The sequence below is a fragment of the Semicossyphus pulcher genome, unplaced genomic scaffold (assembly GCF_022749685.1).
Source record: "Semicossyphus pulcher isolate SPU_LCO1_2020_fin unplaced genomic scaffold, fSemPul1.0.p SCAF_2, whole genome shotgun sequence".
NCBI classification, from domain to species: Eukaryota; Metazoa; Chordata; class Actinopteri; order Labriformes; family Labridae; genus Semicossyphus; species Semicossyphus pulcher.
This window is the reverse complement of record NW_027211693.1, coordinates 30450218-30594396: the sequence shown is the minus strand read 5'-3', so window position 1 is coordinate 30594396 and position 144179 is coordinate 30450218. Positions and strand designations below refer to the sequence as shown.

General features: G+C 42.8%; 2 protein-coding genes across 2 annotated transcripts; one reads left to right on the top strand and one right to left on the bottom strand.

Annotated features, from left to right (window-relative positions):
- Nucleotides 1-58912: 58912 nt before the first annotated feature.
- Nucleotides 58913-111510, bottom strand: gfra3 (GDNF family receptor alpha 3). Its single transcript, XM_069670515.1, has 8 exons — nucleotides 111441-111510; nucleotides 85914-86210; nucleotides 78756-78827; nucleotides 77283-77637; nucleotides 74113-74222; nucleotides 70476-70610; nucleotides 67336-67472; nucleotides 58913-59221 (listed from the first exon to the last, which is right to left on the bottom strand). Exons 1-8 carry the CDS (start codon nucleotides 111478-111480, stop codon nucleotides 59006-59008), a joined length of 1362 nt encoding a protein of 453 aa, XP_069526616.1. The 5' UTR covers nucleotides 111481-111510; the 3' UTR covers nucleotides 58913-59005.
- Nucleotides 111511-112241: 731 nt separating this feature from the next.
- On the top strand, nucleotides 112242-113879 carry LOC138597847 (proline-rich protein 2-like). The gene is made up of 2 exons (XM_069669368.1): nucleotides 112242-112286; nucleotides 113157-113879. The coding sequence occupies exons 1-2, from the start codon at nucleotides 112242-112244 to the stop codon at nucleotides 113877-113879; spliced, it is 768 nt and encodes a 255-aa protein (XP_069525469.1).
- Nucleotides 113880-144179: the final 30300 nt, after the last annotated feature.

The following is a 144179-nucleotide window of genomic DNA, read 5'->3' as shown; positions in this document are numbered from 1 at the left end:
ATGAGGCAAATTCCACCTGCAGTGACGACACCTCTGCCCGGGACGGAGGAGACACGCTGAGAGAATTGCATTTCCACACGACTGACTCTGGTAGATTCCATCACAATACGTGCTGTGTGCATTTAAAGCCTGCATTAATGGGCTCCTCTTATCTGGACGAGATGTTCCCCTACACAGATTACATATTAATCGCAGGTTAAAAACATAACTGGGCAACTTTTCCTCACTTTGATCTTCATCACTTTTCTTTCTTTGTATCTCTCGGGGCTCAAACACAGTGGGCCATCAGCTCCTAATGATGGAAGACAAAACCTACTGCTGTGCACTTCAGCTACTGCTCTGTTGTTCTCATACTGTAATGAGACTGAACGAGCAGTGTGCGTGTGTGTGTGTGTGTGTGTGTGTTAACGTTGTCTAATGGTTAGACTTAAGGGCTCAGATGAAGATTCAATTACTGCGGCCTGTTGTTGTTCACAGCCCATGGCTACACACATACACACACAATCAGACACACACAGAAGCACGGATCTATACACTGTCACTAGATCGCCCACACACACTTCATATAATGCCCATAGTTCATTGACTCAATGAAATTTGAATGCCCTCAACACGCAGATAAACCAGCGCGTGCACACACACTCACAACACACTCGACAACAAAGTCATTTGAGAACCCTGAAGGAGCAATATCCAAATCTGCCAAAGAGAAAAGAATGATAATTCTATTGAGAGTCAATCTCGGGGCGTTTTGTGATTATGGTTATTTATTTGGAGCCGCGCGGTACAGTCAGCGTCAGAATGAACGCAAATATCGATCTCTTTTAGGATATGAAAACACCTGCAGGCCTCAAATCATTCCTCGCAGTCTCCCTCTGCACAACACTCATTCATTGGCTCCGTCTCAACTGCTCTCCCCCTCCTCCCCCTCCTCCCCCTCTCCAACACTTTACTTTCACTTGCTCTTAACCGCCTCCTCATCTTCTTTTTTTGAGATGGGTCATCTGGGGGAAAAAAGAACATTTGTGTTGGACAGTTGTTTGTGTGGTGTCTGCGTGGATCACTTTTGGAACTTGTTCCGCCTCCAACCTCCACAAACAACAGCGACCAAACACAATTACCATTAAGTCAGCAGAGGGAACGGATGTTTTTCCTTTGAGAACAAAGCAGCGGTGAGGCCTCATGGTGTGTTCAGACACCCGCATGCAGAGAAACGTTTTTACAGCAGAATTAACACTAGAACCGCCGGGGGTCTCAGCATACTTCAAACCAGCAACGGGTAAAATTTACCCACTATTAGAACGTATTAATTTTCAAGGTATGAGGTTAATTTATTATCATTTTACAACACAAGCTTGTATAATTAAATGCTCGATGTGGTGTCTTTATGCAGCTCACAAAATGACAACATCACAATGAAATATATTACAATAAACTTTATAAAGCACTTTGTGAACAAGGTGCTTCACAGAAAACAAACCAAAGAGCAGCAGACAGTCCAGAGAGCTCCCCACCATCAGACTCACCTTCACTCGAGGCACGAGTAAATCTAAGGCCTGATTTACATTCATGTATCTCTTCCTCTTATCCATGCTGAACTAGAGTTTACGACTTGATGACACACAGTAGAAGAAAAAAAGGCGTTGCCATAGCAACATACAATGTATCAATCTAGACACGCAAAATTAAACGTTCTATATCTGGGTAAATTTGACTCTCTGGCGGTTATAGGTATAAATGGCCATTTTTAAATCTGGCTTCATGTTGAAGTGTTTTAACAATAGGGGGCGCTACCGAACACACTTTTAGGAAAAGTCAACGACTGGGATTAATTCATTTTTCTGTTGTCATTAGTATTTCCTTCCAAATATGTTCGACTCATCTCAGGGTTTGTTTACGACCTGTTCAACCTGTAGTGTGTTCCTGCGTTCCTACATCTCATCAGTTACGTTGGAGACGACAACGACTGCAATGACATCGTAACCGATAAAACTGTCTCCAAGTATAGTCTTGACATGATCATTCAGACGCACAGAGGTGTAGGTATCTCCAAATTCCTATTGTGCATCCAGACCAAGAGCAAAGCGATTTCATCATGTCGTGCGATAACATACAAAGTAAATGCAAACACAAGGATAGGTGCAACTTTGCACCACGTGACTCAAATTTTACGAATTTCTGTGAATTGGTGACGTGCCTATTTTTGCACTATGATTTTTTTAAGCTTGAGCGAGACGTTTGCACGATGCTGTTCCCCCAAAATAAGACTCTCCTGACAGCCTGAGGTTGATGTCGGTCCTAACTCCATTAAAAAAAACAAGTAGTTTCAGCCTGTTTATTGTCAGTAATTCACATTGAAATCAGTTTATCGTGGGTCTGCGCTGTAGTAAGCCAGAGTTCAGCCCACGTGTGACTTGCTAGTAGGGCTGTCGCCGTACTGAATTTTTGTAACCGCGGTGAAACTTGCGGTTTACAAACCTATGTCCGAGAAAAGGCCGGTGTGCTTGTGACGCTTTTTTGCACGCTGCTTTTGCGTTGCAAAACGCCTCGCATTTTTCCGCTCTGTGCGCCTCGCATTTTTGAGGAAATGCTCCGAGTGCCTCGAGTTGAAAAAATTCAACTCAAAGCAGAAAAGCGCCCGACATCATGGGCGTTACTTCTCATTGTCCAATCGGATTAAAAGAGAGGCGGGCCTTCTGTCAGTTTATAATAAAATGGTTAGGTTAGTGACAGCTAATGATTGGGTGGCTTTAACAACAGTAGAAAAAAAAGGCACAGCGAGCTGCTCTTTTTTTAACAAAAAAGGCAACGCAGTGTGCCTCACGTTTTACAGCCTGCAAAGTGCGCTCTGTCTGATCCGGCCCTAAGGGGTCCCTGGCCCAAAAAAGTTTGAGAACCCCTACTGTATGCATTCAGTGTACTCTCTCTCTCTCCCTCACTCTCACAGAGCAGTATCAAATTAGTGATTTCCAACTGATATGTTGGTCGAATCTTTTTATTAAGGTGAACATTCTTACTGGTTTACACAATGTGCACACAAAGTAAAAGATAAAGTTAATATTCTCCCGGCCAGATCGAACATTAAAGACTACCCACGAGCCGAGCCAGCTGTTGTGTGTTTTGAGTCGTTCAGACTACGAGCCCGTCAGCCAGACCTGTCTCTATTCCCCTTGTTTGACAAATATGGATCTGGCGTATTTTCGCTTGTATTGTGTTGATTTCACACCATACGCACTCCTATGCGCATATTTGTAAGGCAAAACACACAAACAAAAAACATTTAAAAAATGCGATGATGGCGGTTACTGGGTCCACCCTGAGGTTGGCACCACCTAACCGCGGTATTGCGGTCATGCGGTCATGCATAGCACTACTTGCTAGATACAGTGAAACTGCCAGTCAGCGGAGACAGATGGACAGGCGCTCCACAGCTGAAACAGAACGCCGGTCGATGGTGTCCATCAGAGAAATCCTGGTACTGATCCGAGCTAACAGCTCGTCAAACTGGGCACTGGTCGGCCTCAAGGAGCTGGAAGCAGCAGGAGAGTTCATCCAGACACAGTTCAGGAGGAGGAGGGGAGATTAATCGAGCTGTGTGCGCTGTTGTTATGAACGCAAAGCAGACATTTGATGTGCTCCAGAAAATCTCAAATAGGGTTGTTTACTGGCTGTCCTTTAAAACATTTGATTTAGCTAGCAACTAATGTTGCCTAGCTAGCTAATATTCAACTTCATTTCCTGGAAGCAGGTGCACTGCTTTGGGGAGGAAGGCTGGTTTATCACTCTTTTGCCACTCGAGGGCTCCGTACAGTTCAGCCCAAAATAGTCAATTTGTTTTGAGTCCAGTCCAGTCTGTGGTTCATCCCTGTCACGATCCAGTCAGGTCGAGTCCACTCGAGCACTTGTTCCATCGTGTCTAGTCATGCTGAGTCCAAAATAAAAGAAATTCAAAGAGACACCGTAAAAGAAAAGCAGAGCAACATAGATCAATACAGCATCAGCAATAAAGTGAGCGCTAATAAACAGAGACAGGACTGACGGAGAGTAACTGTGCGTGTGTGTGTGTGTGTGTGTGTGTGTGTGTGCGCGTGTGTGCGTGTGTGTGTGTGTGTGTGTGTGTGTATGTGTGTGTGTGTGTGTGTGTGTGATGAATTAAAGTGTATTTGTGCTACTCTAAGTTCAGGAGTCAAGTAGACGATGTGTAGTGGACGTGAGTGATAAAATAACAGCGATCATCAGCATGGAAAGAAGTGTGTATGAATTATTTACAGGTTGGAGGGATTTACAGTACACGCCAGCTGACTTAGCTAAGGACCCGCTTCCTCTCCCTCCATCTCATTATTTACTCATCCCATCTTCCACTCTGTTTGACCCACACCCCTTTACACACTCACTCTGCCTGTCCACTACATCTGCGTATATATAACATCGCTTTCATCTTTTTATGGCCTCTTTATGCCTTCCCCAATAATGTTTGTCCGTCTCGGCTTCATCTGATTCTCATCTTTCATCTCTTTGTCCTAGATTTCTTCCTCCTCTAATCTCTTCTCTTCCTCCTGCCTTTCCTTTATTCCCTCTGTCACCTTTCTTTTTGCGTTTTATTTCCCTGTCTTCTTTATATTTGAAAGTTTGTATTGGTGACATTTGTAATCACAGGACACTTCAATCACTTCAATCAGGATTTTGTGTCCTGCGTCTCTTTGTCTTTGCTATGAAGACGGGCAGATTCAGCCAAGTTAGTCAGACCACCGCTTTGATCCAAAGTGATTGATTGCTACAGAAGCTGGTGATTTCCGCTAGTAAAGACACGAGGGTGAAGTGAAAGTATTCATGTAAACTTTTGTGAAAGAGGACATATTTTAGCTATGCAATACATTTTCTATTATTCTAATGTGTTTGTTTCGTTTTAAAAATTGTAAACACATTTTAATTAAATTATTTTTCAGAACCTCTCCTTCCTCCTGAAACAAACAAGCCGTTTTGTCATTCAAAGGTCAGACCTTAGCCACGATTGGCTGACAGTATTTGGAGTGACCACGTAGCCCCTCCCCCACGTGTGCGATCCCATGTCACTCCAAAGTTGTAGAAAACATGGCCGCTCTAGGATCGGTTATAAAGCCTTATATGTATGAGCCAGAATCATCAGGAGGTATTGGAGTGGTAAGTTAAAATCTTGACAACGACTTGACCACAAGCTGGTGCAAGAAGGAAGCCTGAGGCAAAAGATGGTGAATGACGATTGGTCGATTTCAGTAAAAGCAAGGTTCTACGTAGCAGCTGTTCTGAACGGCCCAATCAGAGGCGACCTTTTTAAAAATGTAACTCTGGAAAAACACAGAATTATGCAGTTCTCACTTGTCACTGAGAACAATAAACACCCAAACATGTGAAACCCATGAAAATATGAGAATATCCAATAACACTTTACATTAAGGGTACAATTTATATACTGAAGTATTGCTTAAGTAATGCTTAGCTAATGCATGACTCATGATGATTTAATGCATTCATTAATGCAGGATGTATCAGGAATTCCTGTTGCTCTTAAGAAATGAAGTCACTGTGACCATATGTCATTCGTTTACACTTAATAGATCATCAATTAGTTACTTGATACATTGATTGATATGCAACCATTTACAAATGAGTATTACGACATCACTTTACTTGGGGGGACACAAGTCAAGGACGTAATGGGGACCTCGTGTGAAGTGATGATTTAGTAATGATGAACTCAGTTAGCAAATACTCCCTTTTAGTGATGTTCAGGAAGTAATCATTTACAAATGAGTATTACGACGTGAGCAATGCAACAGCATCCACCACAGACAGAACTCGCTAAGTTTGTTTTCTAACTCACACGTCTTCTAACACGCTATCCAATGTTAGCATGTAAAACTAGCTATCGTTATCCCAGTACAGATTAGCTTTGCTGGGTTAGCCTAGATGTATTGTGTCATTTGTGTCTTATTTGCGGTAGAACAAGTTTGAGTTTATTTGTCAAATGCTTCACAGCACAACAAGTGTCCACCGCAAATATGACACAAATGACACAATACATAGGCTAACCCAGCAAAGCTAATCTGTACTGGGATAACAATAGCTAGCTTTACATGCTAACATTGGATAGCATGTTATAAAACGTTAAAGTTAGAAAACAAACTTAGCGAGTTCTGTCGGTCGTGGATGCTGTTGCATTGCTCAAATCCTGAATTAAAGGCAAAACCCTTCCAACGTGTTGAGCTCATTAGCTGCAACAGATTGAGGAGTGCATGGAGTCACACAGGCTTCAGTCATTGTTGGTTAGAGGTGGCTTGCGCTCAAGCTTTTATTTTGGTGTACTTCCGCTAACTGGCAGTGTACATTTGCATATTAGCTAAATATTTAGTTTTATCAAGCACATTTATATATAACATTTAACATGTGGAATTAGATATAATATTTAGAATGTTGCGAGGACACTTGTGGCAGGACTCCGAAGCAGAGGGTGGCGGTAATGCACCTCAAAAACAAGGAGAAGAAGAAGAGTATCATCAACTACGTAACATTGCTTATGTTGTTGTTGTTGATCCCAAGCCCGTACAATGGAGTCGACCGTCGTATTATGCCTACTGTTATTCATATTTTGGAGAAAATCTCAAGAGCGACCCTCTCACCTACATTCCTACGGTGTCAGCCCCGGCCATGCAGTTCAGAGGATGAGATCGGAGGTGCTGTGCACATACACGGATTTCGGAGGAGACATTTTAAAAAGCAGTCTACTTCTTTGGTTTGATACGGTTAGCTTTCACACCTGATGCGTACTGTACCCAAGTACACATGGAGCGTACTCAAGACCACCTTTTCAAGTGGACCCCGGGAACGGATCAACGGACCGAGTCCTTATGTGAAAGCCCCCTGATTCAGCTGTGAAGAATTAGACTCAGTCATTTGCAAAGCTAAATGTTATCTCTGTTTATTTAAGAAGATACAATGTAAGTTAAGATATAACGTTAGCTTAAAGTTGAGGATCTAATGCTCTTTTGGTGTGCGCTGCAGAGCTAACATACACGATAAATGCAAACACATTTACATTGTAATGTATTTGTCTTTGTTGTTGTGGCTTCTGTGATTCAATGCAATTTGCAACCATCCACTGAAACATGATAGAGGTGTCCTGACCTTCTTGTGTGTGCTCATGAACTCCTTCACACCAAGCTACCAGCTTCGGTGTCTTAAATGAAGCCAATGCAGAAGTGCAAAAAACTGCAGTTCCTCGAGTGTCCATGAGAGGTTCCAGAAACTAAGAAATAACATAACAGCAGATGGGAAAAACAAACTACAATACATTCAAAACTCTGCCACCCGTCTTCTCACCCACACCCACACCAGAGATCACATCACCCCTGTCCTTCAGAACCTCCACTGGCTCCCTGCCCCCTCCCTCTGGAACTCCCTCATCGCCTCAGACACTCTCTCTTACTCCCCTCAAATCTGCTTTGAACCTGTGACCGATCATCATCTCACTGTTTTCTTTTATATACACATTTTAACTGTATTTTCTGCACCTTGATCGTTTTATACTGTATATTGCTTTTACTGTCTTTGCTATTTTGTTTTAACATGTAAAGTGTCTTTGAGTACCTTTTAAAGCGCTATATAAAATAAATGAACTGTTAGTTATTCACGGCAAATTCTAAAAATAAACCTTCCTGGACTATTATTGTGAATTAAATTAAGATCAAAAGTGATGCAGACAGTAATCTCAGTCACAGCTGAGGAGCTGCTCTGCTCACAGCAACACATAGGAAATGGTGATTGTTTTGCATCAGTTAGTATATAAATATGTTCTTGTACATGTACTGATCTCATCTCGTGACCAAAGAATGCTCCAATTTCCTCCAAGCTGACTGCTGTTGTGTTGAAACCCAACATGGTTCACAGTCGACTTTCAAAACACCAATTATGGGAAATGTGAAATTTTGCAATTTGGGGGCACTGTTTGCACCAAACAAACCCAGGAAGTGCTGCTCTGAAATGGACGAGTTGCATCCCAGCAAGCAAACAAAGATAATAAAGTGCTGGAGTGTGTCGTCTGCTCTAAGCCCCCCTGCCACCATGATCCCTTCACACCGCCTCATGATTTAAGACTGGGAGATAACACACCAGATGCTCTCCTGTGGGGAAAACTCTGCCATGAGAAAGGAAAGGCATCAAAGGAATCACTGAGGTTTGGATTAAATAATGCAGTGTGCATCTAACTTTAAATACCCTCAGTATGGTAGATGTTCAGATCAGAGTTTAGATTGAGAGAAACTTTAAGTGTGGAAAGTTAGTGCCTGATGTGACACAAATACACATCGTTCCAAACAGATATAGAATGGAAACAGATAAATACAATGTGCTGAGCTTGTTCATGTGCATGACAGTACTGTTATAATGATAATGGAAGCTGTAATGATGGACTCTTTTTTTACACTCAATGTCTTGGCCTTGGTTCTCGATATGCTTAATTACTCCTGCTAATTATTTTTGTTTCCAAGCAACAAATTAAACTTTGGTCGTTGAGTTGGTGCACAGCCTTCAGACATTCTTGAATGCAGACTTTGTAAAGAGTTTTAGCAGCCCGAGGTGCAAGACTTTGCTCACGAGCATGGACAAATTCATGCAGTTTACCCACCCACTGCTCTGCCACCAACGAACCAACTTCTGCTCTCTCCAACAGCAATGTAGCCAGATAAGTCTCAGTGAGACCTTGCCAACAGGAGCCAAATCAGCGTTTATTATGTCAAGAGTCACATGAAGAGCCCTCAACATGAATGTAATATGTTTGGGAAAATAAATTGACCTGTCAGCCCACTTGATGTTGGAACAGCCCATCTGATTAGGGCAGGTGGAGTGGTAGTGATGGTGAAACTGAAACTGAAACTAAATCAAGAAACAAGAGAGTTGAATGAAAATACAAATAAAAAACAGAAAATAAAGACCTGATGAGTCAAAAGTGAAGCAGAAAAAGGAGGAATAACGTTATCGCCTTCGATGTCAGTGCCATGCATATTCTTACCAGTGTTGGGGTAACATTACAAAGTAATCCTTTAGAGTACTCTGATTACTTTAATGTAATTAACGTAACGTGTTACTTCTGCAAGTAATCAGTTATTTAGCCACAAAAACAGAAAATTCCTGAAGCTCTGTTTCTGTTTCTCTCCTCCTTCTTGTAGCTGTGTACCAGCAGAAGGTAAACACAGCTGTGTCAGTGCGCATGTGTAGCTAGCTAACTCAGCTAGCGAGATGTAAGAGAGGACAGTTTGGGGAAATATTCACATTATAATGAATGTTTGGGTGAAAGGGACAATATTACAATTATTTCTATTTGAAGCACATTGAAAACACACTCAAACCACAGCCTGCCATCTGTTTTCACCATGTCGAGTTTGCAATCCTGCTAGGTATCGGTGCGATAGTTGAGCTCAGCCTACGGTAATGTTGATTGTTGTGAGGGTGGCAGCTGCACTGTGTGACAGTTTTGACTTTTGGTGCTTCTTTTTTATTTTGTTATTTTGTTTGGGGTGCCAGCCAGGTTTCTCTCCTGGCATTTAAGATAAGTCAGTCAGTTAGTTTTGTTTAAATCAAACCTCACAATGGACGAACACATAAAATGCACAATAAATGACAAAGCCCCACCCAGCAGGAACAACACAAACTCAAAATCCTCAGTTGCAAATCAATATATTTAAAGCACAAAACAACAAATCCCACAATCACAAAATCCACAAAGCAACATTAAACAGTCCAACTCAAAACTCCACTTCAGGTTTTCTTCATTTTCTTTACTCTAATGTTTAAGTCCAAAAAAATATATATGTACAAACAACAAATATAAAGTTCAGTTTTTCAGGCAAAAATAATGTGCTTACTCCAGTCAGTCCGGTTCAGTCAAGTGGTAAATCCAGTTTGGGTTTTGGCTGTGACTTTGGTGAATGCCGGTTCTGCTGAGCAACAGCGTAACAGAGTGATTCAGGAGTTTTATTGCAGACGGAGGACAGATGACGACAGTGAATGAAACAAAAAAAGGGATTAAACGACCTTGCTGTTTTTTATCGGCAAAATGAGCCTTTGCGATCATGGCGGTGCATGTTTATGACAAAGCTTTAGCTAGATTATAGCGCCATCGTCTGGATAAAATACAGTAACACTATAACATACATCTCTCTGCATGTTATACTGGTATATTGGTCGCGCCAGTATATGGGACAAAAACCTACTTTTTAGATGAAAAATGTATTGTAAGTACAAAGTATGTACAAAGTCGACTTGTACACCAAACTGTACGGTACTTTTAAAAGTAACGTTGACCAACACTGATTCCTTCTGGTTGCAAGAATGATGACATTAACTGGAAGAGTTTGTGGCACCAGATGAAGACGAGGAGGAAAGAGGAACTTTACTCTGGACAGATGAGCAGCAGCAGCTGATTCCAGCAAGTAACAGGGGCCAGAGGAGTAGGCCGCAGGAGCGAGCAGAGCTCTCAAGAAGAGAGAGGGCAGAGTGCATTCTGTTAATGTGCTGTTGGCTTTAATAGGAGTATCTGTGCAACAGTTCCTGGTGCAGTCTTTTTTTGTAGTGCTCTTTGCTACATAATCTTTACTTCTACTAAAGGAAGTCACTAAGCTGTGGAAATATCTGCTCATTGTATTTCATACTCTCTCGGTCTCTCTCCTCGGTCCTTGTGATAAAACTACCCTGATATTGTACTGAACATTTACTCACAGTTTCTCAGTACAATTTATTCATTTATTTATGTTGAGTAATGGAATCCGTTTTGCTATTTGGTATTTTTGACACCACACAGGTGGATTCAGTACCTGATGTACCGAAGACGAATTATAACCATAGACTGCATAAAAAGATGGCCGACATGACAGCATGTTAACAGATGGGACATGAGTCAAACTATAAAATCAAAATACACGTCAAATACATTTTTCTCAAACATGGTTTCTGTCATGATAGTTAGTTCTTATCATGCTGATTTATGTCCAAGTGTTCATTTTTCTCACAAGTTTACTTTTAATTAGTTATTTGATGCTATAAAAAGGGGGTGTGGCCTCATGATTGACAGCTCTGTTGACAAATTGGGCTCCTGTTCTGTTCCCCAGTAGCAGAGTAGAGGAGGAAAGGTGAGAGGACACGTAACTAAAACAATCACTACAGTCATTGAAGTTTCCATATCTGTGAACGTCTGCTTCAGACCAACACAAGAATCTGTTCTGCCGACGCGCCGGATCTTTGCTGTTTTTTTTCCAGGAAGTGTGTTTTGGTTTGCGGAAGTGGATAAAGTAACCTGCCTTTCTTTTTAAGCACTTTCTTCTACTTTCTTATTCACCTCTAGGTTCAACACTTGGGTCCTTCATGTTTTTAATGGTACCTTTCTTTGGAGGCCACATAAATAGAGCATTATAATGCATCTTCAGTGTGAGTCCCACTGTGAGTCCCTGATTAGGATTATTATCACACTACATAATGGGACTCCAGTATAGTTATACAGTAATAATGTGATGACAAATTAAATGTAATGTTCTGATCTTTGCCTGATATTTATAATGTAACAAAAGCCAGCATGTTTCTAATGGTCCTAATCTGCAGCTATTACAGCACAGTGCACTTGAGCAAAAGCACTTTTTATTCCTTCTTGGAGGAAGCAGGAAATCTTAGATGGCCGGCGAGGATAAATGCAGCAGAGAGAAGTGGGGATCCCACTTATATCAGAGATGAAAAGACAACCCAGCATGAAGATTACAGCAGCCATTTCTTTTGTGTGACTGCGGGCTAATAGAGCTCAGCGCTCCTGACACTTGGCAGAGTTGTAAAAGCACAGCTTGTTGTAAAGCTTTGCAGAAAGCTTCAGAGATGTTGGAAGGCAAATAATTTCCCTTTTATCTTAGCGAGGCGAGTGGTTTCCTACTGCTTCCAGTTTCTGTGCTAAGCTAGGCTAATCAGGTCCTTGATTTGTCTTTGTCGTGAACACAATAAGGTGAGGCTGATATTGATCCTCTCAGCTGACTGTGGGTCAGTAAATCCTCGTTTTTACAGAGGCTGCAGGTCAACAGCACCTGCTGCAACTTTTTAAACAGGAAATGGCGCTTTAACACATATATGGATAAATGGTGGTGGAGGGTAATTAATATATAAATATACACAACTGTGCTTGTTTGAGCTGCTTACTTTACTTTTAGATTCTTACTACTTAAGTGTCTTAGTCCAGACCACACTAACCGAGACCAAGGGACCGAGACCGAGTCAAGACCAAGACCATATATATAAATGAAAAATCATCACGAGTGTGAACAAAATACAAGGGTTTTCTCTTTTTTTAATTTAAGTTTGCCTTTAAATAAATGTGTCAGCAACAAAGTCTGACCGTTTCTACTTTTATATTTTCAACGTAAGCCTTTCAAGACACCTTTATATATCTCCAAAGTAAAACTTTCAGTGACCTAACAGCAGGTGTTTCATTCATAAAATTGGGAACAGTTCTAAAAATGATGACATCATCTGCCAAACCTAAACAAATTGCGGCATGTGTCCAAGCTCACCACCGAGAACAAACACTAGAAGGTTGCTAAACGCCTCAAAAACATGTCCTCAAAAGTCCCATCTCTACCATGGGAAACAGGTTTAAAGAAGAGCTTGGTTGCATTTAAGAAACATGAGTGATTACAACATTCTGTGACCTAAATGTGCGCGATGGGGTCTCATAATAATGCCCCCTAAAAACCCTCTCAACTGGAGCAGAGGAGGCAGGGACTGGCAGCACCTTTAGTGCCAAGTTGTGGACATGTGGGAATCTGTTAGTGATGCACGATATTATCTGCACATTATCGGTGCAGATTATGGCTTGAAAATTACAAATCAGCATCAACAGATATGTCATTATTCTGCCGATATTTTCCGCTGATAAAACAACGATTTAATTCTGCCTAAATGCTCGATGATTCCCTAAAAAAGCTTGACGTAATGCTACGACATTAACTGGCGCAAGTGTGCGCAGGCACTGTCTCCGTAGTAGGTGCAGTAAACAAGTCCGGGCATGTCTCCCTCACTGCCGTGTTGCATTCAGGTGCGCTCAGAAAGCGTCAAGCGTGAAGAAGGGTGCAAGATGTCTGCTTTCTGGCAGTTTTTGGCCTCTACAATAAGAGTAGGCATTATATCAATTCCACCACAGGGAAGACTTGATGTTCTCTGCTATTACGTGCCTAATACTGGCAATCGGCAAAAAAGGGTCGGAAAATATCGGCATATTGGATATCAACAAAAAATCCAATGCTGTGCATCCCTAGAATCTGTTTTCAGAGTTAGAATCTGTCTTGGTTTTTGTCCCAGTAGACAAGTGGATTGTCAGTGTCCGAGTCCTGGATGACGTCAAAGTATTTGCTTATCTGTGTTATATGATAGAATCCTGGTCTGAGCTGCGTTTTGTGAGCTTTGTAGCGAGAGAGAAGGCGTGGGCATTTGACTTGTGGCGAATCACTGGGAAGATCTGCATTTGCAGCCTTGGAATTGCATCTCCTTCAACCTCGGAGATCAAAGTGTCTGAAAAACACAGACAAATAAACAACTGATGGGTTGGGGGTCTGCATCTATCAGAGAATATTTATCTACAGCAGGCATGTTGTAGGTTAAAATGTAAAGACGGTATCAGTTTAACATTTTAATGAAAAAAAAAATGATGAAATTAAAACCTCATGAATTCCACTTCAAGACTATTTAAGGTCTCATATTTATTTCTCCAGATGTTAAATGTATACAAACCTGTCAGTGTGTTCTTCAGTTAATCTCTGAACGTCTTCAGTGATGTTGCCTTTTCCCCATTAGTAACATCCAGATCCACCCAAACTGTGGATCAAGCATGGTAGCTAAAAAGTACACATCATGGCTGAGAGGTTCCTCTCTTCCACTCTCTTTGGCCATGTTTGTTTTGGTAAAGATTCCAGAGAATCTTCTCATCAGAGACTGCCGGAGGTCCTTTACTAATGTCCGACACTCAACTCCTCCATCTTCACGAGGTGTGTATTCAAGTCCAGAACAGCTGGAACCAGCATGCTTATAGTAACTGATTTCTCTCCTTCTGTGAAGTCCGTTGCCTCGGAGAACGGTCTAAGAACTGAAGTCAGTTCCTTTAGCTGGTTCACCTCACGAGCACTAAACACCACTTCCTTATAGTCCTTGCTGCACATTTGAGTCAGAGCTTTGTGGTCCAGAGCTGTGAGGGCCTGCACTTGTTTGACATTGCTGTTCCAGCGAGTGTTGTTTGCTGCTGGAATAGTCTTATTAGTGTCAAACTGAGCCTCGAACTTGTGTCTGAACTGTGAGCTCCTGTGTTACAGAGTTGAGGGCTGTGATCTCTCTGTGGCTATGCTGTGGGAGATGGCCCTAACCTCCTTCATGCCATCATTCACAACTAACTGCAGGGATTGAGCAAAACAAGAAAGATGTTCCCCTGGCGACCACGGTAGCTCTGTCTCTTCCACAGAATTCATGTCCTCCCACAAGTGCTCGGCATCGAGATTTTCCTCCTCACTCTCACCATCATCAGACTGCTGTTGTGGGATGTGAACTTTGAGAGCGCATTTCATATTGGCAGCATTGAATCAGAATCAGAAATACTTTATTAATCCCCAGGGGGAAAATAATCCCCAAATTTCCCCCTGACGGATGCCGAATACCTCTGTGATCTCCTCAAAGGCTCTCCACTATGTCTGCCTGCATAACGTCTACAGTCCTGCAAGTAGGATTCAAGTGCATTGGACTCCTTTGATTTGCAGGGAATTTGTTGTATGTGCACACATACATGGCCAATTACGGTAACCTGATTCTGATTCTAATCTCCATCACTACCAATGTTTACAACATTTCATCATTCTTTGTCACAAGCAACATAACAGAGGAACTGCATGCCCTATCCCGTCAATATCAAAGTAAACACTATCAGTTACATCTGTCAATATACCTTACATCTCATTAACTTATTTAGGTAGTTTGCACTCTTAGCTTTAACGTTAGTAAGCCCTGAAATGTACAGTGCATCTATAGTTAGCTAATATATACCTATATATAACGTTTTTTGGGTTGTGTGTAGCTAATAGTAAACTAAATCTCTCTGGATGAGGGTGGTGAAATTTCTAAAGACATCTGGCACAGAGCTAGCTTTGCTAGTGTAACTTACACATGGACTAATGGTTTCAAGGTGATAGAAGTTTGATGTTATTCCTTATGGTACATATACATTCCTTATGGTTTTGGAAACCAAACTTAATGACGGACATCTCTGGTCCGACACATACACATAGCCACTCCTCGTGCCCTCTCCATCCACTCCTACTTGTGTTAAGTGGGTGTCGGGAAGGCTGCAGCTGTTACTGGGAAAAAAATAAGAACTATAAATTAATTATAGTTATCGGTTGAATTTAGAGAGGGAAGTTTTGTGGACAAATAAATCAGTAATAATAGATAAATCTTGATTAAAAATCAGAGATTTTTTTCGAGACCAAGACTGAACCCGAGTACTACAACACTATTACTACTTATACATTTCAGAGGGAAAATTGTACTTTATGACTCTAAATTTATCTGACCAACAGCGCTGATTTCAAGTAGTCATTGTACAGTGAGATAGTAATCACCCTGTTATCTATCAAAGTTTTTATACAACCAAAGCAGCTCAAATAAAGAGTAGAACAGTAAATGTAAGAACATGTAGATTCTCCTTTGAGCTTATGGACAGCACTCAATTACTCAACTGACTGTTAACTTTAGCATCATTCAGTTTTTACACATTTTATTTGGCATTTTAACACAAAATAGATCAAAAGTGATGTTAGAAGACAAACAGCTGGCTTAGCCAATAGATGGCTATATTGGAGCATTTGTCCCAGTCGCTCACAGTGGATGTCTTACACACCAAAAAAACGTTAAATCAGACATTTTAGGAGCAACAATCACAGAAAATGCTGCGAAATCCTGAAGGGACTGCTATAGGCAAGCTAATATAAACACTGTTCTCAACACTGTCCCACCATATAGTGTAGAATATTTCTCACAAACCATTGTACACCACTACTATACAATGGCTGACTCACTGTACAGTGGACTGTAGTGGTTAGTGAGGTCTCCCTGTCTCTAAGCCTTCCAGACTCTGTCAGTGTTTCTTTAAACTTTGCTTTTTTCTTAAGGACCATTTTAAGCTGATTTTCTTCTGCACCCAGGATAAGTTTGACCTTTTTTTATTCACTAAGATTCACAACAGACAGTTGTTACCGGCACAGAAGCGACTGGCAGCCTCTCCAGTAGCTCCGTTTGTTCAAGAGAGAAGCTGCTTTCGCTTTAAATAACGGGGCAAGCCGGCAGCGTTCACCCCATACCGGAAGAGCTGAGATGGGCGCACTGAGGCTGCAGAGCTGGAGCGAAGGTAAAGGCCAAGCTAACGGCGAAGCAGTGGAAGTACAAGCCCTCTGGTTGGTCTGATAGGACTGTAGCTAAATTTAAGGAAACAATTCCAGCTGCTTTTAATTCTTTACCACATCTGTTTACTACAGAAAGCTCTTATGCTAATGTTAGTCCCTCTCAGCTTGATCAGTTTGTTGATAGTACTGCAGGTTTGCTGAGAAGTACTCTAGACTCGATTGCCCCCTTAAAAAAGAAGATTATTAAACGACAGAGGCTAGCTCCATGGTATGACTCAGAAACTCGTAACTTGAAGCAAATTACTCTGGCAAAATAGTCTTAATAAATACAGGAAGGCCCTACGGCATGCTCGAGGTGTCTACTACTCCTCCCTCATAGAAGAACATAAAAACAATCCCAGGTACCTTTTCAGCACTGTAGCCAGGCTGACAGAGAGTCACAGCTCCACTGAGCCAAGTATTCCTATAGGCCTCAGCAGTGATGATTTCATGAGCTTCTTTAATGACAAAATCCTAAAGATTAGAGACAAAATTTGTAACCTCCTGCCGTTAACTGGTGCAGATGTATCTTTGGAAACTGCTCAAAAACCTGATGTTTACCTTGACTGTTTTTCTCCAATTGACCTTCCTGAGCTAAATTCTCTGATATCTTCGTCTAAACCATCAACCTGTCTTTTAGACCCGATTCCAACCAAGCTGCTTAAGGAAGTCTTTCCCTCAATTAGCACTTCTTTACTAGATATGATCAATATGTCTTTATCGACGGGCTATGTACCCCAGTCTTTTAAACTAGCTGTAATTAAGCCACTTCTTAAAAAGCCTACCCTAGATTCAGGCACCTTAGCTAACTATAGACCTATATCTAACCTTCCTTTTATCTCAAAGATCCTTGAGAAAGCAGTCACTAATCAATTATGTGACTTTCTTCATAACAACAGTTTATTTGAGGACTTTCAGTCAGGATTTAGAGTCCACCACAGCACTGAGACAGCCCTTGTGCGCGTTTCAAATGATCTACTTACTGCTTCAGACAGAGGACTTCTCTCTGTACTCGTCCTGTTAGATCTTAGTGCCGCTTTCGACACGATAGACCATCACATCCTGTTACAGAGATTAGAACATTTAATTGGCATTACAGGATCTGCACTAAGTTGGTTTAAATCTTATTTATCAGATCGATCTCAGTTTGTTAATGTTCATGATGTGTCCTCTATGCACACCAAAGTTAGTCATGGAGTTCCACAAGGTTCTGTGCTCGGACCGATTCTTTTTACCTTATATATGCTTCCTCTGGGTAATATCATGAGGAAACACTCCATTAATTTTCATTGTTATGCAGATGATACTCAATTATACTTATCTATGAAGCCAGACGAAACCAATCAGCTATCTAAACTAGAAGCATGCCTTAAGGACATAAAGATCTGGATGACTAGAAACTTTCTGCTACTTAATTCAGACAAAACTGAAGTTATTGTGCTCGGCCCAAAACACCTTAGAGATTCTTTCTCTAATGATATAGCTGCCATAGATGGCATCAGCCTGGTATCCAGCACTACTGTTAGGAATCTGGGAGTTCTATTTGATCAGGATATGTCCTTCATCTCCCACATAAAACAAATATCAAGGACAGCCTTCTTTCATCTTCGCAACATAGCAAAATCAGACACATCTTGTCTCAAAACGATGCAGAAAAACAAGTCCATGCATTCGTTACTTAGATTATTGTAACTCGTTACTATCAGGCTGCCCTAATAAGTCACTAAAAACTCTGCAGCTGGTCCAAAATGCTGCAGCACGTGTGCTGACAAGAACTAGGAAGAGAGATCACATCTCTCCTGTATTAGCCTCTCCGCACTGGCTTCCTGTAAAATCTAGAATAGAATTTAAAATCCTTCTTCTTACTTACAAAGCTCTTAATGGTCAGGCACCAACATATCTTAAAGAGCTCATAGTGCCATATTACCCCTCTAGAACATTGCGCTCCCAGGATGCAGGCCTGCTTGTGGTACCTAAAGTCTCTAAGAGTAGTGTTGGAGGTAGAGCCTTCAATTACCAGGCCCCCCTCCTCTGGAACAATCTACCAGTCAAGGTCCGGGAGGAAGACACGCTCTCTTCTTTTAGGAGTAGACTTAAAACTTTCCTCTTTGATAAAGCTTATAGTTAGGGCTGGCTCAGGCCTGGACTAGCCCATAGTTATGCTGCTATAGGTTTAGACTGCCGGGGGGATCTGACACACCAAGCTTCTCTCTCTCTCTCTCTCTCTGACTCTCTCTCTCTCTCTCTCTCCATCTCTCTCTCTATCTGTCATATTAATGCAGCTCATTAACTCTGTATCTTCTGGTCCCATTAACATTACTAACCACATATCTTCCCGGGAGTTCTTGTGCTCCCTTGTCTTGAAGGTTCCTGAGGATCGTTGCTGCAGACCACCTGCTGCTGTGGACCTGCTCGACTGCAACAACTACTAACATCAGCCTTCCCCATAGTATCATTATTGTTGCTGCTAATGCTAATAGTAGACCTGTTGACTTCAACTGTTACAATTACGATTACCTCAGCCTTTATCATTACTCTGCTTCTCTCGCTAATTTATTTATTTATTTATTTTGCTAATCCTCACCCTAGTCTACCACTATTATTGGCATTGTAACCATAAGTATGTGTCTGTTGTTGTTCATGTAACAAGAACATATGTTGTTGTTGCTCTCTTTGCCTGTCTCTATCCTACATCTCCTTCTATCCCATGTTCAGCCCATCCAGTCGAGGCAAATGGCTGTTCAACATGAGTCTGGTTCTGCTCGAGGTTTCTGCCTGTTAAAAGGAAGTTTTTCTGCCAATGTGCCGAATGTTGCTAAGTGCTACTCATGGTGGATTCATGTTGGGCCTCTCTTTAAATAACATAACAAAGAGTCGGTCTAGACCTGCTCTGTTTGTAAAGTGTCTCGAGATAACCCTGGTTATGATTTGGCGCTATACAAATAAAATTTGATTGATTGATTGATTGATTGGTCCAGCGATAGTTATGGGAAATGTGAACAAGACCGACGAGCTGGCTGCCCTTGTGAGGAATGACAGGACCCACAGGGAGTGCAGTTAACTCACCGACCGACTGTCCGTCCATCTACCACTCTCTTCAAAGCCATCAGACTCCATTGACAAAATCGTGTGACTTAAATATTATGTTGTATCCAAAGTTGCCATTCAAAACAGTTGTGTAAAATTTAAAAAATAACCGATTGAGGCAGCAGTAGGCCGTCATCTCCTGTGTACTAAAGGTAAAATTATGTGTTTTTTGAATGGAGTCTGGTGGCTGGTGGCTTCAGGAAAAAGCAACTCTGTAACCCAAACGTCTCTCCGTGCAGGGATCCCTTCTGTAATGTCCTTCTCTTCATTGTGTTCACTGCTAATTATCAAGTTGGACTACCTTGCAAATATAAGACAATGTTATTAACGTGGCTTTGTTAGCAGTTGAACTGCTCCTTTAAGGCAGACAGCAGCAGGCGTGGATGCAGGGACAAAGTGAAGGAGAGAAACTAATTAAAAGTCCTGACTGAACAGAAGAAATGCTTTTAAAGTACAACAGGCCCGAAGAATATTCTGGAGGCAAAAGAACAAGAAACAAATCCAGCTGTGACATCAACCAATAACTATCGACTGCCTCCTAACTGCCCACTCGGCGCTCTATTCACCAACATTTGATCCGTGATGAGCAATCACATTATTTTTTCCAGAGGAAGATGAAAAGGCTTTAAGTTTTCATCGGCATCAAATTAAAGCTGCGTCTCAGCTGCTCTCTGGCTCTCACTCTGCTTCACTTGTTTTAGGGGAGAAATGGAAAAAGATTTTCAGATTGAATACAAATAGTTCAATCACAATTTCCCCCTTTTTTTTTAGTGCAGCTGAGACGTGGGGCACGTCCGCAGTCAGTCAGCCACACAGTGTTATTAAGTTTTCTGCAATGCTTCACTTCTTCATAAAACCATAATAAAGGATCTCGTCAGGATGCAAAGCCATATCCGTATTACAGTTACAACGCAGCTCATTAATTTTTAGGCATTATAATAGTTGCTGCTGGTGTGTGTGTGTGTGTGTGTGTGTGTGCGTGTGTGTGTGATCCCGTTTTCAGTCGGCACACAGCTTCAGTTCTGTTCACTTTTGATATCAGCTTTGTGTTGTTTGCTGTATCAATATGTAATTAGAATCCACTGCAGTCCGGACCGCCTGTGTGTGTGTGTGTGTGTGTGTGTGTGTGTGTTCCTTTATGTGCCATCATTATACTTATGAGGTACAGACAGCAGCCCTGCAGCCACTGGAGTGCACAGACACACACATATCGGGCGCACACGGACGTGCGCGCACACACTCACACACGGACGGTTTGCTGTTTAATGGAGCTCTTCTCTTCTTTAATGAGCGTTGTAGTCGTTCTCTCTCTCCGCTGTCCCCCTCATTACCTCCCTGTCCTCACCCTCTTCTTCTTCTCTGCTCTTTTGTACCTGCACCTCCCTCTTTCTTCTTCTCCTCCCTCACTTCTTTATTCCGTGTCATCTTCGTTCCTCCGGGTCATTCTCTCCTTCTCCCGCCGCCGTCCTTCTTCCGTCTCTCTCTCCATTCTTCAGCAGAACAAATGGCAGCGTGTCACGCTAACATATTGTCTGAAACATTAGTGGGGACTCGCTCATGAGCATCTGTTTGGGGAACTTTTTCCTGCAGTCTCATGTTGTTATGAAGCCTTCCCCGTCCTCTCCAGCGTGAAAACCTGTGGGTGACAGTTTCAGCGAGCCGAGCCGTGGACGACATCTATCTTGAGGTAGCTCGTGTATCTTTGAGAGGCCTAATCGTCTGAAGCACACTGATTAATGTACAAGCCTTTATTATGACAACACATTAACATTTGAACAGCTTCTGTGTGTCATCGGCAGCAGCATAACACACATAACCAGTCCTCTGTCAGTGTGATTACAGTTTGATTGGATAATAAACACAACAGGTAGGCTGTAGATCTCACTGGACGGTGCGGGGGAAATGTCAGCAGAGTAATCCAAAGGAAAAGGTTTATACTCTGCTGGAATCAACACTAAAGCAATCCATTCACACTCCGGTACGACATCATTCTACATTACTACATCATAATCAAGCAGAGACGGAAACACAATCAGGCAGGTTGTAAACAAGCCAGCAGCTTAACCAGATCATCTAAACCTCGTTGTACCCATCTGTCTCTCTGCTAACTCAATAACCTGAATCAGCTGTTCTCCTTCCATGACTGTTCAGTTGCTATCAGAGAGTGGATGTCTCTCACGCTCCTCCACCTCGGCCCTGATAAACGAGACATTCTTGGACCTGATAACTTTCTGATCAGCCAAACAGTGTTATTACGTTTTCTCCACTTCTTCATAAAACCATAATGAAGGATCTCGTCAGGATGCAAAGCCATGGCCCCTTTAGTGAACTGTGATAACAATGGGAGGCTTGACGTAAGTAACTTGTCCCACAGCCTGCTGTAATATACTAACTTACCCAGGTCACGCATTCTCAGATTCATAGAGTCCAATAACGGAAGCTCACTGCTTGTTGTTTTGCTGTGACTCACACAACAAATGTAGTGCAGGTGTATCCAGAAACAAAAACACACACACACACACACACACACACGCGCGATTAACATTCATCATACCTGTTCAATGAAGCCAAAGCTGCTACGGAAAACACAACTTGTTTTTATGGATTACAGCACACTTGTAATGCTCCAGCCTTAGACTGTATAAATAATGGACGTAGTCTCAGTGACATCACCCATTGGTTTCTGAAGAAGCATTTTGAAGCCCGAATTGCACAGGCGCTGGGGGTCGCCATATTTGAAATGCTAGAGCCGGCTAATCCAGAAGCCTGTGCCTGAGCTCTATGGGCAGGCAGCATGAATCAGCCAGCTACGGCTATGAAGCTAGGCTATATGCTCCTCAGCGTAGCTAGCAGTTATTTGCCATAGACTGTATAAATAATGAATGAGCTAGTTTGACTTTGCCAGGAGAAGATTCTGTCGGTGACTGACTGCAGGTGTTTAGTTACCAGACTAAAGAATTAGTGGCCACTTGAGGAACTGCATTTTTCAACACTGGAGGTTGCCGCTTGGCTACCGGCCCTGAAAAGATGCAGCTTTTCATAATTGAGACAGTTGTAGTCTGATTTTTGATGCATCAATTAGATGCATAAACAATCATTATTCCGTTATAATGCAGAGTGACAGTCGTGACCAGCAGAGGTTTTTTTTTTCTTTTGCTGATCCGAAATTTTTTCCACAATTGTTAAATGAGAAGGATGCTTTTTGCGTGCTGCTTTTGCGTTGCTGACCACCTCACATTTTTCCGCTCTGAGCACCTCAAGTTAAAAAAACTTCAACTCAAAGCAGAAAAGCGCCCAACGTCATTGCCGTTTTTTTCTCATTGTCCAATCGGATGAAAGGAGAGGCGGGCCTTCTGTGGGGGTGACGACATGGAGTGATCGCCGTGATCTTTCCTCTTTCCTCTTTCTGAGGGGCTCATGTACCCACATGGATCCCTGTTTCCCTGTGTTTAATGTATTTGGGAACAGCCTCTCTCCCGCCATCAGAGCCAGAGCAAGTGCCCTCCGCCTGCACATTTTTTAATGCAGATATATCTATTGAACATCTATTGATCGCAGAGGTAAGTAATTTAGGTAGCCAAAATAAATGGGAAAAGATCTGTCAGTTTAGAAAGTAACGGTTAGGTTAATGACAGCTGATGATGCGGTGGTTGCCTTAACAACCTCACAGCTAGAAGGTTCATGGACGTAGGGTCATTGGTGACTCTAAATTGCCCGTAGGTGTGAATGTGAGTGTGAAAGGTTGTCTTTTTCCATGTGTCAGCCCTGTGATTGACAGGTGGCCTGTCTAGGTGTAACCCTGCCTCTCGCCCCTTAACAGGATAAGCAATATAGGTGATGGATGGATGGATGGATGGAGAAGACAGGAGTCGCTGGTTTACCGCTGCATCGACCTGTTAGTTTGTTTATGTTATGGTGTCATACAGTAACAGAGAGATCAGCTGATCTGAACTTTTTGAGCCCCAAATGATTTTCCATAAATCCCCTCAATAAAGACAGTTGATAACCACTGTTGTCTCTGATTGGTGTTAAACATAAAAACAAGTCAGTGTGGAACTTACTTCGTAACACGCCACTGGTCCATATCTCTTCAAACTTTGAGGGATGTTTTGCTAATCATGAATGTGCTTTGTGCATCAACTGTTCTAAGTAAATTATTAATGCACTCTGATTGCACTCTCTATCCAGAGTGTCTTAATTATAATTACATGCAGTACATGGGCTTGTGTTTTCATTCTGTAATGAGTGAAAGAAGAGAACATGCACCTGATCAAACTTTACCTGAGTCACTTCACTGTAAATCTGCTGTGTGTCTGAACCCTCTGTTTATTTTCCACTGTTTGATTTTCCAGATCAACCTTGGAAGGAACTTCAAACAAAGCCGAGCTGACATCATCGAATCATCCCCTGGTCCGTGACCTCATTTTTATATTAAGAAAGGCTCAGATGAATCATGGGGAGTATTATCAAGTGAGAAGACCTCGTCTGTGGTTTCTGTGAGGTGAGTGACGACATGTCTAGTTTGAGCTTTTATCCTCACAGTAGTGAACGCGCCTCCCTGCAGACAGACAGGGAAGGCACTGTGATCAGTACACAGGTTACACTCTCAAGTAATATTGTCGGCAGCAGCTGAAATTTGTATGCACTGTTTAGTTGCAATAGATACCATGGCAGACACACCTGCATCTGCCGTCATTACCTGACAAATATAGCTGCGAGCAGCCAAGTGAAAGCGCGTCAAGCCGTGTACACGTCACGCAGGTACAATTAGGACTCGTCTACCCACTGAGCACTTTTGAAATGTAGCCCACCAGCTGTTTGCGTCTTCACTGCCAACATTGTCGCAGACAAAAAGCTCTGCAGAAACTGACCTGAGTGTGACAGAAAAGCACTGTTCACAGTGTTTATTCAGTCACCAACTGATACTGCTTTTAACCCTCAGGTATCAATGCAGTATATTACATGCTGATCATTTCCTGTCCTGAAGTCAAGCTCTAAAGTCCTTTTGTCCTCATATCTCACCTCAAATCACACATGGCTCTGATTGTTCTCATGTGCTAAAATGGAAAGGACAGACAGTGGGGAAATGGACGTCTATTTCATAAGGCACAGGAGAGGAATGAGTCCAACGAGAATTACAAGCAAACTCCTGCACACTGTCTTCAGGCTGGCCCACACTAAAGATGTTTAAAATCAACAGATGTGTAAAATGTGACGACACGACGACAGATACTGAACAGTTTTGTTCCTATAGTGTGTGAAGAGCAATGATATGACCCAAACATCACACCACACACTAACATCCATACACCAACAACCAGAGTCAGACTCTCACAGCTGGAAATCTCATTAAATCTCTCGTGGTCATTTCAGGGGAAACAAAGATGGTGGACGACGGGCAGGATGCTGTGCCTCCTTCTTCAGTCAGCTTGCTTCCAAATTGGCTATCGTTCTGTTCCACGTGACAATCCACGTGTCCCCGGGGTTCCCCCACGCAACAGGATATCAGATCGTAACTATTGAACATGTTTAATAAAAGTCATCTTGCACACAGAAACACTGGAGCTGCAAAATCTTCTTATCGCAGGTCATCATGTATCGACACACGTCACGCCCCTTTAGTGAACAAGATGGCGTCTGTTTTTCACACCAGGGGCCTGCACTACAAAGCAGGATCGGCAGTTATCGAGGTAACTTCAGGGTTAACTTCAGAGTTTTCAGTACTACGAAGGTGATTCACTTCTTACTGGGGTGGATCACCACGGTAACTTACAGTGTTGGGACGAAGTCATCTTTGTCTCAAGTCTCAAGTCATTTGGTCCAAGTCAAGTCAAGTCCTTATTTAAGTCAAGTTAAGTCACTTTTTTTCCACCCAAGATCCAGCACTCTTACCTGTAGTATCCGGTCTTTATAAAGAGAAAAGACAAGGTGTTAGCAGCTCGTCTAATAATGATAATAATTATTGGCCAATTCATATAACCTGTTCAAAAAGTATGACAATGAATTGTATCTGTATTATCTTGGCACAGACGCAGCCATGATGATGGTCTGGTCTAAGACTGTATTGAGTAGTAACGAGTACGACTGATGAGGCTTCTCTTTGGGGGCTTTGATGTTGACTGTTGAGTGGCATAACGAGTAGTTTGACTGACAGCCAGCCATCCAATCATGACAGTCACATACCGGGAGCTTTTTGAGTCGTCCAATCATGATTGCTGCACACATGCTTGACAGTTAGACAGAAACTTGACAACATTGAATTTTATCATTTTATAGTTAAAGTCGAGGTGAAATGAAAAATGTCATTTTAATCCTTTTAGATCACATCCTCGGTAATATTGTGCATCTATTTGATAATATAGGCAAAAACAAAATACAGAAAATCCATTTCTTCCTATTCTTAAATCAAAATCTGATCATTTTTTCTTCCTGTAAAACTAAATATCATGTGTGCTTACGTAAGTTAGCACCAAACAATTTCAACCAATCAATCTGCAAGACTTTAGCCGCAGAGGACCAAGAACGCTCGGTCAGTTAGCTAGCTACTGCACTGTGGAGAACGTCTGTCTACGCCCACTTCTCAACGATCAAATCAAATCCCTCTAATGATATGTCCCGCCTGCACGTCCTGTTTCACTCGGAAATACGTCACCATACGGAAGCTAGATACTCTCGAAATGCTGTTTCAGCTCGACTTTAACAGCTATCATTCAAAGTTATGAACACACGCAAGTCATCCAAGTCATCATGCCTCAAGTCAAGTGGAGTCTCAAGTCATTTATTTTTCGTCAAGTCAAGTCACAAGTCATCAAAACAGTGTAAAATATGCCGATCAGCTGATGGCTGATCCGTGTTGAGATTGGTCATTTGCTCCAAACACGCCCCTTTAATGTGAACGCGCTCATAAAAACCCTGTGTTGACTTATCAAGGTGATAACCAGCGTTGTGTGACCGCTCAGCGTGATCTCCTTTTTCAGGTTAAGTAAAGCCAGATCAGGAAAAGAGAGCCTGGGTCTGTTGAACTCGCTTCGTAGTATAGGCCCCTGGTTAACGTGAAACGATGTCGGGTCAGGTTAATAAACAAAAGCTACTTGGTTATGTTTACAGTAAACTCTGGGTGTCTCAGAGCCCGGCAGTTGACTGGGCCAACTTACCTGCTGTTTCATTGTTAAGGACACACCATTAATCTGAGTCCAAATCATCTTTTTTTGAGTCCGAACTTTTGGGCCCACAAACACAACCTCAGCTTTGTCCTGTGGTCCTAAAGAGGTTGAACTCTGCGTAAAGGAACAGTTCCTTTGTTTCTACAGACCAACTGTGATCTCCTTCAGGGAGAACAAGTCTTCGACACAGCTCTCTTCCTCTGTTGCCAGACTAACTGGCATGCCACGCCGAAACAGCTTAGGCAAGAGATTCTCTTTCACATATGGTGAAGATCGGATTAAATACGGCGGAGAAGATGTGAACCATTTGTTTTTGGCAAAATTCAGAATAGCAGCTTAATGACTTGGTGGAAATGAACAACGTATCTGAAGGACGCATTGTGAAGCAACTGTGGAAAAAGTTTAAATGATGCAAAAAAGAGTCTCAAACATTTTGGACACTTTTGATTTGAACATTGTGGAGAGTGGAGGGTTGGACCGATGGTGGATTTAAAGTATTCTTAGCTTTAGCCCTTCATTGTAAGATGTAGTTTCTCAAGTCACACACATGAAAGCCATGAGACTATAACCCCTGAAAGCATAGCATATAATTATCAAACAGGTGCATTTCATCAACAGTTTGCATTATGTGTTATTAAATATACACCTGTGTGTTCACAGCCTTTATAGCACAAACACGTGTGGACCCTTTTGCTCTTTAAATGTTTCATCTTCGACCTCAACACCTCAAATCCTCTCAGAAAGTTCTGTATGTTCAGCATTAACATAAAAAAACAGCTTAAATGACTTCATACAATTCTGCTGTATCAACACACACACTGGTTACTGTGTATGAGAATGACTTGCCCCACTGGTGGCGCTTGTACCTGGAGGGTCACATGGTTGGACATTAAATTTGGACCCAAACTTTTGGTCCATGATAAGTTTCTGTATATTACGGATGCACGATATTATCGGCACGTTATCGGTATCGGCCGACCTCGGCGCAATGTCCCCGGCGCGAAGAAGACCTGCGTGGCGCAGCGTGATGACGTCACGTGTGTCTACCTGCAGCATGAGAGAGTTAGAAGCCAAATTGTCCGTGGTGTGGAAGTTTTTCAAAGTGTCCGAAATAGAAAGCAAAACTGCTATTTGCAATGACTGCTCAGCTTCGGTGATGCGAGGAGGAGCCAAGGCAAAGTCTTTCAACACTACAAACTTGATTAACCATCTCAAGACCCGTCACCCCGACCGTTGTAACACATGTGATAAGAGTATCACCATTATACTGTACGCTGATTCCAATACAGAAGAGAGTTGATGATCTCTGCAATTAGGTGTGCGGGAAAAAAATATCAGTATTGGTAATCGGCTAAATGAGTTGTAAAATATTGGCATATCGGATATCGGCAAAAATCCAATATCGTGCATCCCTACTGTTTATCATATCATATTAAGTATTTGTGGTTTGATTGCTTTGGTTTATTGATCACCACCAAAGGATAAACTCTTGATTTTAGCAGCAGCTAAAATAACGAGTAAAGCAGCGTAAATGTAATAAAATGTTGATTCTCCTTTGCACATATGCATAGTATTGAATGTGCACGTTTTATTTGGCACCTTGGCAGAAATTAACAAGAAATGACGTCAGAAGACAAACAGCCTGCTCAGCCAATGGATGGCTTTATTAATGTGTTTGACCCGGTCGCTCTGTTGAAGGAATTTTTGAAAAACCACGCTCAGCTGATGTGTGAAAAACTATGTTACCTAAGTGAAAAGCCTGTATTCTTTATTGTGCTTTTGAGATCATACACTTTTACATACTTGCACTCAGAGGTACCTGTGTCAGGTGATTTCCATAAAAGTTTCGTAATTGTGGAAGGTTCTTGAAGATGCAGTCTAAACCTGACACTGTTATAAATAAGTAATCTATAGGTGAGATAAATAAAAAAATATGTAATGACTAGGGCTGGGTTTCTCATTTGAATGATCCAATATCGATTAATAAATCCCGAGATCACTCATGACTCACTGACGTTTCTGAGCATTCCTGAACGCAGCACGACTCAGCGCATCCCCTCGAAACACAGCAGTGAGGGAGACATGCTCGGACTTGTTTACTGCACCTACTACGGAGACATCAGCGATCGCTGACGGACTCTTTTTATCGTGTGTGCGTCCATGAATATGTCAGTTAGTTTTGCACTTTGGCCGTGAGTGTATTTTCAGCATGTTATACAGTATGCCTTTCCCTATAACTCGTGTGGCTTTGATCTTTGCACTAAGAGATCTCGTGGCCAAATCTCCTTTGTTGAAGCCCAGTTCATTTAATCAAAACCATGAGCCAGATGTACAGACTAAAATCTGAAACTGAAACTGAATTAGTATGAAAACAGGAGGAGCTCTGTTTAGTATTTAAGATTGGAACCATACAGCACAGGATCAGTCCTATTAACTGCTGGTCAATACTTCAATAAACTCTTGATTGCATCCGATCCTGCCAGTCTGCTGTTTTTACTTTGAAGACTTCAACTGGTTTTTTTTAAAAAGCCGAATTTTGGCATTTTTGGCTGCAACAATCTCAGAAAATAAAATCCTGCAGGGACTGAGAGTCTCCCAGAATCTGAAAGGAGTCACTTTGCATCTCTATGGGGAGAAAATGTTTGAATGTTCAGTTATTTTTAAGAAAAGTATAAACCTGGTACACTTGTACAGTTTGGGAGCCAGAACACAGAAACTCCTGGTTGCAGCCATTTTACTTTCTGCAAGAACAACATCATTTATTTCTCTTCATATCTCCTGAAACAAACATGACAACACAGGAAATGTTTCTATGGTCAAGGCTTTCAATGATACCATAAACTGTCGGGTTTCAGAAACATGTCCATACGCTGGAATATGAAATGGTCACCACAGAGACCAAAGGTGTTTCAGCAATGGATCTATTTAGGAAAAATGTTCAGGGCCTCAGACTGTAAAAGTATACCACGTTACACGCTTTCAGACAAAGGTAAACCTATCAGCTAAGTTTTGACACATATCACTGGACTATGAAAGGTCTAGGAGGGTAAAGCACATAAAATCTGTTTATCCAGCTTTGAAAAATATGAAATATATCAACTCAAGAGCTTCATGTACTAAGTAGTGATGCAAAACAAACTCCCCATGCAGTGCAAATAATGACTTATACAGATTTTAAGTACCAGACTCATCAAACAGACCAGATGGGGAACCAGCAGTATTTAAATCATTGTGGATATAATATCCTGTTAACCCCTTAAGGACGGATCACCCTCAGGCGACTCAGATAAAAACTACAAGAGCTACAGACTTCATTCTTTTAGCAGCTACAAGCTAACACTCCCTTTCACATAATCACATTGTACGTTTGTTGATGTTAATACGTTAAATTAATACGTAAGCTGGATGAGGTTAAAACACCTTAACAACATGCAGGTGGCACCAAAAAAGAATAAAAGTAAAACTTTAAAGCTGCAGTAGGTAAGATGGAAAGGAGGGCGGACTTTGCTCCAAAATTTGGAAGATCACAACCTCCAGGTCCCTCCCCCTCTCTCTCCGCGGCGCTCAGTCCTGCCTCCAAAGCCCTCCCCACAGAGGAGGCTGTCATGTGCCCGCAGGCTACTAACCCTAGCAACTGAAGGAGCCAGATATACACTATGTAAAAACATGAAATGACAACTGCAGCCGTTGTATTACACCACCAACACTATCGAAGCAGATTCAAATCAAACCAGCAAAAATCTGTGTTTTTGCTGTGAAAGGTAATCTACAGCTAATTCTAGTTAACAAAACCAGCAGCACTTAGTTTGCTAACAGAGACTGTGGAAAAAACAGAGCCAACTAAGCAGTAACATTTAGCAGTGAGAGCACAGGCACACAGAACTATCAGGAAGAAGTCTGAAACGGTCACACTGCCTGGACACTTCACAAATATATTTTCAGCCACTTCGCCATGAAACAACGCTGAACAGCAGCCACACTGAGAACAAGCTAACGTTAGCCCGACTGCAACACCAACATAACACAGCGTCACAGTAACCGCAGACATCTTAGCAATGTGAAACAAATACAGCAGAAATGAAGCTGGGGTAATTACCTGTCGAGCAGAGCTGTCTAACTCAGCATCTCTTTTTAATCCTCTCAGGTCCCGTAGCTCTCTCCACCTCAGAACTGCTGCTCTGATGTTAACTCTCGTTTTGTTTATGTCTTGGTCCAACTTTTTCTTTTTAGCCTCCTTTTCCTCATTTCTCTTCTTCGGTTTAACGGTCTTTGTAGTGTAAGCTGTAGTTGGTAATGGAGGGATGGGCAGTTTTTTCATTCCTGCTTGTTGTTTTTAAACCTATGTGGACACAAACCGGCTGACGCTGCGCACACTGAAGAAATTGAGCTTGACTGAGTGATCATGCATGGAGGAGTGGTGCTGCGCAGCGTGTGATTGACAGCAGCCTGAGAGACTGCTCGGCTCTGATTGGTTGTTGTGTTTCGGGAGCGTTGGATTCTTACAAATGCCATTAGGAGCAGTAGGAGGAGCCAGAGGAACATGATTTATTTTATAGATTATCTCTCTCATGTACTACTGCATGTTTAAAGTGACAGTTTGTGCAAATATGACAAAAAGTTAGTTTAGATAATGTTACCTACTGCCGCTTTAATAGCAAGATTATTTTCTTTCAAAAAAGAGGTAAAACTTCAGTTTTTTTGCCCCTTTAAGTTCTTCATTTGTCGATAGCATCTTTATGTTTCGCTAATTGCGATGTTGTTTTATTCATGAAATCACTTCAATGCTTTTATTGATTATTAAGGTATATTGGCGTATGTAATCGTTAAGCTTAAGATGTGCAGATTCTGTACGTATGAATCAACAAAGACACTAAACTAACTGTATGCAGTGAGGCTCATTTCTAAGTTCAAAGTGTTAAAAAAGAGGACAAAGACAGCAGTAACTCTACATGAAGCTTAACTATGATGTTGTTTGGTGTTTCCATGAAGCACAGAGAGCTCATTTAAAGTCCCACATGGGTTTTCATGCATGACATCCTGTATGTGTTGAGTCATGGATCCTGTAATCTATCCAGGCCCATGATGGGAATGCTCCTCTTCACACCTCGGAATACTTTCCCTCTGCATTGTGCAGGTGGGCTGTATGTTTATCACACCACAGCAGTAAAGGAGATGAACACATATTGTAGAGATGGAGTGTGTTTGCTGTGCAGCAGGCACTCGTCCAGGAGCTGTTATTAAGCTTTCTGCACAGCCTCAGCTTATCGTAAAACAATAATAAAGGATTGACTTCATAGATTACACTCCGCATGCAGGCTTCATATTCAAAGTGTATTTGTGCCTCACTTCCCTGCTCGGCTGCTTGGGTGAACGATCGGCTCGTTGGCTGGTTGGCTGTAATAAGCTGCAGATCAGCAGTATTGAGTTAGTTGAATCTGGTAGAATCTATTAGTTCTGGAGAATTTCAACTGAATGTGCAAATAGAGCCGACACTATCAGCTGGCTGCACACCTGGAGAGAGAGAAAGAGAGGGGGCGAGAGAGACAGAGGAGAAAGGGGGAGAGAGAGTGCTGAGATGATGCCTAATGTGGTGTGTAATGCTGTTTTTCTGTCTGTGATTGGCTCCATTTAACCCTGAGTAACCCCCTCACCCTCCGCACCCTCCTCACCCCCTCACCAGCCAGCTGGATGACTGAGCTGCTGCCACCCTATAGGCCGAACAGATCTTATATGAGGAAGTGCACTTTTGCCGCTATCTCTGCCTGCTTTGGGAAGGAAATTCATCTTTATCTGTCCTGACCCAGTCGCTGTTGCCCGGCCGTGCTGTCTGAGCCTCATCGACTGAGAATCAGCACAAACCAGAACCCTCACCGCTCGCAGGAGGGACATGTGGACATGAGGAGAAAGTGGAGCACGAGAGGAGCACAGGCACGAAGAGAGATAGAAATTATTCTAATGACACGTGCAGATTTATTCTGATCGACGTGTGCAACACCACACCCTGTTTAATAAACATGTTGGGAGACATTTTCTGTGATACAACTTCACTAATCTTTAATAATCTTTAATTTATCATGTATAGATATTAGGAATATGAAGCCTTTAAAAATAGTCCAAGAAATAACCCAATGAGAGGCTGTTGTGGTGCGTTCACTTGCTCTGTGAGCAAAAATAACAGTCTGATGAAGTGGATTTTTTTCCCTAAATGTAAAGTGGCCTACACTGTCAGCTGTCACATTCACAGGGGATTAATGCTCCGGGGAATGTGGGTGATTATACATTAGTCATGCAGAACTGATCATTCATAACGAAATTTGAAGCAGCCCCAAAAAGAAAGGGATTCCTTTTTTACAATCTATGGAGGATGTGCGTGCAGCTAGAGGGCAGGAAACACATGAGTACCATGATGGCATGCATATACAGCTGTACATGCTGAAACACAATCAAATGATGCGCTCAATCATGAAGTAAAGAAACCTACAGCCAAATGGAGAACCACACTGACAAACTCACACCCATTACACCAGGCCTTAAAAAGCAATCTGCCTCTGGACACGTTATCTGGAGGAGAAAAGGTTTGCTGGTGTCCGACAATTGTTAACACAATCTGTACACCTTCTTAAAGAGGACATACACAGATCAGCCATTACATTATGACAACCTGTCTAATATTGTGTAGGTCCCCTTTTGCCGCCAAAACAGCCCTGACCCGTCGAGGCATGGACTCCACTAGACCTCTGAAGGTGTGCTGAGGTAGGTGTGCAGACGCTCAACTGGATTGAGATCTGGGGAGTTTGGAGGCAAAGGTAACACCTTGAACTAGTCGTGTTCCTCAAACCATTCCTGAACCGTGTTTGCAGTGTGGCAGGGCTACATCCTGCTGAAAGAGGCCACTACCATTAGGTAATACTGTTTACAAATGTCAAAGTAACATCCACATGGATGACAGGACTCAAGGTTTCCCAGCAGAACGTTGCCCCCTGCTTCCAACACGCAACTTCAAGCACAAAATATTTGCTGCCTGATATCCCACCAACTGACAGGTGCTACTGTAGTGAGATATTCACTCTACCTGTCAGTGGTCATAATGTTATGGCTGATCAGTGTAGTATGCTAACTTCCAGAAATATTTTTATTATGGTATTCCACTATAGTAGCATTTTATGATTCACAGTGCAAAAAAAGTCTTATTTATCTTAGACCAGCCCTCTACACAGGCCCTGAAATTACTTTTTTAAGCCTCCCTCCCTAAAAGCCCACTTTCTGATTGGCCAGCTTTCTGGAGGCCAGCAGCAGGGCAACATCAGTAGCAACCAGCAGCTCCTATACAGCCCGTTGACTTTAATGAAGTATCATAGCCACGCTGATGTCACATTTTGGTCTCTGGACACTTTGAAGTTTGGCATTTTTACTGTTTCTGTTTTAATTTTTGGAAACAGGATTGGCTAAATTTGTAAGACTGTGTGGTTAGCATTGCTTCGCCTCTATCTAACTTGGCAGGTCGGTAGCCCCGCCCTAAATCCTCCCCTGTTTTATGGTCTCTGTGACTCTAAATGGGAGCATCATTGACTAAATGAACATCATGCTGTGTTGAAGAAGACTTGAAACTAGAGATTGAGACCATAAAGTCAAAGTACACACAATCAGACCTTTTTGCATCCAGTGGAGTCGCCCCCTGCTGGCCATCAGAGAGAATGCTCAGAAAGTAGTAAATCTTTCTTCACTAAAGTGTTGAAAATCAATGACATCACCACAGCTTTCTTCGACCTGGAACACGGCAAGTCCTTGTTTATTGACAAGTCCAGCAGAATATTTTTGAGCTGTGTCCCAGTCCAGGGGCTGCAGCCTTCGAAGGACGTATTTGAAGGCCGATTGCGTCACAGCGGCACATCGAAGGCTGTCCCAATTCGAAGGCTCCGTCAGATGCGACCGTCAAATGCATGCTCCATTTCCTGAGCCGCGAAGGATCCATCGCGTGCATCCTTCGCGCCTCAACATATGCCGAGATGCATTGCACAGCAATTCAAACGAGGTGGCAGCCGAAAGAATAAAGTTTTAAATGTGAACGTTTTTGGTTGCAACTCAATCGAATAGCTGCGTTACACATGTTTACAGAAACGAAAAGGCCCTTGAAACAAATTATCTTTGAAATATTAGGTTAAGTTACCTGACATTAGTTATGCTAGCCTAGTTAGCCCACTAGCTACCCGTTGCTAGGCAACACGAGCAGCGTTTGGTGACGCAATGGTAAGGGCGGGAACAGCTGGTGACGCAAACAGGAAATTCTCTATAGACCAGACCGTCTCATTTCAGTTCAGCTTTAACGTCTACGCAGGCTAAATGGAGCTTCCTCTGTGGACCGTCTCCTTCGAAGGATGCAGCCCACACAGCTATGGTGCATTATCATAGACTGCATGAAAAGATGGCCGACATGACAGCTCCCTAAAAGTGAAGCCAAACCCTCTCTATCGCCCCCTGCTGACTGGCTGCAGTATAGGTCATAAAGCCCGCCTCCTCCATGTTAACAGATGGGACATGAATCAAAATACATGTCAAATACACTTTTCTAAAAAAAGTTTCTGTCATTATAGTTAGTTCTTATCATGCTGATTTACGTCCAAGTGTTCATTTTTCTGACAAGTTTACTTTTAATTAGTTATTTGATGCTGTAAAAATGATGATTGACAGCTCTGTTGACAAATTCGGCTCCTGCAGGCGATCTGTTCTGGATTAGCAGAATGGGAAGGAACGGCGAGTGGAAACGTACAAAAACAATCACTACAGTCATTGAAGTTTCCATATCTGTGAACGTTAACCTCAGACCAACACAGAGAAGCTGTTCTGCTGTTAAACACGCCGGCGTGCGGGATCCTTGCTGTTTTTTCGGTAAGTTAAGTGTGTGTTTGGGTTAGCGGAACTGGCTACGGCGGCTCCACCCGCCGATCTCTATTGTGCAGACTCTGGCTCCATATGACGTCACCATCGCAAGATGGGAGCGCCTATCACAGGGGCTATTTTGGCATCAGTTCTGTTCAATGAGAGCAGATGGAGACGCATCCATCTATATATGCAGTCATTGCTCTGGATACATTATCTGGATAATGATATCTGAGCCAGGGGCCTTTACATTTACACTGTTTCTAAAGAAGTGTTTTATGTTTTCTTGATCCTGCTTAAATGTGTGTTTTTCAATTATAATTACAGCATTTCCTTTTAATTGCACTTTTCTGTAAATCAAACGATGCCTGGCCGTCCTTTATGCATTTCTACGAAACAAATAAGGATACATTTTTAACTTGTATAAAGACGTTTATAAAGAGCTCTAATGTGAAATATATATGTTCCAATTAACAGTAATAAAGAACATGATTTTACAGAGCGAACCCTGACAGTGTTTCAATCAGCAAAGTCGACTGTGGTCTTCACACCTTCACACTCTTTGTCCTTCATGAAACATGATTGAACACAGCTGCTCTGACTCTGTCATATATATATAACTTACCACAGGCTATAACAGTGTAAAACTCACCACCGGGTATTATCTAACCTGATAGCTATCTCAGTGTCAGCTTGTAAAGTTCTCCTTTATTCAGCTGTGATTGTAGAGAGTCATGAATTTCAGCGAGCACACCCTGTAAAAGGAGCATATTGTGTTTAGTGGAGGGCCCATGAGAGAGACAGCGATGTGTTTAGGGACAGTGGAATATACATGGTGGAATATTCTCCTTGACAGCAACACGCTGCACTTTATTTGCACATTGCAGACGACTACTTTAAGAGCTAATATATTTTTCTTTGTCTTCTCTCCTTTCTGTCTCTATTTCTCACACTGTCACTCTGTGCTCTCCCCTTAATTCCCAGCCTCTCCCCCGTCTCTCTCGCTCTGCCTCCCCCTCCCTCGCTCTTCCGAGTAGAGCCCTATAACCAGCAGTGATTTGATTACTCTGCGTAGCTTCGGTCTCTCTTTGTTATCAGCCTTCATAAATGTTTAAGGAGCATTAAGGAGACGCGAGCGGAGCAGACGGACAGAGGGGATATCTTAATGCTTAAATGACCATTACCCTTCTCCATTTACAGATTAAAAGCTTTACTTTGTTTCCTCCGCCTACTGCTCATCCTCCCCTCGCTCAGCGTCATCCCTCTCTCTGCATTTGTCCGCCGGGCTCTGGAGAATTACTTCTGTTTGCGTAGATGATAGCAATGAAGACAGGATTAGGCGGAGGAGGAGTGGAAGAGGAGAGATGTTAATGAGAATAAAGAGTAAAGGAGAGGAAGAAGAAATTGGTTTATACACTGAAGAAGTCATTTTATTGAAGGTCAGATCTGATCAACTTATTAACGCCTGATACAGTTAGGTATGATGCAGTATCAGGGCGGCCCCCGGCCAAAGACGGGCCCTAAGTAGGATTTGTTACTGACCCTGTTAAGACGAGAAATCCATCATAAAGCAGACCCTGGTACCTGGAAGAGACTTGAGCTGCCTGCCGTCAGTCCTCTGATTGGATGAGAAATGTGTGTGGATGGACCATGACCCCTGCAAGACCTTTGCAAAGGTGACATGTGGGACAAGGGAGGCGTTCACATCATTCCTGCTGATGCTTCTGGCTGGTGTGATGTGCATGAATAGAAGCTTTATCAAAGTCAACATCCGATACATGCGATGAGAAGAGGAAAAATAAGGAGAAACAGAGTGAAGGAGAGGGATTTTCAAAGCAGAGATGTTTGCATGTGTGTGTGTGTTGGGGGGGCTGGTCAGCGGCGGTGTGAGATCAAAGGACTGGAGGTGGATTTGGAGGTAAAGAGAAGCTGAGGCCTGAATTCAAACAGGGTCATTGGTGAGAGATGAGCCATGAAGGCTGAAAATACTCAGCGCTAATTCTGGAGCTGCTCCTCAGAGACGACATGGCAGCGCTGGAGGAGACGCACACACACACACACACACACACACACACACACAGATAAACAACAGAGATGTCTGAACTGACATATAAAGGATCTTGCCTGCGTTTATGAACAGTCACACACACACACACACACACGCAGCCGTTATGTGAGGAGCAGCCGATTGGTTCTGATTTTTGCCGGTGGGGAAGACACCCGTCTGATTATTTAATAGCCCTCAGAATTGACCTCACAGGGAGATGCGTGTGTGTGTGTGTGTGTGTGTGTGTTCAGGTACTTCTATCTTTGTGAGGACACACAATGAAAACTTATTAGCCTGACGTTCAGAGGCTTGTTTGGCATTTGGACTCTGGGCTTTAAAGTTAAATGAATAACCCATACATGCTCACTTTTCTCCTCTTCCTCACAAATTGCTTTAACACAATAGTGATTCAACCAAAACCTCCTTTATGAAAGCTTTTGTATTTGCTCCTCTGAACACCTGGGGCTCTATCATTGTGAATCAATGGCGCACAGCACAGGAGCACAGGGTGTGGCGAGTGATTTGTGGTAATTTTTGTGGCCCGAGGTGCACAGCGTTACTGCAGCAGAGTGGCAAACAGCGTGGGATTAGTCAGAATACATTAACAGCTGGTGTGGTGATGACCAATCGTATCGCAGCTTTCTCCTCCTCATAAAAGCAAAGAGCAGCCATCCCACAAAGTTGGGTTCTTCCTGCAAAGAATCTTTGATTAATGATCTTTTGATGTGACAGAACATTTTGTCACTGTGTTGCTGTCATCGCAGGAGAAAACCAGCTGAATGTAACAAGTGGGAATTAAAAGAAGATGAGGTCACTATCTCTGTGCTGCATGCGTTGCAGCACAGAGATAGGTCTTCTGTAGAAACAATGATTAACCCCACACACACGTGACATGCTGCTCTCGATTAAATCCTTATTTAGAGATGAAGTGAGATTGAACTGCACTGAAAAGATCAAACCTGAAAGTGCCTGAAACCTGCATTTTCTTCAAATAGCCAGCAGGGGGCGACGCCCCTGGCTGATTTTATAGACGTCTGTGAGAAAAAGAGCCTACTTCTCTCCTGATTTATTCCCTCTGTCAACATTTTCCTAACGCTTTTATGGTCTCAATCTCTAGTTTCAAGTCTTCTTTAATGCAACATGATGTTTATTTTGGTTCCTATTTATAGAGTAAATTGGACGTTAAGCAGAAAATAGGTTAGGCAGCGTGGCTAGATGACAAGTTGTTACCATGGAGACCTGAAAACACCTTCTTTAGCGCTTGCTTGTAAAAGACACTCTGAAGATTCGTCTAATCATTTTTTCTGCATTTTGTTTGGAGACTTTTTTGACAGCCGAAATGAGCACAACAATTAATATCAAATCATGAATAATAGGTGCACCTTGCTAACCAAACTAACACTCTCCTGCCAGGGTCTCAAACTCAAGGCTTGCATTACAATTATATCCGGCCCGCGAGATAATATTGTAGCGTCCCGCAAAAGAGACTACGAATCATTATCTCAGTTTGATGCTGCAGGTTAGTCTTGAACCGTACACAGGTTACTGTAGGCCGTAACAAACGCCAAAACAACAAACCTGGCTTTCTGTAGCTCACTCATGAACATGTGTGTCGCTAACTCCCGACAACAACATTCCCCATCTCCTTCACTTCTGCTCCCTCCCCTGGGCACATCTGGGACTCTCAACCAATCAGGGAGCGCTATCCTACACAACTTAACTCTGAAAATCTCAATACATGTTACTCATTTGAATTGAACAGCAAAATACCTTATTACAATCAAACATGAATATTTCACCCAGTCCAGACCTTTGTGATACAGTGAGAGCTGAACAAGCCAAGCTGCACCTGTGGGAGACTCAGAGGCAGTAAAGAAATTTGGGTCACTTTTCATGTTGCCAGACAAACCAGGTCTGTACTGCTGTGATCCCAACTGCGCGTTTTGCTGATAAACTGAGCGGACCTGGCAGAGTTCACACGGTGATTTTCCTACTTTGGAGCTCAGAAATTTGAAGTGCTCAGTAATCTGTTTGTAGTTGAGCCTATCCCAGCTGTCACCTGGACAGGGCACCAGTCAATCACAGGGCTGACACAGAGAGACAGACAACCTTTCACACTCACATTCACCAATGAACCTAACGAGCATGTCTTTGGACTGTGGGAGGAAGCCGGAGTACCTGGAGGGAACCCAAGCATGCACGGGGAGAACATGCAAACACAGAAAGGCCCCCTACATCTGAACCGGGACTCGGACTAGGAACCTTCTAGCTGTGCTAACCCTGTGTGTGAACAGTAGATTTAAAATACTAGTTTAAAATATATTTTTATTTCACACTGTGTTTCCATGAAGCATCATCAAAGTGTTATCCCTCGCTGACAGCAACACAGACAAGAACTAAAGTGCTTAAAACCCAAAGCACATCTACAAGCATGAGCTAACATCTTGTGCTGAACCTCGAATGCACCAACAATCAAACAACCAGTGCAGAAATCATAGTTTTTACTTCTTTAAAAATATCTGCAGATGTCAATATGGTGTAGCTAAAAATCTGAATGGTGGGCTCCTCATTTTTCGTCACTTCTGACAAAACATCCTTTAAAGCTCGAGATTTCAGCACAAGTTTGTTTGTATTGTGTCTCTGTGCAGCTCAGCTGTCAATCAAACACAAACACAGACGTCCCCACTCAGAGGCATGAAGGCTGGAGAAGCATTTCTGATGTATCTCAAAAGACCCTGTTTCCTTCTCCATAATTAAAAAGTATTAACAAAGAATCTCTTTGAACAAGTTTTTACTGAAAAACTGTTTTTATGAGTTCACGTCCATGCTGCTCTCAATTATTTAAAAATAAACCTAAAGTGAAATAATAGAGTAAATAATAATGTTAATATGTTCATGTGAGTGAATATTATAAATTAAACACACACACATAAGCACATTATATATGTACGGACACATACAGATACTGTACAGACACACAAAGTGTTATATAAATGACCATTTCAGAGATATTATGTGTATGACTTGTTGTGTGTTGTTTACCAAAACAAACAGCAACCAAACACTGAATAACAAAACCAATACAAAAATAAATAGTAGGTTATCATCATAAGTAACTTACATTCAGTTGCAATAAACCTTTGTAACTCTTAGTAAGCAGAGGTCACTGCGGCCACAGTGTTGGTTAAGCTACTTGTAAAATGTAGCGAGCTAAGCTAACAGTTTCTCTTCATTAAATGAAGCTTCACTACACTGAAGCTAACACCCAGAGAAATGTAGCAAGCTAAGCTACAGTGACACGGCAAAAGTAGCTCACTGCATCAAAGGTGTTTTCTTCTACAGTGAAACAATGGAAGTCAAAGTCAGTTTTACTTTGTATTTTTATCAGGACTGCTGAAATCAGTAGCTTTAACTACACACATTTCAAGCACATAACTTTGCTCAGAAACTTAACTTGATTGCCTTATGATAGTGTAAGAAACTGACTCAATATCTGTGTCCCAATCCAGGGACTGCATCCTTCGAAGGACGTATTTGAAGGCAGATAGCGTCACAGCGGTGCGTCGAAGGCTGTCCCATTTCAAAGGCTCCTTCTGATGCGGCCGACAAATGCGTCCTCCTTTTCCCGGGCCAGGAAGGATCCATTGGACGCATCCTTCACGGCACAACATATCCTGAGATGCATTGCACGCCACTTCAAACGAGATGGCGGACTCTCAAGCGGCCGAGGAATACACTTTAAATATGAACGTTTTTGGTTTCAACTCAATCGAATAGCAAGAGATACAAATGTTAAAAAAACGAAAGTGGTCTTTGAAACAAATTTTCTTTAAAATAAGAGGTTAAATTACGTGACGTTATGTTAGCTAGTTAGCCCGCTAGCTACCTGTTGCTAGGCGACAGGATCAGCTTTTGGTGATGCTAGGGTAAGGGCGGAAACCGCTGGTGACGCAAGCAGGCAATCCTCCATAGACCAGACATTCATTTTAGTTCGTCTTACAACATCAGTCTACGCAGGCTATGAGGGACGCATCCCCCGCAGACCGCCTCCTTCGAAGGCTGCAGCTCGTGGATTGAGACACAGATAAATTCATCCCACATCATTTAACTCACTTTACCCTCAGCTGTCATTTGTGAAAGAAAAGATTCAGGTTAATCTTTATTTAAAGTATTGACATAGTTTTAAACGTGGGCAAATAACAAACTACAACATTTTGGACTAAGATCATTTGCTTTTATATACGAGTCATTTAACCGAGGCTGAAAAGTTTCTTTGATAGATAAATCAATGTTCTGCGAGTAAAAAATATGAAGAACATGTCCCATGTGTTTTTTCCATCACCGAGAGAAATGCTGTGTGTGAGAAGCGGGAGGGGGTCAACTTACCTCACTCTCCCCTAATCCAAACGTTTCAGCTCTTCTGCTGTTGGCTCCTTTATTGTGCACCTCTCGCCTCATATACAGTCCACTGCAAAGATCTGTTTTTCTCTGGTTCCTCTATTTACAGGTTCGTGTTTGTGTGAAATGAACTTTTGTTTTATTGTCAACAACATTTCTCCTGCCTTCAAATCAAATATTCTCACTGAGGTCTTTTATTTGCAAAAAATGACGACTGGTAAGAAAACCAAAAGATGTTTTTCAGAGCTCGAATAATGCAAAGAAAACAAGTTAATGTGCATGTTTAAACAACAGAATAATAAAGTTTTAACTTTATGCAGGTACATTTTTTTACTACATTAGTCCTCAGTCTTGTCAGAAAATGGCTGTGGAAAAGGTTAATCTTTGATTTTGTTATTTATAAAACATAAGGGCACAAATTTAGAGGAAAAAGTAAAGCTGCTTTCCAACATGCCGTCATATTACGTCACAAGACGGACTCACAGTGTCCGACTCTGCTTTAGCTCAACATGCAGAAGTATGTGGTAGTGAGTCTGAGCGGTCGTATCGTATTGTGTAGACACTATTTCCGTAGTCTAACGTTGCATTTCACCAGCTCTTATGATGGTTACTTTTTGCGTTTGTGCTGGTTGCACAAATTCTAGTTTGAAGGGACATCGAGCCCGCAGTTCTCCAGACAGGAAGAGGAACGGAGCGAGCTTTCGTGCCTGGGGGCGATTTCTGCAGGTGAAGAGACGCACCAATCAAACAAAGTATCAGGAAACTGTCACCGCTCTCTCTCTCTCTCTCTTTGTCTCTCTCACACACACCGCTGAGGCACCGTAAAACATAGTACGGATTCACCGTTATAGAAGGCAATACGAAATACAACTGATACCAGCTGACACTCGCCCGTTAGTAACTGTAATGGGTTAGTATTAATGCTCCCACTTGCTACTACTCATGATTTGTTAAAGCCTTTGGTGATGAACTTTACAGTGTTGTGATGTGAGCGCAGCGTCAGACTTTGCTAGCTAACGCCGGTCACTCATCACGACACCTGCCCCGTTCTCGTCTCACTACAGCTCAAAGTCTCTCCTGTGGCCGTTATTTCTCCTCATCCTGGCCTGTTCCTGCTCTCTCTGATGCCTAACAGGCTCATTATAAGCCTGTGGTCCGTCGTATGCATATGAATTAACAATTTCTTCATCTTCAATGACAAGACTGGCATTTAGATCCACATTTATTCATGTTAAACCCGTCATTAATCTGCGGGACTCCCTTCTGTTACGTCACATCCTGTTGTCTGTTTTGATGCGGAAATATAAGAAAATTATCTCCAGAACTTGCTGTAGTGTATTCATTCATATATTTTGTTGAAATATAATTACTCAATCATTTTCCTACATATTTATTCGCTTGGGTCTCCAACCTGCAAGTTGCTCTTAAAGAAGAGTTAACAGATCAATATCTGGTGTAATAACCTGGTTTTTAATGACAGCTCTCCTCCAGTCTGTCTCAGTGCTGCTGGGTGACGTTCGGCCGCTCTTGGAGCAGCTCGGCTTTGTTCGATGGCTTGTGACCGTCCATCTTCCTCTTGATCACATTCAGGAGGTTTTCAATGGGGCTCACATCTGGAGTGGGCCATGACACGAAGAGAGAGATGCTGATTTAAGGAACATTTGGAGTGGTGTCTTACTCTTGAGCTGTATGTTCTGTAGTTAGCTGCTGACAAGTTGCAAGCTGTTTTTTACAGACTACACAGGTGGTAGCAAACTTTGTCAGAGTTTGTTATGCTAGCTTATTTGGAAATCACCTGCCCTGTCACTGTCCCTCTGTCAGGTGAACTGGAGCTGCTGTCTGTATCGCTCTGCAGCAGAGGTCTCATGGGCAACCGTGAAAGGATTGGTGAGTGATGTCACTGAATACAGAAGTACCTCTGTCCGCTGCACAGACGATCCTTAGCTGTTTTATCTCAGACCCTGCACCTTCAGGAATGCTTTGGAAAATGAAGCTTGTGTGGCCGCTACCGCACAACTTGATCAAGAAAAGAGTGAAGCCACTGAAACACTACCGACGCTACCACCACGCCACTGAGAAATTAAAGTTGACGCCACATGTAATGCCGTCATGTCATTTGATGATGTCACAACACAAAACCAAGAAACCCTGAGTGTATAAAACTTCACAATTTGTATATAAAAAATAGTCTTTTTATTTGTGCCAAACTAAAAGAGTGAGGGGAGTGATACCGGAGTGAGTGTGATCAATGGCAGGTCCTTCCAAGTATAGCAACACAGCCACGTTTCTGCCAGTGTTTGCATGTGTGTGCGTGTGTGTGCGCGCTAGTTTTCTTTGTGCCAACATCAAATGAGTTTTCAGATATCAGTGTGTTTTCATCAGTCCCACACTGACAGGCTCTATTAAAAACACCCTTGGACTCATTCTCGTCACAGTTTGACAGGAGTAATTCCCATGGCAAGCGGGACGACGAGATGGAGAGCAGACAGGAGTTAACACATATCCAATTTTAATGTGTTTTTATTGAACTTGATTTATTTACAACATCAGGCCAACATTAACATGCAGTAGAGTAAAGGCTATAGGACAGATAGGTCCCAGCGTTGCATCGAACCTGCAGGAAGTGTCTGTTTTCTGGTGCAGACGTTTTAGTGGGCTGACTGCGGGACTCCAGGTATTGTTACTGAGCTTGCATCCTGCTGTATCAGGCCATTTGTGTGGGATGCAATCTGTCCTGTACTTAAAACTACTGCCTGAAGGAAAATCAATCTGCCCGTAAAGTCGATTCAAATTATAGCGATCCCTGCATGTAGTACGTGTGCATCATTATGTATGTGCATGTCTATTACTGTGGCCATATGTTCGAGCAAATGCCCTCCCTGGCGAGTGTGAATATCACTCTTGCCATTTGGAAACTTGATTAATGCAGACTTTTGCAGAAGCACAGAAGTGTTTGCTCCTCGTCGTCCATCTGCATGCATCACGTACGGCCTCACATGTTCAAAGCAACAGCTAGCGGGACTGTCAATCTCATTATCGTCTTTGTTCACTCAAATGTACCTCCAACGTCTGCACAGACAAACAGCTTTATTGTGTTTTGATTCATGTGACTGAGAGTTTTTTTAACTGTATTGTAGTCTGTCATGTTTTTAAAGCTCCATTAGATGATCATCACCATAGACTGTATAAATATAATAGTAGTCGTAGCCATTGTGATGCCACCCTTTTGTTTGAGGACTACTGGTTTGCATTATTTGTGTTGCCATCTTTTTTTATGATGCCAGACCTGATAATATTTGTAGCTGGGAAGTTGCAGGTGTCACTTAATGGATGACAAAAAAACAGGAAGAAACAAGGAGTTACTTCAAAAGAACAAACAATTTGTTTAAATCAAACCACAAATAAGAAAAATAACTAACATTACGAAGTGTAGAAATCAGTAAATCATTAAATCAGTAGTGTGTATGCATGAGTGAAAGTATGGTGAGTTGGGTGTTGTTGTTGCCTTTCTAACTTCCGTCAAAGAAGTAGTGACGGATGCTTTTCTAACTTTGGGAACGCCGGGCCCAGGTGTTCCCAGTGATGATGATGCGACCACACCCACTGGCAAACTCAGATCTCTCCTGGGCAAACATCCTTGCTGTGTTCCAAATGCCATACTATACTAACTGTACGTACTGATTTGGCCAAAACAAAAGCAAAATGGGCAGTATGACAAATATTCATATATGTAGAATGTATATAGTGTGTAGTATGTAGTATGTAGTATGTAGTATATAGTATAAAGTATGTAGTGTATAGTATGTAGGATGTAGTATATAGTATGTAGTATAAAGTATGTAGTATATAGTATGTAGTATAAAGTATGTAGTGTATAGTATGTAGGATGTAGTATACAGTATATAGTATGTAGTATGGAGTATATAGTATGTGGTATATAGTATTTAGTATGTAGTATGTAGTATATAGCATGTAGTATGTAGTATGTAGTATATAGTATATAGCATGTAGTATATAGTATGTAGTATGACATTTCGTTTGATCCACCCTGACCACCACCCACCAGCACACCTTCTCTCTTTTACCCCGTCACCTGTCTTTCTTAAGCATTTGTATGTGCACTCCAACAAGGGATCCTCATTGACCTTCTATTGGCATCGTGTCCTCGGTGCAGGCACATATTTTTATCACATTACCATCGGCCACCAGGACTGAACATGAAGGTTCAACATCTGGTTCCTCCCTCAGTCAGCAGAGTCATGGCAGCCCTGAACAAACATGAACAATTGTAATGATGTTTTCTGCTGTTTGATCACAGTTCATCCAGTGTGTTTGCTACAGCTACGCTGCATTAGGCTGTGCGATGGTGTTTAGCACTGAACCAGAATGTGGAGCTCCATTTGTAAACACAGATATCAGACTTTGTTAATCTGAGCAGAAACTAAACATCCAATCGATACATGTTTAAACAGTTACACAGTATTTGACGCGTTTGCTCTGTATCACAGAACATCGGACTATGAAACGGTCACTATAAGGTGTTTAGACTAACGACGATCACGTTATAAATAATGATATATGTTTATGACCCACAGACATCAGCAGGTTTCAAGTTATTACTTATATAAAAAACTTTTTCCATCACTTGTTCAGTGAAACAGATGCTCAGGTGGACTGAGGTCAGGTGCCAGACTTCCCCCATAAAGAACATCCAAATGTTTGCCCATAAAACATCCTTGGTTGCTCTGGCTGTATGTTACGGGTCATTATGCAGCTCATTATTATACCAGCAGATCCTGTACTATCAGGGATGAGAAGATGTGTCTGTACAGTCTAATGTAGGAAAGAAGGCAGACGGGAATAAACCTCCATGGCTGTGACACTGTCTCACATTTGTCTGTGTTTTTTTACAGGAGGAAAAGTATGGGGTCAAATAATGGTTAAAAAGATTTTGAGCTTGTGTTTGTGTTCTTCAAATTTGTGCCACAATATTTTCAACTGAGATTTCACAAAGTCTGTGTGAACCTGAAGTTACAAGCTACGAGTCACAAGTTACAAGCACAGATTATGACAATTTCTTTACGCCTCAGTGAACCAGCCAATCAGCTCGCCTCTACGTTGTTCACTGACCATCCAACCAAAGGGAGCTGAACTATGTTCTGCAAATCCAGTCAACATAAAAGAAGTGCTTCAGGCCCGTAAGGGCGATCAGTGTTACAGCTAAGAGCAAGCACGAAGTGATGCTTTCATTAGCTGCAGATCCAAATGAGCCGTGCAGCTAAGAGTATTAGCAGCTAGTGAGCTAACTAGCCCTCTTTATCTCATCTCTGCTGTATGCTACGCTCTTCATGGTACATTAGCGGCTACTAGCATAAAACACCTGGATCTCTAAAACTGTAAGATGTTGAGGCGCATTTTGGGTAATGTAGGCAAAAGAACAGCTCCAGTCATGTTTTAAGACATATAAAATGCTCTGCGTGAAATAATAAGCTGTGTCTGATATGTTTTTTTCTGCAAAATATGTTTAATCACCTTGTAAAAATCCTCCCGAGGCATCTGCTCCTTCTCCCGCATGTTCCTGAATCTTCATAGTCCCCGTCCACTATGCATATTTCTAACCGCCCCCTCCGTCGCGTGCCTGTAGCTCACCTTCGACTCTGCTCATCAAACTCAGAATGCTGAATACTTGTTTTGATTTTTCTGGTTTGCTACGTTAGCTTCTGTACGCTGCACAACACGAAAGCGATTCAGAGGAAGAAGAGGAGCAAATTTGACAGGGAAACACAAGTAGACGTATAAGAATGGTAATATATTTTATGTATTGCTCTTTAACTTGTTACAACGTTACCGTTAGAAACGCAACATCCATCAATATTATCAATCAGCTAGCAATGTGTGGCTAATGTTAGATAAACCATGGTCCAGATCGCCAGCTCTGACAAGTTATCTACCTTTTAAAGATAAAACAAAACACGTCTCTGCCGTCTCTAAGCTAGCTTGAAATGTAGTAATCAGTAGTAGTAACGTTAACGTTAGCAGTCAGTAGTGAGTTTGCAAAAGTTACGATGACAGTTACAGCTGGCTATCACATCATCAAAGTGGTTGCCATAGATTACACATAATGATATGCATAGCGTCAGCCCGTCCATTAACGGGATTGGCTCCTTAGGTTTGTGACGTCTCAAACCTGCCAATCCGAAAACGTGTTGTTCAGCCTGTCCTTGGTACACTGCAGTTTAAAAGCAGACAGGCCCAGCCATGGAGATGATGCTGATGTTGTCCCTGACATGTCTTTCATTTATTAGTCTAAAGCTAGCAGCTAAACTTGTGATATCTTTCACTTCTATACTGGACTGTGCTTGAGTTGGGTTCATCACTATTTAAATGATCTTCACTTCAGGTCTGCAGGTGAAAAATCCTTAAAATAGCCACAGATTAGTCTAATTCATTACAGTCATCTATCTTATTTTAAGCAAGGTAGAAGCTCATCAGGATTAAAATGTCTTTTAAGAGTTACCTGCGCCAAGAGAGTAACAACAAAAACACACAATAACAAACGCAAGTGTCATGTTTTATTCTTGGGACCTTTGTAAGGTTGGCTTTAAAAAAATATAAGATCCTAACACAGAACAAAACTTTGTCAGGCTCTAAACCAAACTGGCACTTTGTCATTCTGATATGATGTTAGCTTGAGATACGCAAAAGTGTCACATCACACGCCAATGAGGGAGGAGGAAGCTGGTCTCAGACCTGCTGTTTGCATTCAATTTCAACCAACAGATGAAGCTGCTGAGCTTTATTCTTCCGTATCAAGCTGCGCAAATACTTCAGAGGTTTTATTGTTAACTTTTAACACACACGTGGAAAAACAAACAGCTGATATGTGTGAAGGTGTTAGGGTCAGAGACAGGTAGTCAGGGGAGCTTGAAGGCAGCCTTTAAAAGATGCAGTCACAGAGGGGACTGTTAATGATAACTTGTGTAAAAAGAGTTTTAATTCCTGCCGTTCATCTGATGTGGGTGTGAAGAACCCAAATAAATCCAAATGTGACACTTTAAGCTCACAGTTACTTTCAAACTAAAAGCCAAGACAACACAAAGATATGTGAATCCACACTGCCAAATCGATAAGAGGTCATTAGAGAAGAACAGACACGCTGAAAGTCAAGGTAAGGAAATGTCAGCTTGTACATTTATTTTATTATTCACAGGTGAACACAGCAGAGGCATGGAGTGTTTCAGGTCCCCTCGGGGGCACATTCAGCAGGGCAAAATGTCAACAAATGATCAGAAATAGAAATATTTCATGCGGGGCCGCATATATGCCCCCCGGAGATACATAGTTTTTCACCAACACAGTTTAAAACCAATCAACCACCGATCTCTATCGACTATTTTTTATTAGTGTGAAGGAGAGCCCGGCTGGGTTTCACCAACAGTCCAACAGGCAGAAAGCACAGGACCGCAGGAGCGCTGGGATGGATCACACACTAACATGGGAGAGAGGGGAAAGCCCTGTGGAGATTTACCTCCCTCACTCTGAAACTGTACACTGACATGCTTTAGACAGGAAGCAGGAGGGGGGTGATAGGAGTGTTTTTATCCTCGTCAATGTTCTTTAAATGGAGTACATTTATCTCCACCTGCTTGTCTCCCGAGCCCGGGCTGTAGTTTGGAATTACCCAAAGGAAAGGTTTACATTTGACAGGATGAAAGAGGAAGAGAGATGCGTCCGTTTCCACACAGAGGGATGAAAGAGCAGAGCAGAGTTCCCTTCCTGTGACGGCTCAATCCGCGCCGCTGTCTCCTCTCTGGAGAGACAACTTTTCATCGAGTCAGACTCTGCAGCCGCTCGCTCATGAAAGCCAGTCTCATTTCCGAGTCCGTGACTGTGTGTGTGTGTGTGTGTCATCGCCTCAATCTCCATGTCCCATTCAGCCAGGCACCTGCCGGGATAAGAGGTGGGGGAGTTGGGAGGAGGCGTGGAGGTGGGGGGGGGGTTTCAGTCAGTCAGTCAAGCAGAGGGGGGGAAAAAAAAGAACCATCAAAATGGCCGCCGCCCCCTCGCCAGGTGTTGCTGTATTGAAAAGAATCAGACATCCGAAGATCATTCAGCTCCATTTACCTTTTGGGATCACCCGGGGTGCAGCTACCTAGGTGAGACCGAGGTAACCATGGCAACGCATGCCGGCGGTGACAAGCTTGTGCATCTGTGTCTGCTCGGAAAAACATTCAGCCGGAGACGACAACAAAAAAAAACACTTTGCAGGAACATTGTGTTGTAAAGTGGTTCTCAACGAGTCCAGGAAGTCCCAGGACTCCATGAGGAGAGACCCGGGTGAGGGCGCAAACAATTCATTCAGCACATTAATTATACAGACACATACGAAATCAACAGCATAAATATTCTCATGTGGCCTCGGGATTCTGTAAAATTATACAAAACAAAGAATCATTGCACACAATTCCCATATTACCCACATTATGACACATTTAACAAAATAAAAGTGCAAAGCTACTGCTACTAACTCAGCTATGCAGAGTGTGAACAGAACAGAGGTGTTTGTGCTTATTGAAGCTGTCTCAGAGTTTCTGATATTTATATATATTAATATTTGAAGATATTGATTCTGACCTGAAGAGAGTTCTACGTCCAAAATAACAGCAGGCCCCTCTGACGCTAAAGGCTGCACATGTTGTCCTGTTCATTAAGGAGCTGATAAACCACTTAAAGTTAGATTGTTATTCTTGAAGAGGGTTTAACACGTCCGTCCTCATATAAAAGTTAACAAGTTCTCAAAACCAATTCATCAAACTACAGCCTGTCAGCGGCCCTTAGCTTCAAAATAAGACAATGTAGGTTTCCCCCTTTGCACCTGAAGGACTCTAATATTAAGCATCTGGTTAGACTTTCAAAATAATGCGCTAAGGTTAGCAATAATAAGTAAGCAACATCTGGTTGGACTTCCAAAATAAAACTGTCGAGTTAGCAATAATAAATAAGCAACATCTGGTAGGACTTCCAAAATAAAACTGTCATGGTAGCAATAATAAATAATCAGTGTCTGGTAAGACTTTCAAAATAAAATGGTAAAGTTAGCAATAGAAAGTTAGACTTTCAAAATAAAGCTAGTTTACAAACATTTGATGAGCTTTTGTCCTGCGACAATAATAAACAACAGGGGCCTATACTACGAAGCGAGTTCAACATATCCAGGCTGTCTTTTCCTGATCTGGCTTCACTTAACCTGACAAAGGAGATCACGCTGAGCGGTCACACGACGCTGGTTATCAACTCGATAAGTCAACACAGGGTTTCTATGAGCGTGCTCACATTAAAGGGGCGTGTTTGGAGCAAGTGACCGATCTAAACACGGACAAGTCTGCCGTCAGCTGATCGACATATTTTACTCAGAGCAAACTCTGATTTTAGAAAGAGATGAAGAGTTTACACATAATCCAGACTGAAGTCTGCTCAGCTGCAGCTGCTGAATGCAGGAAGGACAAACAGCAACAAAACACAGACTGTGTAAATGTGCAAATGTAATAATATCACTGCTCCATCATTAGAGCTCCATGTATTTATTATAACACCTGTGTGTTACATGAGATTAATACGCTGCACAGATGTATTTTTGTTGCATTAATGGCAGATTTAGATTTATTCTCTCAGCTGTGTCAAACTATGGAGCAAATAAAAATAAATATAAAACCACAGTTTAGAGCAGAATGCTTACTTTAATTTCTTATGAGTACAAAAGTACTTCAGGCTTCATTGTTTTCATCCGTCTCTGTTGTAGATGTATATCAGTAAAGCTTGATGAATATCTTTCATGAATATATTTCATAAAATCAGACGTTAAAGCAGAAGTGTGTTACCGCTCTCTCTCTCCCTCCTCCCTTAACCCTGAAGTTACCTCGATAACCGCAGATCCTGCTTCGTAGTGCAGGCCCCTGGTCGACGATGTGAAAAGTTTGTTTATATTAAGGCACGAAAAAAACTTTAAAAAGATCAGGGTTTGTGTTTTAGCGTTTATGTGTTAGTAACGTAACTAAAGTATGTATGTGAAGTTACATAACATAACAAGAAGTCCTTAAAAGACGTCACCATTGACTATCCAGGCATCCTTTCATGCTCTTCATACTACGTCACCTGACTTTAAGGGCACATAAACACACCATGCTAGAGGACAGCACCCTGTCTTGAGGCTAAAAAGGTTCTTAACCTGTACTTTGATGTGTTGGGCCACTGACCAAGCTGCTGTATTTGAGGAGTCGGGTTGGAACGGGCTTGAATAGTCTGAATTCAATGAAACAGGCTTTAACAATCTGGTCCATGTTGAAGGAATACGAGACACTAATGTTAACCATCGTAAACACAGAGATTCAGAAGGTCCAGGAGCAATTAGCCTCACTCAACACAAAGACCAGAAGCTGGGGAAAATGGCCGACAAAACAAGTCTTTCTTTTTCTTTGTCTGCTTGCTCAGAACAAACCAATAGAGCTAGGGATGTTTGAGGGGGTTTTCTGGATTCAATTTAAAGTAACAAACATCACTGACTCAATGCAGCTTTAAGCCAACAGCTTCCCCCGGCCTCCAGTCTCTTTCCAAGCTAGGCTAAACACAACTAAACTAACATGTGAGTCTGTATAACAGCAAAGAAAGTAAACATCGGCAGGTAGCTCCTTCACGTGTCATAATTAGGTACAATAACAAGGTATAAACTGAAACATCAAAACCAATCGTTCAAATTAACCCCAAAAATATATTTCCACATAAGCTCTGTTGTGTGATGGGTCCACTGTTTCATGAATGACCTGTCCTCATGAGCAGGTACAGTGTGTGTTTTATTTCCTCTCTGTCAAATGTTCACATACAGAACATGTACTTTATCCAAAATAATCAGGGCTTTGTATCCAGATAGACGTCTTACTGTTGCAATACCATGCAACAAACTTCTATTTACCTTTACTTTTATAATCCAAATGATGGGAAATAAAACAATGTATTTGAATAGACACACTGCAGATAAGAGAGGGAGTATGTTGTGTTTTTTATGTAATGTGAGCTGTCAGGGACCCCTGCAGTCTCCCCTCAGCACATTCTGTTATATTGTGACGTCTTGTAATTAACTTTTTAGTTGTATCAGCTCCTCTTGACCTGACTCGCCTCCGTGCTCCTCTGACAGATTTATCAAAGTTGGTGCAAAATAGCAGCTCGGGGGAGAAGAATGAAAGTAAATGCAGCGTGTTTTTTAAAAAGCATTTCGATGTTTAAGACGTTTCTTTTAATATTTCCTGAACTGGTGTAACAGATTAAAACGCAGAGAGAGTCGAGGGCGAGAGCAGCAGGAGCTTCAGTCAGGCTGCCACTGCGTGTGTGCATTTTTGTTTATCCGCGTTTATGCCTGAGAAATGGTGACAAACGTGTGTGTGTGTGTGTGTGTGTGTGAATTAGAAATGGAAAAAGAAGGATACAGTCTGTGTGTGTGTATGTGTGTGCTGTGTGTGTGTGTGTGTGTGTGTGTGTGTGTGTCTTTGAGCGCCGATGCGTCAGGACCTACAGAGTGTGAAATGGAGCAGGGAGGTTCAGGCTTCAACAGCGACACACTGCAACACGCACACACATCTCTCTCTCTCTCTGTTTCTATCTCTTGCTCTCTCGCCCTTCCCACCAACCCCTCATCCTCCTCTTCCCGTCTTTTCTCTTTCCCTGCCTTTCCCACTTCCATTTTCATCCCCTTCCTCCTCCCTTTTCCCTCTCATTCCATCTCTCTAACTTCCTCTATATCTCTCCGTCGCCGCTTTATTCCACCGCTTTATCTCTCTGGATAAAGCTCTCCCTGCTGTGGAGTTTGTTTTTCCCCCTGCTCTGCCTTTATCTTCCGTTTGGATGCCGTGTATGTGCAGCAGCATGGAGAGAGAGAGAGAGACATCGACGGGGAGAGAACGGAGAGAGACAGCATCCCCATGTCAGGCCAATGATGGATTAGAATACTAAAATACTGGAGAGAGAAAGCAGACACACTAGACTCTCAAATCTGACATGCTGTGTGTGAGTGTGCGTGCGCTTGCGTGCGTGTAAATCTACTGCACGGTAATAGAACAATAAAAAGAACGCTTCTTTCCAAGCACACACACACATCCGCCTTCTCTATTCCTCTCTCACCCTGCAGGCTTCTTTCTCTATCTCTCTCTGTCTCTCTCTCTGAGTTGATTTAACGCATGGCTTCTCCGCTTGTTTATTTCAGTACATATTAATGTAAATCACCGGTGTCCACTCCCGCCTCTCTCTTTCCATCCCCTGTCTCTCTTTCTCCCTCCGTCCATCCCTCTTGTCGTCCTGTCACCGGGTGTCTGCCCCTGACGACAAACAGCCCAGACAACAATTAAAACGAACAACGGGGCCCGGTAAAAGGCCGTCGCTTCGGCCCCCGACGGCCACGTCAATCAGGCGCCCGCCCTCCCCCGCTGACCTCAATTAACCCCCACTAGTTGGCTGTAGGAGGTGGGGGTATTGGGGGGTTCTGACCTGGCTTTCTAATTCTATGTAACGCAGCGGAGGATGGATGGAGTGAGTGATGCCGAGGTCAGAGGAAGCTGCTCATCGCCTTTTGAGCTAATTCACTGAACACCGTGCGCTCACTTTTGTCACATTAAAAGAGAAGTGGCTCGATGTTACAGACACAGCTCAGCAGCCAGGAGACACATTTACAGCATAATCTGACCGTTTGGACACCTTAATCAGGTTTTCTGCCATTATTTTTTAAACTGGGTCTCTTTTCTTTAAGCATGTTTGGTGTTTAAATGACCAGAAAGTTCACACCACTTTGGACTTACTCCAGCCGTGACGCTGCTATAACTTCTGCAACACATACAGGCTCAGATTGTTGTTCTGTCTGACAACATTCCCGTAAGGATCCCTACAGAGACAGACCTTTTTGTTACAGAGGAAGATGCTTTACTTGAAACAAGAAACAGCTGTTACATCGCTCTCTTCAAAGCCGCCAGACTCCACTGACTAAATTTGTAACTTAAAGGTATAATAAGTAGGATTTTCCTAGAGAAATAAAATATAGACTTTTACAAATTTAATATAATATAAAGAGGTTGGCCAGAGTTGGCCTTCTTACTGTTGGACAGGTAGGTGCCTCAAACCGGTTAGGACGAGCCGGCCGGTCTGTCTTAGCTCAGTGACAAAGAGCCCAGGACGAGGGGCCCAGTTTGAATGTGTTGGTGACAAAATGCAAAGTAACATCCTACTTGTTATACCTGTAACTCTGCAGAACACCGGACTTGCTGGTCTACTTTTCCTCAGTTATTTTTGTAAATGGAGTTTGGTGGCTTTCGAGAGATCGACGTAACAACTGTTGGTGGCATCTTCCTCTGTAACAAAAAGGTCTCTCTCTGTAATCATCCTTGTAATGTTGTCACACACTTAGAATAACTTTCTGAGCCTGTCAGTAGAAAAAACTAAAACTTTTAGTGGACATAACTAATTTAATTTGCCCTGAAAGTCGTTTCACGGCTTCCACATGAAGCAATTTGAAATCTCTTTGTTCCTATTTGTCATTTAGACTCTAAAATATGTACAAAATAAAACATGCACGAGGTGTTTCTTTAACATGAGCCGCGTCTCTTAATGAAATCACCTCATGGAGACATTTGCAGTCATTACAGAGGATGAATGTTTCATTGTAATCAGCCTGTTAGATCCCACTGATTACAGATTGCTGTTTGTGACTCTTAGTTAACTCCTGGCAGAACATCCCTGCTTCCTGCTCAGCCCGCTCAACTTTGAAATAAAGACTCTCAGGTGAGCCGACGGAGCTTTACTCACTGTCTTATCACCGTGTGTCTCTGACTGACAGACGCTTTGTCTGAGGGGCGTGTTCAGACAGACAGGCCTTTCACACTGTGTGAGTGTGTGTGTGTGTGTGTGTGTGTGTGTGTGTGTGTGTGTGTGTTGCATACACCAGCGGAGCCTGCGGAAGGAGAAGAGAGAGGTTAAAGTACACTGCAGACCTGTCACCTCTCTCTCTCTATCTCTCTGCTCATCCTTTCTTTCCCTTTGTAGTTTGTTTTCTCGGTGGTTTCACAAAGCAAAGCTCCTTTTTCCCCCTCGTCCCTCTAATGTTCTGCTCACTCCCTCTTTTCTTCTCTCCTCCGTTCCTTCTGCCTCTCCCTTTACTCCTCATCTTACTCCTGTCTTCTTTGTCTCCTTTTCTACTTCTTCTTTCTCCTCATCTCCTGGTTCCTTCTCTAATCTTTCTTTCGCTCTTTTTATTCACCTTCATTCCTCTATCATCCCTCTGTTTCTGTCTGTCCTCTCTTCCCTTTAATCCCTTTCTTCCTCTACTTCCTTCCACTCTTTCCTCCTTTCCTGGCGTTGTTTCCTTTTTGCAATGCTCCTTTTCTCTTCCCTCCATCTCTTCTTCCTCTTTTGTGTTCTTCCATTATTTCCGTTTCTATGTCTCTGTTTCCTATTTAACTCTTCTTCCTGTCTTTCTCCGGTCTCATTCCAGCTCTTGCCTTTTTCCTCCTTTCCTTCCTGCACTCCTCTTTCCATCCCTCATTTACAGCTGCATTAGTTTTCAACCTTTTTCTTTTATCTTCTCCCTCCTCTGTTTTGTCTCAGCCTGTCTTCTATCCCTTCCCTCTTCCTGCATCCACCCTTTCCTCTTATTGCTTTCCTCGTCTCCCCTCCTGCTCCCTCCCCTCGATTTCTTCCCCTCTTTATTTTCCCTTATTTTCTCCTCTCCCCCCCTTCCTTCCTTCCTTCCCTCTCTCCCGCCTCCTTGCCCACCATCACTGGCCCCCCCTGCAGATGGAAGTTAATTTTACACGCTCACGAGAAATAGAGAAAAGGAACGAGAGAGAAAAAATTTAGTGTCAGCAAAAGATTTATAAGACATAGAAAATCAAGAGCGGGCGATTCTCTCTGTGTTTGTGCTCCGGGGTCCTTTCTGCTCTCGCTATAGCACACTATTTCTATCACTGCCTGATACCCCCTCCCCAACACACACACACACGCGCACACAGTGCTGCCCCCCAGGAGCCTGTCAGATGATAAAGAGATGTTGTCAGGGACTGATTATCAGCCTGGCAACTAAAAACAAGTAAAACATCAAACGCACAAAGACCACACAGGGACTTGGCCTTATTTTCTCCCCTAATTTCTCCTCCATACATCTCTCCCTCTCCAACTCCTGCTCCAACTCTTTTCATTTTGTCTCTGTGTCGCTGTCAGAAGTAGCGTGTGTTTTTTTTTTGCCTGCTGGGGAGCTATTTGATTTGTTCTGCCGTTTTAGAGCTCATATTGTTTCTGGTGTGTTGTTTTTATTATGACGGCTTTATTCATATCGCTGCCTGTGGCGGCGCGGGTCCCGGTCCCTGAGTCACCGGGGAGCGAGACAGGGACGGGGATAAAGCAATAAAGCAAGAAAGAGCTGCATCGGCTCGATGCACGGAGGGCTGTATGTGTGCTAATGTATGTGTGTGTGTGTGTGTGTGTGTGTGTGTGCAGCATGTGTGTCTGTGCTGACGTGGGTGGGAACGATGAAGTGCAAGACTGAAATTATAACAAAAAGCTTTACTCAATTTTCTTTGCAAGCTCTCCGCCTGATCCCTGCACGCACACACACACACGCACACACACACACACACACACACACACATACACACACACACGACACACTTGGCACTTGACGTTCATTAAACAATGAGAGACAAGTGTGTCATTTGTCATTCAGCACGGCAGCGGGGAGAAGACGATCGCTCCATTCATCACTATGATAAAGTTTGGCTGATGTATGGTATATCAGCGCCCTCCACACCTTCATTCCCTGGATGATCCACACACAGGTGAGACAACCAGTCGGACAAACCCCCCCCCCCCCGCCCTCCACCTCATCAATAAGTTAAACAAACAAAACAAAACGAGGTCTGACTGCAGCGGGGGGGCGTTTCTGTCTGCGTGGGTGTTCACTGTCTGATCCTTTATTGGTCCTGTTTCCTGGCAAATCAATTAACACCTCACCTGTGCTGCTTAAAAGTAGCTGATGTTAATAAAGAAGAAGTCATGAGTCAAAATGACTCTGCTTTTCCAGTGTGTCCTAGTTAGCTTAGCTAGCTGTAGCATGCTAAATCAAACATCACACGCTGCAAAAGTTTTCAGCTTTGTCTTTTTCTGTGTTGTAATAATTAAGTTATATAAAAGTTTGGAGCGTTTTCTGTGCAGAAATATAGGTTCACACAGAGCCCATAAAAACACAGTGTTTCACCCTGATCTGTGTTTTTATAGGACGTTGGATTGGTCACCTTGGAGAGCTCTCTGATCGTCACGATGAAGCCGTTTCTCTTTCACCAGAACAGCCAAAGGTTTAGGAAAAGGTGACAGTTTGTGCTGAATAAGTAGACTTTAGTTGTTGGACATTATTCAATCTAAGTGTGAATGTTTCATTCTTTTTAGTTGTACATATTTCCCAGAGTTACGTTCTGATGGTCAGTGTGAGAATTGATCAACGGTCAGGTACCTTTAACTTGAAAATCTGCAGGGAGTCTGGTCGTGGTTGCAGCCGTACCAGCAGTAAAGTTAGAAGGATCTAAGAGTCTCTACATAAACAAACACAAAATCATCTCTGTGTGAAGTTACGACCAAACCAGGTGCACACTTTGACTGGGTGTGCTGTGCTCTCAGGTCATTAACACACCTCTGCAGCTGCAGTCAGACCGCGCTGAACAAAGTGCCGCTTTAAAGGAGCAAAGGAAGCAGGACAGAAGTGAGGAGTCACGGGGATGCTACTGACTAAATGTGAAGTCCTTTTCTTCAGAAGCTTCCTATCATTCTCAGTCCAGGATTACTGGCAGGTCCATTATATGTGACTGTGTGCATGTGCATGAATGTATACATGTGTGTGTGTGTGTGCGTGTGTCTTCTCTGTATCCTCCGTTCTACCCCCAGCTGAGGGAGGCAGACAGGAGCAGAAGGAGCAGTATGACGGGTGCAGGAGGGCCGGAGGTGACGGAGGCAGCGCCCCCTGTGCCGGAGGAGCCCAGGTTGGAGACGGTGGCCCTCTCTGAGTACAGCGGGATGACGTCAAACTGGCCCCCTTCGTTGCCCTGCTCCTCCGTCTGCGTCAGCTCCTCCTCTTCCTCGCTCTCCACCACCTGACAGGGACGAGACAGAGGGAGAGGTTTTTACACTTCCTAAACTCTGAGATGGTAAAAATATTCATGTTCTTGAATTTACCTAAAACCCTTTGTTTAAGCGTTTCATGCTACCCCGTAGAGACGGGTACATTCTGTGCCAGTAAAGTTTTATTTTGTATTTTAGAATTTGAACATAAATGACGGTGTTGAGACTGAATTTGATCAAACAGAATGTGTCTCCTGTAATCTGAACTTTGAATTCCCTTTGATAAAATAACAGCTTCATCTTTCTGAGACATTTTATTGAAGGACTTAAAAAGCAAACAGGCACACTTTCAACCACATGGAGGCAATGTGTAGTGCATATTCAAGCGCCGGTCAGTGTTTTTGGGAACCACAGCAGAATCGATTGTCCCCTACAAATGTTCTCATCCTCATATTTATGTCACTGAAACGTAGAGAACAAATCCTTGTGTTAATGCAATCTTGAACCCATTGGCTGATGACGATATATCCTCAGGGGACAATGTGAACATGTCGGGCGTGCCCGGTTTAGCCAGCGTTGAGTGATAAACAACTTCAAGACAAATCTTCCTTTCCCGTGCGCTGCATTGTTTACAGTCCAGTTAGCAGCTTGAGAAGCGACCGTGTGTTCAGATCAAAGTGAAGTGAAATTCTCCCTCCAGATATGTCTGCTAAATAAACGCTGTCATCTCTTGGTTCATCCCATCCCCCGGAGGAGCGCCCGTTCATCTGTCTGTGCTGAGTCTCAGTTTCACTGTAAACAGTAAGTTACACAGAGGCTGCACTCTGGCTTACAACAGATTTTCTTGTGATTGACTTTAATTAACGGCAAGTTTGCTGAAATAACAACATCATCTAAAAGCTGAACGGCTTTCATGACACAGCATCAAGCAGATTAGTCTCAAGTTAAATTTAGATCTAGAGCAGACTGTTAGCTGTTAGCATGCAGATGTCTGTTTATAGAGATTAATAAGAAGCTGAATCATCATCAGATGATGCTGCTGGGAGCAGGGATGTCATTACGGCGGATTACGTTCCGCCTGCTTTTGCTCTCCACATGAACTGTTTTTCCTGCATACACCGCAGCCTGCTGATACGTGATTGGTCAATACGACTCAGACTACAAACATACTACAAACAGAAACCAGAACACTTCCTGTAGTTAAAATCCACGCTCCTGCCAACAGATTCTCCCCTTTCTGAGAATCTGTAAATACAGCTTAATGTTATTGAAACACAAAATTTTGGCACTACTCTTAATTTTTATTTTTACACTGGATTTGTAATATCAGAGTAAAGCTTCAGTTAAAACAACTTTGTTTCATGGCAGCCATGTTGGTTTTCCTAGATCTTTTTCAAAGCCCAGCCTGGTGAACATTGGCATTATGTTGATATTGTAACGAGTAACACATTGCGAAACAACCTTTTTTTGATTAAAACTTGTTTGTGTTAAAAAATGACGGTGGTTTGAATTACAATAAGAACACTAAGTTAGTCACAGTGTGGACTTGGTTTGGTTTACGTACTTAAAATACGTCAAGGTTGACTTTTGGCTTCACACAGGACTTTTGTCTTCTAATTGCTACAGCCACCAGAGTTTGTATCCTCTCTGTGAGCGTAAATATGAGTCAAAATAAGCTCACTCAGGTTATGTTAGTTTTTCAAGTTATGCTCTAACTCTGTCATTCTGTTTTAGATACATCAAATTAAATGTAAAGGAATATGATTACAACAATCTCCCATGGCTGCAAGCAGGTCAATTAACTTGGCTATCTGCACTTAGAATCTAATAATGTGACATTAAAGAGCTAATCTTTAAGATTTCAATTTCGTTCTTTTTGGTGATCAATAGTAATTGCAGGAGCACACTTCCCAGATATCCAGACAGTGCTGCATGTGTGACGTCCACGGTTGGCTCCGGTTGTAACTCTTGATTTTCCTGGCTGACGGTCGCTTTCCTTTTTAGACTGTTTGCTTCATCTGAGCGTCGAGTTTGTTTCTTTTTCTTTGGATTTTCACTTCTTGTTGAAGTTGTATCTGTAGTCATCCATCTTTTCTTTGTTTGTTCAGCCATAGTAGATTACTGTTTACTCGCAACACTTGCAGAGACCGGAAAAGCAGCCACTTAGCTCCGCCTACCCTCTCTGGCAGACCAACCACAGCTGGTTGATGGAAAACGCGCCACTAACTGGGCGCCGCTTGTGATTTGTTGTACGAATGTCACCACAGACACCCAGTCTGTAACAATACTATATACTGCAAATGCAAAGGGTTTAATCAGTGGGCCATAGGCTCAATCACCATTGTGTTAACCTCATTCAGCGATAGAGACTTAACAGACATTTATTTAAATGAAAATCTTCCAGATTATCACTTTAATAACTCGTATGTGCGTGACCACACTTCTTTGTTTTATTCTCCTTGAATGTGTTTTTGCTTCCTGGTTGAAATCACACGGTTTGTTTTGTGAGTAAACTTTGCCGTTACATTTTACATGAGTTACTGTTTGAACACTTTGATCTCGTCTTGACTTAAAACTTTAAAGCTGCTGATGAATATGACTGAGTGCACTTTAATGGGAGTCGAATGTTGAGCACGCCCAGATGTTTCTCCTCAAAGATATGCAGAAACATCTGGAGGAGCCCTGGGCTGCGGCTGGCTTATTGTGTGCAGGTTGTTCTTCCACTGATAATAAAAGAGCGCTCCATCATTTGGTTGAAATAGTGCCTCTGAGAGCAGCTCCTGTCTGAGTGTTCAGAGCGTCTGACTGACAGTTTTAACTTTTCATCATCCCGCCTGACAGTTTCAGGAGCTGTAAAAAGTAATCTGCTTCTCCTTCAGGGTACAGAAACTGATCACTGTGAGATTTTTCTTCATTTGTAAAGTAAAGTGACAATAATTTAGTTCAGTTCTGTGAATTAGATTCTGAGGTGTTTTTCACAGACAGTCCTGAGCAGCAGAGTTTAAACTTTTCTCCTGCCTCACAGTAATTCTGTCTGCTGACCTTTCCTGTCGTCTGTTACTTCTTTAACACACCGGAGGAGGACAGAAAAAACACAAAGAACACTGTTAATATTACTTTAAAGATAACTGGAGAAGACAGACTTGGGCTGATTTAAGGGCTAGCGAACTTCGTCATACAGTTGTTTTATACATAATGTTTAATATTGTTTAGATATTCTCTGTCTGTATCACAGACTGTATAAAAAGATGGACGACGCATCTCCACCTCCTCTCATTGTCTTATGTGAAGCCAAAACACCCCCGAGGCGGGTGCTGCCATCTTGCTCTGGTGACATTATTTCCTATACACCTTTACCTTGTTGCCTTGGCGTGTTGGAGCCCTCTGTTAGTGTTAGTTACGTCTCCTCTCGCCGTTCCTCCTCTACTCTGATACTCGGGAACAGAACGCTGCAGGAGCCCCATTTGCCAACAGAGCTGTCAATCATGAGGCCACACCCCTTTTTTACAGCATCAAATAACTAATTAAAAGTAAACTTGTCAGAAAAATTAACACTTGGACATAAATCAGCATGATAAGAACTAACTATAATGACAGAAACCATGTTTGAGAAAAATGTATTTGACATGTATTTGATTTTATAGTTTGCCTCATGTCCCATCTGTTAACATGGAGGAGGCGGGCTTTATGACCTATACTGCAGCCAGTCAGCAGGGGGCGCTAGAGAGGGTTTGGCTTTACTTTCAGGGAGCTGTCATGTCCTCCATCTCTTTATACAGTCTACGGTCTGTACCCTTAGGGAAAAGTGTTAATTTGTTGGTGACATAATGTTTTAGCTGTCGCCATCTTGTTTTTTTCCGAGGGGGTGGAGAAGTGTACACCTGCATCCTGGGTGATTGGTCACTGTGGATGAGTCTGGGGGTTAAGGGTGTTTCAGATGCTTTAGGGCGAACTCTTCATTTGGATTACACCGACGTTCACATTCTCTGTAACTCTATCTATCAAGCGTGTGCTGTCAGTTTGTTTATTTGTCCTACATTTTACTTACATAATATCTTGAATTATTTCCCTTCAACTTTGTCTTTTTTTTTTTGCTTCATTTGGCTCCATGTAGGCAAATATTCTGGTTTCTTTTGTACTTGTATGTCAGGAGTTGAATCAACCAATTAACTTGATGGACTTCAGGTCCACATCGTTTGAGTGTATGGGACAGTGGGATGTAATTTTGACGTTTCCATAATATTGTATTTTATTTTATTTTTGGTGTCTTCTACAAACTGCTGACCCACACAGCTGATCCAATACCGTGCGCTGCATGCGTAGGTATACAGGGCTGAAGTGCAGACTGAGACATCGTGCAGAGGGAAAGGGCTGTCTGACGTCAATGTGAAGCTGTGACAAAACAATAAAATCCAGCGTACACTCAAACTGATTTTTTGTAGGACTCCTTTAATTGGCTAAAGTATGTGGCACTCCTGACCCTGTCTGTAGCGGTGCTAAGCTAGCTTCTGTGTAGGAACTCCGGCGGGCTTCTCCTAACGGGCCGTGCTGTTGTCCACTGTACGTAGAACACTTACTATTGATAAGTACCTCATACAACCCCACTTCAAACAACCTGAACTATCCCTTTAAGATTCGGAAGGTTTGCTCTTCAGCACGGTGACTTTATGAGTTTAACTAACTAAATCTAATAAAGACATTTATGAAGAAGTGTATTTATATAGACGTCATTATGGTTTATACCTGATCTGTTAGAATAGACATCTCTATGTTGCATATTTGGATCCGACCACAATGAGGGCAGAATCAATAAGAACGCTTATTAACCAGGTGTAAACGTGTAAATCATGTAATTATATTTGTGTTCTCCGGCTTTAACTGACGAATGAAGTGAAGAGAAGAGAAAATGAATTTATGCACAAATAACAAAATGAGCAGGTTAGTGGCTTGAATCTCATCTCACTCCATATATGATTGCAGTCCTCGTGGAAACGTAACATTTCAAACAAAGAGCAGTAATCTGTGTTTCTAAGCGTGACATTTTTTCTTTCCTGTGCCTGAGCGCATCCTCAGCTTTTTGAAGAGAAACCTTTCAAAGTCTGGAAAAATCACTTTACAGAAACAAGCCAAAGCTCCTCAGAAAGACAAGACAAGGAGCTGAGTGACGGACGGATGAGGAGGTGTGGAGCAGGTACGGAAGGAGGGGGGAGGCAGGGAGAGGGGGAACGGTGAACAATGAATGAAGTGAGAGCAGAGAGAAAAGAATGAGCGAGTGGAGGAAGTGAGGAGAGGATAGAAGGAAAGAAGGTGGGAAGAGGGGGATTTGGGGAAGGAAGAGAACGAGGGGGGAGACATATGGGCATGAATAAATTCATACTAATGAAGCCTGACTGATGCACTGCTTCCAACCAACACCTCGTCTAATCCGCTCGCAGGAGAGAGACACAGGCGGACACCGAGAGAGAGAGAGCGAGTGGAGGAGGGCGAGCGAGCAGGAGAGAGAGCTGGAATCCCCTCTCGTCTGGCGGCCCAGATTATCTCTGGCAGCGAGGCATGCTGGGAGCCGTGGAGCCACAGCCGCGGCAGATTGTGGTCTGGCCAGGGTTACAGTAGCCAGAACCAGGATTGGATTGGACCACGTTTGATGGTCAGTGTTGGGCAAGGACGGCCAGGAGCCGAACATATGTGTGTGTCTGTGTGTCTGTTAGCGCCCGCACGTCACTGAGCTGGCAGACAGACACATGATCGAACAGGAAGGAAATCAGAACGCTGCAGGGCCAAGACTGGTGCGTGTGCAGAGCCTGAGCTGAGAGACAGATGTTAAACGGTCCAGTCAGGACGGATGAAACATTCATTTTAGCCGAGGTGAGATCTCATCCGGATCCCTGCACCACGTTTAAACAAGGGGGCGTGACCCAGTGGAAGCACCTACAGTAACTCCAACCCCTAATTTAAACATCTACAGTAAAAACTTTATGTGTACACATGTTTCCCCTATGATATTCGGTTCAGGCAAGTAACGATCAGCCATAACATCATGACCACCTGTCTAATATTGTGTAGCTCCCTTTTTGCCACCAAAACAGCCCTGATCCATCGAGGCATGGACTCCACTAGACCTCTGAAGGTGTGCTGAGGTACCTGGCACCAAGACGTCAGCAGCAGATCCTTTAAGTCCTGTAAGTTGCGAGGTGGGGCCTCCATGGATCCGACTTGTTTTTCCAGCACATCTCACAGATGCTCGACTGGATCGAGATCTGGGGAATTTGGAGGCCAAGTCAACACCTTGAACTCGTCGTGTTCCTCAAACCATTCCTGAACCATGTCTGCAGAGTGGCAGGGCGCATCATCCTGCTGAAAGAGGCCACTGCCATTAGGGAATACTGTTTCCATGAAGGGGTGTACTTGGTCTGCAACAATGTTTAGGTAGGTGGTACGTGTCACAGTAACATCCACATGAATGGCAGGACCCAAGGTTTCCCAGCAGATCATTGCCCAAAGCATCACACTGCCTCCGCTGGCTCGCCTTCATCCCATAATGCATCCTGGTGCCATGTCTTCCCCAGGTAAGAGACGCACACACACCCAGCCATCCACATGATGTAAAAGAAAACATCAGACCAGGCCTCCTTCTCCCATCGCTCCGTGGTCCAGTTCTGATGCTCACGTGCACATTGTAGGCGCTTTCAGCGGTGGATCAGAGATAACAAAACGGTGAATCTCAGCCTCGTCAAAGAGCTGTAGTAAGGTTGAGCCGATCTGTTGCCGCATTCGCTCTCTCCTCAATTGTTAAAGACGGTGGCGCTCTGAAAAAGGCTACGCGAACACAAGCTCTTACTTCTGCATATATATTATGTGGTTATATTTTCTAGAGGACTCAATCTGTATGTAAGAACTCTCCTCCATCGTCTGGACTCCGTCAGTCCTAAAAACAGCTCCTTGTGGATCGCACAAACTCTGGTGAATCTTTTGAAGGCGTGCCAAAGTGCTGTGATATCTCCGGCCCCACAGCGACTGCTTTAATCTTCTCATCAAATGCTGACTCACTTTTGTGTTCTGCTAACTCTGATGAGAGGTTCTCCTCCTGAGGACGACTGTCAGCGATAACTCCTCTGATCTAACTAAAGTATTACAGAACGCGTCATTTAAAATAAATACATTAATAAACATTCAAATTACAGCCTCCCTTCTTTTCCCATCTTGTGTCTCATGTTTGTAGTCGTGGTGGTTTTTGTCTCTGGACTGGAAAAGAGTCGTATTGTGCGAGCTTCCTGCAGCTGCTTCACAGCCAAAGCCTTCCAGTGGAGTTAAATTGACACTTTGAATAAATAATTCCCACTTGAATAATGTATTTATACAAGAGTTATAATAAATATTTGAAAGTCAAACTCATTATATTTAATTCTGCATGCTAACTACTTTGTCTTTGACATGTTCTGCACGCTGACGCAGTTGAAAACGTTTGATGAGTTTTCTTGTGAACAAAAGGTTCAGTGTTTTCTGTGTGAAATCTAACAAAGGAAGCATTTCCTGCCTCAGAGAATACCTGAAAGCTGATTGACTTATTTAGATGTTTTATTTTAACCACAGTGACTCTCAAACAGTCGTCTTCTTTACACGATTCTAGATCGATCATTTTGGACGTCAGGAAAATCTCAGCGCTGATTGGCGTCCTGACAACACCTCTTGTGATGTCATCAGTCGAGTAGAAAATATTCAGTTGCATAAACAGGTTAATGTCGTCTGGTCACTAATTTGTGTTTTTTGTTGACTGAGTATGTATTGGCTTTTTTTTGACCGTTTTTCATAAAATGTCTTGAGGTTTTCGGTGAGACAGAAGACATGTGGAAGACCTCTCTCGGCACATTTCATCCACACATTTGTAAATAAAAAAGAACATCTCCATCTCGTGTCGACACAATCCCAAAGGAGCAAAGTAAATGTGAAGTTTTTACCTTTGAAAAACTGTGAAACAGCGAAAACAGATAAAGAGCGGCAGCAATGGAGATGAAACAAATGGAATAAATAAAGAACAGCGTGTGTGACAGTGACGAGATGAGCTCAAACCAAAGATAATAGAAAAGGCCCGGGGATCAAAGTCTGAAAGGTAATTGAAGCGGCGCAGGCGGTGCTGCGGTGTACTCACGATGTTGTTGTGTTCGGGCAGGTGGTTGTTGCTCAGCAGCTCGTCCTCCTGAACCAGCGGGGAGGGTCTGGGAGCCGGAGGGGGGGTGATGTCTGCAGGCAGGGAGCCGGGGCTCCCCATCCAACTGATAGAGTTACCTGCATGGAGACACAGCCACATCACTGCCTCTGTGTGTGTGTGTGTTTGTGTGTGTGTGTGTGTGTGTGTGTGTGTGTGTGCTGCAGCGCTGCGTCTTAGTGGGCGTGAACCTACATATCTATCTGGCAGCTTTATTGTTTGAGCCGTCGGCAGGTTGATAAATCAGCCAGCTTTATGGGAAGTGCATTGGCGCATCGATCCTGGCTTTAGTGTTTGGACATACAGGCTCAGTGTGTATCGACAGGCTTATTGACAGCTGCTGTGATTGAGTGACAGCTGCAGGGCCCTACCCTGCGGCTCCTCTCCTCACACGTCTGGAGCCCTGCAGAAGCCTGAAGCTGCAGATCCAGGCTGTGAGACTGGTGTGGATGCTGAGGCCGTGGCATGCAGCTGACACATAAAGAGGTAGAGTTCAGCTCATGCTGAGAACGTCGCTGCAGGAGGTCGGCCACCCGGGCGGATTCAGCAGACATCGTCATGAAGACGTTTTTTCATCTGTTCCCTTTGAGCTGCTCCTCAGACGATCTGTCATGTTAACTCTGTTTTCTTAATTCTCGCCTCAGATACATTATTTAAAAGGTGTTTTTTAACAATATAATGAGTAAAGTTTTATTAGTTTGGTCTTTTAAATGTGACTATCTCTGTTCCAAACATCCCTACAAAGTCTAAACTCTGAAGTACAACACCAAAGAACAATATCTGACTGGCTAGGTTTAATTAGTCCTCCGTAAATGTGTTGAAATAAATAAGAACATGGATGAGGCTCTGAGGAATAACAACACAGATAAATGACAGTACTGAAGATACACAAATTGCTAAATAATCTGTCTTTATGAGTTCTTCAGTGTCTTTTGTTGAAGCCTTCTGTTACTAAATCTAACACTAAAGTTCTACACTAAATATTTAAAACAATTATTCTATATAAATTGGAGGATCTACCTTGAGGTATTTCAGGTGATATAGTGCTGTAGAGGTGCATCCTCCCAAACATATCAGCTATTAATCAAATGATCACTGTTAAGCTGTTGAGCTCTGGCTGCTCCTGGGAGTTTGAGGCTCTGGGTGGATCCCTGCTTGGCCCTGTGGGCTCCTCAGCTCTGACTTTAACAGGTTAGATTTAAACAGGTTTTTCTTTAAACCTGACCGAGGCAGTACTGTACGGAAGCCCTGAAGGGAAGTGAGGAACAAATATTCTGGTGATTCATTTTCTAAAGAGGTGAATTGTCTCTCCTGTGTAATTTGTGCTGGCATATTCTTTCTACATTACATATATTTTCATCTGTAAAAGAGACGGGGAAGAAGTTTTTCTTGGATAGTTTCTATTAGTAACTCGTTTAAGTTTAACAAGATGGAAAGAAAACGTTTGTCACGTTCATGTTTTTATGTAAAATAGATAATAAAAATGTTTTCCTGTGGAAGAAAAAGTTTTCCTTGGATCATTCCTTCACTTTTTTCATCTCTGAAAACTATTGAAAAACCTGCTAAAACTTGTTTTCATCTTGTTTCATAGTTAAAAAAAAGTAATGTAGAGAAATTATCTCAGAAAACATTTTCACCAGCTGCTGAACGTTTTGTTTTCACAGATAATAAACAAAATAAAATAACCTTAAAGCTGCAGTAGGTAAGAGTCCTGCCTCCAAAGCCCTCCCCGCAGAGGAGGCTATCATGCGCACGCAGCCTAGTAACCATGACAACTGAAGGGGCCAGATATACACTATGTAAAAACATGAAATGACAACAACCGCAGCCGTTGTATTACACCACCAACACTATCAAAGCAGATACACATCAAACCAGCGGAAATCTGTGTTTTTGCTGTGAACAGTAATCTACAGCTTATTCTATTCAGCAAAACCAGCAGCACTTAGTTTGCTAACAGAGACTGTGGAAAAAACAGAGCCAACTAAGCAGTAACATTTAGCCGTGAGAGCACAGGCACACAGAACTATCAGGAGGAAGTCTGAAACGGTCACACTGCCTGGACACTTCAGAGATATTTTCAGCCACACCGCCATGAAACAACGCTGAACAGCAGCCACATTGAGAACAAGCTAACGTTAGCTCGACTGCAACACCAACGTAACACAGCGTCACAGTAACCGCAGACATCTTAGCAATGTGAAACAAATACAGCAGAAATGAAGCTGGGGTAATTACCTGTCAAGCAGAACTGTCTAACTCAGCATCGCTTTTTAATCCTCTCAGGTCCCGTAGCTCTCTCCAACTCAGAAATGCTGCTCTGATGTTTACTCTGGTTCTGTTTCTGTCTCGGTCCAACTCTTTCTTTTTAGCCTCCTTTTACTCATTTCTCTTCTTCGCTTTAACGGTCTTTGTAGTGTAAGCTGTAGTTGGTAATGGAGGGATGGGCAGTTTTTTCATTCCTGGTGGTTGTTTTTAAGCCTTTGTGGACACAAACCGGCTGCCGTGTGAGCATGCGTGGAGGAGTGGTGCTGCGCAGCGTGTGATTGACAGCAGCCTGAGAGACTGCTCGGCTCTGATTGGTTGTTGTGTTTCGGGAGCGTTAGATTCTTACAAATGCCATTAGGAGCAGTAGGAGGAGCCAGAGGAACATGATTTATTTGTACAGATTATCTCTCTCATGTACTACAGCATGTTTAAAGTGACAGTTTGTGCAAATATGACAAAAAGTTAGTTTTAATAATGTTACCTACTGCAGCTTTAAGAAATGTTTCACCTACCTGGCAAAACACCTATTTCCCCTATTTCTCAGATCTAAAAAAATAATTAATTTAAGAAAGATGATTCTGGCATAAAAGCTTTTTTGAAGTCATTAGAGCAATGGAGGAAATAGTTGAAGTCAGATTGAGAAAATCAATCACCAGATTTTTGCCTTTCAGGACCTCCTGAATTATGTTACGGCAAATAAAAAATAATATTAAAAAACTGATCAAAAAGTCATCAGAGGATAAATTCAGTTTAAGACAAAAGACAAATAAACCTCATCCGATCTGTCATATCGTGTCGTGTGGGTGTCGACTCACGCAGGCAGCTGTTGTGGGTGAACATGCGCTGCAGTCTCAGACAGTCCTGCCACTGGTTCCCGCTGCCATCACAGTTGCACCACAGCGACACGTCTGCAGAGCTGTTGCTGATGTAGTTGGGTGTCATGATGGTACCTGCAGGTCAGAGGAGGCAAATGTTAGCTGTCTTCAAGTCAAAGGACCTCTGTTTTTTCACCTTAATAGTAATCAATCTTTATCATTGGAATTCAGAGGTGTGAACACAATCAACAGACACAAAGAGCTGGAAGCCTCTTCTGGCCTCTTCTTTCAAATCAGCTAAATTGCGAGATGGCACGGAGCACAAAGAGGACACTGTTAAACTTCAAACAAAGCTGAACATCGCCTGTAGAAAAACAGGATGTACACTCTGTGGCTTTTCCTAGAGGAGCTGAAAAGGACACTTTGAATCCTGGCGTTGGTGTTTTTCAGCTTAATGCCAGACAAGCAATTTGTAAAGCCAGAAAACCCAAATTCTGACACTAAGTCAAAGCCTGGATGAAGCTGAAAGCAAACACCATGGAAGAGTGTGACACACACTAACACTTTTAATTCAACACTGTGGAAAAAACACTGATTGTAAAATCAGGACCACTCTAAGGTCTTTGTGTTAAGGTGTTAGCAGGAGTAGGGATCATTAGGATTTTATCGATACTGATGCTGCTTATCAACGTTACCCACTGCAGATGCAGCTGGGGCTGCTGCTTGACTGACGCTGTCGATAGATTGAATTGGAACATAAATTAGAAGTGCTAATAACCAAAGCTAGCTAACAACAGTGACTGAACAACTACAGGCTTAAAAACCATGTGTTTTAACTGCATCTTTAGTTTAACTAATCCCATCTGCAGCGTTGCTTTCGGGGCCACTGGGACTCAGGGGCTGCACTGAGAACGTACTAGCGGTAACTCTAGCAACAGCGTTAGCATTAGCCACTTTGCTAAAGCAGTCAAACACGCTGCACTGCTTCAGATTAATAGACTGTTAAACTTGTGTTTCCTTGCTGGTGTCAGCCTCTTTAGACACAGCTACCTGTTTACATAAATTGCACAAAGATGCACCAGAGTTAAATTTGGTAAAGTGAGCACAAACTATGGAGACAACATCGCAATGAGTACTGCATATTCTGCAATATGAAATTACTGTTTTTGTCAATGGAATCTGGTGGCTTTTAAAGAGAGGGATGTAGCTAACTGCTATCTGTTTCTGGTTAAAAATCTTTCACAAAAAGCTGGGCTCATATCGCCATCCTTTCTGTTATGGTGCCGTTATCACATTAAACTTTATAAAAGGACAAATTCCCTGTAATATTTACAAATGATCAAACCCCCCTCTTGTTACAATGTGGATTCTGCAGGCTGCACCTTTAAGAAAGCTCTGAGCCTCATAGAAAAGTCATCCATCATTGTCAGAGCAACAGAAAGCCACTCAACACTTCTCTATCCACATCTCATGTCAGCTGTCATGCCTCCTCACTTCCTATCCTTCTCCTCCTCCACTCCTGCTCTGTCTGATCACCTCATAACACACTTCCCGCCTCTGCACCTTTTACTCTACTCTTCCAGCCTCCGTCCTCTCACTCACTCAAACTGAAAACAAAGGACAAAGAATGCTAACTTTGGAGATTGGTTATTTATAGTGAAGTATGTTGTCGTGTTTGGTTGCAGCCTTTGAGAGAAAAGGAAAAGCCTGCTGTAAACGCTCATGTGATGTGGAGAAAAAGAGAGGAAAGGAGAGTTCAGGTGAAAATCACCTCAAGTTGGACATGGAGAAAATATTCATACATCAAGTTGTGTTTCATTTTACACATTACTTGTTGCATAAGAATTGATTGATGGCGAGATCGTAAAGCGGCTGATGGTATTCCACAGCATGTGCCGGTACTACAGCGGCATGTGCCGTGGCTGATGGTATCCCACGAGGGGACCAGCGGCTTGTGCCGATCGCTAGACCGGTGTGCCGATCACCTTAGTGTTATTCCACTCGTCCTCCAACGGTATACATCGTTTCCTAACAGCAGGGGCTGCTTGAAGGTGGAAAGCCACTATCAGACTGTCACACCAGTGCCGCCCATGTTACAACCCTGTAATACACAGGAACATTTAAGTGCAACTTAGTGATGTGAATATGTTTCTCTCGTCTGTCCTTCATGTGTATTGAAAGTATGATTGATCAGTAGGTCAGTGGTGAGTGATTTCATAGCCATATGTAATCAGTAAGATTATTGTTAGACTAGCCACCGTAGCCAGTCAGAGTAATCGATAGCAGAAAGAACCCGATCGCACATTACATCATAGAAACCTCCGCCTTGAGGAAATACTTTGAATGGCTAAAATGTGGCTTTCATGACATGCTTTATGACTGGCAGAGACGTTGGGCTGCATGTATTGATTACACCTGATATAGTTTTACTGTGAGATCGATCACTGCCCTCAATTTACAGAGGCAGGTATCTGCCAGGAGGGGGCACTACAGCTGTGTCCCAATCCAGGAGCTGCAGCCTTCAAAGGAGGCGGTCCACGGAGGATGCTCCGTTCATCGCCTGTGTAGACGTCAAAGCCGAACTGAAATGAGACGGTCTTGTCTACGGAGCATTTCCTGTTTGCGTAACCAGCTGTTCCCGCCCTTGTGTCACCAAATGCCACTCCTGTCGCCTAGGAACAGGTAGCTAGCGGGCTAACTAGCTAGCATAACTAATGTCGAGTTTGTTTGTTTCGAGGGCCCTTTCATTTTCATAAACATGTAACGCAGCTCTTCGATTGAGTTGAAACCAAAAACTTTCACATTTAAACGTTTATTCCTCGGCTGCGTGTCCTGTTCGAGTCCTCCATTTCGTTTGAATTGGCACACAATGCATCTCTCGGGATATATACGGCCGGGAAACGGTGGACACATTTGTAGGCCACATCTGAAGGAGCCTTCGAATTGGGACAGCCTTCGACGTGCTACTGTGACGCGATCGGCCTTCGGCCTTTGAAGGCTGCAGCCCCTGGATTGGGACACAGCTTATAAATACATTTAGTAACTTCTTGTCATTCACAACCTTTAACGCTGAGGGGACCAGCCTAGCAATTGACACATGATGCTGGCCTCCTAGTAGCATATCATCGGCCACTTTTTCGATCTCGCCGCTGCTGTAAGAATTTCTGGCTCACATGTTGTACCCATCAGTTTCAGTCCACATAGAGGGGCCTTGCTTAGTTCTGAACTATAAAATACAGCACCTCTTCTTTGTAGCATCCATGTTGTTCTCACGTAACAAATTAAAGCTCTTGAACACATCAAAGTGGGAAAACTGACTCTCCAACTCAGGAGCAGGGACTTTTTTCTTTGTGTACTTTTCGTATCTTTGCAGCTCTTGTCTTTGCAGTTTAAAGATGTTGAGGAGAATTTGGCTCACTGATAGATACAACTTTTGATGGTGCCTGGGTTTCAGATGTTGCCCAGAAATCAAAATCACAGCTAAATTATAATCCATATGCCAAACTCCTTTCTGTTTCAAGATTTTAAAATGTCCTACAGACAAACTGGATAATGTGCCAAAACTCCTGGTTGGAGAAAATGCAGCCGTCTGTTTTTTGTAATTCACAAAATCCTCCTCCCGTCTCCCCCTCCGTACCGATGAGTCCAGCGTAGGCTCGGAGGCACAGGCCTGCTGAGTCTTTCAGGCAGCCGCTGGCCGTCAGAGGAGATGGCTGGCAGTTGTTAAGGAAATCAGCCAGTCTGGACCTGGCAAAGACACAAACAAGTCAACATCAAACACCAGAAATCTGGATGTGTATGTTGTGGTTTTAATACTTATGTTTCTGAAAGACGTACTGACACATTTTACTTCTTGAACATTCAGCCTTTTCTCTGTCTCTTCATCAGTACTGTCTTGTTGTTACTTTTGGTTTGGAGCCACGGCTCCTTCTGCTCCCACCCCGAACATTAAACCAGGTGGAATATACCAGCCTATTATTCTGTGCCAAACCCTTTCACATCAGCATTGAAAATAGTAAAAGTCATTATTGCAATATGAAACTTCCTTAACACTTCTTAGAAGAAAGTAATCCTGCAGAAAGGTTCTCACAGAGTTCATCTTCAGTGAACTTTGACACATGACTTGGACAATAGCAAACCATCTGCACAGTGCTGAGCTCGGAGGGAACCTAGGGTTGCAGAGTCCTAACTCTAACTTAAGTATATGTATCCTGCAGAAGGCGTGCACTGTATGAGGATAATCTGCAATGTGGAACAACATTGTTCAATATTCCAATGCAATACATGTGATAAATCAACAAATATAGTGTGTATATTAGATGCCGTGGTTTTCACAGTACCTTTGGGTTTTTTTTCACGCATCTCCCCTGAATCTAAAATATTTTCAAAAAGCAGAAGTGCTTTTCTTTTTCAGCACAAGGTATTTATCAATTCACCAATCACTTGTTCCTCTTCTCCCCTTCCCTTTCTATCGTGCTAGCTAACCCTGCAGTCTCCACCAAACACATTGGGCCCTATTAAGACAGCGGAAGCACACAGTCTAAAGCGCACAACGCTAAGCGGGCGTGTCTGACGCACTTTTGCTCGTTACAAGGTGCACAATCTGGGCGCAAACTGAGGTGCAAGGTGCAAAGAGGCTGGCTTAAGTCCCTGGATGATTTATAGGCGTGTTTTCGGCATAACATGAATCAAACCGATCGGAGTGTCAGCTGTCGTTCCCTTTAAGAGCCCGGTGCGCCTGCAGGCAGACGTGTTGCTATTTACACGGGGGATTTCAGTCATTCTTCTTTTATACACCGGACTCAGTTTATAAAAGGCATATTTAACGTATTTTTTTCCACTGTGGCCTTGAACACAGAAAAAACACAGGTTACTGTACGATATATGTCGAAGCAAGGATTGATGTTAAAGCCACTGTAGCGATCCCACTGCCCAACAGAAACAAACATGAAGAATTGCACGCTGTGAGCATTTACACACGAGGCACAGCATTAATTATTTAAATCTCCAAAGACAGGATCTTATGTTTATTAAAGTTCTGTGTGCTGACCATCAAAGGTCAGCTTTAAATGTTTATTTACTTTTTGTTGCTGCTGGATCACATGGCTGTGTTGTCTCCTGCGTACGTAATTGGCACTGGACAATGTTTTAATATCTGTGGGCACGACAGGTAGTTATGTTTGAGTATGGTAATTAATTTACCTCCTAGTTGTGTGTGTGTGTGTGTGTGTGAGTGTGTCTTGGTTTCTGCTGTATAAGAAAGAGCGTGCAGCAGAATGAGCGCGCAGTATGGAGAGCTTGGTGTCGGTCTCAGTAGTTTTTGGCCCGTGCGTGGCTCGAGCAGGAATCTCCCTGAGGTGAGGCAGGTGTGTGTGGAGGCAGCGGTGAGCTTGTTTACGTCTCCCTTTACTTCTCAGCAGGTCGGTAACAAACCGAAAGCAGTATCATGATTTAAGGAGACGAGGGAAACAAAAGCTTGCAGTCTGTCCCTTAAACAAAGTTTTTTCACTGTATTAGCAAACACACTGCTTTTTCCTTATGAGTAGAAGCGCTGCTGTGTGTCCCCGTGTGAGTGACGAGCAGACTTGTGTTGTGAACTCTCTGATGTATGTCTATAATGCGCCCTCTAAACAACAAACACTGACTGCGCCATAGACTTAAGACTTTAGACCAGCTTTTTGTTGGTCTAAGGCTGAGTCGCTGCGTCCTCCAGATAGCAACGCACCACCCGTTTGCCTGACCACACCTCATTTCAAAACCAACACGCCCATAGGCGCTAACAGTTGCGCAAGATCCTTTGCTATTTACACAACGTGGGCGCTTGGTGTGAAAATGACGACTGGGCGGGTGGAAGATAGCAATGACACTTGCACTGTGCACTTTGGCGCTTTGCGCCGGTTGGACGATAGGGCCCATTAACTTGTTTAAGGCTAACTGACGGCTAGCTGGGGCTTCAGTAGAAGGATGGGATTTTTCTTATATACTGTGTATTTTTTTCTGTTTATCGCACATGTTAATTTCCCAAAGACAATGAAAATATGATTTATTGCGCAGCCTTATGTTACAGTCAATCTAAGCAGGGCTTTCACACCAAATGCACAAGTTAGAGGGCAACAATAAAGAGTGGAGAAATGTTCAGATTTTAGTTTTAGTTAATGTTGGTAATGCTTTAAGGCTAAAGACTGTGTTTAAATAATTCTGTCTGGCAGTGAGACTTCCACGTTTGGTAGGTTTGATGTATCAAAGGCACAAAGCAACACAGCACATGATATTCAAACAGCAGAAACATCAGATAGGTCGGAACACTGTGTTGAAGTCACTGTAAATGTTACAGTTAAAATTCAAAGCAGAAATAAAACTTGTTCGCTGATTTCATGTAACGTTATCTTCAGAGACTGTGTGGTTTTCTAGACGTTTCTACTTTTCTACTCGGAAGTGACAGTGGTTGTTAGTGCGGCATCACAGGGATTAGGTCTGAAGGATACTGGAATTGACAGGAGAAAAGGGTAGCTACAATGTAATTGAGAAAAGGCTGATAAGTTAATTACTGTCTGAACCTACGGACACATGATGATAAGGACACCAGGTTAGTAAACTTCTCTTTTTATTATTTACATGTCTGTGAAGATCGTATCTACTAGTTAGAAGCTTTGTAGGATTATGTGCTGCGAATCTTAACTTGGGCGTTTGGTCGGTAACCTCAAAATAGCTGAAGGCAACAACCCTGCAAGTAACTTTGTCGTTACATTTCCTGTTCCACCTTTTTCACAAATACACACAGATGCATTTTTCAGCGTCATGTCTTACCTGCAGAGGTCATCTCGGCGACAGAAGCTCTGCTGATGGAGGCAGTTAGGCTGCAGACCCTCCATCTCCTGGTAGGAGCAGGAGGGTACGATTGTTTTCCTCCTCCTCTCTCCACACAGGGTGTTGGTGCAGGGGCAGAACAGGACACCCAGGCTGTACTCCTCAGGCACACGCTCCAGGAAGCGCCGCAGGGCCCGGTGGCACTTGTGTTGGTTGCATCGGTTGGTCCCTGGTATCTTCTTGGTGCACGCCAGGACATACTCTGATCGCAGAGAACCACACTTCTCGTACAGGCCGCAGTCCTGTGCTGCCTTCAGGCACTGATTCTCACCATCCAGTTGCATGAAAGATGAGGCTGAAGGGGGCGGAGCAAAAGTAATGTCAGCCAAACACAGAGCACCTGTGTGTCAGGAGGGAACTGGAAAGGACAAGCCTCATGCTGTTGTTGCTCAAAAGCTACACCTTACAGCTACAGACAGCTCATATAAAAAGGGGAAAAATAACACTTTGTTTCATAATTTGTCTGTTAAAATATAAATGTCACCTAAATAAGTGAGATGTAAATGAGACATACATTTCTTTGATTCAAACCAGTTATTTAAACAATGAAGATCAGAAAAGAGCTCATGGCATCAGGGTTTGAATCAGAAACACAAATTACAGTGTCATCAGCATACAGTTGATAATAAGATATTTACACAGCTTGAGAACAACATGGATGTACAGAAGGAAACGCATATGACTCCAGAAGTACAATGGGTAGGGGGATATATTGTATTGTATGACTGATTTTAACCTCTTGGGACATGTTGGATAAATATGAGGAGGAAAATGAAATGAGCTTGAGTTGAAGAATCCAGTGGTTTTAACTGTATCAAAGGATTCGTTACATGACCTTCGTCGTACGTGTATCGGTACAGTAAATAATAATAATGCACACATTGTTGATCAGGCAGAGTGGAAACCATATTTGAAGTCATGGTTACTTCTGGTTAAAGAAGAGCATTGTTCCCTGGAACCTTTACAGTACTGTGATCTTTTCTGGCCCCACAGATCTAAAACACATGATGTAAAAATTTCAGAACAAAATGACATAGCATGTTGAATAGTCTGGCAGACCAAGCTAATTGAGCCCAGATTACCCGGCAGCACTAATAGGAATGTACATTAACAGAGTCTGAGTGTGTAAATATGTTCTGAGAAAGAAAGCAGAGCAGGCAGATTAAAAAGAGCAGCGTGTCCTCAGCTGGCTGAGAGTTCCTATATCGTTATCGATTGATACATATTGATTAACATGTCTGAGGCTTAGTGATTCATTGAGCTGCTTCAGCGTGTATGACGGATAAGACGGAGCTATAGAGCTGTCTGTCATTAAATATTCTGTGTGTGACAGTGATAGACACTGACACACACTACCCAATCATAACACAGACCGCATGAGTGACTCTGTGTGTGAGTGAGAGTGCATTTTACCTGCCACTAAGGAGGCCATGCGAGTATCCATTAGTGTGTCATCATAGGGTGATATTTCCAGTTCATCCTCCCCTGGAAAAAAGAGACCACAACGAGAGAAATTGGCAAACGATCGGGTTATTTGAAATGTGGACCACAGCAGGCTGAAGGGAACAAATCTAAGACAAACATTAAGGTAAAGAAAGAAGACAGTAATGGAAAAATACCAATGAAAATCCAATATGGCCTCTCTCTAATGCACTTAAAGGAGGTCATGAATGTAGTTTGCAATGAGGCCATGAAATTATCTGAAAAGGAGAATAAAATGAAAGCTATTTTATGTCACTGTTGTCCCATGAAAGAAAAGGTTTCATGTGGGTCCTGTTTTTTCTGTCATGTTTACTCTGCAGTGTGTGAATTTGAAAATGTAGTTAATGTGAAATAAATTTCCAAACTAGCACTTCAAGGACTTTTCTGAAAAGTTTTGAAAAGCTCAAATAATAGGAAACATAATAGGAAATCTATTTTCCAGATTTAAATGGGGCCGAGGATTGAGCCCTGAGGCACACCAAAACTACTATTAACTCTCTTTAAGCAATCCTCCCCAGAAAACCCCCCCGCTATTGGTTAAAACAAAATCAAAACCTGTGTAGCACTGTGCTAAAGAACCTGAGCCACAGTTCAAATCTCTAAAATTTAGAGGTTTAGACTGTTTCCATACTTTTTCTAACACAGAAGTTCTTATATAATATAAACCAGGTCTTTAAGCATTTTCCCAAACATGAGATGCATGAAATTAAGAATCTGCGGTAAAGAAAGCTGTATTAAAAAAACAAAACACTTGCGTGTGTTGCATAAATCAGTTTCTGAAACATTAAAACAGGACTATTTACTTGTCGTTTTAGTGGTATATCTTCCCTTATGCAGTGAAATGATCTTGCCTCTGCACCAAAAGTTCATCATTGTTGAACAGGCGAGGATTCAGAAAGCATTTAACAGTTGATAAAAAAATGTTATTAGTAATTATTCTTCTGTGAGACTGGCAAGTTCCTGGTTAAGAACAACATCAAATAAGATTCTGAAGAGAGGTGAAGATGTCTTTAACTTGTATGTTAGTTAGTTAATTAAATGTTAAATTGTTAGTTTTTATCCCAGATCTTTCTGGACCTCTGACCTTGTATAAAAATCAGATGCAGACCTTTGACCTAAGACCTAAACTCTGTAAAGCCATCTCTTTGCAAATTCAAAAATCACAGCTTCCTTACTTTGCCCCACAGAGTCTCCGTTCTTTCTTTATTGGAGAGTATTTTACCCCAACCCGATTATCTGACCCATCTTTACATCTAGATACCCTCTGTGCAGCGGTTTAATCCTAGCTCAGCATTAGATTTAGAGCAACATTAGTCAGATCATTGCAGACTATCAGGTCATATCGCACTTTCATTGTATTTCCCATAATAAGTGTCTTTAGAGTCTTTGATTACATTTCTGATGGTCATGTGCTTTAGGTTGTCCCAGCACTGGATATACTGTATTTTGGCCTAAACTCATCACTGGAGGAAAAAAATGGAACGTGTCATTGTATTTAAACAACCACACTGAATTCAAAATGAACTATTTACCTGGACAGTTCGTGTCGTTGTATATGATATTGTTGTAATCCCTGACCATCAAGACAGAAGGGTACACATCACCTTTTCTGTTATGTATGTTTAGAAGATATGCAAAAAAAATAAACTTGGTTATGGCGGAGAGCAAAGTAATAAAGCTGCCACAAAGTGTTTTTGGGATGCCTGCATTTCTGAAAATGTTCAAGGTTTCAAACTTCACAAGTGTACCAAGTTTCATGCTCGTATGAAGAAGTAAAAATTATTTGGCTAGCATTGAAAATAGTTTACTTTTAATTCCAGTGTTGGTAACGGTACTTTTAAAAGTAACTCGTTATGATACTGCGTTACCTCCTGAGAAAAGTAACACGTTAGATTACTTTTTTTGTCAGGACGGCGTGTAGCCTGCTGTACGTCTACCTTTGAATGTATCGACTCTCCCGTCATTGCATAGCCTCGTTTACGGCCCATAATCTGTAACTCTGCAGCCTAATAACAGGAACGACAGACAGCTCTTTACTATGCTAACAAGGTGACAGTGAACTGGGCAGAGGCATACAGTATTAGGCACAACTGTTTCCATGACAACAATACAACACAGGCTATTAGTCCCACCAGTGTTGTGGAGCTGTGTTTAGCTGCAGATGCTTCTTCACATTTGAAGTCGAGCTCTTCACAGCTGACGAGCACCTATCCTCCACACACAGCTTACATTTCACCGTCATGTTGTTCTCGTCCCTTTCACCCAAACATTCAGAGTAATGTGAATATTTCCACAAAGTAAACGCTGTCCTCTCTGACATCTCGCTAGCTGAATTAGCTAGCTACACATGTTCGCTGACACAGCTGTGTTTACCTTCTGCTGGTACGCAGCTACCCTCCAAGAAGGAGGAGAGAAACAGAAACAGAGCTTCAAGGATTTTCTGTTTTTGTGCCAACAAAAGGGATGGAGAAACACGGTGATTTATTTTCAGTAACAGATTATTTTTTATGAAAAAGAAACTAAATAACAGATTACTTGAATTGCTGAACAAACGTGTTACGTTACTTACATTACTTAATCCAAGTACTCTTACAGACTACTTTGCGTCGTGTTGCTCCAAAACTGTTTAATTCCTATCTCTGAGAATTTAATGAGAAAACTAAGATTATTTTCAGGCCTCTGCATTAAGCATGAAACTAAAGTCAGAACGTGGTTTGCCTAGCTTAGCATAAACACTGGAAACAGTTGGAAAAAGCCAGCCTTGCTCTGCCAAACGTATTAAAATATGACGAGCAACTCTTCTAAAGCTCAAAATTTAACATGTTTTTGTTTGAGTGACCATATTTTGTTTAGCTGCAGCTCTTTGTTTAATGCACAGACACAAGCACAGTATCAAACCTCATGATGGTAGTTGTAACAACACATTTACACAACCAGTATCAGCTAATAGTAAAGTTCCTTTGTCATCTTAATCTCATCAACAAGCCAAAATGAGGACATAATAAGGAGAATAAAAATGCAAACTCAAAGTTGTATTTCATGTAACTGAAGGCAGCTTTTGTCCACTGGTGAAAGCCATTAGCCGAGCCTTGATTGACGAGTGGACGAGCTGTTTGTTCCTGCAAATGATTTAAACAGAATCCAAAGTACAAACTCAATCAAGAATGTAATGGCATGTAAAGTGTTTATGTATGTAAATCCTATTCGAGGCTATATATTTATGGTAATGACACGCTAGAGCAGCCTAGCAGCGTTGGGAACTGAAGAGTGTGTAATTACACTAATGCTCGGCTGGCTAATAGGCCACAGGGGAGGAGGAGTCCGCTGGCTAGTGTTAGCTCACTTACTGATGCACACAACACACCAGCACTCCGGATACGCTTCTGTTACCCTGAGTGTGTGTGTGTGTGTGTGTGTGTGTGTGTGTGTGTGTTTGGAGTGAGGTCTTTTTTAACTGGACCTCACTTCTTCATGAGTCTGGTTTGGGATTACGACACAGTTTAAGGCTAAAGAAGAACCAGGTTTGCGTGCTAAGAGGGTCATGGACCAAACATTAAGTATTCTTGAAACTCTCTTATATCTAAATGTTTTTCATTTCCCCACCAAATTGCCGTGTCTGTACTGCTATAGTTTGGACCACTGGCTGGTTTTCTGGTTCAGTTGTTCTCAAACTTTTTCAATATGTTCCACATTTGGGATTTTTTTTCAGCAAAGTACTTCCTGAAGTAAAAATAAAGCCTCATCAGTGCCTGATTCACTAAACAGCCACCAACAATAATCCTGAAAAAAAAACAAAGCCATGGGAGGGTCACAGCTTGTTAAGGTAAATCCCAATATACATATTTATCTCTAGATACTGAGGGTGTTTTTAGGCTCTGTTTTCAGCTGTTTTGCTGCAGCGCTAAAACCACTGAACAATTTAGGTCTGTCCTGCGATACTGAAAACTGTGTCTCTCACAGTGTACAACTTTAAGCTCGAATGTGAATGGTTTGATGACAGTTTACACCTGTTAATAATTGTATTTAAAGGAGTAATGTTTAAGATACAATGTGGTTTGAGAAACATTTATATTTTCATCAAACTGTTTTAGGAATTATGCATAACCAATGGCTGTATATAAAGATAGATGACGCATCTCCATCTGCTCTCATTGTTCAAAATTGAAGCCAAAATAGCCCCTGTGACAGGCGCTGCCATCTAGTGAGATCATTCGGAGCCGGCAGGTGGAGCTGCCGTAGCCACTTCCGCTAACCCAAACACACACTTAACTTACCGGAAAAAAATGTCAAAGATGCAGCAGCAGAGCAGCCTCTTGTGTTGCTCTGAAGCAGATATTCACGGTGATGGAAAGTTCAATGACTGTAGTGTTAGTTACGTCTCCTCTCGCCGTTCCTCCTCTACTCTGATACTCGGGAACAGAACGCTGCATGAGCCCGATTTGTCAACAGAGCTGCCAATCATGAGGCCACACCCCCTTTTTACAGCATCAAATAACTAATTAAAAGTAAACTTGTCAGAAAAATGAACACTTGGACATAAATAAGCATGATAAGAACTAACTATCATGACAGAAACCATGTTGAAGAAAACATTTATTTGACGTGTGTTTTGATTTTATAGTTTGACTCATGTCCCATCTGTTAACATGGAGGAGGCGGGCTTTTTGACCTATACCGCAGCCAGTCAGCAGGGGGCGACAGAGAGGGTTTGGCTTCACTTTGAGCGAGCTATCATGTCGCCCATCTTTTTATACAGTCTATGTGCACGACTTATATGTAAATACACTTTTTTATGATGTAGTATTTAAAGTTCTTGGCATTTGGAAATCATTAAAGTCAGTCTGGTATGTAAACACACTAAAAAGATGAATATCCAAGCGAAAGATGGAAGTTCTTTCTACCAGATCGACGTCTGCAACCAGTCAAGTTGAAATTTACATCCATCAGTGTTTCCCACAGAATGACAGAAGATATATTTATATATTACACAGAATACATCACCCTAAAAACAAACCTACAGCATAAGGTGGCCTGCATCATACTGGAGAGATCACACCATAATATTTACAGAAGGGACATAAACTGGAGAATGTCTCTTCTTTCCTGCTGATCATGTGATTGTCAGTAAACACTTTTCACCTCAGCAGAATAAACAGATACATGAGGAGAAGAGAAGGGGAGATGTGTGGGCCTGATAAACATTAACATAAACCTCATGCTGTAAAAAATACCTCCAGGTTAAAAGGGATAGACACAAGCTCACAACAAAGGTGACCTTTGACCTTGTGGGTAAAAAAAAAGTGCATTCTATCATTCTACACAGTAAAAAATGATTTTTTGGGTTATCAAATAAAATCCATGCAAATTGTGTAAATTATAATAAGAGTACACAAGTCAGCAAGTGAATTAATTAAAACGAGTTAAGTTTACCTGCATTACTTAATTTTCAACAGTAACAATTGCAATCCAAAATAATGTAATAAAATCTACTCTAAGATATCGGGCCTGTGCTGCAGAGTGTGCATGCGTCAATTGTTCTTGGCTGCAGGCCAGGGTTGGATTAATCGGTGTGCGCCAGTGTGGGTGTCATCGGGGTTAATGTTAACATTCCTGTTTAACATTTTGCTGTGTATTATAGAATGAATGAGAGTGTTTATATATTTATTAGTTAGATATACCAGACGATTTGTAGTCAGTGTGTCTGACAAGACATGTAAATCTATAGCCCTCTCTTGGCCGTTGACTCTTCTGAATATTAGTCAGTAAATTAACAGGAGCAGGCTAATGCTGTTGGTTGTAATTATTTCTTATTTGAGCATCTTGAAATCTCAAAAGACTGCACGTTGGTGCAGTGGTTAGCACTGTCACCTCACAACTAGAAGGTTGCTCGTTCAAACCCCAGTTAGGACGTAGGAGGCCTTTCTGTGTGGAGTGTGCATGTTCTCCCCGTGCATGCGTGGGTTCCCTCCAGGTACTCCGGCTTCCTCCCACAGTCCATAGACATGCTCATTAGGTTCACTGCTGACTCTAAAATTGCCAGTGAGTGTGACGTGAAAGTTGTCTGTCCCTATGTGTCAACAATTATTGATACTGATTTTTATTAAGTAATTAGTTGTGTGTGTAATGAGAAATGTTAAATAAGATTTACCTAATTTATTTTAGTGTATCATAGTTGTTAAATGTAGGTCCTCTTCACTCAAAACATAGGGTAAAATTTACCCAGTCCAATAAAGTGCAAATTGTTACCTCGATTTTATTGAGTAGATTCTATAGGTAGCTTTTTATAGTGTATCCAATGCATTTTGGGCCTGATGGGAACATTTTGCTGAAATACCACAAATGAAACTACTGGGGAAAAACAGAAGCAAGGCTGAGCAGCGACACTGCATCAAGGTCTCAGTCATAACTCCATGCTCTGGCCCTTGAAGCTGCATCATAATGGTGTTTTTTAGTTTGTCTGTTTGTTGTTTTCTTCATCATGTTTGACATAGTATTTTTATAAAGTATTTATGGCTAACTTGCTAGCACACCCATTTACACATCAAGCAGACACAGAGGAGCGCTATCATTCACTTTAGTGGTGTTTTTGTCCACCTGATGTAGGTCTTATATGCATCCCTCTTTTAGCTCTTTTTTTGGTCTTTACCATCTCTTCTATATTGTTTAACGCTCCACTATGTTCGCCAGCTCGTCTCAGGTAATGTACTGTAGGTTTATCAGAACTAAATTCAGCTGGCTGCTACTGAGATTAAGTTAAGAGAAAGAGAAAACCAAACGTTGTTAGACCAGAACAACAATCTGAAGTGACAGTAAAAAAGCTCCGAGAGGTGAACTGTAGAGGTGGTGATAATTCTCTGTGAGTTCATCACTAGAGGGAACCTCTTTCACATTCAGCATAATTATTTGAGCCTTTGATTATATGAATATATGATTCAGTGCAGCTTTAAGCCCTTTGATAAACCTTCACCCTGCCCAGAGTGTGCCTCACCTCTCCCCAAATCCATCAGCTTTCACCCCCGTAACCTTCACCTGGACAAGCTGGTATAGATAATGAATGAATAACCAAGGTTTGCCCCAGCCCTGACTGACCTGGCAGCAGGCGCACCCTCCAGTAAATGCGCAGACACTGCTCCTCCTTGCGGAAGCCGCGCTGACACTTGCAGGCTAGCAGAGCGGGATGCCTGGCCAGCAGTGCGTCCTGTCTCTCCAGGCACTCTGCAGCCACCTGCTCCCCCAGGGGAGACACCGCAGCGTCGGCCGCGCACAGCTCCAAGCCTCGGTACAACGCCTCGCACCGGGGGTCCACGGAGCAATCCCGATGAGCTTCGACACAGTCGGTGGGGGAGGGCAGGTAGGGGAAGATGGGTGCTGAGGATGGCAACACACCTAAGAGAGGACAAAAGACACATCGCTGGAGTATAAGCACAAAACACATTGATTACAGTAAACACAGACAGCTTCATGCTATCAGGAGACCAACTAACACTCCAGGCTACTAAACAACGGGCCAGTTTATACCAGTTTGCAAACACTGGCTCTGTAAGCTTCTGGCTGGTATCAGGTAAGGCTGCGCTACATTTCTAAAAAATTTTATGAAATGAGCAGCTAGAGAGCCACGTGATGACAGACCATTCAAATAGCATTTTACATTTGAAGTACAATACTCTAGTTTCATAAAACAAGTTAGCAGAATGCTACAGATTTAGTTCAACTTGGGATGTAGCAGGCTGTTGAAGTGTTTTATGTTACATTTACCACGAAGGGATGAGGCCTGAGCCGTAACATAACCTAAAGATCAATGGTTAAACTATATAATTTCCCCTGAAAGAGACATGAGCACATGCATAAAATAATATGACAGATAAAAGATCAACGAGACTAGACCGAAATATTCAACTGAACACCCCTCATCCTCTGCGATCTATTCAGGGAGTGAATTTTGGGGAAGCAGATTTTTCCCCAAGTAAAACAGGGGCGGCTGTGGCTCAGTGGTAGTCGGCCGTGTCTCAATCGGAAGGTTGGGGGTTCGATCCCTGACTACAGTCACATGTCGAAGTGTCCTTGGGCAAGACACTGAACCCGAATTGCTCCCGGTGGCATGGCCATTGGAGATTAACACTTAAGCCTTTGCCATCAGTGTGTGAAAAGCAGTGTTGGAAAGTATCCAGCTAGGGTGGTCTGGGGGCATCTCTGCCCTGGAAAAGAATTGGTCTAAACTCCCAAATTTGGTGGCATTAAAACCCATTCTAACATAAAGGCATATTTTTGCCCAAGCGATTCACAAAGAGTTATTGTAAAGTAGAATCAGACTTCTTTTACCCACACAGTCTGTAAATAGCTTTTAATGTTTAAGTCGTCTGTTTGGCCGGTGAACAAGGGGGAAGCATTTGGGTCATTTTGCTAACAAGAGGAACAACATCCCCTCCTAATCCTCCCTCAAACCGTCTCCTGCTAATAGTCTATAAACGTGCTAACATAAAAAAGCTAATAAAAAGTAAAGGATCAGTTTCCTTCAGTTAAGCTCAGTGTGTGTGTGTGTGTGTGTGTGTGTGTGTGTGTGTGTGAGAGAGAGAGACAGCTTACACAGAATAACTTGAAATGTTTGTGCCTCTGTTAGCAGTGAAAACAGATTCCTCATTTAAGCTCTAGTCCTTCGAAGTGAGGATTTATTGTCTGACTGAATCACAGCTGGGTTCATTGTTCAGTCTCACTGTGCTGCACACAGACACAGTATTTCTACTACTCCCAAAATGATGAATGAATATTGTAATTAGTTTTGAATCTCTGACACATTACAAAGATTTTCTGACACAGAAACACTTAAACAAGACAACTTTAGGTACATACAAGACGACACTTAGGATCCTCTTTGGTTCTGTTGGAGGATTTTAATGAATAGAGTTTCATTAAATCTCAGAATCCAGCGTCTGATTGAGAGCAGTCCTCCTCCTCATGTTTGCTCCACAGTTTCTTTCAAAGCTCTCAAAGCAGCACAAATGAACCGAACAATCCATGCAAACTAAGAGTAGCAGAGTTTGTCTAAAGTGTTTCAAATGTGTGACAGAACCCAAACAGGTCAGAGAACGCAGTGAGCCAGATGTCACGCCAATCGTCCTGCAGAAAGCACGCAGCTCGCCTCATCCAACTTTCAATACATCCGGTTCTCAACAGTCTACCTCTTCCTGTTTCCTTTTCTTTCGTGGCAGACTACAGGAGAGGCTCTGAAAGAAGTTCGCAGACAGCCTTATCTAGTGTTCTTTTATTACAGACAGCGTTTGCATTGTGTGGAACCCAAAGTTTCTCCAAGAGGAACTGTTGTTTTCTCAAGTGTGGCTGCTTCGATTTGCAATAGCGAAAGGAGAGGCTCCCCTGGTAAAAATCCAATAGCTCATACACACACAGGGAAAGTGCAGAGAAGCTGTCTGAGGACAGCAGAAATGTCATACAGGGAGGTGAAATAGAGGAACGGAAAGATAGATGGAAAAAGGAGAGGTGGGAGCGACGGAGAGGGCGAGAGAGATAGAGGAGAGACAGTGAGAGCGAGCGTACCAATGTGAACCTTGATGGGTTGGACACGCGCACAGTATGAGGCCCAATCAGCATGCACTGCTGAAAATGATGTTCTTAGAATCACACACACACACAATCGCAGAGAACAACACATAGACACACACGCGCATGACTGCCCCGAGAAGGACCCTTTTATGTGTGTGTCCTGCTGGGAGGGAGACTGGGAGGCACAGAACCCATCATTACTACCAGAACACAATACTGCACAACCACGGGGGGGGGCGGGGGGCAAAGCAATCTGTCTTACACACACACACATACAGACAGACGAGCACACACACACATCTGGGTGTCAGAATAAAGTGGCTGAGAGAGCATAAACAGCTTAACATTCAGTGCCGGATCAGTAGACAGTATGTAAATTGAATACTGAGTGTGCTGATGAAAGACTAACCACATACATAAAACATTGTTGGCTGAACAAACACTCTTTGTGGAGCGCCGAGATTCCCGACGCTCCGCCACGACTCACTCCGAGGAGACATCGGACCTGATCCTGACCACGTCTCTGACCGGACCGGCTCTCATGTCAACCTCCGACAATCAAATTCATTTCCATCCTCGCTGCGGGAAACACTGCCCAGTGGTGTCCCAGTGTTAGGAAGCCACACACATCGTGTCTGCAAGGAGCACGCGCGCACACACACACACACACACACACACACACACACACACGCGCGCACACACACAGGCACACACAGGCACACACACACCACAGTGCAGAAACTTTGAGGTATTTTTCCTCAATTTTGGCCGAGCCGAGCTCAAGCAGCATGTGGGCTTATTTTTCAGGTTATCCAGCTCGTGTGATGCCAGAGCAGAATAAAACAATATGTCTATGCTTCACAGTCTCAGCAGGGCTCGACCTGACTCAGACTTTTGTCACATTTGGCATTGACGACTCGTTCCTTTTTTTCTACTTTTAAAGCACACCAAACTGCTACATCGACCTACAGGAGACTCATGTTGTACCTGTAAGACGCACGCTTATCAGAGATTCAGTGCCAGCAGCTGCCTGTTCTTCTTTTGGTGTTTCAAGCATCTCACAGACTTTTTTTGCTAAATCATTAAACAAAGGATTTTAGTCAGAGTGTGAACGAAAGTTAGCAGCTGGACACTTGGTTTGTAATGTTTACAGCTGGCCATGATGTAGCTTTGAAAACAAAATGTGAACAGATCTCTGACGTGACGAGACAGAAAACCTCAATCAGTTGCTGCGCTGATTCCTGCGGTCCCGTTCCAAGTCTTACTTCACTATCAGTGGAAATGTGAGCAATAACAGCTAGGTTAGCTCATTTAATGTGAGTAATAACAGCTAGGTTAGCTCATTTAATGTGAGTAATAACAGCTAGGTTAGCTCATTTAATGTGAGTAATAACAGCTAGGTTAGCTCATTTAATGTGAGTAATAACAGCTAGGTTAGCTCATTTAATGTGAGTAATAACCGATGACTATATATAGATGGACAACGCATCTCCATCTGCTCCCATTGTACGAAAGTGATGCCAAAATAGCCCCAGTGATAGGCGCTGCCAACTTGCAATTGTGATGTCATTTGGAGCCAGAGTCTGCACAGTAGAGATCGGCGGGTGACGCCGCCGTAGCCACTTCTGCTAACCAAAACACACACTTAAAGTCGAGCTGAAACGGCATTTCGAGAGTATCTAGCTTCCGTATCGTGACGTATTTCCGAGTGAAACAGGACGTGCAGGCGGGACATATCATTGGAGGGATCTGATTTGATCGTTGAGAAGTGGGCGTAGACAGACGTTCTCCACAGCGCAGTAGCTAGCTAACTGAGCGAGCGTTCTTGGTGCTCTGCGGCTAAATGTTGCAGATTGATTGGTTGAAATTGTTTGGTGCTAGCCTACGTAAGCACACAGGATTTTTTTTTACAGGAAGAAAAAATGATCTGATTTTGATATAAGAATTAGTAGAAATGGATTTTCTGTATTTTTTTGGCCTATATTGTCAAATAGATGCACAATATTACCGGGGATGTGATCTAAAAGGATTAAAATGACATTTTTCATTTCACCTCGACTTTTACTTACCGGAAAAACAAGGATCTCGCTCGCCGGCGTGTTTAACAGCAGAACAGCTTCTCTGTGTTGGTCTGAGGTTAACGTTCACAGGTATGGAAACTTCAATGACTGTAGTGATTGTTTTAGTTACGTTTCCTCTCGCCGCTCGTCCTCCACTCTGCTAATCCTGAGCTGCAGGAGCCGTATTTGTCAACAGAGCTGTCAATCATCATTTTGACAGCATCACAAACAACTAGATTAGCTCATTTAATGTGAGTAATAACAGCTAGGTTAGCTAATTTTAATGTCGGGGTTCCATTCCTCTATAACGGCCTGCTCACAGTACATCATTACCCCGCTTATTACACGGCTGTGTTAAATACTTCTGATTCTGACTATTCTGAGGTCTGCTATTTCTCATTAGATCACAGATACATTTTTAGCAGGGTGCATATTTTATCATGCAGGGCAAGTTCCAATCAGGCCAAAATGTACCTTAGCTAACAGAAAACATTTTGATAAGAAATGTCACAAATAAATCAGTTGTTTTTCCAGTAGATCAGCGAATTTAGGGGTTGGAATACATATAGGGTTTTTATATATATATTTTTGTCTCCTAAAATCCAAGGAAGGATGAAATAGATGTGATTTCTGTTTTTTTTACAAAGAAAATCAGAGATATGATTTAATTGGATTTCTGTATCTTCAGGTTCAGTGGTTGTCAAATAGTTATGGTTATAGTTATGGACAAAATTTGGTTTAGGAGTTACAATGCTGGAGGTATTAAATAAATACGAGAGAGACAAACACGATACACAGAACAAACTCGAGCCAGAACTCATTGCTGTCCATACTACTCTGTGACAGCCCCCCCTCTGAACCACAGTAAGTCCCCAGTAAATGAATAAGGTAGCCAGTGTTTTGGATGCCTCATTATTGTCGTGGTAGGCCCCTTGAGGTGTTCCCACAGGAAGTCCAAGTCACAGTGTGCGTTTGCTGCCAAGCCAGAGGGGCCGGCTGACGACGAGAGCCAGGCAGGGAAGTGAGATTGTTCAGCTCACCCAAACTTTGGCAGAAAGCTTTTTCCCTCCCCGCCTCCATCAGAAGAAGAAAGCTGCTCACTTATTTATCTTCACTAGAAAAGAACAGGAAGTACAAGTCAACAAATAACAGTACGTGCCACCATGTTGGGAGAATTTGTTTGTCCTCAGCAGAAGGGATGATTAAACTTTTGCTGCCATGCTGTGTCTGCAGGTGATCAGCAGCTCTGTGCGTCAGAGCTGGAGGAGTTTATCATTGTTGTCCCATTGAAAACAACATCCAGTGTGCCATCTGCTGCACACCAGCACTGTGTGAACATGCAGAGAATGTGGAGAGCTCGTTCAGTCCGAGAGCATGTTTGTTCAACGGTCACTCAGTGCAACAAACTCAGGTCACCATTCAGAGTGTTTCAGAAAGTGACGCTTCATTTCAGAACCATTGTACAGGCTCATCGACTGCACGGGTCTCTAGATTATATGATCAAGGCCCATGCAGCGTTAGATCCACATCTTAAAGTCAGAACTCGAACAGCTGATGATCTCAGCCTTTCTTTGTCATTATCGCAGGGTTTGACAAGTGACGTTAAAGCAACGTACATTCATAAAATGTTTTTGGAATCTGGGAGTAAAAAACAACACACAAGGGCATAAATGGACTCACTGAAGTACAAAGGGGGGAATTCACTGAAGCCGCTGATAGCACCATAAATTGCCCATCATTTCCCCCACTATCTGCTCCGTCTCAAGGTTCGCGCTCTCAGGCATTAGTTGAGCTACACTCTGACGAATCTCAACTCCATGCACTGATCAACAGCAGCTCGATCATAATAATCCCTGTCCTGCGTAATGGCTCCAGACCGGCTCCACACATGTGGACAAAGTGTGCCCGGGATTGAGCCTCGCAGCCACCCCGGACCGATTGATCTCCCGGTTACAATAATAAGAGTATTATTTACAAACTGTTTTTACAGACATTATAGTTTTACTGATCTCACAAAAGGTGGACTTGTCATCATGATCAGAGTGTAAACTCAGAGCGTGACAGCCTTTATAACACTGCGCTGCAGTTACCAGCAGCTCTCTGCAGACGGTAACATTTTCATTCTAACTGTGCGCTGCTGTTAGCGCTGGCATTTGTGAATTAGACACTTTTTGCCACAGGTTCATTTCAGGTGAATAGGAAGGGGCCAAATTTCCCCGAAAGTTTGCATAATGACTAAATACATGAAAACAGCACTGGAGCACGGAGACGCTATTTGTTCTGCAGCCCACTTTGGGGTCGTTCAACCCTCTGCGTGTGTGAGTCTTTTGCAGGTTTAGTCGGCACAAAAGCTGCGCAATCCTTTAGTGAATTCCCCCCTAAGACGGTAAAATAAACCTAGAAGTCACTACCATAAAAATGTTTCAGCCTGAGTAAAAAAAAAAATCTCCTCTTATCCCACATTTTTTATGACAGGACCCCATGACCCTGTGTACGAGAAACGACACCGCAGGAGGCTCACAGACATAACTGCAGAATCTGGTATGATTTGAGTCTCAGCTGCCAAAACACACTCACTCACAAACCACAAAGCCCACACACAGAGTCAAGAACAAGCTAGCTTACAGGTAACGTCTGTACAGCTGGTACTTTAGTCAGTGTCTAATTCCTGAATGTTGCTGTCCTGATTTTGTGGCAGCTTTAAAAAACAAAACTGTTGTGATGATTTGAGGCTTTTCCTGCAACACATGACACATCCTCTGTGCACACTGGGACAAACACTCCAATAAAGCCATCTATTGGCTGAGCCAGCGGTTTGTACTCTGACATCACTATTGGTCGTTTTATTTGACAATAATTAAACAAAGGTAAATAACCATGAAATGCTCATTTCACACTGTGTTTGCAAATTACAATACTGCAAAGAATTTACAAGTTATTCCATCCATTTCCATCGTTCTACTCTGCCCTCCTATGAAACTATTGATCACACAAAAGGGAGATTACTATCTCACTGCACAATGACTATTTAAAATCAGCACTGACACACACATCAGTAATGAAGCCTCTGGTTGGTGGAAAGTTGGGAACACAGCCTCTGATTGGTCAACAGACTCTACCCAGGGCATCCTGGGATGGCTAGGTGGACGGCTAACAGCTTCTATCACGGGAGAATAGATAAATAATCTGTGCTGCACGGTGGTGCAGCGGTCAGCATGCCACTGTGCAGTTTGGGGGCCTTTCTGTGCAGAGTTTGCATGTTCTCCCTGTGCATGTTTGGGTTCCGTCCAGGTACTCCGGCTTCCTCCCACAATCCAAAGACACGCTTGTTCATTGGTGATTCTAAATTGTCCGTAGGTGTGAATGTGAGCCTGAAAGGTTGTCTGTCTCTCAGCTCTGTGATTGACTGGCTCCAGCCCCCCAAAACCCTGAAAAGGATAAGCAGGATAGATAATGGATGGATGGATGGATGTGTAGAGTCTCTATAAAGACACAGTAGGTCAAGGCTGGTTTAAAAACCTTCTTAAAGACTGACAATCTCACCAGAGCCGTGTTGGAACGGCGCAGCTGTCTGCTTCACAGCCAATAAAAGTCTTTGGCTCTTAGGTGTAAAATATATCAAAACGATCCCCTTTAATGTTCAGACAACATTCAAGACCTGAAGGGAATCAATATCAGAATAACAAAAGAGCAGTTTGGTGACATTGTCGACACAGGAAAGAAATGGCGGCTTCAAATCATCAGTCGACCCGAGTTGTTTGAAACCTTTCAAACCAAATCTCAAAATGACCCTTCAGCATTCATCATTCAGGGGTCTCCTTCTTTCAAGAACAAACTGACCTGGTGATTCAAACCAGTACAAACACTGAATAAGTGAGGAGCTGAATAGTTCAGGGCTTTGGAGGCTGCGAGTCGAGCTGCTGCTTACTTTAGCTCGCTAGCTGACATCCAGTTAAATGATGAGAAACGACGGTGACTTCACTTGAAAAATGATTTGTCTTCAGATCCGGCTCAAGGCATAGGTGATATAGGCGGACGCCTAGGGTGCCACGTTCGGGGGGGTCATTGGCTTGAGCCTAAAACATTTTTAACGTTAAACTCAAGCCTATTGCAGGACTGACACCTTCACTCCAACCTTTCTCTCTGCTCCGCTCGCATTAACCGTCACTCTGCCGCTCTCTCTCCAACTTACTCAGCGCGCCCTTCCTGGCACAAGTTACAACAACAGGAGAGGAGAGATGCATTCAGGTCCAGTTAGAAAAAATGCAACTCGATCTTTTAATAGAGGGGAGGGTAAGAGGTTTTGTCGTACATATAATGTACGTTCTGTTGTTTAATTAGCTCGCCCTACTCGTCTAATCACACATGTGAGACAGACAGACAGAGGGAAAAGAGAGACAGCAGCGTGTGATGGAGAGAGAGAAGAGAGAGGAGCAGATGATGAGAGGAGCAGCACTACACTGCATTTACTATCTCTGAAAATATGTCTTTTGTCTATGAATGAAGAAAGAGCCTTTTAATATTACAGTCAACTAATGCTAACAAATTAATTTCACTGTTTTCCAGCTCTAGTCAATAAATGTTAAAGCTCCTCTGAGGAGTTTTTCGCTGGTTATAGACAGACTGATATTAATTCTGATGACTCTATATGAGCTACAAAAGCAAACCAGAGCATCAGAGACAAGACTGATTATTTCTATATAGTTATTTTAATGCCTGAAACTGCAGGTGGGGGGGGTAGGTGTCAGACGAAGCGATTAACTGCACGCTGCCTTTGTTTACATTTTACAGGGCAAACATTTAAAGTGAGTGATACATGTGACTGTTAAAGAAAGCAGGAAGAGATTTTTTGTTAAAAACCACCACTTCAGCATGAAAAGGACAAAATCAGCAGAGATAAGAGGTACGGCTTTGTCCACAGGGGGCGCCAAAATCAACACAAACTAAAAGTTCCTCGCAGGAGCTTTAAATAATCGCAGCTGACGTACACGTTTTCACATTTTCAGTGATTACTTAGTTTTTTATGAATATAAACCCACACACACGCAATTTCTTTATATCCTCACACATTGAAGTAAGCTTGATCTTTATCACAATATCAATAACTTGCACAATGGTGTGCAATATATTAAAAAAATGATGATATTCCATTAGCAGTCGGGGGCGTAAAATTCTAAACTCGCCTAGAGCGCCAAATTGGCCAGTTTGTCTTAGTGCTTATGGAAACACTCTCATGAACGTGCACTTGACTGATAAAACATGAGGCTGTTGTAGGCGCTATAGGTGAAGGAAGTTGATGTGGCACTGAGCTAAGTTTCATCAACAGAAAAGTCTGACTCCAGTACAGCCCTGGATTTAAAGCCCTCTAAAGCACAGAGCTGATCACAGCAGTATGTTTTTTATGCAGAGTTTGTAGCGCCCTCTCGGGGTCACAGTGTCATTCTGAAGAAAAGGCAATTAAGCAAAATATCCCTCATGTCCCATCATGATTCTCTGAGCACGCTGATATCTGAGCAGGCAAATAAACACATAAACAAATCAATCACAGCCTCCCCACGGAGATAAACACAGGGGTCAATACAACATCCCCTGAGGCTGCCTCACCTGTCACAGGTAGCAGCTCAGACACCAGCTCATCATCTAAAAATGAAGCACTTCAGCTTGCATTAATCATTCCCACAGGCGTTCTGAGGAGGTGATATCATTATCATAAGCACACAGCATCAGCTCCTCCTGACCATGACAGTGTCATTTACATTGTGTGCCACAGGGTTGGATTTAATCTGAAACCTGCTGGATTAAAAACAAAACAACAGCACATCATCCACAAAGTGATTCCTCCTCTATTATTACAAGTCTGCAGTCTCTCCAGCTGTTTATCCGTCTCTCTGAACACATATCCTCCTCTGACATTTGGCAGCCTCGGAGCGAGCTGTGGTGAGGAGTCAGGGGACTGAAGTGTTTCTCCGGGTGAAACTGTTCCCACCACTGTGATGAGAAGTGGAAGCGATGCGTTTCACATTGTCGAGTTTGTTTGGAACAAAGAGAAGAAGCTCGGGTCGGTTACAGCGAGGAGAGACGGCGACCACAGAAGAAGAATGAACATACACAGAGAAGACATTTATAAGAAACAAACTGCAAAACAAAGAGAGCGTCAGCAGTATGAAAAGATGGCCGACATGAGTCAAACTATAACATCAAAATACACGTCAAATACATTTTTCTCAAACATGGTTTCTGTCATAGTTAGTTCTCATCATGCTGATTTACGTCCAAGCGTTCATTTTTCTGACAAGTTTATTTTTAATTAGTTATTTGATGCTGTCAAAATGATGATTGACAGCTCTGTTGACAAATTCGGCTCCTGCAGCCGATCTGTTCCGGGTGAGCAGAGCGGAGAACGATCCGCGAGTGGAAAGGTAACTACGTAACTACAACATCAAATAATTAAAAATAAACTTGTCAGAAAAATGAACACTTGGACATAAATCAGCATGATAAGAACTAACTATAATGACAGAAACCATGTTTGAGAAAAATGTATTTGACGTGTATTTTGATTTTATAGTTTGACTCATTTCCCATCTGTTAACATGGAGGAGGCGGGCTTTATGAGCTATACTGCAGCCAGTCAGCAGGGGGCGATAGAGAGGGTTTGGCTTCACTTTTAGGGAGCTGTCATGTCGTCCATCTTTTCATACAGTCTATGCTTGAACCACAGCAAATGAGGGCGAGAAATGAACAAGATATCAACCTGGTTTTATTGCATTACATGTGTTGATACTTTGACAACACCAAAGCCAGCAAATCCACTCAAAGCTGAAGACTCAAAGTCTGACTGAAGACAGACATGTGTTTGCAGCCGGTGATTAAAGGACATCTGAGGGTCGCTGCATCGACTTTGGCTCTCTATTCTGTGCTTCTTTAGCAAGAGCTTAAGTTGAGATCCAATAATTGGAGTCTGAGTGACCTTTTAACAGAGCAAAAACTTCATCATATTGGTAAAATTAGTTCTGCAGCACCAGGGTAGGTCAACCAATCTAATAATAAAAAAAAATGTGGGAGCAAGAGCGTGTGGAGCCGTTTGCAGAAAATCAACAATATGAGCAGCGCTTTGGTTCCCCTCTCTGCCACTTTATGCTCTTCCCTCTGCATTAACCAGAGTCACTGGTACAGAAGTCAGCGTGTCACCTGCAAATTTCTAATCACATTTCACAGACACTCAGAGACTCTGAATCACTAAGCCTCTCTATTCTTCTCCCCTTCTCTTCCTTGTTTATGAGAAACTGAGCTAATCGAGGGGCTATAATTAGTGTAATTGTGATCAAAGAGCAAAATAATGGATAATGTGTGAATGGTTGCAAAGGTCTCAGACTGTGATGAATGCCTCCGTTTCTCTTTCTATTTTGCAAAAGCACTCCTGCAGTGTCATTGTGTATTACAGGAGCTGCTGCCTCCAGTCCTCCTGTGTCTCTGCAGCCTGTTTCTCACCAGAAAATGGCTGGAAAAGAGTCTGTTGAGGCCTAAAGGAGAACAGGAAGTAATGCTCTGTTCATAAATACAAACTCATACACTGCAAAGACAACATGACTGCTCATGAACAGTGTTAATTCTGGCAGCTGTTTCACATTTCGTCTTAAGATGAAAATGTTGATTAGTTTTAGTCACAATTTACTCATTTTTACCCCTTTATAGTCATAAAAAGTCATCACATTTAAGTCATTACTTTTAGTCAAAACGTTTTCTCTCTTAAGAAAATCTGATTAAATCAAATCATTTAATAAAGTTATTTCCTCGCAGTGAAAGTATCCGACCTGACTGCAGTTCCTGTCTATACTACTGAAATCATGTGTGTCGTTGTTAAAGTTTGAGAGTTGTACTGTGTGTAGTTGTTACATTAGCAATAAACGGGAGGCACTGAGAGGGTTTCATGTGCTAAAATAAATACATTAATTTATGAATTAACCCAATAATTTTCCTCTCTTGCCTTATTTGCATCAGCAGTGTTGTTTTTTACCATTATAACTTTTATATATTCATCATCACTTCTCATTTCAACAGTCTGACTGAAGCAGACAGCCGATGACTCCTTTTTTACATAAGAAACGTCCAATGAAGTGTAAAGCGTGCACAGAGCCTGAAGCAGAAAGCCTGAGTTAACAGAGACATAACCACCTTTAGATACCTGTTATCTCTAACTGGTGCAGCCAGCAGCTAGATGATGCTGTACTGTAGTGCAGCTGAGCGTTTTGCGTGGATGCCGTCGTGTTGTTGTCAAGCTGCCGCTTTGGGACGTCATCACCTGTATGTCTGGGTCAGATTCAGAGGGATCTGCACACGTGCCTCTCAACCAATTCAACCAGATACAGAAAGCATTGCTTGCGTTTTGACAGACGGATTAGACGCTCAGCGGGGGTCCGACAGCCCACCTCTAACAGCTTAGTCCTGCCTCGTCTCGTTAACGAAAACAAAACATACGTGTCGTCAGAGTTTTATTATCAAAGATCTATTTTTAGCTCTCCTTCATCATGGAAAAAAGGTCGTTGACGAACATTTATCGTCAGAAAAAAGAAAAATTGCTGGAAATGCCTGCAAAGGCAGCAGGGCAACATGGGGAGGCTTAGGGGTGGAGGAAATGTGGAGTACACTTCATGTTTCTGGGCTTGTTCTGTGTGAGTAAATGACAATATTACAAGTACAAAGTGTTAGTTTTTTGACTGGGGTGGTCAAACTAAGGCTCTGACCTATGCAGGGGTGGCATGAAGTATCTGAGCACACACACACACACACACACACACATCTGAATAGCATAATTTTTTCTATTTCTGTCTCAACTTATCATCCATCCATTGTCTATACCGCTTATCCTGTTCAGGGTCGCACCCGGCTGGTGCACCAGTCAATCACAGGGCTGACACACAGAGACAGACAACCTTTCACGCTCACTCTCACACCGACGGGCAATTTAGAGTCACCAATGAACAAAACAAGCATGTCTTTGGACTGTGGGAGGAAGCCAGGGTACCAAGAGGGAACCCACGCATGCACGGGGAGAACATGCACACAGAAGATGTATCTCTAAAGCCATAGTATAAAGAAGCAACAAAAGAAATGTGCTATGCTGAATATAATAAAAAAGGACTAGCAGCCTGTTGCAACACAGCCCAACAAACTGGTTAGAACACATGTAAGTCTTAAATCTTCAACCCTCCATATTTATCAGAAATAGCCTGGTATCTCTTCCTGGTAACTGAAGTACCGCTGAGCCGTGGCTGATCACATTTTGATTGACATGCTCCTGCCTCCTGTAACAGTCGGCAGCTTTATATGTCGTCTGGGTCAGAGTCAGAGGAGGAAATAGTCCTGACATTTGGTCACAGGGTGGAGGTTACTATCATAGTTAGCAGTTAGCATACTATGCAACATTAGCTGAGATGTTTGTTCTCTAAGCTGAATGAAATGCTAAATGATGGCTCTGTAGTGTTACTGCTCTCTAATAACTCCCCACATACAACAGATCATCAACGTTCCAAACTACAGCAGAAAACAGTTTCCATTTCACTTGTTTTGATTGCAGAAAAAACCCCTCAAATATCTGATGATAGCCAATATTCAAACCCGATATCAGAAAAGTTTACACAAACTTAAATGTCAAAGATCAGGTTTCCAGCATGTGCATCAGAGTGTATCATCCTTAAAGCTGCAGTAGGTAAGATCGGAGAAGAGAGCGGACTTTGCTCCAAAATTTGAAGATTACAACCAAAGCCCTCCCCACAGAGGAGGCTATCATGCGCGCGCAGGCTAGTAACCAGAGCAACTGATCGAGCCAGATATACACTATGTAAAAACGTGAAATGACAACAACTGCAGCCATTGTATTACACCACCAACACTATCGAAGCAGATACACATCAAACCAGCGGAAATCAGTGTTTTTGCTGTGAACGGTAATCTACAGCTAATTCTATTTAGTAAAACCAGCAGCACTTAGTTTGCTAACAGAGACTGTGGGGAAAAAAACAGAGCCAACTAAGCAGTAACATTTAGCAGTGAGAGCACAGGCACACAGAACTATCAGGACGAAGTCTGAAACGGTAACACTGCCTGGACACTTCAGAGATATTTTCAGCCACTCCGCCATTAAACAACAACCAACAGCAGCCACATTGAGAACAAGCTAACGTTAGCCCGACTGCAACACCAACGTAACACAGCGTCACAGTAACCGCAGACATCTTAGCAATGTGAAACAAATACATCAGAAATGAAGCTGGGGTAATTACCTGTCAAGCAGAACTGTCTAACTCAGCATCGCTTTTTAATCCTCTCAGGTCCCGTAGCTCTCTCCACCTCAGAAATGCTGCTCTGATGTTTACTCTCGTTTCATTTCTGTCTCGTTCCAACTCTTTCTTTTTAGCCTCCTTTTCCTCATTTCTCTTCTTCGGTTTAACGGTCTTTGTAGTGTATGCTGTAGTTTGTAAAGGAGGGATGGGCAGTTTTTTCATTCCTGCTTGTTGTTTTTAAGCCTTTGTGGACACAAACCGGCTGACGCTGCGCACACACAAGAAATTGAGCTTGACCGTGTGATCATGCATGGAGAAGTGGTGCTGCGCAGCGTGTGATTGACAGCAGCCTGAGAGACTGCTAGGCTCTGATTGGTTGTTGTGTTTCGGGAGCGTTGGATTCTTACAAATGCCAGTAGGAGCAGTAGGAGGAGCCAGAGGAACATGATTTATTTTATAGATTATCTCTCTCATGTACTACTGCATGTTTAAAGTGACAGTTTGAGCAAATATGACAAAAGGTTAGTTTTAATAATGTTACCTACTGCAGCTTCCTTTATTAGTTTATTATCATGTGTTCAAATCATGCACGAGAGACATAACATGATAAACAAGAGAGAGAAACTGCAGCGTGGAGAAGAGGCGTCGAGTGAATGTGATGTCTGTGAGCGGCAGGGAGAGCTTGGAGCCACATAGGTGAAAGTGAAGCAGCCAACATGGCCGACGACCAGCAGCGAGACATTCCTCATCCAACTTATTTACACAGTGGAGCAAAGTTAATGTTCATTATTTTCACAATATTGTTCTGTGATTTGAAGTTTCAATGATTTCAGTTTAATAGTCTCCAAATATGAGGTGAGCTTCAGTTAGCTTAGCACAGAAACAGCCGCTAGACATGTCCTTCAGAGGGACACGTCTCACTTTATACTGTGAGGACGTTTCACAGCCTGGACGCTGCACTGTTACTGCAGGAAACAAGTTCAATCAGTACTTTTACTTTTACCTGAGTCTATATTTTCAACGAGTATCTGCATGTACTTCTGCTGGAGTGAAGAATGTCTGTGGTTTCCCCCCCGCTGGGATGAGTTCAGGTACAAAGTGTCTCAGAAGAACCCCTGTAGTGTTGTTGTTGAGTTTGTAAACCTGAACGTAACCCTGGTTAGACTCTCGCTCTGGTCAGAGAGGACGGTGCAGCTCTGTAGTGAATAAAACTCCTCTGAACCTGCCACAGAATTGGACCCAAAGATTTATTTTCTTCCACAGAGGACAGTCACTTCTGAGTAAACCTCCCACTGACAAAGACAGATTTTATGCTGAAAAGAGTTCAAATAAAACATATTTCACTCAGTGAGTTTCCAAATATTTTGAAGAAGCAAACTAAATGCAGAAACCGTCCTGCCAACAGGGAGGGCAGTCTGTCAGAGAGACTAACGGGAGCTGTGTGTCCAGCCACAGATCTGAAGCCAGCTCCTGACACATCTGTCATCATGATAGCAGATGGGCCTGAGGTCAGGCCGCGGCTGACCTGGGATCAGCCCGGGCTCTGACCACAGAGAGCAGCGCTACCTTCAGGGACCACTGACTCGTGTCCGACACTGAGTTTGAGTAAGGACACACACACACACACACACACAGCTCTCAATCTAATGCCTGTTAACACACTTGACACACACACACACACACTCGCAGCCACGGAAGCAGAAGCCAACACACCATCTGCCGCCCCTGTGTTTGAGTTCCAAATCCCAGTTATCAACAAAACACACAGAAGACCTCCAAACTACCCCCTTGGATACACCATTCCCTTTGAGAAGAACGCCTTCACACACACACACACACACACACACATATGCACAAATACACACACACACACCTCTGCACCCGGATCAGATGGAACCAGGTGGACGGAGGCCAGGTGAGCGGCTCATTTTTCATTAAATGTGACTGAAGAAGGTAGATAGGTTTCCTCACTTCTTTCTCCAGGTCCACTCACCTCACACTCCTCTAATCCTCCCTCTCTCTCTCCCTCTCTCTCTCTCTCTCTCTCTCTCTCCCTCCCTCTCTCCCTCTCTCTCTCTCCCTCTCTCTCCCTCTCTCTCTCTCTCTCTCCCCGTTGACCCGGGATGACGGCCGCTCCTTTTTCGAGCTGTTTTTTTTACACTTATCATCAAAGCAGGTTTATGATGCTCATTTCTTCGGCCTCATTGCTCTTCATCGACGTCATCATCTGTCACTGGAGATCAATACAGATAAGATCCTCTCTCTCTCTCTCTCTCTCTCTCTCTCTCTATCGACACTGATGGACTCCTGTTGTTCCAATAAAACCCCATGTTCATTTTGAAAGACATTTGTGTGTGTGTGTGTGTGTGTGTGTGTGTGTGTGTGTGTGTGTGTCTGTGTGTGAAGCATTTGAAAATACTCCAGAAAATGACAATAACACAATAATTAAAAACACTCATGCTGGCACTGGCAGCACGTTTCTATGACGAGGTATACCAGTTAAAATCTATGTAACAAACAGTGTAACAAAAGTAAGAGAGCGATAAAATAAAAAGGTTTAAAAGAAAACAGACACAAAGCAGTGCGGGCAAAAATACTGGAAGAGAAACACTAAAGAAATAAAAGAACATTTTGAGGCTGTCAGATTAAAGTACGTTTGATTAAAGTCTCAGAAGAGATCTCTGACTCGGCTGACCTGATCTCCTCTGGCAGATCGTCCCACAGCCTCGGGGGGCTGACTGCAACCTAGAGCCCAACCGATACCTACATCAGAGGGCCGATATCATGAGCCGATATTTGCAGACCACAGATACACAAGCATCTGCGTGAATGTTTTTAGCATCAAAACTTATCATCCAGAATATATGATGCAGAAAACAACGTGGGGGTGATTTATAAATGGCGTCATCATATAGTTTGTCCACTCGAGGTTGCTCTGACTCCAAAGTTTACAATCCTCTCAGCACTGTCTGCAGCACACGATGCAGAGCATCAAAGCTGAGCAGACTGTTACTCTACAATGAAGTTTAAGGAAGCAGCTATTGTTCATATATCAGTTGGACTCAGCAAACATCTGTTCTCTTTAGTTTTCAGCCGGACCTTTGAAACAACCGACTCTGCCCGAGCATCTTTAGCTGCTCACAGGTGTGTACAGGGCTAACAGCACAGAGACGGACCATGAAGAGCCTTTCAAGTAATCAACGTTAAACATACTGTGTAAAGTAGCTTGCACTGAGGCACTGTGTGATGAGATAATGCTTAGGCCAATACTTAGGCTGTACTTTATAGGCTGTACAATCATGTTTAAAGGGACAGTCTCATGAAGGTGAGTTCATCTGATTTTAGGAGCTATCGGCCCTCTGACGCTCTGGACGAGCTTTGTATCCTCTAAACCAGGGAGTCCAAGATTCAAATCATCAGTCCAGACGACCAAGACTCGACTCTCATGTTGTCTTCTGAATCTCTGCAGCCTTGATATTTTTGGCCGCGTCATTATAAACAGAGTGATGCAGGAGCGACAGCATGGCAGCCTGTGAGCAAACAGACCCAGTGATTGTAAACACTGAATAAAGCAGTTTCACATGAATACAGTTTGGTGCCTTTGAGGCTGCAAGCTGATCCACAGCTAACTTATGCTAACTAGCCGACTGAAATAATTAATCTGGTTATGTGATATATAATTAGTGAGATGATTAGAAACTCAGGTGGGAATGTTTGAATGTTCAGCATAAAGCCGGTGTTATAGAAAACTCTGACAGACGTGCCTCTTACAGGTTAATCATGGGACTCGTGTAGGCTGAGTTTGCTGTGTCACTGAGAAAAAACAAATAGTGAAAGTTTCGTATGTAACAGAAAAATCCAGAGTCAGGAAAAGCACCAGTCGAATCGCATCACAGCAGGATTTAAAAATGTAACACTTCAGGGCAAATTCAACCATAATTCCTGAGTCCTTCAATTATTTTCTGTCGAAGACAAACTTTGTACCGTCAAACGCAGAGCTGGAGAGTCCAGAATGGAGGAAGCTTTTTATTGATGCATCTTCCACTTTTAAGCCAGAGATATTCTTGCTTTTACATCACGTGCACATGATGGCGCCCGGCGTTCCCCGTGTCTGTTTGAAGCGTCAGCTGTGCTCGTCCTCAAAAAGTAACGCTACACGTGCGTGAGATGCAGTACGCACATGAGCAGTAGGGGCAGTGTAGAGGCAGAGGGGATGTGACAGGGTCAACTCAGCAGCAGGGACAACAATGGCAGAAAGTTCTGAAGACAAGCTGAGAGACCGAGTCCTCAATTATACACATCTGTACGATGTGTCATTGCCACTGCACAGAGACAAACATGCCTGTCAAACAGCTGCAGACAGATAAGTTCTGTTTTAGAAGTCGACGTGGAAATCTGCAAAACTACATGAAAACAAGTCCTGGATCGTTACGTCTGTGCACAGAGGAACATGTTGGAGAGACAGAGTAGGGACGGTGCAGACGGCGTGTTCTGTTCACCAGTCATCAGCTGCCTGAGCTGAGAATTCAGAATGAACATAACCGTAACTTCCTCGAGTGTCTCCATGTCTGTTGTTTAAATCCTGCACATCCAGTAATGTCATACGGGCTGAGCTCTACTGGTGTGCCCTCAAGAGGTATCTCCCAGTAACACACATAGTGCAGAGACAAGTATGTGAACAACTGGGCTCATGATGCAGCTGGCTGTGTAGGCGAACACAAGGTTAAAGCCTTAGGGCCCAATCAGACAGATCTTTTTTGTTGAAGCCTACGGTTAAAAAAAGAGCAATGTTGTTAATGTTCTTAAGGCAACTACTGAATCATTAGATGTCGTTAACCTAACCATTACTTTGTAAACTGACAGAAGGCCCGCCTCTCGTCTCATCCGATTAGACAGTGAGAAAAAACGCCCATGACGTCGGGCGCTTTTCTGTAAAAACTGTTCCACTGAGCACGGGTTTACAGACTCGTTAGCAACCAAGCTAAGCTAAAAAGCTAAGAACTGGAACCAAATACTAAACACATAGATGTGAGATGGTGTGCATTAAGATGATTTTTATAGCATTAAACAATAATAAAGAAATGAGTAAAGAAAAAACATCGGACATCATTTTTATTATTATTTTATGAAAGAGTTTAACACATAAAAAGTAATCTGCTTCATCTGGACGGTCTGGGTGTAACCTCAGATGGTTCAGGTGTCGCTCAATTGTGATTGGTTTATGGGAATACATGACATAACAGAGGCCCGCCCCTGAGAGGAACACAGGAAAAAAAACAGGACATCATTCTCCAGTTATTAAGAACCAAACTTAGGACCTTCAGGACTTTAGGATCCTCTCGGTGTGAGTCTGACGCTGTGTTTTTACGGCCTTAAAGGGAAACCGAAGAGGAGACGGCTGTTTGTTAAGAGGTTATGATGTAAAAGAGAAGGTAAATATTCCCTCTGGGCAGCTTCACTCCTAAAGTATCGGTATCAGTTCGGGTCCTCAAAAACCCACGAGTGGCTTCTAGGCAAAATGAGCCCTGTCATGCACCCTCCCATCCCTAAAAATACACACAAACACGCACACCTGCCTGCACACCGATAAGACGTCAACCACCGCCGCTCCAAATGTGTTTGCACACCGGCGTCGGTTGACTGCACTTCCTCATTGAACGACTCGAACAATTTATTCTGACGCGCCGCTGAATCCGAGGGGGAATTTAGATTGAGATTGAAAAAAAAGGAAAATCAGACACGACCTGAAAGCCTGCAGGGAGGGGGGGGGGGGTGAACCTGAGGCAGTGAGACGGGGAGATATATGAGCCTGTCACTCAACATCACAGTGTCACTACAAGCTGGACAATCATTAACATGGCTAATGAACACAGCGGGCCGTGCTGCAGCACAGGCCTCGCTCATATAAGAGCCTCTGTGGGGGAATTTCATTAGTGCTGCTGCAGCGCTGATGTAACTCACTGATTCCAGATCAGAGGGTATCGAACACACAGGGTAACTTCTGCTGTTAGCAGGGCGGGGGCAGGGGGGCAGAGCTGCAGGGGAGCTCGGATCATTTAAAAAGGACAGAAAAAAAAAGGGAAATAAGCTGCTGATCTTTAGTCTGATAACTGTCACGATCACCTCCAACTATTAGAGTCTGGTTGCGGCGTGAACAAAGGGATGCCTGCAGAGTCACTGCATGACACAAACATGCGATGCTAGTATCCTTTAGCCTGTATGAAGCATCTGTTTTTAATGCATGGACACAAATCTGTACATACAGGGAAAAGGAGGTAACGATGACAAGACACTGAGTGCAAGTGTTCTTCTTTTATACTTTCTGTGCATTTATACATATTGTCTATATTTTAAACAACATTCTGTATACTTCTTTCTTTAATGTCATGCTTCTTATTCTCTAATTGAGTTATTAGCTGTTGTAGATGTGTATTAATGTGAACGGTTCGGACGGTTAAACACCTGACATCAGGCTAAATGTATAAATATGGATGATGTTTATGCTTAGCAAACATTCACCTGACAAAGATCAAAGTAAGAGTGAAATGTTGTGATTATTTTATATATAATTTGTGTGCGGCCTCTTTCTTTTTACACCGACTCTCTTCTTATCGCGCTGCACCTGCCTGATGTGCGTTTAACTACCCTCCTCCACGTCTGTCTGCATGAGACACGCTTCAGTCTTCGTCCGACCTGGGTCAGTCGTAACAGCTGCCGCTTGGAGGCCGTGAAAGTAGCTTAAAAAAAGCACCAAAAGCTTAAGCACCGGAGAAATGGCTTCCAGTTTCTGTCGCTCACAAATGCAAACTAAACCAGAAATACTGCAATAAAGATCACAAAGAAAAAACAACCTCTGATCATCAAACATTAGATCTGATCATGTTTGAGTAATTGATAAAGAGGCTCATCAGGCGTTTAGAGGCTTTGTGAGTCCACGTTTCAGATCATGTGCGGATGTCAGGTTGTCTTTCATTAATCTGTTTAATATGTGTTTGCTTCTTTACCAACAAACTAAAAGTGGAGCCTTTTATGAGGTCATGAAGTCATGAATGATCTGCTTTAATTGTTTTATGCTTTGTATCTGTTTTATTAATGTCTGTTGTTATTGTTGAGTTTGTGTCTCTGGTGTAGCTGCTGATTTTTAAGCATCCTAAAGGCCCATGTAGGGACGGACGGTGCAAATTAGCTTCGGCTTTAAGTGTGGTTGGCATCGAGTACATGCTGCATACCTGTCCCTTTACAGATTAACATTAAATACATAACCACTTCCAGATCCTTTATGTCATGAATATGGAATCACACACAGCCAAAAATTGATCACAACATGTTGTGGTGACATGTTGTCGAGCAATGATGAGCCTGAGCCCGAAATAACAACGGAAACATTAGTCGTACTGCAAACGTCAGAAATCAAGATGTAAAACTGATTGTAGCTGTAATGTTAATAAAACAGTGATGAGTGCGTCTTAATTCCACATGAGAGATTTAGCAAACTGTCATCCTCCACCTTTAACCCTGCAAACAGGACCCTGCAGCCGCTCAGGGGAGACCCTGTTTAAATGGATATAAAGTATAAAAGCAGGACGCCTCAATGTAAGGCCTTCCTCTTTCCCCTCATCATGGTGTTTGTTCTTAGATGACGTCATTGTGTGCGTTACACGAGGTGTAAAACATGGAGATAATGTGCGAGCAGCAGGGTGGACAACCCAGTTTATTCATCTGAAATATAAACTGTACAGTCAGTCGAGAAATGATTAGCAGTAATGAACAATATAGGCACTATATTTCTACCGCAGGTGAAACTATCAACACACCTTTAAAGTTTGCTTGTGTTCAGAGTTCAAATAACTAAAGTAAAGATGTTTTTTTCTCCTGTTTCTGATTTGTTTTAGATCAATGTTTCTGTATTTTTTCATTTAAAAAAATAATTTATGAGCCAATTTTGATACTTTCATCTAATATTATGGTGTATTTACTTATTTAACCTTTAACCCTCAGGATGTTCTGATTGTAGGGCATTTAAAAATCACATCACCATGAGGTAAAATATCAGAGTTCTGAGGGTTAAGGAACATCAGGTGACTTCCCATCGTGCTCCGTCAGCTTCTTAACGTCAGACTTTAACAATAGAAAACATCCGACAACAGACATTTATGACTGGGCGTGTCCTCATGAAGCCGTGTTAGAGACCTTTTACATTCTCCACAACCAAGAAAAAACCTTTAAACTGAGCAACATAAACCAGATCCAGCACTCTTTATATCTCCCTGTGACAAAGTGGAATCTTAAAGCTTTTCTTCTTCTGTCCTCAAACCTTCAGGTCTTACAGGGAGACTGTTCGACTGACCCTCTGACCCCTCAGACGCATGTTTCCTCCACATTTACAAACCCTCTTCATTGCCTTTGTATTTGAGTTTGTTTCTGTCGTGGTCAGCCATTTTCAGTCCACGTCAGGAATGCTCTGTGTTTCTTAGCCTCACACACACTGAGCGTACATAGCCCCTGTAATGTCTGTAATATGGAACAATCGGCACAACGACCTTGACTCGACTCTGTTTTCCTTGATGCTAAAACTCCCCCTTAACTACCGCTCTTTGTTTCACAGCGTCTTCACACCTGTGTGCGACATTCGGTGCACACGCAGCCACATAACAACACAAAATGGATGTTTGAGGACACAACTGTGCCGCAAACAAGCCTTCACAGAGCGTCTCTGCAGTGTGCTCATGGTGCTTTCCTTTTACAGGCGTTTAGTGCCCACACACAGACCCTGAACACATCACCCCCAGAAAAGACACAGACAAGGCCCACACACAGACCCTGAACACATCACCCCCAGACAAGATGCACACACAGACCCTGAACACATCACCCCCAGACAAGACCCACACACAGACCCTGAACACACCACCCCCAGACAAGACCCACACACAGACCCTGAACACATCACCTCCAGACAAGACCCACACACAGAGCCTGAACACATCACCCCCAGACAAGACAAACACACAGACCCTGAACACATCACCTCCAGACGAGACCCACACACAGACCCTGAACACATCACCCCCAGACAAGACCCACACACAGACCCTGAACACATCACCCCCAGACAAGACCCACACACAGACCCTGAACACATCACCCCAAGACAAGACCCACATAGAGGCGAAGGGGTGAACTCAGCCAGGTCAGAATGACGAGAATATCAGCGCTCATCCAGCAGAGGAGTTCATTTAGTACACAGCGAACATCAAAAAGCTGCACTGATGACGAGCTGACATGTTTTTGTGTAAGACTTCAACATTTGACAGTCTGAACTTTTAGAGTTTATTGTTTCAGTGTGTTTGAAACATGATTTTTTATGTGTTCTAGAAGAAGTTTTGATGCGCGTTCAGCTGCAGCTCTGCCCGTTATCAGTTCTATTTGTGCTCATGAAGGAAGAATCGTAACATCCCCCCAGCTCTCTCTCAGGGTGGACGGGCTACATTAGAAAACAATGAATGAATGAAAACAAAGATAAACATTATAAAGGTCATCTGTAGGCTTTTACACGGACCATTTACCGTAAAGTGATGCACAGAAGGTTTACAAAGACCAAGACGAAGCATCGATGGAGCTGTGAAGAGATCAGGGCGTATAAAACGTCGAGGAAAAAAATCTTTAGAGATCTTTAAAATGCCGTCATCACTCTATGTCTTAGTATACCAAACAAGAAAATAACATTAAAATCTATGAATATATCAGAATATTCCCTTTGTTAGCAGGACAAGCTGCTTTAATATGAAATCAAAAGGTTAGAAAGCGTCATTATTTAAACCGACTGAAGATCCTGTTGTGCTACATTTTATTATTAACACTTAAATTAACTTATTCCTTTATTTTAACACATGACAGATTCAAGTACATGTCAGATGTCAGTAAAATAAAGCATCCTGACATGCGTATTTATTTAGATTTTTCATGCTTGTTTTTATTCATGCTTTTTTGAACCTGAAAAAAATCCGTTTCCAAATATTTTCACGCCTCTTTTAAACTGCAAAAAATAAAAATGTAATGACTTAAAAAGTAATTTTAAAATGTTTGTATAAAACTGCCTCATCATAACCAATCACAGGGCGTGTTTAAGTCGTTACAGAAAGATGAGTGCTGATAGTGAAACAGCAAAGCGCAGCCCGGCCTCAGAGGTCAGCATCAGTCAGCATGAGTCTGTTCATCACTTAAAGTTTCAGGTCGGGATTTGGAGCTGGAAGGGCGTAGCCTAGCGGCGCTTTGGACGCGAACAGAATGTGACATTTATTGTCCTGCTTGAACTAAGATCACAGCAGCGGAGCTGAAGAGAGACAGTAATAATATTTAAGGATTAACACAGGAAGTAAAAACCACATGGAAAAAATGTACTCTGTTTCTTTTTTTCATCCAAACTTTTCAGCACACTTCTTTTACATCCTCGTGGCTCCACGAGCGTGAAATTGACCAAACAAGCCAAATAAAAAGTGCAGCTCGGAGAAAAAGAAGTGACTGACAGTGAGAGGCAGGAGCGTCGCTCCTCTCCGGGAGAAAATGTGAGGCGAAACATGAAGTGCGACTTTCCAGCCTCCGTCCTCCTCTTCCATCCAACTTGCGCATCAATAACCATCCAGACAAAGACTTTGATGTTTGTGCACCCGAAACATTTCTCTCTTTTAATGCAGTGATAAAAAAATGAGTGAACGTACCTGAGAAGAAGAGAACGAGCACAATCCCGAGGACAATCATGACTGAAGCGCGCGGGACACCGGGGGGTAAAACGGGGATGTGGACGAGACTTGTGCGTTCTCGGCTGGTCCAGCAGCACCGCTGTGCGCCCCGCAGACAGACACCCGCGTGCCGCTACATGCACCGCACCGACACTATCCGTCCGTCCGTCCGACCTTTTGTTCTCTGCCTGCGACGCTGTAAAGTCCCTCAAGTTTCAAATCCCCAGATGGAAGGAAGGAGAAGCCTCGGAGGAATGTGTCGGAGCAAAGTGCGCGCAGCCTGTGAGTGTGTGTGAGAGAGAGAGAGTGTGTGTGAATGTTTGTGCCAAAGACTCCAGCTTCACGCCGAGGAGATGTCAAGCGTCACCGGGCTGCAGCTCTGCCCGCGGACAGTCATCACGACGCGGCTCCGCAGCTGAAGAGGTCCCGGTACATTCTGCGATCATGATGCTGACAGGCAGAGGAGGCTGGGGTTATTAACTGGTGATATCCCTCCCCCATCCTCCCCCCTCCTCCTCCTCATCTCCCCCCCTCCTCCTCCTCCTCAGATCATCATCATCATCATTATTATCACCTTTAGGGACAGTGTAAAAAAAGGTTATACGGAGGTAATAATAACTGAGCAGGCAGATATTTAATGTGCGATTTTTAAGTTCATTCACCTTCCTGTAATCTTGTAAAGTGGCTTTTAAAATCTGCACCCAGAAGCAGAGAAATATTTTTCTCCCTTTTATTAAAAAAAAACACATTTATATTTGGTTCAGATAATAAGTGACTATCATGGACCCAGTGGATTTCCTCACGGATCCGCCTGCCTCTCCTGCAGTCAGTCCCAATCATGTTTAATTGTCAGGGTTTTGATTTAAACAAAAAAGGTGAGGACCCAGATGCAGACTGAAATAATGGATTTAATAAACAAAAGGCAAAAATGCAAAAACCAAATCTAAACTCCAACAGAAGGCAAAAAGGAAAATCAAAAGGCAGAGCAAAAAACTTACAACAAAACCAGGAACAGGGAATCCAAAAGACACGAGGGGTCAGGGGAAGCACAAAGAATATCCAGGGAAAGGTCATGGACATAGACTAACACACGTTGGATGACATAGACTCACGTACGATGGATGACAATGAACAGGCAACAAGACAGGGGAGCACAAAGACTAAATAAACTTAGGAGGTGAGGCTAATCAGACACAGGTGAGACAATCAAGGGGCAGGTGAAAACAATCAGGGCAGGGCACAGAATCAAACAGGCGGGAAAACACACAAAGGCAGGAAGTGGACCAACACGAGAGACAAGGTGACAAAGTAAAACAGGAAATGATCTAACCAAAGAGACACAAGTGAAATACTTAACTAAACAAGACTAAACACTGACAAGAACACAGAATAAACTAAATACAAAACTAAACAATAAGAACTCATGACAGGGAGACAAAGAGACAAGGTAAAACAAGAAATGATAACTGAACACTGAAATACAAGACAAAAACATAACTAAACTAGATTGGCTCATGACATAACCCCCCCCTCAAGGGACGGATTCCAGACGTCCCAAAAAATAAAATGTCTGTGGTACCCTAACTAGGGTGGGTGGAGGGGGTCCGGAGGAGGGACTCCGGGTCAAGAGTTCAGGGTACAAAGTTCAGTTAACAGCCAGGGGCTGAGGGGCAAAGTCCAAGCAAATGCCTTCAGGAGGGCGGCCGGGGGGCCGACCAGGCAAGCGAAGCAGATCAGGAGGGCGGCCAGGGGGCCGACCAGGCAGGCAGATCCTCTCCGGAGGACGGGCAGGGGGCCGAGCAGGCCGACGGAGACTCTCCGGAGGACGGGCAGGGGGCCGAGCAGGCCGACGGAGACTCTCCGGAGGACGGGCAGGGGGCCGAGCAGGCCGGCGGAGACTCTCCGGAGGACGGGCAGGAGGCCGAGCAGGCCGACGGAGACTCTCCGGAGGACGGGCAGGGGGCCGAGCAGGCCGGCGGAGACTCTCCGGAGGACGGGCAGGGGTCGGCCGGGCTGCCGACAGGGAACCAGGAGCAGGTGTCAGCCGGACCACTGACAGGGAACCAGAACCAGGTGCAGGTGTCGGTCGGATCACCAACAGGGAACGAGGAGCAGGTGTCAGCCGGACCAACAACGGGGAACCAGATCCAAGTGCAGGTGTCAGCCGGACCGCCGACGGGGAACTTGGAGCAGGTGTCAGCCGGACCGCCGACGGGGAACTTGGAGCAGGTGTCAGCCGGACCGCTGACGGGGAACCAGGATGGGAATCTTCCAGCTGGGCCACAGGGGGTGTCGGCCGGAACGCCGACGGGGAACCAGGATGGGAGTCCTCCTGCTGGGCCAGAGGGGGTGTCGGTCGAGACACTAACGGAGAGCCAGGAGGGGAGTCCTCCTGCTGGACCAGAGGAGCCATCTTGATCCGGGGAGCAGGAGTCGGCCGGGGAGCCGACTGGACCCGGGGTGCAGGAGTCGGCCTGGGAGCCGACTGGACCCGGGGTGCAGGAGTCGGCCTGGGAGCCGACTGGACCCGGGGTGCAGGAGTCGGCCTGGGAGCCGACTGGACCCGGGGTGCAGGAGTCGGCCTGGGGACCGACTGGACCCGGGGTGCAGGAGTCGGCCTGGGGACCGACTGGACCCGGGGTGCAGGAGTCGGCCTGGGGACCGACTGGACCCGGGGTGCAGGAGTCGGCCTGGGGACCGACTGGACCCGGGGTGCAGGAGTCGGCCTGGGAACCGACTGGACCCGGGGTGCAGGGGTCGGCCTGGGGACCGACTGGACCCGGGGTGCAGGGGTCGGCCTGGGGACCGACTGGACCCGGGGTGCAGGGGTCGGCCTGGGGACCGACTGGACCCGGGGAGCAGGGGTCGGCCGGGGAGCCGACTGGACCCGGGGAGCAGGGGTCGGCCGGGGAGCCGACTGGACCCGGGGAGCAGGGGTCGGCCGGGGAGCCGACCGGGACACAGGAGCAGGAGTCGGCAGAGACTCCGACCAGGACACAGGAGCAGGAGTCGGCAGAACCTCCGACTGGAACACAGGGACAGGAGTCGGCAGGACCTCCGACCGAAACACAGGAGCCGGCAGGACCTCCGACAGGAGCACAGGAGCAGGAGTCGGCAGAACCTCCGACTGGAACACAGGGACAGGAGTCGGCAGGACCTCCGACCGAAACACAGGAGCCGGCAGGACCTCCGACTGGAACACAGGGACAGGACTCGGCAGGACCTCCGACTGGAACACAGGGACAGGACTCGGCAGGACCTCCGACCGAAACACAGGAGCCGGCAGGACCTCCGACAGGAACACAGGGGCAGGAGTTTCTGGGGAGCTAGGCAGTGGCGGCTCTGGGGCTCTGGGCTGGGGAGAGGGGCGAGGAAAACGAGAGCCACGATGGCCACGTCTTTTCCTGGTGCCTCCGCGGGAGCCAGGAAAAATGGCCAAGCGAGTCCCCTTCCAAGGAGACTGTTCAAAATCATATTCCCCTCTCATTGCTCTAAAAATGTTCTGAAAAAAAGTAATCTTTGCAAAACAATCCAAATCTTCAAAGTCTGCTGGGTCCATGTTAGGCCTGTTCATTCTGTCAGGGTTTTGATTTAAACAAAAAAGGTGAGGACCCAGATGCAGACTGAAATAATGGATTTAATAAACAAAAGGCAAAAATGCAAAAACCAAATCTAAACTCCAACAGAAGGCAAAAAGGAAAATCAAAAGGCAGAGCAAAAAACTTACAACAAAACCAGGAACAGGGAATCCAAAAGACACGAGGGGTCAGGGGAAGCACAAAGAATATCCAGGGAAAGGTCATGGACATAGACTAACACACGTTGGATGACATAGACTCACGTACGATGGATGACAATGAACAGGCAACAAGACAGGGGAGCACAAAGACTAAATAAACTTAGGAGGTGAGGCTAATCAGACACAGGTGAGACAATCAAGGGGCAGGTGAAAACAATCAGGGCAGGGCACAGAATCAAACAGGCGGGAAAACACACAAAGGCAGGAAGTGGACCAACACGAGAGACAAGGTGACAAAGTAAAACAGGAAATGATCTAACCAAAGAGACACAAGTGAAATACTTAACTAAACAAGACTAAACACTGACAAGAACACAGAATAAACTAAATACAAAACTAAACAATAAGAACTCATGACAGGGAGACAAAGAGACAAGGTAAAACAAGAAATGATAACTGAACACTGAAATACAAGACAAAAACATAACTAAACTAGATTGGCTCATGACATAATGCTTCGCACACTACGGAGTGATTCTACAATCAGTGAAGTCTGACAGTCTTTTACCAGATTAGTGATGCAGTTTAGATTTAAATTCTTATTATGAATCTGAACGAGACTTTTAAAATATTCCCAGACAAAACGCTTCTTTTAATTTCCTGAACAGAAACATCATGCAGCTTACAGATACCTTCTTAAAATGACACTTCTACAGCACATGTGATGAAGTGTTGGTTTCACTGAATTGTTGCACATAAGCTGTTTGCTTTGGCAGCCATGTATGAGAAGTATTATTTTAATTAAGAAGATGTTGACTGTTTGTGTTGTTGGTGCTGATCTCTCATGAAACCCATGACAAGACATCCAGTTGCAGTGGCCATTACATCTCAATTCAGCATCAGAATTACACCATTTCAGAGCTCAAATGCTGCACACCCTCTGAAGGCTCCAGAAGGCTCTGCAGGTACAGACACCATCACACACTACTGTATAAGATGTAGCCTCCAGGTTTTTAAAGGGGCTATATGTAAGATTAAATTCATCAATCAAACATTATTTTTTATTGCCAACGTGTGAAGGGATAGTAGAGGAACTGATAAATTGAGACCTTTACCAACTTCCTCCATCGGCCCGAACAACCTGTGGGCTGATTTTCATGTAAATCACTCCGGACGGTTTTTACGCGAAACAAGCGGATGTTATGTATCTGCGCGTTTGCGAGTACCTCTGCCGAGAGCTCATTCGTCGTCTCTACAACACGAGACAACGCAAGCTGTGAAATAGAGACGTATAATGTTAACAAATGACCGGCACCCACAACAACACCAACACAAAGTACACACAACAACAAAAACAAAAATAAGTTTTATCTATTGAGGCCCGTCTGACCAAACAGGAATGTGATCGACGTCAGGGGGAAAACTAGAGTCAACATTGGCAGGGCATGCGAATCATCACCCACAACTGGCTTTCTTGCTACGCCTTGTAAGCTTGTTGTTCGCTCTGTAGTAAGTAAAACTTATTGTTGTCATAGAAACAAAACCCACATGCAGTGTAGTTGTGTTAGAGCTAGTTGGCAAACCCTAGCATGCTCACTAATGTAATGACTACCAAAATACTCTCTGAGTTTGCCAGCTAACATGACAAACGGTGTAGATTTTGGCCAACAGTAAATTATGTAGCAGAACAAAGCAAATGTGTATAACTACCGATTGTTTTCTATTAGCCAATATCATTGCATTACCCGCCTCGGCTAAGGTTTGCCAGTGAGCTGTAAGCTGGCAACAAGCTACCGTTAGCAAAGAAGCAAACGTTAGCTTTTCTGCTATCGCAGACGATTTGCTAGTCAGGCAACAGTAAAATACTGTTGAGTGGATCACATCAGCTAACTCACGCAGTGTAGTTATGTTAGAGCTAGCTGATTAACCTTAGCATGCTCGCTAATGTTATGACTACTAAAATACCATCCGAGTGTGTATGTCAGTTTTGTCAGTCTAGCTTGACAAATAACTTCGCCACCTAACATGATACTCACTTAGGTATTATGACAAACAGTGTTGATTTTGGACAAGATGATGCCGGTCAACATGACACCAGTCAATGAACACGTCTCGTCAGTGAAAAGTGAACAGAGCCTGTGAGTTCTGAGACTGAGCGTGCCAAGTTTCATGTGTCTTCGGTAAAATCCCCAGATGCACATGTCATGCATGCAAGTATCCGCGCGAGCGCGTACAAGAAGGTTGACAGCAGTTCCCTCAATGGCCGACCTTGTCGCTAGGAGTGAGGATTGTCTGAAAGTTACATATAGCACCTTTAAAGTGAAGCCAACTCAGAAGTGCCTTAAACCTGCATTCTTTCTAATAGCCAGCAGGGGGCGACTCCAGTGGTTGTTAAAATAGTTATATACCTCAGGAAACATTTTCCTAATGACTTTACGGTCTTCTTTCACACTGCATGATGTTCATTTAGTCAGTTATGCTCCATTTAGTGTATCTTGTTAGCTGTTTATTTATTGGTCAGTATATTTTGTTTAAAGGCTTGTTTTTTACTTCCCATGATTAGCAGATCAACCTTACTAACCAAGCAGCTTGCAACCCTCGCTCCTCTTGTCCAAAGCTCCTCTTCTGGCTGCAAAATGGTGAAGGTCAAAAGGTGAAAGGTGACGTTCATAGTAACAGACTCACAGAGATTTATCACATACTGATGAAGACTTCCTCTCAGTGCTGTGGAGAATTTTAGCCTCTTTCAGCTCTTTGTTTTGGTTCATAGGCCCAGAAACTGATTGGTTCATCAATTTAATTTCCATCCGCATTATTTTTCCCATTAGAGAACCATCTACTCTGGCCCTAACGTGCAGTAACTGTCTGATAGTGTGCTGAGAATGGCCAGTACTCATCACCTCTAAATCTGCCTTACGGGCTTTCTGTCAGGAGGCTACTGTTTGTGTTCATGTAGAAGTCCAGGTTGACTTCATGTTTTGACCCACACCACAATCTTTACCTCAGCTTAAATAATGGGTAATCGTGCCAGGCAATCTTGGAAGCCATTAAGACGATATAACCTCTGGGAGTGACAGCTGACTTTTTGGGGCTTCCAGTGTAGCCATCAGCTAGAAAGGACTTCTGACCAAGACTTCTCTTTCCAAGTGCTGCATTGTTTACAGTCCAGTTAGCAACTTGAGAAGCAAGAATGGAGTTGAGAGACGACGTCTAAAAACGGATAGTTAGCTGAACTTACATGCAGATGTCTGTTTATGGTGTTAGATAAAAAGCTAAATTGTTGTCAGATGACTGCTGGTGGGAGCCGGGATGGCTTTTCCTCTACACACAGACTGTTTTCCTGCATGCAGCCAAAGCCAGCTGAAATGCTAAGAGATATTGGAGGCTGGTTTTTATGTTGTTAAAATACATTAGAGCCTAAGTAATCTCTATTTACAGAGTCTACATTGAAATGTAGAACCTCTAGGCAGGGGCTTGGATTTTTAGTACAGGAAGTGTTCTGGTTTCTGTTTGTAGTACGTTTGTAGTCCGAGTAGTATTGACCAGGCTGCAGAGTATGCAGGAAAAACAGTCCGTGTCGAGAGCAAAAGCAGGCAGAATGTAATCCACCGTAATGACATCCTGGCTCCATCAGTGTGATCTGACAACAATTAGCTTATTTATTTGTATAAATCATGGACTGTATAAAAAGATTGGACGACATGACAGCTCCCTGAAAGTGAAGCAAACCCCTCTCTATCGCCCCCTGCTGACTGGCTGCAGTGTAGGTCATAAAGCCCGCCTCCTTCATGTTAACAGATGGGACATGAGTCAAACTACAAAATCAAAATACACGTCAAATACATTTTTCTCAAACATGGTTTCTGTCATTATAGTTAGTTCTTATCATGATGATTTATGTCCAAGTGTTCATTTTTCATGAGTTATTTGATGCTGTCAAAATGATGATTGACAGCTCTGTTGACAAATACAGCTCCTGCAGCCGAGAGAAAATCTGTTTCTGTTTGGGCTTCATCCCGCTGAAGTAAGCCAGAGTGCAGCCTCTGTGTAACTTACTGTTTACAGTGAAACTGAGACTCAGCACAGACAGATGAACGGGCGCTCCTCCGGGGAATGGGATGAACCAAGAGATGACAGCGTTTATTTAGCAGACATATCTGGAGGGAGAATTTCACTTCACTTTGATCTGAACGCACGGTCGCTGCTCAAGCTGCTAACTGGACTGTAAACAATGCAGCGCAGGGAAAGGAAGTCTGGGCTGGAAGTCGTTTATAGCTAAACACTGGCTGAAGCTGACACGCCCGACATGATCACCGTTGTCCCCAGAGGCTAAATCACTGTCAGAGGATCGTTGATAGGTTCCGAGGTTTTGGAAAAGATCTTTGTTTGGGTTAAAATAAGCCACCAAAAACAGAGCTAACAGAGATGGACACCAGGTGGATAACCTAACCTGACTCCAAATGAATTCCAACTTTTTCTGTACCTTCTGGTGTGCATTAGCAACACTTTGCTTTATTATTATTAATAACATGACCCATATTAACATCCAATTTAGAGCAATTTCAGAGTCACCAATGAACCTAAGGAGCATGTCTGTGGACTGTGGGAGGAAGCCGGAGTACCCGGAGGGAACCCACGCATGCGCGGGGAGAACATGCAAACTCCACACAGAAAGGCCCACTACTCCTGAACCGAGGTTCGAACCAGGAACCCTCTAGCTGTGAGATGACAGCACTAACCACTGCACCACCGTGCAGCCCCCATATTAACATTATCTGGTAATATGTCAAAGTTGTCATTATTTTTTGTTCGACTCAAGTCCCAAAAAGAAACAAGAATCAACATGATTGTTGTCTTTGAAGTTCGTGGTATAATCATGCTGATGAAACCACAATAAAGGAGCAGTGTGTGAGATGTGATGAAAGTATGTTTTCATGTTAAATTACGTTAAAATAAGAGCAGTGTTGTTTAAAGCTCCTCTTTCACAGAGCCGGCCATGTTTCTACAGTCGCAGTGAAAGAGAGAGAGAAGGCTTAGCACTTTGAAAAGTCACAAATGAACACTTTTGAAATATTAATTGCTCTTAGTTTTGTCAGAATTGCTGCAAAAGCAATCATTGTGACTAAGGTATGATTATACTTTCTTTCCTTTTAGAGAAGTAATTATACTGTTGACTTTCATGCTGGCGGACGACGTCTGAGACTTTCAGTTAGAAGTCTAAACAACAGTTTTTCACTAGAAAGCAGAGATTAATAGAAGGTCTTATAATGATAAAAACAGAGTAAACTGTTGAAATTGTGGGTTATATCTTTATTCTGTTTAAAAGATATTACAAAGAAACATTCAGCTAACATCATCATCATTGTTGCATCACAGGGGAAGTCTGTTAAAATGGAAAGTTATGCTTGTGACAAATACATGAGAAACACGGGTATTACTAAGCACAGTCAGCCACGAGTCCACTGATATTCACATCTGTTCGTTGCTTTTGAAGATGGATACAGACTCTCTCCGTCACCATGTCTACCTTTGGCAGCCGCAGCTCGAGGCAACACATCGTCCTCCTCTAATACCTTTAATCTGTGTTCTTTTCTTCTGCCACACATCCTTACGTTTAGTTTAAAAACTCTGAATTACAACACAATCAAATCACATTCCGCCTATTATGTAAAGCTTCTTTTTATCTCTATGGAATATAATCATGTTAAATGTATTGTGTTTGCCAGAAGTGATTTAGCTTAGTGTAATTCACAGATGCATTTTTCAGTGAGTACGCTTCCCCACAGGAGTATATTAGAAAGATACACAGAATTCTCGTTCAGTAATACAAGGTCCATTTTAGTGAAGTTAATGTCCTCGGGTGACGAGGATGGGATGGAAACTATAAAAGGGAGCAAATACGGGAGGATTATACAATATTACACGATCTCCCCACATGTAGCCTTTAAAGCTATTTTGCTTCTTTAAAGCGGTGGATTACAAAGTGGGGTCATTTAGAGGGCTGCAGGGGCTACACCTGTTAAACTACTGTAGCCTCTCACTTTCATTTCATTGGCACATCAGAGAACAACAGAGTAACAGAGGGAAAACACTCTGACAGCCTGCAGTAACAAAAGGTTTCTACATTCATCACTGTAGGAACAAGTCATGTGTCCGTCTCAGGGCAGGTTTCTGGATTTTTAACATCTCAGATCTGCTCAAGACTCCTTAAAGATTTAATCTAAAGATTTTCATGTAAATACATTTCTATCTATCGCCAATTGAGGTAACACAATGGTGATTAAGCCTATGTCCCACTGATGAAAGACTTTGTATTTGCAGTCACCGCCGTAAAGTATACCTCCACAGCCCCCGTAGGCTGGGGGGGGGGCAGTCTATATGGGACTATAGCCCACTATTTTCTGGCTTGGGACGTGGATTTCCGCGGTGGCAAGTGTTCTGGTTTCTGTTTGTAGTACGCTTGCAGTCCGAGTAATATTGATCAATCACGTATCAGCAGATCTGAAATTCAACTTCAGATAAATAACCTGAGGCGATCTCACAAAAGCTGTTTTTTCGACTTCCTCGAATGCATCAGAAATGATCGATCTGACCTTTGTTCAACAAACTTCATTTTAAAGTAGTTTTCTTCTCCTCTTGAGGACAGACCTGACAAAGCTTCATTTTGACTTGTTACTATCTGCATCATTGTTGCTTCAGACCACCTGCTGCTGGACCTGCTCGACTGCAACAACTACTAACATCAGCCTTCCCCATAGTATCATTATTGTTGCTGCTAATGCTAATAGTAGACCTGTTGACTTCAACTGTTACAATTACGATTACCTCAGCCTTTATCATTACTCTGCTTCTCTCGCTAATTTATTTATTTATTTATTTATTTAGCCAATCTTCACCCTAGTCTACCACTATTATTGGCATTGTAACCATAAGTATGTGTCTGTTGTTGTTCATGTAACAAGGACATATGTTGTTGTGGTAACAAGAACATATGTTGTTGTTGCTCTCTTTGCCTGTCTCTATCCTGCATCTCCTTCTATCCCATTTTCGGCCCATCCAGTCGAGGCAGATGGCTGTTCAACATGAGTCTGGTTCTGCTCGAGGTTTCTGCCTGTTAAAAGGAAGTTTTTCTGCCAATGTGCCGAATTGCTTAGTGCTACTCATGGTGGATTCATGTTGGGCCTCTCTTTAAATAACTTAACAAAGAGTCGGTCTAGACCTGCTCTGTTTGTAAAGTGTCTCGAGATAACCCTGGTTATGATTTTGCGCTATACAAATAAAATTTGATTGATTGATTGATTGATCATGATGTTGAAATTTCAGCAAAAGTAAGACCTGTTAATTAAACTCAATCACAAGAAAAGTGTTTGCGGAGCTAAGCGGCTGCTTTTCCGCTCTCTGCAAGTGTTGCGAGTAAACAGTAATCTACTATGGCTGAACAAACAAAGAACAGGTCGATGACTACAGATACAACTTCAAGAAGAAGTGAAAATCCAAAGAAAAAGAAACAAACTCGACGCTCAGATGAAGCAAACAGTCTAAAGAGGAAAGCGACCGTCAGACAGGAAAATCAAAAGTTTCAACCGGAGCCAACCGTGGACGTCACACGTGCAACACTGTCTGGATATCTGGGAAGTGTGCTCTCGCAATTACCGTTTATCGCCATAGGTGCCGCCAAAGAGAACGAAACTGAAATTTTCCAGATTATAACTTTAAAATCAAGATAAGACAGTTATTACAGGCGGTAATTAGGTTTCGACCTTTACTATGGCCCCAAAGCAAACACGCAGTTACCCTGTGTGAACCCAGTATTACCTGTATGTGGCCTCCTGTGACCTACAATTTTGTCCCCAATAATCTGATTAGGATATTGGTTTGTGGAGTGGTGTGGACTAAACCAGTGATTCTCAACCGAGGGGTCCCGACCCCCAGGGGGTCTTAGGATAATTTTGCGGGGTTGCGTTGGTCTTTGAGAAAAAATATAATATTTTATATAAAAAAACATATTTTAGACCGGGTGTGTCATCACTTGTACCAGTGATATAATTAGCCTTATAGTAGTTTTTGTGAGTCAAAGTGTGCATGCACATGAGTTCAGATTAGACACATAAAAAAAGCTAAACATTTTGGCAGTTTTGTACCACAGCATCGTGCTTAACCAAGCACCTATAGCCAGTTTTAAAAGAACAAACTGATTGATATTAAGCAACAAGCATTTAAATAGAAGTCTATAAACTATGTGAACAGACAGAATCTCCGTTATGACAGGAAAACGGACTAAATGAAGTGAGTGAGTTTGGTAGCTTTTCATATGTTATATTACATTAATATGTTGCAGTAATCCTTAAACATTCTCGGGCAGACTGATGGCGGTGTGTGTGTGTGTGTGTGTGTGTGTGTGTGTGTGTGTGTGTCAACCGACTGGATTATTCTGGGGGGTTGCGACCTGAAAAGAGAACCAGTGGGCTAAACCACCTGCAACTCAACATCACGAAGACAAAGGAGTTGGTGTTGGACTTCAGAAATGAAGGACCCGTCCAAACTCAGTCACCGTCAACGGAGCAGAGGTGGACCCTGTGGATGAGTACAAGAACCTGGGCGTCCACATAGACAACAAACCAGATCTTCGAACAATCTTAGAATGTCTGCAGACCCATGCTGCAGATGTTCTATCACTCTGTGGTGGCCAGCGTCATCTTCTACGCTGTAGTATGCTGGGGCAGCAGGCTGAAGACACAGGACGCTAACAGACTCAGTAAGCTAGGCTCTGTCCTGGGAGTTGAACTAGTGTCTCTAATGGAAGTGTCTGAGAGGAGGATGCTGAAGAAACCCCTCAGTATCATGGACAACACCGCTCACGCCCTGCACGCCACACTGGAGTCCTACCAGAGCACCTTCAGCGGTAGACTGAGACCACCGAGGTAAAGTCTTTTCTATCTGTGGCCATCAGACTGTGTAACTCCTCCCTGTTCAGCAGGAGGAAACAAGGAGCATCATTAATATCAGGCAGTATTATGTTCACTATCATGTGTAATATCACTTCCAGTAACAGAGGACATGCTTATATTTGTTAACATTTATAGAATACATAATCATGTGCAATACTTCTGCTAATATAACTTCTGTAATATAACTTTTTCTTAATTATTAGGTTCAGTTACATTCTATATAATCATATCTTTAAATTCAGTTTTTATTACTTTAACAAGTCAATTATGTCAATTTAACTGCCAGCATTACTTCCTGCTTACTTTTGTGGATAATTTGTTATTCTATTAAACAGTGTCTCTTTTGCATTAACTCATACACTTTATATTTATACTTGTATTTTCTGGCACTAGAATCTTATCTGGTTAATTTGCTCTAACATTAGCGAAAGACACGCTCTTGTTGTTAAAGCGGACGCAACTGGACACCAAATGTTCTCTTTCTCTTGTTATTATTTTTTATTGCTTTTGGCCTTTGAGAAGCTTCCACTGCAGCCAACCCCGACCGTTACACTCTGACCTGACGTGAGGATGTTTCCGGTCAAATTGAGAAATTTAATTGCACATTTTTAAAATGCAGTTTGACAGGCTGTTCAATATTAAAAACAAAAGCAAATGTGATGTTTGTAATGTTTTAAATGCAGAAATGACTGAGCTTGATTACTATCACTGCTTTTATTTTTATTCATATTTATTTTTACTATGATTTCTATTCAGCATGTGTATTTGTATATTTATGTGTGTGTATATGAGCATGTTTACAGGCAAAGTATGTATTTGCAGTATAAACACATACACAATTTTGTATATCTATATATATTTATTTTTATTTACTTCTTATTTGGCCAGTGGGGATAATGATGGGGCAGACGTGTGGTGGGAGTGTGAGGGGCGATTTAAAGTCTGTATTGTAACTGTACTACATAAAGATATCGTAACTGTATTGCTTCTAAAAATAAAATAAAAATAACTTTGAAAGAAAGAAGGAGCTTGAAACTTCCACTTAAATTCATTCTTTTCACGTCTGCATAATCTCAGTTAAGGAAGCTCGTGGCGACAAAAGGAAAAGAGAAACACGGTGATTTATTTTATGAAGAAGTAACTAAATAACAGATTACTTGCGTTGCAGAAATAACATGCTACGTTACTAACTAATCCAAGTACTGTAAAGGATTACTTTGTAACACGTTCCCCTCGACACTGACCGTTACGCATGACTAATAAAATGTTCTTTATCATAAGTTTGATAAAATCTATGCTCATTGCTGTACAGTGGTTTCAGTGCTGTAAGTGTGGATGGTGTCTGTGTTTGGTGCAGAGTAAGCGTGGAGCGGAGCCCCGTGGCTGAGTTGCTGTGGTGAGGGCCGTTAGGTGCACTGCTGGACTGCATGATTGTATGAAAGGAGGAGAGAGGAGCTGAAGGAGACACTTTTATGGCTGGTCAACCATAAAACGCAAGCAACACAGAGGTTGAAGCACACAACACTCACATGGACTCACACGCACACAGTCTACCATCATGTGTGCTTAAATTTCCTCACATGCAATTTCTATAATTGGTGATGGAAGCAGCTGAGACGGCACACGGTGTTTATGGGGGAGCATCTGCAAAATGCTAATGCCTGAATGTTGCAGATTAGTCTCAGTAACAGGAGAAAGGAGATAATAGAATGAGAATTTCAACCAAACTCTGTGGTTTTGTTTTGCACAGAATCATAAGCATGAGATCAGCCTGCTGTGGAGACAGCAGAGCAGCAGGGAGGGCACAGAGACAATGACAGGCAGGAGGCTTTTGTTCATGTATTAACAGCTTTTTCAGCTTCACTTACAAATCGCAAACCCTAATCACAGAGTCCATTTTAATGATAACATGCGCGCACACACACAGACACTGCGAAGTGTAACAACCTTGTCCCATCAAGCAAATTACATGCTTCTCTGTTCACCCCCAGAGGTCATTCAGCCTCATGGCCTGTTGGGCAACAAGCTGTTCAGCTAATCAGTGGAGAGCCTCCTCTCTCCGGGGAGAGACATATGGTTAACAACACTGTGACATCACAACAAATAACTGCAGCTGTGACATCACAAAGTAGGCCTTTCAGAGGCATCGTAAGTCTCTTTGTGACCACATCTGGCCCACCATGGAGGTCTGCTGCCAAACTGGCTGTGAGGTCTATATATCCTAACCACACAGGCAGAAGGGTGTGTGGGGATCACAGGCAGAGTGATGTTACAGGTCATGAGATGATGTCATATTATATTAAAACCCACCCACCCCCACCCTCTCTTTAAAGACCTCTCCTCATATTCAGTTCAAAGACAGTTCTGGGATCCTTCAATACACCACAGCTTCTGTATTCAATATAAAATGATGTGTGATGGCTATAAATTGCTTTTATTATGGTGCAATACTCTGTGGCTTCTAATGTCTATAAGTCAGTCAATCGGTGACTTTTTAATTTTTAACCTGACTACTGAAACGTTTGTTTAAAAAGAAAACATGTGAACAAGGCTTTGTCCTGTTTTATTTATGGTTTTAAATTAAATGTAGTTAACTTAGAATTCTGCTGTATTATGGCAATAAAACACTAGAAGACTTTGAAGAGACCCTTAAAAGTCTAAAGTCTGACACCCTCTCACATCTGCAGACATTTTAATCTCAGACAATAAGACATTACAAAGACTTGAATCTTTCAGGATCACTGTTTACAAGACAACAGATTCCTGTTGAGGTTATTTCCCATCATGCTGTCATAGCGCGGATCAAGGGAAGGACAAGAAGGAGAGGACCACAAAAAAGATACATTCAACCAAAGATAATTGAAACATTACCGATGTTACTTATGTTTATCAGTAATGTCCAGTGTGTCAATGAGTGTGAATGAAGTGTGGGAAACCAAGAAAACTAAATAAGGAAACAGTTTAACCCAAACAACAAACCATAGACCCAAGAAGAGAGAGAGAGACTGGATCCTGAAAAAGGGAAAGACAGTCCACGCAGGAGGTCAAGAGGGCTGTCACAATGCTCCTGGTTGAAATTTACAAGACAAAAGCGAGCATCAATGGCGTCTCATTCAGTGAGGACACATCGACAGCAGCCCTCTCTGGAGTCCCCTCCATGTTAACTATCTACCTGTTTGCTGCTTCCTGTTCGCTGCTGGAGAAAGTGCTCACTTTGGATTTTCACATTGTTAAAATTATTGAATTTCCCTATTGAGCAATTATTGGTCATGACTAAAACAAAACCCCAAAATTGTAATGTTTGATTTTATAGAAATGTGCCCCAACCCAACAGTAAGACCTTCATAAATAAACCTAGCCAAAAGAAAAGGAACAGAGTATAAACACATGACTGGGATCAGGTAAAGACAGTTTGACAGTAAGTCAGTGGAGGCCCAGCATTTTATGTTTGCCTTGCAGCTCCCCTGTAGGTTAATCTGTCCACTTTCCATTCTTGTAATTAAGGGTATTTATTTTTGTTTGTTTTTTAATTTATTACATTCTTAGTTAGATTAAATGGATGCATTATATATCATCTCTTGCTTTTTTGGCAACAATGCAATTAAAGTTTCCTCATGATTTAAGAAGTGCATCATTTAAATACCTTCTTTGTGTTTCTGGGTGCTGCACTGTGCTGCACTCATCACTTTACACAGTAATCGTCTTTTTTAAGTGTCTTTAGATTTTGCTCTTTTTATTATTTGCTAATTTTCACACTAGTGTACCACTATTATTGGCATTGTAACCATAAGTATGTATTACCTGCTGTAGTTGTTGTAACAAGAACACATGTTGTTGTTGCTCTCTTTGCCTGTCTCTATCCTGCATCTCCTTCTATAACATTTTCGGCCCATCCAATCGAGGCAGATGGCTGTTCAACATGAGTCTGGTTCTGCTCGAGGTTTCTGCCTGTTAAAAGGAAGTTTTTCTGCCAATGTGCCGTCCATCCATCCATCCGTTATCTTCCGCTTATCCGGGGCCAGGTTGCAAAGGCAGCCTACTCAGCTCTGGGTCTGCCCCGGGGTCTCCTCCCAGTTGGACGTGCCCGGAAAACCTCCAAAGGGAGGCTCCCAGGAGGCATCCTAACCAGATGCCCGAACCACCTCAACTGGCTCCTTTCGACGCAAAGGCCAATGTGCAGAATATTGCTAAGTGCTACTCATGGTGATTCATGTTGGGCCTCTCTTTAAATAACATAACAAAGAGTCGGTCTAGACCTGCTCTGTTTGTAAAGTGTCTCAAGATAACTTTGGGCCCCTCCTCCTGGGCTCTTCGTCACCAGATGCTCACTCTCACTCTCTCATGCACACGCCCACCCCACTGAGCTAACACCGACAGCATCACAGTTACCTTTGTACTAGCATGCTAACCGCCGGTTACTGTTGCGCTAACATGCTAACCTCTGTTTAGCTTTGAGCTAGCATGCTAACCGTTTGAGGCACCTACCTGTGCAAAAGAAAGAAGGCCAACTCTGCATCGCTCTTTCTCCATGTTCGCCGGTCTGAATGGGGCCCAGTTGTTAATTTGAACCACTCCCACACTCACCTGTACACTGTGATTGGCTCAGGGAACCACAACAGCGCCCCTCCTGAAAACATCCCGTGCAAAGCAAAACAACAGAATAGATGCAGAGGGAAGGGTCTCACAAGGGTCTGCACACACACTCACCAACACACATAGAGGCTTATAAGTGATGATTTATATTATATTTGTAAAAGTCTATATTTTATTTTTCTGGGAAAATCCTACTTATTATACCTTTAGGGTAAAACGAAAAGAGACCGTTAAAAAAGCCTTGTGTGCACAAGGTGCGCATAAGTTAAAGGGACAAAGCAAATATTTATCTGATACACAGTAACTGTCTTGTCTTAAGCTGAAGCCTCTGCTGAAATAAAGTCTCTGTAATCAGTGTAAATGTGCCAGGGTTACCTCATGCTAATGGCCTTTGATGTGTCAGGGACCCTTTGAAACAACAACCTTGGCCTGTGCTTGTTTGGCGAAGAATCACCGTGTACCAAAGTAACCACAAACACAGAATGCAATCATGTGCAATCATTTAAATGCAATTATTTTAATGGTTTTGTACATATTTATAAATGCTGATTATGTTGCTTTCCTCAACAAATGTTATATTTAGCTCCCTAACAACGAGGTGAGCTCGGCTTTGACTGGTGAAAAAAGACTTCAATTAACTCAGGTCTGTAATAAACCTGCTACAAATGCTAATGCTAATAAAGAGACAGTGTTTAAAAAACTGTGTGAACCAGCAGTTTTGAGACAGATGTACAGACGTTATACGAGAGTCTATTATCTTTGAGACACTTTCATCATAGCAGAGACTGGAGGCTAGATTTTGTGATCTCATATTCAAAACACAACTAAACAGGGAGGCTCTGAGCGGCCAAATATCTTCATTTCAGGACACAAATTACTGTCTTGATTCGCCCATTATCTGGATTAATTGTTATCACTGTTATTATGGAAGACTTTCTTAGCATTGCTCTCTGTGATGACATGACAAGTGGCTGTGTCCCAATTCAGGGGCTGCATCTTTCAAAGAACGTATTTGAAGGCTGATTGTGTCGCTGCGGCCTGCGAAGGCGTTCCCATTTCGAAGGCTCCTTCAGATGCGGCCGACAAGTGCGTCCTCCTTTTCCCGGGCCACGAAGGATCCATCGGGTGCAGCCTTCGTGGTCCGACGAATCCCGAGATTCATTGGGCAAGATGGCGGACTCTCAGGCGGCCAAGGAGTACACTTTAAATGTTAATGGGTTTTTTAAAGTCAATCAAATAGCTAGAGATATAAAAAAATAAGCAAGGGGCCTGAAACTTGAAATTATCTTTAAAATAATATTTTAAGTTACGTGATGTTAGCTAGTTAATCAGCTAGCTAGGCCTGTTGCTAGGCGACAGGAGCGGCGCTTTGTGACACAATCGTAAAACACACAGGAAACCCTCTGTAGACCAGACCGTTTTGAAGGATTGAGACACAGATATAGTCGTTTAAGGAATGAAAAAAAGGGCTAGAGAGACGTCAAACCCTGGCTGGGGTCGTGTTGTTGGTTACTGAAGTATTCTGAAATATATTCTGAAATATATAACAGAATGTGCGAAAGCTATTAGAAAGGGAATTAATTACTAATTTTCCATGTATGGACCACACCGTCAACAGGAAGTGATTTAACAGTTCATTGATTAATGACACTGATGATGATGATGTTTAGGCTTGGACTTGGAGAGGTCACATATCTTACAGTCAGCATTTTGGAGAAACTTCACTGGGAGTCTGCCAAAGCAACCACCCACAACAGACTCAACTTGTACTCAAATTGCCATTTAAGTTGAACAACTGGACCAATTGACCCCACAGCATTTGGCCCATAGCCAACATTATGGAAAAAAGACTGAATTTAAACGTATTTGCTATTTGTTATTGATTACTGGAAATCTATATTTTGGAAGTCTAACCAATTTTTGCTTATTTATAGTGACTAACTTGACCATAGACTGTATAAAAAGATGGACAACATGACAGCTCCCTATAAGTGAAGCCAAACCCTCTCTATCGCCCCCTGCTGACTGGCTGCAGTATAGGTCATAAAGCCCGCCTCCTCCATGTTAACAGGTGGGACATGAGTCAAACTATAAAATCAAAATACACGTCAAATACATTTTTCTCACACATGGTTTCTGTCATTATAGTTAGTTCTTATCATGCTGATTTATGTCCAAGTGTTCATTTTTCTGACAAGTTTACTTTTAATTAGTTATTTGATGCTGTAAAAAGGGGGTGTGACCTCATGATTGACAGCTCTGTTGACAAATGGGGCTCCTGCAGCGTTCTTTTCCTGAGTTGCAGAGTAGAGAAGGAACGGTGAGAGGAGACGTAACTAACACTAACACTACAGTCATTGAACTTTCTATCACCATGAATATCTGCTTCAGACCGACACAAGATGCTGTTCTGCTGCAGACTGAGCCCACCTGAGGGCTCCAACACGGCAAGGTAAAGGTGTGTTTTGGATAGAAGAAGGGGCGGGGCTTCAATACTGTAGCTCCACCAGCCGATCTCTACTGCACACACTCTGGATACAAATGAGCAAGATGGCAGGGACCGCTACGGGTGGATTTTGGCTTAACTTTTTGTACAGAGAGAGGAGGTTGAGACGCGGCGTCCATCTTTATATATATATATATATACATATATATGTGTGTGTATATATAGTCAATGGTCAACTCACCTCACTCTCCCCTGATCCAGACTTTCAACTTATTATTGTTAGCTAATTTTTGACTAATTTATTCCTCCTATGTACATGTTCTGTAGTTAGCTGTGGACCGCTGCTAGCTGCTGTTTGCAGTCAGTGCTAGTGATGTTTTTTTATCAGCTTATTCCAGAATCACCTGAACGTGTGCCTCTCCGTCAAGTAAGATATCAGGAGCCGAGTGCACCAGCTGTGCGTACACCTGGGTGTAAGGTTACATCCAACTTAGAACTGAGAGTTATGATAGACTTTGAAATTACACCATGTGGACCAGTTAGGGTGCTTTCACACCTGACAGCTTCTGAAAGTCCGGTTCATTTGGACAGATGGGATCACACATTCAAACTCTGGTGTGGACCAAACTACGCGGATGTGTGCTTGAAAAAAAAAGTTGCATCAAAAAGTTTATGCTGGGCTTTTATTTTGAAACACATGGGTTTCTCATGACATGCGTGCAGCTGAAGTGTCTTTTATCCACACCTCATGTCGGCCTGTCAGCACAGTTACATGCACATTTTTGAAACTTAAAGCACCCTACAGTAGTAGCATTTATGTTGCACTTTTAAAAATGTATTTCTGTTGAAAAAACGCTGTTAATTGAATGAATCTAGAGTGAGTATTTTCCTCTTACGCACTGCCACCTGCTGGTCATTTTAGTCGACTATTCTACTGTTGTGTTTTGTGATGTTGACATACTGTGATGTTTCGTTCCATCTCAAGTCCAAACTGCACCATTTTTCATTAAATATAAAGTGGTGAATAAATAATAAAAAATAAATTGAGTGGTAAAAATATTGGGACTTGTCATTACGGAGGTGGCGGTGGGTCCTGAGGCTAGACCAGTAAAGAACCACTGTTTTACGCCTAGGTTGGAGCAGGCGTACGTTTAGAAAGTCAGACTGATATCCAAGGTAATACAAACGGTAAAAGTAACGGTTACAAAACTTAAAGGAAATGTTGTTGACTCTTTTCTGTCTTAACGGCCTTTCATTTATCTTTCTGTCATCGGTGACCGGACCAACCTGCTGGACATTTATTCAGAAAGTGAGCTGATGGAAAGGTTTCATTTTGGCAGGCAAGCCCTGTTTGAGTTAATTGAAGAGATAAGATAAGAGCTCTCCCCTCTACTCCAGCGTGAGTCGGACAGAAACGCAGCGCTGTCCCCCGCTCTGCAGGTGCTGATTGCGGGGCCTTTCATAACACCGTGGGGGACATGATAAATGTACATCGGACAACAGCAATCCGGTTCATAAGAAGAGCTTCCCTGGCTCTACAAAGCCGCTCCGAAACTACAGCCACCTTCCAACACCGGAGCAGACTGCAAACACCAAGCAGGACTTCTTTTTTTAAAATCACGTCTACCAAATATTGACACTTTTCAATATAGACTGATGTTACATTACTACAGACTTATAATACAAAATATTATCACTTTAAAGGCTACATACATTAACTGGTAAGCATCTTAGTTACAGAAATATCTTTACATTTTAATGCTGTCTAACATATACAATAAAACATTAAACAGTTCAATTTAAAAAGTATAACGACCACAGCAGCTCAGCATGAAGGAAAAGTCTGTCAGAAGTTCGCTCCACCATGAACTAGAAGACAAGGTTACGTATCAGTGAACTGGCCGGCAACGTGCGTGACACAGCTAGCTACCGGCTAGCTAAAGTGCTACTTGGTGGCCACATTAAGTCAGCAATTACTTAAAAAACGACATAACAACTCAAAGTACTAGAATGTCTCGTCAGAGCCGCTATATATAGCGAATGCTGCTAATTTTAATATATATATATAATATATTTAATTTTAACACTTCATATGTACAGTTTATCACATTTATTGACGAATATGTACCTGGGCGAACCAACTTACCCCCAGCAGAGTGTTCACAGACTGCGGTGAATCACGTAATGCACGGCAATAACAACAGCACCGACTTCCACTTGGGATTCTCGTTACCAAAATAAAATACAACCAAAAATAAAACAACCATGGTTGAGTCGCAAATGTTACACTAACAACGCTCAGATGTGATCGTCGCTCTTTCAGGAGCTACCTAATACAGCCTCAAACTTCAGAGTCTATATGGAGACTCTTTACAGTGATTCCATGATAATAAATCCAACACTCAATGTCTTCTTGTGATTATTTATCACGTTTGTGCTGAAAACTGTTAGCCGTCCACTTAGCCACTACCTGATTCCTTGTGTTTAGTCTATCGACCATCATAGGCTGTTTCAATTTTCCACCAACCAGAGGCTCTGTTACTGATGTTTGTGTCAGCGCTGATTTATAATAGTCATTGTACAGTGAGAAAGTAATCCCTGTCTCTTATCAATGCTTTCACACGGCCGTAGCAGCCGAAGACAAAGACAAAGAGTAGAGATTGAAATAAATAATGTAGATTCTCCCTTGCACATACGGATTGTATTGCATGTACACGGACAGTGAGAAACAAACATTTCATGGCTATTCAGTTTTTACACATTTTATTTAGCATCTAGACACGAAAATGAACAGGAAGTGATGTCAGAAGACAAACAGTTTGCTCAGCCAATAGATGGCATTATTGGAGCGTTTGTCCCAGTCGCTCACAGTGGATGTGTGATGTGTTGCATTGCAACTGTTGCACAGCTGCAGTGAAATCAGACATTTTAGGCCGCAACAATCACAGAAAATGCGGTAAATGATGCAGTAACGGCCTCCGTTTCTCCGTGTAACATTAGTTGTTTTTAACATCAGTTCATATTTTCACAGAAACTCTAAAGAAAGAGGACAAACAGAGTCCATCGTTCTCATCTCAGGATACAGCCTCATTAAAGCTTGAACCGTCTCCTGTATTGCAACCACATTCATGTGTAATTAAATTCATCCAATTTTCTCTTGATCAGAAAACAAATTTGACTTGGAGGGGAGGAGAGCGATTCCTTGGCCTCGGTCCAGGCCATGGCAGCTTGTTTCGGTGAGTGAATCCCTGGACTGCTGGGACTCAATAAGCCTGAACGGGAAGAAATCTGACATCAAAGTGAAAACTCTCCACATCTATGAGGAACATCAGCTGGGTCACTGCAAAAGTTATGTAACGAGTGTGCTAATATTTAGTTATTTCATGTGCTTCATCTATAAAACATGCCCCCCTCTAAACAGATTCTAAACAGATGTAAATTCCCAACAGGAATCTCCTCTGCAGCGACTCTGCTTCATGGCTTCTTGTTTTCTGCTGCTTGTCAAACCTTGTGTCTGATGATCAAATGGACGGAGCTTCTGGTGAGAATCAGCCTCAGAGTTATTGTTCTATTTCTTTATTATACTTTCATTTTGTAGGCTTTGTCTGTTTGTTTCTGTCTGGAATGGGAGGTTATGACAAGCCAAAGAAAACATAAGAGAAGTTTAATAGAAATTCGCTGACTTTGAGTTCAGAAATACGGAAGCCCTAAGCGGACACGCATCCATATGTTTTATTTACTCAGTTTCCTGTGAGTAATTTCTGGTTGTTGTCTGGAGATCTCGACTTATTTATCTCGTTATCTCAAGATAATGAAGCTTGTGATAAGTGATAAAGGGATCATTTTCTGTCTATCTGGAAATCAACAGGATGGTCACTGTGATGTTACAGACCAGGACATGCCATGCTGTCATTGCCCGCATTAATGAGGTCAGTTAAGCCTGTTTCTATGTTTGTTTTGTGCTTTTGCAGCTCTAGAGATACGAGTTATTATAATCTGACGTTACAGTTGCGCAGATAACAACGCTGCAGAGGACTTTTATTTTAAAATATTTTTTTACAGATATGTCCGCCCAAATGGAAGAATCTTTTGTTCTACGTCATTTTACAGTATAAAACACCACAAGCTGTAATTAAAAAAACTTGAAACATGTTCTTTCTTAGACAGTGAATTCACACAATTATGTTCCAATCAGACACAATACACCTACATTATTATTAGTAGTAATCGGAAGCTGCATATTAAACAGAATAAGTAAACTAAAATTAGACAATTGACCCTTCGCTAGGCCCCTCCCTTTAACGGCCACTGTCCAATCCTACGTTAGCAACTGTAACTAGGCGCGGGAGTCCTGTCAAGCTTTCAGGTGCCTTAACGGTGTGCATTTTGGAATCTGGAAGTCCGACTGGAGATTTCCTCAAGAGGAGAGATGTCGGACATGGATAATAAATTGCGGGAAACTGCACTCGCAGCGCAGTCCATCTTATATCAACAAAAACTCCTTCATTTATGCTCCAACTCCTGTGAGGAGTTTTTCACTGGTTATAAAACAGACTGAACTTAATTCTAATGACTCTATATGACCTACAAAAGCAAACCAGAGCATCAGCAACAAGATTGATTATTTCTATATAGTTATTTTTAATGTCTGAAACTGCTGGTGGGGAGTAGGCGTCAGACGAAGCGATTAACTGCATGCCACCTTTGTTTACATTTTCCAGGGAAAACATTTAAAGTGAGAGATACATGTGACTGTTAAATAAAGCAGGATGAGATTTTTTATTAAAAACGACCACTTAAGCACAGACAGGACAAAATCTGCAAAGAGATAAGAAGTGCAGCTTTGTCCACAGGGGGCGCCAAAATCAACAAGAAATGAAAGTTTCTCACAGGAGCTTTAAACAAAATGAAAAAGTGGGATAATTTAGTTTTGCTAGCAATGGGCTAAAACATATCAGATAATGAAATTTATAGGGAGTCAAAACTAAACATTTGCTTAAAATAAAACAACATTTTGACTTGACCCTGCTGTAAAGTATTGAATAATCTGCCGCCCGCCGCAGCAGACTTAGCTCTTAAAGTGGACAGGAGCGCATTCATTAAGTTGAAGTGTTGCCTTTCCTTCTCCTAGCGGCGAGAGAAAGTGTGCAGGAGTCTACTGGTTTTAACCCTGCAGAGGTGGTGTTCGGACACGCTATACGTGGTTCCCTTCGTTTGCTCAGAGAAAAGTATTTGTCCGACAGTTCCAGTTCCAGTGTGTTGGATTATGTGAGTAACTTTAGAGAGAGGCTGCACAAAGCCTGTGAAGCCGCACGCAGCGCTCTGACTGCATCTCAGGGGGAGATGAAAAAGAAATGACAAAAAATCTATTAAGAGAAATTTTCAGGTTGGTGACAGGGTGTATGTTATTGAGGGAAAAATAAGTGACAGACTATGTTGGTGGGACCCAGACCGCAGGAGGCAGGCTCAAGTAAATACGTTGAAACCATATTTCACCTGCAGTGACACTGTTGTTCCCCCCTCTGTCACCCCGTCCACAGTGACCACAGTCTCATCTGCGTCCATCGTTCCTCCAGACTCCTCCTGTGAAAATAATGGTTCTGGTTAACGGCTGCAAAATTCTTGAATCCTAACAGATTTGCCAGTTCATTTGCAGCATTTGACTGGTTCGGCCCAGGCAGACATAATTACATTGATTAAACATAATCCCAGTTTCAACCCAGCCCCAGGTTCAACTCCCGCCCTCGGCCCTTTGCCGCGTGTCATCCCCACTCTCTTCTCCAGTTTCACATTATCCATTATCCATCATCCTCTCTCAATAAGGCATAAAAGTAAAATAAATAAAATAAAATAAAATCCCAGTTTGTTCTCATACACCCTGTCCCGCTCCACCGTTCTCTGTCATGAGGTCGATTATCTGTTGGAGAACGGACTTGCCGTCCCCAGCTTCAGCGCTTGGAGTTCTCCTTGCCTGCTTGTGCCAAAATCAGACCAAACCCCACGTTTCTGTACACATTTTAGGAAAGTTAATAATGTAACCAAAGCTTCATATCCTCTGTCTAGGATGGAAGATGTTGACAGAGTCGGTTCGGCCACTTTTGTCACAAAACTGGACCTGCTAAAAGGGTACTGGCAAGTCCTGTTAACCCCTCGTGCTTCAGAGATTTCCGCTTTTGTCACCCAGGTCAGTTTCCTCCAATATACTGTCATGCCCTTCGGTCTTCGTAATGCACCTGCTACATTCCAGCGGCTTATGCACACTGTTTTAGCTGAGGTAAAAAACTGTGAGGTTTGTCTTGACGATGTCGTTGCCTACTCAGACACGTGGTCTGAGCACATGAGAACACTTAAGGTGACTTTTGAGAGGTTAAAGGAGGCCAACCTTACTCTAAACTTGGCTAAGTGTGAGTTTGGCAGAGCCACTCTCGCCATCTCGGTGAGCAGGTTGTTCAGGGTCAGGTGCGCCCACTGGATGCTAAAATCCAAGCCATCATAGAGTATCCTGCACCCCAGACCAGGCGAGAGCTCTGCCGTTTCCTGGGGCTGACCGGGTACTATCGTGGTTTCTGTAGACACTTTGCTGATGTGGTTGCCCCTCTCACTAGCTTGACCAGCGTAAAGAAATCTTTTGCCTGGTCCCCTGCTTGTCAAAGGGCTTTTGAGTCCTGTAAAGCTCTCCTCTGCAGCACAACTGTCCTTGCAGCTCCAAACTTCGCCCGTCCGTTTACTCTGGAGGTGGATGCAAGTGACAGCGGAGCAGGTGCTGTGTTGCTGCAGGAGAACGAGAAAGGTATAGATCATCCCATTTGTTATTTTTTAAACACGTTCAGTTCACCTCAGGCTCATTATAGCACCACTGAGAAAGAGGCACTCTCATTACTGGTTGCCTTACAGTATTGTGAGGTATACCTTGGTTCGAGGAGTAGTAGTGAACCCAAAACTACTCTAATACGTTACTTTTCTCAAGAGGCAACGCAGTAACGTAAGGAGTTACTTTTAAAAGCAACCTTACCCAACACTGGTTCCTATTGTTTGCATGAGTGATGATATTGACTCGAGGAGTTCGTGGCACCAGATGAAGGAGGAAAGAGGAACTTTACTTCGGACAGTTGAGCAGCAGCAGCTGATTCCAGCCAATAACAGGGGTCAGAGGAGGAGGCCGCAGGAGCGAGCAGAGCTCTCAAGAAAAGAGAGAGAGAAAGAGAGCCTTCTGTTAATGAGCTGTTGGCTTTAATTGGACCTGCTGGTCCTGTGTTGTTGAGATACAGCTGCAGCGGTTTTTTTGTATTGCTGTTTGCTACGTAATCTTTGCTTCTCCTAAAGTCACACTGGTCATGAGTTCAGTTTTCTTATGATTTGGCACTTTATAAATATACATTAATTGATTGATTCTTCTTTTGATTTAGAAGATGAAGTTCAGGATACAGATTCTTTAATGAGGTGTAAACTCTGTCTCCTTCAAAGCTTCATTATGGTTTAATGCTGTACCCTGTTTGTGAGTTAGAATGTTGCACGCCGCTGAGACCGCGTTTCTGGGAGAGGATTTTTTAGACGACAGGACCTATTATCCGGACTACAGCAGGAAGGCATACAGTAGGTGAACAGGAAGTATTCGCCTAACAGACTGCATTCATCACAATAATTGACCTGCTCGTGATTCACAGCATGACAGCTTTGAAATGTAGGAAATAAATACTTTGAACGTTCCTGCAGTTATGTCAGTTACTGCAGAGCTTTTTGTCAGAGACAAAGTTGGCAGCAAAGACACAAACAGGAAGTGTGTTGCATTTCAGAATCTCTCAGTGGGTATAAAAGTCCTAATTGTGCCTGAATGAACACACACTGTTTGACACTTTGTTGCTTCACCGCTGGAGCTGCTGAGGTTTGTTTATATTCCTGATCTGAGTCATTTGCACTTGACAAGGTTTCATTTCGTCCTTTGTTTTTGTGATCAACATGTTTTATTGTTTTTGTGGAGCAATACAGTAAGAACATTACAAACACAGACAGACATTAATGACAATAACAGTGCAGCACACACAATTAGCAGCTGCAGACAGTAAAAGAAGAAACAATTACTAGATAAAAATAGTGACATAAAATGTAAGTTTGAATAAGTAATGACAATGATAGATTTGACAAGAGACAGACACACTCAGGAGTATACATAGTTTCATTTAAAGGGGAAAAAAGAATTAGATACGTAAATAGATCAGCAAGACAAAACAAAGTAGAATAAGAACACCCTCAAACTATTAAATACAGCCGGGGTGAGAAAGCCCTTTTTTAAGATGGTTCCTATTAACTCCTGCCGTCGTGCACTCAAGGGACGCTATAGATTGGTAATGCGCCATCCAGCAGTCAAGCACTGAAAGACTAGGGCAGAACCACAGTGTCAGTATGGTCGTTTTCACTGCTGTGAGGCCAGCAGTAGTCTACGATGATTTAAGGTAAGGGAGAGAGGCGACTCATCAATGAGCAGACAGAGACAAGGATTGGGCACCACTGGGTGTCCTAGGAGCTCAGAGTACTGACAGAACCCGGGTCCAAAAACCTCTGATAAGTGAGCATTCCCAAAATGTGTGCGTTGTTGTGCCTAGCACTTGATCCTGGCAGTGGGTACAGTTGGGACTCGGGAGAAGTTTCATTTTAAAACATTTAATAGGTGTAGCATAGGCCCTGTTAGTTTCCTATACTTTTTCGACGGCCAGTGACGTGAGTGAACAGTCAAGTAAAGAGTTAAATGCATGTTACTGTTCAGCTTTTGTCTTTTGTTTTAGATTTGCATGTTAGTTCAGCTTAAAGGTGTCGGAGATGCAAAAACTGTCAAAAATAGTGAAATAAAAACATCCAAACTAAGACAAGTGAGTTCCAGCCTGCCGGCTCTTTCTCTGTTTACTTTGAACTGCCTCCTTGTTTCCCACCAGTGAATGTTAACTCGCCTGTCTCCAGCCTCTTGTATTGCAGTAGTTTCTCCACATTGCTACAAACAGCTACTACAGGAGCGCTCAAGAAAATTCATATGAAGAAATTGGAGACATTTTAATTTACACAATTTATTTTTAAGAAAGAAGTTGGTGGAATTCAATTTGTAATTCTGCAAGAAAACCTCAACACAAGCCAACAGTGATGGCAGTATTGCTACAAAAACATCATTTAAAAGTTTGTTTTTTTGGAGCCTGAAGTGACCATATTTGTTGCACACTGTGGATATGCATTGAAACACCTCTATCTTTGTTAACAGGCCTGAAACATCCTGAGCTTTATCATCTACGTGTCTCTGACAAATTTTTGAGATAATCGAGACTGTTATGGTTAAAGAAAAGTCATATTGTCCTAAAATCAGTGCTGTATTTAGATCACATTTAATCACCTGAGGGAGTAAAAATTTTAAAGTTTTTAGTAAAAAATTTATTTAAACGCGGAACAGAGTGCAGGACAAAGACGAGGATAAGGAAACAAAGGTGCTTCTGAAGGAGATGAAAATGGATAATATTGAAAAAAGCTGAACAGCAAGATGGATGGTGCTTTATGGATCACTGGAAAAGATCTTGAATGGACAACTTAAGACGTTTGTTAAAGAGATTCAGGAAAACATTGATTTAGGAATCAGCACTTTGAAATCACACTTGGATCAGCTGGAAGATAAAATCCAATCAAGCAACTCAGGCTCCCCCAACAGACTCGACCCTGATGTGTCGATCGTCATTACGGGTTTGCCAGAAGAAAACAAAAGCGTAGCCCAAAAAGTGAGAGAAGTGTTGGAAGACGGCTGTGTGCAATGCAGTGACCAATGATCATAAATCAAGAGAGAAGTAGGCTTATTTTCTCATAGATTTTTATACAATCAGACCTTCCTTGCAACCTATTCAGTCGCCCCCTACTGGCCATCTCTTTTTAATGTTTCTCATGTGTCTCACACACACAGAGCTTTCCGTTTTTGTGCCCCTACACTGTGGAACTCACTGCCTCTTGATACCAACACAGCAAGCTCTCTCAGTCCTATATGTAACTTTCAGAAAATCCTCATTCCTGGTGACACGGTCGGCCAGTCAACTTTCTTGTAAGCGCTCACGCGTAATCTCGCATGCATGAAGGATTGTCCAGGGTTTTTGCCGAAGACACACGAAACTGAGCATGACCGGCATCATGTTGTCCAAAATCAACACTGTTTGTCGTAATACCTAAGTTAGTATCATGTTAGCTGGCAAAGTTATTTGTCAAGCTAGACCAATGACTGTATGTAGATAGACGACGCGTATCTATCTGCTCCTACTGGACAAAAGAGTAGCCCCCGTGATAGGCACTGCCATCTTGCTATGGTGACGTCATTTGCGCAGTAGAGGTCAGAGGGTGAAGCGGCCGTAGCCACTTCCGCTAACCAAAACACACACTTAACTCATCGAAAAAAGCCAGTCAGCAGGGCGAGCTCAAAATGTTTTGGCTTCACTTTTAGGGAGCTATCATGTCATCCATCTTTTCAGGCTATGAGCTAAACTGACAACACTGACATACACACTGAGATGGTATTTTTGTTGTGTCATAACATTAGCGAGCATGCTAAGGTTTGCCAACTAGCTCTAACATCACTACACTGCATGGATTTGGCATATTGCTTCGTAACCAAACAGCAAATTATTCAATTACCAGCCAGATCAGCCCCGGGAGTCTGCGTGAGTTAGCTGATGTTAACACAACAGAATTTTTCTGTTTTGTCTGTGATAGCAGACAAGCTAAATGTAGCTTCTTGCCACCGCACGGCTTGCTGGCTAACATTGGCCTAGGCAGATAATGCAACGATATTGGCTCATATAAAACAGTCGGTAGTTATACACATTTACTTTGTTCTGCTACATAGTTTACAAAATCAAGCTGGTAAAGTTATTTGTCAAGCTAGATAACTGACATACACACTCAGATAGTATTTTGGTAGTCATAACGTTAGCGAGCATGCTAAGATAGCCAACTAGCTCTAACATAAATACACAGCATGACTCTGGCATTGTGCTTCGTAACCAAACGGCAAATTACGCTGGCGAACCAGCAAATAATCACAAGAATCAGCAAACGTTAGCCAGGCAGGGCAGAACGGCTGGAAAGAGCTGGGATGAAGCACTTGTGCTGTGAGAGAAAAAACGCTGCATGTGGGTTTTGTTTCTATGACAACAATAAGTTTTACTTACTACAGAGCTAACCACAAGCTTACAGCGCGTAGCAAGAAAGCCAGTTGTGGGTGATGATTCGCATGCCCTGCCAATGTTGACTCTAGTTTTCCCCCTGACATCGATCACATTCCTGTTTGGTCAGACGGGCTGCACGAGTTAAACTTATTTTTGTTTTTATTCTTGTGTGTAGTTTGTGTTGTTGTTGTGGGTGCCGGTCGTTTGTTGGCATCCATCTCCATTCACAGCTTGCACACTGTCTCGTTTGCACACTGTTGACTTTAGTGTTGTAGAATGAGCTCTCGGCAGAGGTACTCAAGAATGCACAGATACGTCACATCCTCTTGTTTCGCGGAAAAACGTCTCAAGTGCTTTACATAAAAATCAGCCCGCAGGTTGTTCAGGCCGATGGAGGAAGTTGGGGAATGTCTCGATTTTTCACTTCCTCTACTATCCCTTCACACATTGGCAAAAAAAAAAAAAGATTTCATTGATGAATATGTAAAATCTTCCATATAGCCCCTTTAAAAGTTGATCATTCAAATTTTAAACATGGTGACGTACGTTCATTGTTTAAGTGTTTGTTATATATTGCAAGAGCAGTGTACATGTTTTTCTTTATAGAACCATATATTTTAATGTATTTTGAATATATATTGTAAAAACTATATTCTTCAAATATATGGGTAAAAAAATGTAATAATGATAATTTAAGATGATCTGATTTTATGTTAATTAACATTTTGTTGTTTATCATTTATTTTATTTTAATCTTATCTCTTCTTAAATAATTCAGTTCATATTAAATCACATTTCTTATTTATTTGAAAGCTTTGCAATTACAGTTTGAAAATTTGGAATTTCACACCTTGAAAATGTATCCGTTGCCGTTGTTTCATACAAGTACTTGTAATTTTTCATTTATTATTCATTTATAGAAGATCATTTTATCATTGTTTTTACAATAGCTTTATCTCTGGTAATTATTTATCTTGTTAACTTTTTAAGGACATTTCTTACTTGTTGATTTCTAACATTTAATTAGATGTACAGTTTTTAATTCTTTAATTTTTATTTTTCTGCTCCTTATTTCTGTCTGTTTGTTCCTATGTACATCCGTACAAAGGGGGTGCTATATAAATCCATAAAGCTGAGTTAAAGGAAATCAGGTTTAAGAGGTTTCAGCATTGGATCAACTTTTCAAAGTTCATCCACTTCCTTTACACCGTCTATGACGCGGTCTGAGGAGATTTTTGTTCTGCATTCGCCCAGTGTTAATTAATTCATGAATATGTAGAAATCTATGAGTCAAATTTCATCTGTTCATTGATATATGACATAATGCTCAAATCTGGCTCTAATAAAGTGTCTCTTGTATTTTCATTGTGTTGCTTTAGCACAAGAGTGTATTTCATAGTCAACTTTGTACTGCTTTTTTTAACCAAAGAAAATACATGATAATGTGGTGGGCAGGCAGAAATGTACGCTCTCTATAGAAAACTGCCCTTTAACAAACAATCATGATGCAGAGACTGAAACAGGACATATACAGACCTAATGGTGAAATATTTTTCTATTACATGGAAAATTGTTGTTTTGCGGTCCACATCAAATAGTTTCATGGTTTAAGATAAAATCCCTTTGTGTGTGAGTGGGAGTGTGTCTGTGAGAAACAGCAGTAGAGATTGATTATATTAATTAAACCCAAAATAATCAATACATTCTCACCACCACCTTTTCTAACACAGCAGCCTGCTCAGTGGCTTCGTGCTGCAAGATATGACGATCAAGGTGTATCTCTACCGTCAATGTTGCACGTGCACAGCTCCA

What these genes read in the sequence shown, in the direction of transcription:
- LOC138597847 (XM_069669368.1), top strand. Translation starts at nt 112,242, where the DNA reads ATGGACCCAGTGGATTTCCTCACGGATCCGCCTGCCTCTCCTGCA. An exon ending in ATCCGCCTGCCTCTCCTGCA is followed by an intron (nt 112,287 to 113,156) that starts GTCAGTCCCAAT and finishes AAATGCCTTCAG; the next exon opens with GAGGGCGGCCGGGGGGCCGA.
- gfra3 (XM_069670515.1), bottom strand. Translation starts at nt 111,480, where the DNA reads ATGATTGTCCTCGGGATTGTGCTCGTTCTCTTCTTCTCAG. An exon ending in CACCCACAACAGCTGCCTGC is followed by an intron (nt 67,473 to 70,475) that starts GTGAGTCGACAC and finishes GTCTCCATGCAG; the next exon opens with GTAACTCTATCAGTTGGATG. An exon ending in TGCCCGAACACAACAACATC is followed by an intron (nt 59,222 to 67,335) that starts GTGAGTACACCG and finishes CGTCCCTGTCAG; the next exon opens with GTGGTGGAGAGCGAGGAAGA.